The 114,132-nt window shown below is 33.8% G+C and overlaps 12 protein-coding genes and 2 pseudogenes across 16 annotated transcripts; 11 read left to right on the top strand and 3 right to left on the bottom strand.

Moving 5' to 3' along the window:
- The first annotated feature begins 9,273 nt into the window (after positions 1–9,273).
- On the top strand, positions 9,274–15,548 carry LOC120115882. 2 transcript variants are annotated; one of them, XM_039136489.1, is made up of 9 exons: positions 9,274–9,408; positions 9,896–10,266; positions 12,576–12,953; positions 13,053–13,430; positions 13,523–13,570; positions 13,881–13,910; positions 14,018–14,110; positions 14,366–14,458; positions 14,868–15,548. In XM_039136489.1, the coding sequence occupies exons 2-9, from the start codon at positions 9,907–9,909 to the stop codon at positions 15,330–15,332; spliced, it is 1,845 nt and encodes a 614-aa protein (XP_038992420.1). In that variant the 5' UTR covers positions 9,274–9,408; positions 9,896–9,906; the 3' UTR covers positions 15,333–15,548. The 2 variants fall into 2 exon arrangements, with proteins under 2 accessions (XP_038992420.1, XP_038992421.1); XM_039136490.1 differs by lacking the exons at positions 12,576–12,953; positions 13,053–13,430; positions 13,523–13,570; positions 13,881–13,910; positions 14,018–14,110 and adding exons at positions 10,528–10,905; positions 10,998–11,045; positions 11,356–11,385; positions 11,493–11,585 and having other exon boundaries at positions 9,896–10,428.
- Positions 15,549–32,418: 16,870 nt separating this feature from the next.
- Positions 32,419–36,947, top strand: LOC120115881 (potassium transporter 7-like). The gene is made up of 10 exons (XM_039136488.1): positions 32,419–32,711; positions 32,886–33,114; positions 33,329–33,577; positions 33,697–33,747; positions 34,166–34,426; positions 34,788–34,840; positions 34,967–35,081; positions 35,208–35,462; positions 35,712–36,234; positions 36,467–36,947. Exons 1-10 carry the CDS (start codon positions 32,499–32,501, stop codon positions 36,561–36,563), a joined length of 2,046 nt encoding a protein of 681 aa, XP_038992419.1. The 5' UTR covers positions 32,419–32,498; the 3' UTR covers positions 36,564–36,947.
- A 1,375-nt stretch (positions 36,948–38,322) lies between these two features.
- On the bottom strand, positions 38,323–40,695 carry LOC120115883 (ubiquinol oxidase, mitochondrial-like). The gene is made up of 4 exons (XM_039136491.1): positions 40,312–40,695; positions 39,690–39,818; positions 38,789–39,277; positions 38,323–38,450 (listed from the first exon to the last, which is right to left on the bottom strand). Exons 1-4 carry the CDS (start codon positions 40,672–40,674, stop codon positions 38,391–38,393), a joined length of 1,041 nt encoding a protein of 346 aa, XP_038992422.1. The 5' UTR covers positions 40,675–40,695; the 3' UTR covers positions 38,323–38,390.
- A 6,100-nt stretch (positions 40,696–46,795) lies between these two features.
- LOC120115885 (E3 ubiquitin-protein ligase RING1-like) lies at positions 46,796–48,204 on the top strand. The gene is made up of 2 exons (XM_039136492.1): positions 46,796–46,935; positions 47,059–48,204. The coding sequence occupies exons 1-2, from the start codon at positions 46,881–46,883 to the stop codon at positions 47,964–47,966; spliced, it is 963 nt and encodes a 320-aa protein (XP_038992423.1). The 5' UTR covers positions 46,796–46,880; the 3' UTR covers positions 47,967–48,204.
- Positions 48,205–52,480: 4,276 nt separating this feature from the next.
- Positions 52,481–76,541, top strand: LOC120115879 (purine permease 1-like). Of its 2 annotated transcripts, XM_039136484.1 has the most exons (7): positions 52,481–52,527; positions 52,628–52,758; positions 53,244–53,965; positions 54,037–54,409; positions 55,972–55,982; positions 63,243–63,246; positions 76,528–76,541. In XM_039136484.1, the coding sequence occupies exons 2-4, from the start codon at positions 52,725–52,727 to the stop codon at positions 54,367–54,369; spliced, it is 1,089 nt and encodes a 362-aa protein (XP_038992415.1). In that variant the 5' UTR covers positions 52,481–52,527; positions 52,628–52,724; the 3' UTR covers positions 54,370–54,409; positions 55,972–55,982; positions 63,243–63,246; positions 76,528–76,541. The 2 variants fall into 2 exon arrangements, with proteins under 2 accessions (XP_038992415.1, XP_038992416.1); XM_039136485.1 differs by lacking the exons at positions 52,481–52,527; positions 52,628–52,758 and adding an exon at positions 52,766–52,875.
- LOC120115877 (probable ubiquitin-like-specific protease 2A) lies at positions 55,588–63,968 on the top strand. Its single transcript, XM_039136482.1, has 19 exons — positions 55,588–55,813; positions 56,239–56,289; positions 56,387–56,464; positions 57,252–57,311; positions 57,388–57,551; positions 57,754–57,844; positions 57,951–58,000; positions 58,440–58,637; positions 58,736–58,811; positions 59,134–59,242; positions 59,604–59,663; positions 59,843–59,974; positions 60,611–60,811; positions 60,899–60,954; positions 61,035–61,128; positions 61,434–61,524; positions 61,841–61,960; positions 62,277–62,648; positions 63,231–63,968. Exons 1-19 carry the CDS (start codon positions 55,645–55,647, stop codon positions 63,588–63,590), a joined length of 2,532 nt encoding a protein of 843 aa, XP_038992413.1. The 5' UTR covers positions 55,588–55,644; the 3' UTR covers positions 63,591–63,968.
- Positions 64,993–70,045, top strand: LOC120115878 (protein EXECUTER 1, chloroplastic-like). Of its 2 annotated transcripts, none has more exons than XR_005515517.1 (12): positions 64,993–65,504; positions 65,584–65,700; positions 65,802–65,867; positions 65,978–66,084; positions 66,298–66,379; positions 66,837–67,562; positions 67,666–67,789; positions 67,986–68,155; positions 68,405–68,479; positions 68,601–68,693; positions 68,789–68,933; positions 69,630–70,045. XR_005515517.1 is itself a non-coding variant. In XM_039136483.1 (12 exons), the coding sequence occupies exons 1-11, from the start codon at positions 65,118–65,120 to the stop codon at positions 68,879–68,881; spliced, it is 2,040 nt and encodes a 679-aa protein (XP_038992414.1). In that variant the 5' UTR covers positions 64,993–65,117; the 3' UTR covers positions 68,882–68,930; positions 69,629–70,045. The 2 variants fall into 2 exon arrangements, 1 of the variants encoding a protein (XP_038992414.1); XM_039136483.1 differs by having other exon boundaries at positions 68,789–68,930; positions 69,629–70,045.
- LOC120115880 (gamma-glutamyl peptidase 5-like) lies at positions 70,774–73,501 on the bottom strand. 2 transcript variants are annotated; one of them, XM_039136486.1, is made up of 4 exons: positions 73,426–73,456; positions 73,053–73,377; positions 71,035–71,358; positions 70,832–70,954 (listed from the first exon to the last, which is right to left on the bottom strand). In XM_039136486.1, the coding sequence occupies exons 2-4, from the start codon at positions 73,362–73,364 to the stop codon at positions 70,853–70,855; spliced, it is 738 nt and encodes a 245-aa protein (XP_038992417.1). In that variant the 5' UTR covers positions 73,365–73,377; positions 73,426–73,456; the 3' UTR covers positions 70,832–70,852. The 2 variants fall into 2 exon arrangements, with proteins under 2 accessions (XP_038992418.1, XP_038992417.1); XM_039136487.1 differs by having other exon boundaries at positions 70,774–70,954; positions 73,053–73,501.
- A 7,156-nt stretch (positions 76,542–83,697) lies between the features above and the next one.
- On the top strand, positions 83,698–85,931 carry LOC120115948 (annotated as a pseudogene).
- Positions 85,932–87,752: 1,821 nt separating this feature from the next.
- LOC120115876 (heat shock 70 kDa protein, mitochondrial-like) lies at positions 87,753–90,930 on the top strand. The gene is made up of 6 exons (XM_039136481.1): positions 87,753–87,933; positions 88,327–88,388; positions 88,483–88,561; positions 88,668–89,234; positions 89,313–89,933; positions 90,141–90,930. Exons 1-6 carry the CDS (start codon positions 87,859–87,861, stop codon positions 90,777–90,779), a joined length of 2,043 nt encoding a protein of 680 aa, XP_038992412.1. The 5' UTR covers positions 87,753–87,858; the 3' UTR covers positions 90,780–90,930.
- A 3,407-nt stretch (positions 90,931–94,337) lies between these two features.
- On the top strand, positions 94,338–94,870 carry LOC120115981 (cysteine-rich and transmembrane domain-containing protein WIH1-like). The gene is made up of 3 exons (XM_039136574.1): positions 94,338–94,389; positions 94,482–94,638; positions 94,825–94,870. The coding sequence occupies exons 1-3, from the start codon at positions 94,338–94,340 to the stop codon at positions 94,868–94,870; spliced, it is 255 nt and encodes an 84-aa protein (XP_038992505.1).
- Positions 94,871–95,261: 391 nt separating this feature from the next.
- On the bottom strand, positions 95,262–95,987 carry LOC120115951 (transcription factor MYB73-like). Its single transcript, XM_039136558.1, has one exon. It carries the CDS (start codon positions 95,985–95,987, stop codon positions 95,283–95,285), a length of 705 nt encoding a protein of 234 aa, XP_038992489.1. The 3' UTR covers positions 95,262–95,282.
- Positions 95,988–102,074: 6,087 nt separating this feature from the next.
- Positions 102,075–104,240, top strand: LOC120115980 (annotated as a pseudogene).
- Positions 104,241–107,517: 3,277 nt separating this feature from the next.
- LOC120115820 (uncharacterized protein At4g06744-like) lies at positions 107,518–108,890 on the top strand. The gene has a single exon (XM_039136420.1). It carries the CDS (start codon positions 107,533–107,535, stop codon positions 108,811–108,813), a length of 1,281 nt encoding a protein of 426 aa, XP_038992351.1. The 5' UTR covers positions 107,518–107,532; the 3' UTR covers positions 108,814–108,890.
- Positions 108,891–114,132: the final 5,242 nt, after the last annotated feature.

Here is a 114,132-nt window from a genome sequence, read left to right as displayed (position 1 = left end):
TTTGCGAATTTTAAAAAAATTCACGTCCGCGATATCCGCAATGGCCGCGATAGCATCCGTTACGTCCGCGACCGTGATAAACGCAACACGACCGCGACCACAATTTGAATCCCTGTTCTTGATCCTTCCATGTCTCTTTGAATGTCTCTATATTACTGCATCTCCGTTACGTCCGCGACCGTGATAAACGCAACACGACCGCGACCACAATTTGAATCCCTGGTCTTGATCCTTCCATGTCTCTTTGAATGTCTCTATATTACTGCATCTATCTACATGTAGAGGCATGGTTTATAAAAGTAGTGATCTACAGTTTGAGATCTCATATGAAGTTGTCTGCCAGCTGTAATTAATTTTTTTGAAAACTTTCACTTGTGTGCATCTGTGGCTAAACGTTATTCTTTCTAAAGTTTTAAGTTTGAGAAACTATTGTTGTTAGGAGGGTAGAGTCGATTACAGTCGACGGTGTCAGAAGGAGAGGACGACCAAGACGAAAGTGGGAAGACTGCTTGAGATCTGATTTGATGGATTTAGCCCTTACCAAAGACATGACCTCTGATAGGAAAGTATGGAGACTTAAGACTAGGGTAGTCGAGTAGTGTGGGTCACATTCTATAGAGTGTATCATCTCTGTCTTCTTTTAATGCCTTTGTAGTAATTCACATGACTTCTACTTTTTATACGTTTTTGTTATTGATATTTATGAAGGCTTAGAACTGGGCTTGATATCGTTGACTTCTGTGTATCATTCTCTTCATGTTTCATCTTTTAAATTTAGTCGGGTCTTACGTTTCTGTCTATATGCAGAGATTTTTTTTTCGCAGGGATTTATTTGCAGGGATTACTTCCCATTACAGACACACATATGATATTAATGACTATATATGAATATTGTTCAACTATGTATTTATGTATTTATTTATACATGCATTGCATTTTATCTATATTTTTAATTTTCTGACTGCCGGAGGTCTTCCACGGAAGCTACTCTCAACTAGGGATGGCAACTCAACTCGAATCCGACGGGTTCCGACCCGATCCGACCCGATCGGGTCGGATTTTTTTAAAAAAAAATCGGGTTCGGGTCGGGTCGGGTCGGGTTTTTTTTAAATGTACTGTTCGGATCGGGTCGGGTTTAGGGTGAAAAAAATCCGACCCGACCCGACCCGAAAAATATATATAATTTTATCCTATATATTTAGGGATGATTACAATAATGTCCCTCCATATATAATTTTTTTCAATTAAGTCACTGTTTTCATTGAATAAAATTTTTTTTATTATTATTTCGGGTCGGGTCGGGTTTCTAAGTCATATATTCGGGTCGGGTCGGGTCGGATGAAACTTTAATTTCGTCGGGTCGGGTCGGGTCACGGGTGAAAAATCCTTTCTTCTCGGGTCGGGTGGCCCAAAAACCCGACCCGACCCGACCCATTGCCATCCCTACTCTCAACCTGGCGTTGGGGGCAGCTTACTACCCTACCTCCCCCTTACCCCATTGCATATGAGAATTGGGTTTTGTTGTTGTTTATGTGTGCCTATTTTTAATTATCTAAGAAAAGTTCTAACTAAATACTATTTTATAAATATTCGTACGGATAAAGACATTGATTTCTTAGGGTTTAGATAAATGTTTAGTTATTAAATTCTTAACGTGTGGAATCCACGTCACCTAAGTGCTCCTCATCACAATGAATTATGGCTAAATTATGCATTTAGTATCTAAATTATCTGTTTTGTTCCGTTTTAAGACCTCAACTTTTAATTTTTTTCAAAACTTAACGTTAAATTTTGAACAAGGTTACTAAAATGAAACAAAAATTAAAGTTTTTAACGGCGGGACAATAAAATGAAACAGAAACTAAAAATTTAGAATTGGTTTTGAAAAAAGTAAAAGTTTAAGTACTAAAACAGATCAAAATTGATAGTTTAAGTACTAAACTCGTAATTTACCCAAAATTACATATATATATATATATATATATCATATTCACTGATGATATTAATTTAAATATTCTGCTTTAGAAAAAAAATATTTTTTTTTGTTAATTAGTGGTTCTGGTTTCTTAGTAGTGGGATTTAAAGCAGTAGCCATGCTTAAATTATAATTTAGCCATGCTTAAATTATAATTTTTTCTTTATGTGATATAAAATTTATTTTTAAATAAAATAAGAATTTCAACAATTTATCAGAAATAAAGCCACCTTGGTCCCTTTCACCATCGCTGTTTTATTCTATCTTTTTCGGGCAACTATAGAATTCAAAACAATTTTTTCCTTTCATTCTACTCTATAATCTGTTATGAAAGATGGATAAATTTAGAGTAAACTATATATTTAGTACCTAAATTATCAGTTTTTGTCCGTTTTAAGTACTTAAACTTTCAATTTTTCAAAACCATACTTAAAGTTTAGTTTTTATTTCATTTTAATACCCCGCCGTTAAAAACTTAACGCGTTTAGTACCTAAACTATTAGTTTTGGTCCGTTTTAGTACATAAACTTTTTAAAAAAATTACAAAACTTAACGTTAAATTTTGGACGGGATACTAAAATAAAACTAAAACTAAAATTTTTAATGACAGTGTACTAAAATGAACCAAAACAAAACTTTTAGGTATGATTTTGAAACAATTGAAAGTTTAGGTACCAAAATGGATCAAAACTGATAATTTAGGTACTAAATGTGTAATTTATCCATAAATTTAAAACAATATAAATACAATTAAATACTAAAATTATACGTGAACAATGATTAAATGGTCCCTTTTGTTTAGGATCTATTTGACTTTGGTCACTAATTTAAAAATTAAAGGTAAATGGTCCCTAACATTATCAGCCCGTCCGGTTTAAATCCATCTGCCATTAACTCTTAGTGAATATGTGACATAGTTGAGGGAATAAAATCGAATGGGAGTTGATGGCTAAGGGATTAAAATCGAACGGATCGATAACATTTGAGACTAAAATTGAACAAATCGATAGCGGTAGAGATCATGTACCATTAATTTTTAAATTAGTGACTAAAATAGGTCAAATCAAAAAATAAAGGGGACTATTTGAAAATTTTCATTTGTTTTTGTTTGTTTCTCTACAAAATTTGAAAAAGAGAAATGAAGAAGATGAATCATCACAAGTTATGCATTTATTTTTAAAAATAGTTTAGACACATATTTTTTAATTGAATATAGTAAAATAAAAAACAAAATTTATTTTGAATTTTAATATTCGATCTAAATTAATTTAGATAATAAAATTTTATTCACTAACTATGTCAGACGGATAATGACATAAACAAAACGTAGACTACACAATTCCTCATTAAATTTTATTTTTTTCTTATTTCACTCATTGTAATTTCAATTTTTTCAATTTATTCACTAAACTTTCGAATTGTTCCTATTTTGGTTACTATAAATTATTTTATTATTAGTTTGGCATGATGTGACATTTATTATTATTATTATTTAATATAAAAATAATTTAAAATATAAAATTAAAATAGATGGTTACCGTCCACTATTCGTTGTCGTTGGACGCCACCATCGACGGCCGTAGATAGTGGCCGTTTGATACCAAATTTCACCAGCTGCTTTGTCCTAACCCTTGAGTCTGAACCCGACCTCCATTTTATCGGAACATGATTTGAATCCGATAAAAAAAAGAGAAAACCAAAACACCAACCGTCGTAGATGATGGTTGTTTGGTCTTAGATTTCATGGATCGAGTCTAAATTCGACCTCAATTTTGTCATAACATACTCTAAGTTCCACGAATATGAGATCAAAAGTGAGGAAACTGAAATGGATCAATCGAGATTCACGGGTTTCAGCACATTTTCCGGTGAAACAACCACCATATTCAAACTCAACGTGCCAAAATGAGTCTCTCGCTACAATTTGGGATCAAACAACTACTGGTTCCAAAGGCCGATGGTGGTCGACAGTGACAAGAAGGGGGCAGGAGGAGCGATGATTATTTTCAATCTTTTTAAATTTAATAATAATAAAATATTATTTTATGATTTACTTATATTGTTTTTTATTTTTAATAATATTAAAAATGTCATGTCATAGAAAAATAATAATAATAATAAAATATTTTGTAGTGATTAAAATATGAACAATTTAAAATTTTAGTGAATAAAAAAAATAAAAGTACAATGAATAAAATAGAAGAAAGTAAAGTTTAATGAGGAATAGTGTAATTTACCCAAAACATAATAAAAGAAAAACAAGTAACTAAAACCGCATCAATGATTCTTATATTCATATAAAAATATTCAAAATTTACTTAAATTAAGTGATTTTAGTAGTGAAAAAGTAATTATTATTTTTTTTAAAAATTAAGTTCGAACATCAATCATTGTAGGGTATTTAAACGTTTATTATTAAATGATTGGAAGTATTCGAAATAAATACAACTTGAAAGCGTCTTAGATTAAAAAAATATTTAAAATTTGTTAGAAAAATAAAAAATTAATATTAAAAATTTTAAAAAAGTCAAATTTATGCATTAAAACATATAAATTAAGAAAAATTAAAAAAAATATGCGAATTTCAATGTATTCAATAATTGCACAGCTTATCATTAACTGGATCAGATTTTGACATCGATTTTGTGTGATAACGGACATATTTTTTTTAATATGATATTTAAATTATTTAAATCTTATCTTATTAATTAAGAACACGTGTTTTAATATATATTTTTGTATACAAAAGTTTAGGTGAGGGGTGACTCCCCCAGTCCAGGGTCAAGGCATACCTAAGACTCAATTGAGATTTACATAGAACTTTATAGATTATCCACCAAGAGTGATGGTGGTGGGATTCGAACCTGACCTCACAAGCTCAAATTCTTGAATCTCAACCACTTGTGCCACCAGCCACGTGTTTTAATATCTTAATAAACATAAATGCTTCTTTTGACTAAATGAAAGTGAGTGATACCTAATTAGTGTTTAGTACGCTGCATATGTTTGAAAATTAGATAAAGAAATTAATACCTAAATTTGAAAATTTAGGGTTTCTTCTATATATAATGACTACTTGGTGTTATATAAAGAAACCCAAATAATTATACAATTATCGTATTAGAATATATCCTCGTCCCGTCTCGAAAAAATAAATAATAAGATAAAGGGTAAACTATGCATTTAGTATCTAAATTGTCAATTTTAGTCCGTTTTAGTACCTATTTTTTAAAAAAAATATAATTAACGTTTAGTTTTTGTTTTATTTTAGTATCCCACAGTTAAAGAGTTAACACGTTTAGTACTTAAACTATTAGTTTTTGTCCGTTTTAGTACCTAAACTTTTAATTTTTTTAGAAATTAAACGTTAAATTTTGAACAGAGTTACTAAAATGAAACAAAAACTAAACTTTAAATATGATTTAAAAAAATTAAAAGTTTAGATACTAAAATGAACTAAAAATGATGGTTTAGGTATTAAACGCATAACTTATCTTAAGATAAATTACTTATTTAGTAATCTACTTATTATTTTATTTTTATTTTGATCAAACGTCTTTAAAAAAACTAATGACGATGTTGATATGATTATATATATATATATACCTTGAAATTTAATTTTTTTGATTATTTATTTATTTTATTGATTTTACTCCCTTGAAATGGTATTTATACTCACCTTATATATAAAAATCCGATATTAAACCTATACTGTTAATATATATATATATATATATATACTCATATTAAAAAATATTTTTAAATTCACACTGATCGAATAAATTCAAATTTTGTAACGTCATATTGGTATTATATATAAAAATCCGATATTAAACCGGTTGCTTTCGAAACTAAGTCCAAAGGTGATGGATTCCGAAAGGGATGTTAAGTATTAAGCATCGTTTCTTCTACTCAAATAATCTTCTTTTCTTTCATATATAATGGAGTATTTGAATTTACAAGTAAATAGCGATCAACCAGCAACTCAAGTCAGGTTACTTTGAACTCAAGAACCCAATAATGGTGAGGCCTTATTCCATAGGTTGAGAAGTTCTTTAACGCGTTTCATCAAACAAATTTTGTGCGCCATCCGGATATGGAAGTTTAGCCAGCCGAGAAAGAATGGTTTTTGATGTATGAGTTGGTATGAACAATAAACCAACCTACTTCTCTCATATCCCAATTTTCAACTTCTACATAGCACGAAGCTAAGGACATGTTTGTTTGATCCCCAAGGATTAAGGTTGGCAATCACATGAAACACAATCTCTGTTCATCTCGACTGTTGTTGAAGGAGAGAGGAAGAAAGAAAGTGGAGGAACGTTATGCAATTCCATATCAGTAGCAAACAAGCAGCTCGGGGTTGGTAACATATATAAAAGAATATGGGGGAGAATAGGTTTAAGCATCTTTGTGCTTGGGGCAATGTCGAGCTCGAATCGAGCTCAGAATTGAGCTTCAATCGAGTTTGAGTCTCGAGTTTTCATCGAGCTCTTAATTTTTTTTGAGTTCGAGCCTTTTCGAGTTCGAGTCGAGTTTCAATATTATATTTCGAGTTCGAGTCGAGCTTGATAATTTTAAGCTTGCGAGTTTTCGAGTCGAGTCGAGCTGACTTTGAAAGTTTTCGAGTTCGAGTCGAGATCAGCAATACTCGTGCTCAACTCGGCTCGTTTACACCCCTAGGTAGGGTCTCCAATGTTTATGTTCGTGTTCATTTATGTTCGTGTTCGTTTATGTTCGTTTATTTATTAAATGAACGAACATGAACAAGTATATTCCTTAATAAACAAACATGAACAAAAAAAAATGTTCGTTTATATTCGTGTTCGTTTATGTTCATTTATTTATTAAATGAACGAACATGAACATACCTCTGTTCGTGTGCGTTCGGTTCGTTTACAAGCCTACGAATTTAAATATAATTGTGTTCGTCTTTATTTTTGAGAGTTGTGGTCCTTATTTTACTTTTTCATTGATGGATTTTCGCTTATATTTAAAAATAAAATTTTTGATTTTTGATTTCGCAAAAATAAAATAAATACACGTCATTTCTCTATTTTTTATATTTCACTCATTGTACTTTTAATTTTAATTTACACATTGAACCTTCAAATTGCTTTTATGTTGGTCACTCTGAATTATTTTATTATTGTTTTGGTATGACGTGACATGTATTATTATTTATATGAAGATATAAAATAAAAATAGAAAGTGACCGTCCACTGTTCGTCGGCGTTGGATGCCACCGGTTATAGATGTTGGTCATTCTGTACAGATTTCAGCGGCTGATTCATCTCGACCCCTTAGTCCAAATTCGACCTTCATTTTGTCGGAATATGCTTCGAATCGACCAAATGTGAGAAAACCAAAATGCCGACTGCTGTCGACCACCGTAGATGGTGGTTGTTCGGTCCCAAATTTCATGTGCCGCTTCACCTCGACCCACTTAGTCTGAATACAACCTCTATTTTGTCGGAATATGCCTCAAAGTCCATGGATTAGAGATCGAAAGTGAGGAAAGCAAAATGTTTATGTTGATATTCATGGGCTTTGAGACATTTTTTGGTGAAACAACCACCATATTCATACTCAACTGTTAAAATCAGTCTCTCGGTACAATTTGAGATCAAACAGTTGTCGATTCCAAAAGTTGATGGTGATCGACGTTGACGAGAAGAGGCTGCAGTCATGGGGATTGTGATGAAGAAGATAAAGGGATTAAGGTTAGGGATATTATTTTATTATTTATTTTGAATTATTTTTCTATTACATAATAAAAATATCATGTCATAAAATAATAATAATAATTCAGAGTGACCAAAACATGATCAATTCGAAATTTCAGTGAATAAATTGAAAAAAATTTGAAAGTACAATAAATGAAATAGGAGAAAGAATAAATTTAAGTAACAAATGACGTAATTTACCCATGCTTAAACTAGAGTCCTTGGTGAATTTAATATTAATTTATTAATATGTAGGTAATACTTTTATTAAATTCTAGGCTTAATAAAAAATATGTGTCTAAATTATACTTAAAATTGACTTTTGATGTTTTAAATTTTTTTTGTTAAAAATATATGTATAATGTTTTTTCCGTTGTACTTTTAGGTATCTACCGTTAAGTGAAATATGTCACATTTATAATTTTTAATAAAAATATTACCTTTTTTTTTTTAATTCTAAACGTGACATGTGTCACTTAAATCCTATTTTTTAGCGATAAACACCTAAAAGTGTAATGAAGAAAAATCAGACATGTATTTTTAACGAAAAATTATTTAAACATTAAAAGTCAGTTTTAAATATAATTTAGGTACTTATTTTTATATTTTTATTAAGCTCGAGCATATATATATATATATATATATATATATATATATATATATATATATATATATATATATATATATATATATATATATATATATATAATTTGTAATTTATCTCAGCCTATCGATGTTATGTTTATAGGACATGTCGATAATGCAGAATAATGTACGTACGATTTTACGTTAGGGATAAATTTATAAAATTTTAAAAGAATATATACTTATAAAATTTTAATAGAAAAAATATATCTTCAATAAAAAATTTCAAAAAATATGTAACAATCTAAACTTTTCAAGAGAACAATCGCCCCCATCCGCCCACCCTCGGTCCATCCTTATCGATGATACACTCCGGTGCTAGACGAATGATATGTCCGATGTATGGAGATCGTCCTCATTGAGATGCCGACAAAGACTTGAAAATAACTATAAATTATTTGAAATTTAATCATCACACCCATATTACTTACAGTGTTTGAGTTCAGATATTAAAAAAATAACAACAATTTATTTATCATCGTAAGGATTAATATTTATTTTAAATAATAATTAAAGGCTGATAATTTCTTAATAGTAATACACCACAAATGTAGTATTTATCACTGTTTGAACGGAAAACTTTATTAAATAAATATGGTTAATTAATTGTAAGACTGGAATCCGTAAAACACGTGGATAAATTGTAAAAATTATATTTGGATAAATTATATATATGACTACTTAATTATTGACTTTTTCATTTTGACTACTAGTTTTACAATTATTTCAATCAGATCACTTAACTATTTAAATAGTTAGCTATTGATTGACACACTTAAATAGTTAAGTGACCTGATTGACAAAAGTTTAAAATAAGTAGTTGAAACGAAATAGAAAAACAGTTAAGTGGTCATGTGAATAGTTTACTCATGACGCTTAGGAAGATGCTGCTCGATCGAGTTTTACTCTTTAGCTCGAGCATACTCGAGTGAAGGTCTTCCTCCTGGAAACTCAGCGAAAAGCTTCTTAATAGATACTTTTTCAAAACCTAAAATGTTCATTTCTGTAGCTTTTCTTCTGGGGCCGCCATCTCTTCGCTTCTGCAGGCACAACATCCGATCGGTGAGTAAATACTTACTGATAATATATTTTGCTCTAATTTCTCAGTGGAAATTGTGTTGTCGTGTTTGTTGGTTTATTGTGTGATTTGTTTGAAATAAAGATGATTGAAGTTTGATCAATTGCAAGATCTTATCCTTGACTTGCCTCTTGTTTCTTTTATTGATGTAATTTTTCATCCATTAAATGATCTGAGTTTCCTTAGTTTAGTATATGCTACATTAATTTCTCGAGGAAATTGTGTTTTCGTGCTTGTTGGTTTACTGTGTGATTGTTTGAAAGAAAGATGATTAATGTTTGGTCAATTGCAAGCAACTCTGCTTTAATTTTTCGCTTTTGAGAGAAAGATGATTGATGTTTGGTCAATTGCAAGCAACTCTGCTTTAATTTTTCGAGCAAATTGTGCTTTGGTGTTTGGATTTTTTTTGAGAAAATTTGTTGGTTTATTGTGTGATTTTTTGAGAAAATTTGTTGGAGGAAAATATGCCAGATTTCTGCAAGATGAAGATCGATGAGGGAAGTACTTTTGAATCACGCCGGTCGTCCCGTGGCAGTGAGGACCATGCTTTACCACTGGAACTGGAGAACAATCTGCAAGATAATGTTGCAGATGAGAAAAGTGGAATGACCAGACGAAGGACATGGAAAGCTCCGAAAGGAAAAGGAAAAGGAAAATGCAGGAAGAAAGTGTGTCGAGCTGATGATGTCGACAAACCATCCGGAACTTTCCAACAGCCAGATTCTGCTATGGAGTTGGAGAGCCAGCAGCAAGCTTGTGGTATGGTTCAAGACCAGGCCAATACTAAGATGAAAAAATTGATCCCGGTACGGCCAAGGAAACGGCAATCTCCCCACGAATTACTGGAAGAAACCTTCGATGTTAATGAAGCACCTGAAGATTCCCAATCACCAGAACCAACGGGAAAAGAGAAGCATGTAAGAGTACTATTTATCATCGAGAAGAAATCCCCTCCGAAAGTACTCAAAGTTTTGAAGGATAGACTAAACCGACGGATGAAGAACGTAAATCTAATAACTGTCTCTTGTACTTCATTTCAATTGATACTTTTGCTATTAGTATCCATGCTTGTCGTTTAATTTGTATGAATCTGGTAAATGCAGGATGAATATGCAGACATGTTCAATTGTATATATATTATGAAACTTGTGATGAAACATGATTTGAAATCTCTCTCTTCAATATTTGTCGAAAAGCTTGACAAAATCGACAAGAAGTGGCCTGCTCGGCCAGACATGATCATCATTCAGAAGGATTTAGACGAGGAAACGATAACAAGAGAGTGGTATACTGCATCTGACCTGGACAGTATATTGAATGAACTGAATGATGGACAGAGTCCAACTATGTCTGACCTGGACAACATTCTGGAGAATATGGGCAAGAAACCGAGTAAGCAAGCCACATCATTTGTTAAGATGCTCCATAGATTTGAAGCAATAGAACAAAAGATCAAAGAATCAGATAAAATCCGGGCTAAGGTACCATTAGTTAGTTTCATTCTTTCTTCTATCCCCTGATTATCAATTTAATGTCTAAACCTCTATCCCTAACTTTTAAGCTTTGTTTTTAGGACCCAACAAAATTAATTGAGCTTGGACAAATCATCTGTGGTGATGAGGTATGCAAAATTCTTATAATGGATATAATTTGTTCCCTTCTAATAGAACGATTATAAATAGGACAGTGACTTCATAAAATCCAAGTTTCTCTGTTATGGTTTCAAAATCGCTTCTCACAACAACCTATGCAAGACTTACCATAGGTATAAACCATGTCTAATATATTTGAGCATTTACTATTTTTTGACCTAATTTTCGGTCTGGACATTTCTTTTATAAAAAACAACCTATTCTCATATCTTAATGCTCAAGTTGTACTTCTTGATTAGTCTCCAACCAGATAATTTGTCTGTTTCTCCGAAATTTCAGGGGGTTAGCGAGGAGACCCTAAGAGAGAAGGTATGACATTTTCTGCCTTGAACAAGTTTTGAGTGTTCGTAGGTGTCTACATATATAATGTATAAGACTTTGAGTTCTTAACTCTTCTTCCATTGTTGTTGTTTTAGATTTCTACTGTTTGTTCATCGTTATTTTTGGAAGAGAATATAACTAACAAGTTACCAAAAGACAATATCCTTGAAGAAGTCTCTGCTACAGAGGTATGAAAATTTATTTGGGATGTGAATTTGAGCAATTTTTTTTTCTTCAGATCATTGATATGCTTTTAAACATACTCTCATGTCTCAAAGCTCAAGTCATAAAGTTTTAGATTTGTTCTTGTTGATTGTTATCCATCTAGATCATTTGTTTATTTCTCTTAAATTCCAGGTGATCAAAAAGGAGTCGGTAATACATATATAATGTATTCTGCTTACTCCAAGTTATTAACTCTTCTTCCATTGTTGTTGTTCAAGCTTTTTACTGCTTCTCCAAAGCATGTTTCGGAGGACAATGCAGCATACAATATACCAGGAAATGTTGCTGAAGAATACTCGGCTGCTGTGCATGTAAATTTCTTGTCATGGATATAACGTGTTAACTTTTAATTCAATTGATATATTTAATCATTTTTAAAGGTTTTTAATATCGAACATATTTTGAATTTGAATTTGGACATTTACAGTTCATGGAACGTATTTTTAGATTATTGACATTCTTTTTATATAAAATAACCTATTCTCATGTCTCAATGCTCAAGTCATAAATTAGACTTGTCCTTGACTGCATTTTGATCACTTACTTGTTTAGGGGTCTCAATGTCAGTAATCTTAATAGTTTCATTATTACATTTTTAAACATTGGAGGAGTTTCATGTTTGTGTGTGTGTTTGGACAAAAAAACTTCGAGGAGTTTCATGTTTGTGTCTATGTATTATAACATATTAATGCTTAATTGTTCTATTGTTGTTGTTTCAGGGTTTTCAATTCCCATTGAATCTTGGGGAAGCAAATGCAACTAACGAGTCTGCTGGAAGTATGCGCAAGTACAAGGAAGATTTAGAAAAGGAACTTTTTGACGAAAGCAACTGCGACGTGAAAGTTTCGGACTTCCATGGTTTACAAGATGCAATAAACAGTTCCAAAGATTATATTCTAGATAATGTTGCAGATGAGAAAAGTGGAATGACCAGACGAAGGACACGGAAAGCTCCGAAAGGAAAAGGAAAAGGAAAAGGAAAATGCTGGAAGAAAGTGTGTCGAGCTGATGATGTCGGCAAACCATCCGGAACTTTCCAACAGCCAGATTCTGCTATGGAGTTGGAGAGCCAGCAGCAAGCTTGTGGTATGGTTCAAGACCAGGCCAATACTAAGATGAAAAAATTGATCCCGGTACGGCCAAGGAAACGGCAATCTCCCCACGAATTACTGGAAGAAACCTTCGATGTTAACGAAGCACCTGAAGATTCCCGATCACCAGAACCAACGGGAAAAGAGAAGCCTGTAAGAGTACTATTTATCATCGAGAAGAAATCCCCTCCGAAAGTACTCAAAGTTCTGAAGGATAGACTAAACCGACGGATGAAGAACGTAAATATAATAACTGTCTCTTGTACTTCATTTCAATTGATACTTTTGCTATTAGTATCCATGCTTGTCGTTTAATTTGTATGAATCTGGTAAATGCAGGATGAATATGCAGACATGTTCAATTGTATATATATTATGAAACTTGTGATGAAACATGATTTGAAATCTCTCTCTTCAATATTTGTCGAAAAGCTTGACAAAATCGACAAGAAGTGGCCTGCTCGGCCAGACATGATCATCATTCAGAAGGATTTAGAAGAGGAAACAATAACAAGAGAGTGGTTTACTGCATCTGACCTGGACAGTATATTGAATGAACTGAATGATGGACAGAGTCCAACTATGTCTGACCTGGACAACATTCTGGAGAATATGGGCAAGAAACCGAGTAAGCAAGCCACATCATTTGTTAAGATGCTCCATAGATTTGAAGCAATAGAACAAAAGATCAAAGAATCAGATAAAATCCGGGCTAAGGTACCATTAGTTAGTTTCATTCTTTCTTCTATCCCCTGATTATCAATTTAATGTCTAAACCTCTATCCCTAACTTTTAAGCTTTGTTTTTAGGACCCAACAAAATTAATTGAGCTTGGACAAATCATCTGTGGTGATGAGGTATGCAGAATTCTTATAATGGATATAATTTGTTCCCTTCTAATAGAACGATTATAAATAGGACAGTGACTTCATAAAATCCAAGTTTCTCTGTTATGGTTTCAAAATCGCTTCTCACAACAACCTATGCAAGACTTACCATAGGTATAAACCATGTCTAATATATTTGAGCATTTACTACTTTTTGACCTAATTTTCGGTCTGGACATTTCTTTTATAAAAAACAACCTATTCTCATATCTTAATGCTCAAGTTGTACTTCTTGATTAGTCTCCAACCAGATAATTTGTCTGTTTCTCCGAAATTTCAGGGGGTTAGCGAGGAGACCCTAAGAGAGAAGGTATGACATTTTCTGCCTTGAACAAGTTTTGAGTGTTCGTAGGTGTCTACATATATAATGTATAAGACTTTGAGTTCTTAACTCTTCTTCCATTGTTGTTGTTTTAGATTTCTACTGTTTGTTCATCGTTATTTTTGGAAGAGAATATAACTAACAAGTTACCAAAAGACAATATCCTTGAAGAAGTCTCTGCTACAGAGGTATGAAAATTTATTTGGGATGTGAATTTGAGCAATTTTTTTTTCTTCAGATCATTGATATGCTTTTAAACATACTCTCATGTCTCAAAGCTCAAGTCATAAAGTTTTAGATTTGTTCTTGTTGATTGTTATCCATCTAGATCATTTGTTTATTTCTCTTAAATTCCAGGTGATCAAAAAGGAGTCAGTAATACATATATAATGTATTCTGCTTACTCCAAGTTATTAACTCTTCTTCCATTGTTGTTGTTCAAGCTTTATACTGCTTCTCCAATGCATGTTTCGGAAGACAATACAGCATACAATATACCGGGAAATGTTGCTGAAGAATGCTCGGCTGCTGTGCATGTAAATTTCTTGTCATGGATATAACGTGTTAACTTTTAATTCAATTGACGTATTTAATCATTTTTAAAGGTTTTTAATATCGAACATATTTTGAATTTGACTTTGGACATTTACAATTCATGGAACGTATTTTTAGATTATTGGCATTCTTTTCATATAAAATAACCTATTCTCATGTCTCAATGCTCAAGTCATAAATTAGACTTGTCCTTGACTGCATCTTGATCACTTACTTGTTTAGGGGTCTCAATGTCAGTAATCTTAATAGTTTCATTATTACATTTTTAAACATTAGAGGAGTTTCATGTTTGTGTGTGTGTTTTGGACAAAAAAACTTCGAGGAGTTTCATGTTTGTGTATATGTATTGTAACATATTAATGCTTAATTGTTCTATTGTTGTTGTTTCAGGGTTTTCAATTCCCATTGAATCTTGGGGAAGCAAATGCAACTAACGAGTCTGCTGGAAGTATGCGCAAGTACATGAAAGATCTAAAAAAGGAACTTTTTGACAAAAGCAACATCGACGTGAAAGTTTCGGACTTCCATGGTTTACAAGATGCAATAAACAGTTCCAAAGATTATATTCCAGATCACCTGAAAGAAATTGCTGAGAAAATCGAAGACGATCGTGGCGAAAGTACTCCTAATAACGACTTTTATCGACAACTTCTAGTTCTTGTCTCTGCTGCGACTAAAGAGATGGAAGATTTGTGTGTTAATGAATTGAAGAAGCCTATATTACGTAAGTGGGCAGCTACCTTCAACCTGGCCAATCTTATGCAGTTCAAGGTCCCATATTTTGAAAGGTTATTGGTAAAAAGTATGCATGCTTACCTTAGTTATTCAACAATGAATCCTGGTTCGGAAAATTAAGTTCGAAAAGCCGAGTCTTAGCGAACACATAAACGGTCATGATTTTCAGTTTAGTTCTGTTGGATTTCTGAGTTTTATATTTGACTTCTTTAAACAGGACCTCTTAAAGCTTGTTATATTTTATCTGTTTACAACATCAGACATTGAAGGCTTGTGGATTTGTTTTTATTATTTGGATTGTTACACTTTTAATTATTAAGGTTTGCATGTTTTTAATTTTCAAATTCTAATATTATTATTATTTGGATTGTTAGACTTCTTGTTGTTGCCCTTTAAAATTATTATTATTTATTTAATAAAGAGTTAAATAGATTATATTGAATTGTTACAGCTTAAGTGAATGTAGCATCCCTAGCATTCGGTGTAAAAGATAATATTATTTCCAAATAAGAATAAAAATGTGGTATACCTTCAGTTAATCATGAGGAATTCGCCCAGAATGATACCGAATAATGAGTTCATTACAACATTTGATTTCCTTTAATCCAACGATCCCAAAAAAAAATGCGAGAATTCTGTACGGTGTAAATAAATCCTAAGCTACCAAATAACCATGGTGTGTGTGTAATAAATCAAAGAAAAGAAAATGACGAACCAGCATCTCATGCCGAGGCCGAACTCACTGTGATCACCATCGTGCATGATCGTAAATAAATAAATACATTAAACTTTACAAGCTGTCACGGTTTGTCGACGGTTTGTTATCCGAACCGGCGGCATCAGTTCCATAGTTGCCAACATGTTTTTTAGATATCATCGGTGGTGGGTTCGTAATAGGGCCATGAATCTGTCGTTTCGATCCATCACGAAACATGAACTTTCTTCCGGTTCGTAAAGAGAAAAACATCGGTCGATAAGGAATGCATACCTTGCCATGAGATTTCAACGATGCAGAATCGATAACCAGACTTTGAGATGGATCTGAAGGCCAGTGAAATAGTAGGTGTGCTATGGATCTATCTATAGGGTTTGTGCCAGTTTCCATATCCATAAACCAAGTGCACCTGGATAAACCAAAATTTAGATTTATAAACGATCCGGAACCGGAAGATGGGGTTAACCAAGAACGAAGATGACTTAACAATTAGACCACAAAACTCCATTTTATATTCAAGGTTTCATCCTAGTTCCTTCCTTGTACACCACCCACCATTAACTATCCTATATTTAGTTTAATTAGTGATATCGAGAACTTGCAGGAAATCCGTGATTCAAGTAACTAAACAAACTGATTTGTTTCATCGGCCACTGATGAACCACTTGCATCTTTATCATCTCCGATGCCACCTTTTGTTTTTGAGCAATTGTGCCTTTGTTTGGCACTCATAGCCAAACGATACGGGCTATCCCGTATGCATAGTTTTGTCCTGATATCCAACTGAAATGCCAAACATTTGACAAGATCAATACCGTTTGCATTCGCACACAACAAAAACACATGCAACTTGCACATGAGAAAACCTTTGCATCTACTTTACCTTTCCCATGACTTGTTGAAGCTGTCAAAAACTAGTTGCTTCAAGTGAGACTTCATCCAAAGGAGAAATTGCACAAGAGCTTTCCCTTGCATTTGAAGACTCTAGTTCTGCCGGATTTCCTACACTCTTACTTTCTGTTTTTGCAAGTTTGGCATTCGTAGGAGTTGGCTTTCCCCTCTTCTCACTGGTTATAATGGCAAGAGCTTCAAATGAAGGACCACGAGAACACTCCATAGACAGTACCTGATTTGATGCATAAGATGACTCGTTTTTCGAAGGAGGATGACCATTATTCTCAGATTTGGCACTAGACAGAATTGGACAGCTTGAAACTTGATCAGAAGAATTTCTGTAGCTGAGGTGCATATAAGGAATATTTGCCTGTATGTCCTTCACACGGAATCATGTCCAATGTATTGTTTGCTCCGCTGTAAGTCTGACGAGGAAAAGAGTTGACAGGATGAATTGGTAAAGGGGGCTTCACATCTGCAAGCTGCTTGATGTTACCATACTAAGCGAACCACCATTTTCCAGATATTGGCCTTTTCTTTCTACTGATGCTCTATGCTGCTTTGAATGCTTTTCTTGTCGACTGATCTGTAATTCGACAATGAAGAAAACAGAATGAAAATTCAACATGGAAACAATACATTGAGGAGAACTTATAACAAAGAATATCCCATTCTGAACCAACTCAAGAGAGGATATTGATTGTTATCTAAATCAATTATGAACAAGCACTATAAAATCAAAGTATCCAATGTTGATAGAAATTGAGTAGCATTCTCCTTCAAAGTACCACAATACTTATAGTGTAGCATTAAATTGAGAAAGAAAAAATGTGAAATTTATTGTAGCATTAAGTTCATGTTAGAAAGATAAAAGTGCCTAGAAAACTTTTGAAGGATGATAAGTTCTAGGTGATGAAAAACAAATAACTAAATATTCCTAAATAAAATATGAAATTAAGAGAGAGAGACCATGTAGAAACAAGAAAGATTTTTCTAACCTGTTTACTGGGCGTCGAGTCAGCCTTACTTTCAGATTCTTTATTGGCTACATGTAAAGAGGACATGTGAGCAAGACCAGCATTATCGCCGCTCATATTAACAGAAGTTAATTTGTCATTTTTTTGGAGGCAAATGTTGAGGAGAGAGAGAGGAGCGGCGGCAGAGAGTTTAGAGTTAGTGGTTTGAGAAAAATGAAGGAAATTAAGCATTTAAACCCAAAACCCGACGGGTGTATCGATGCACAGCAGGGTGTATCGATGCACATTCAAGGCGTGCATCGGTGCACCTTCATGGTGAATTGATGCACATTCAAGGAATGGATCGATGTACTGGGTAGTGTATCGATGCATTAAGCACAAAACTGTAAAACATCTGTTTTAAACACTTAAAAATGCTAAATTAATTAATTAGCTCTAGTGGTATTGGTAACTCTTCCCGAATCGACTCAAGAGGCGATTAAACCTTCGAATGAGTGAGGCTCTGATACCAATTGTTTAGTTAATCGATCGACGAATATAACCAAGAGGGGTGAATTGGCAATTAAAAAATTTTGGTTGAAGCATTTGCAGAAAATTGAAAATATTTACACAGCGATTTAGAGTGGTTCGACTTTCTCAACCAAAGTCTATGTCTACTACCTTAGCTATCCACCCTAAGGATTTTTCACAAATTCACTAATTTGTCTTTCTTTTGAGGACAAAGAGTAACCTTACAAATACCTCAAGAATTATACCCCAAATTCTTGAGAACACTCTCTCCCAAAGAGAACGATACAAATTTTGCAAACTTACAAGAAAATCCTCACAAGGCAAGATGTTTGCACAATTCTAGAACAAAGAAAGAACACTCAAGAATAATACAATTGAGCACAATAGGTGTTCTTGAAAGCAAAAATGAATATTGAATGAAATAGGCTTTAAGATGCTCAAACTTGAGGTTTGATGTTTTCTCTTTGATTCTCTCTTGATTCTTGTTTCTTATTTTTTATCAATGACTTCTAAGCTTGTTTAAATACTCCTTGGATCACTTTTGAACATTGGGGATCATTAGTGGAGTCAATAGAGTCGTTAGTATGTGAAAACAATTAATAAAATCAGTTGGGAGAGTGTGTGCATCGATGCATAGTCAAGGTTCATCGATGCATTAAGTGTAGAATTCAAATATTTCGACCGTTGAAAGACATAGTGCATCGATACACTACGGGTGCATCGATGCATAAAATGCATTCGATGTTTCAAACAAGCCTAGAGTGCACCGATGCATGGTCTATGCATCGATGCATTGTTGTGCATCGGTGCATAAAATGCATTCGAAATGGGGTGTGCATCGATGCATCAGTGAGTGCATCGGTACATCCCTTTGTTAAATTTAATTTTGGCTCGTTTTTTGTTCGAAATACTTTATGAAAATTGTTTCAAAAATATTTTAAGTATAAAACACAATTTTACACTTCAGTAAGGATTGAAATTTAACTTTGAAAGACTTGGAGTAATATTTTGATATTCGAATAATTATATCGAACATACTTAGAAAATCTTTTGTAAAATCTTAAAATTCATTTAACTTAATTTGTTATATCGAAACATCAAAATGTTTTTAACAATATTGGACTTAGTCACTTGGGTTGCTCATTCTCTCTTTGAACTGACTAGGCTGCTAACTCATTTTGGCCTGCTAACTAGGGATGGCAATGGGTCGGGTCGGGTCGGGTTTTTGGGCCACCCGACCCGACCCGAGAAGAAAGGGTTTTTCACCCGTGACCCGACCCGACCCGACGAAATTAAGGTTTCACCCGACCCGACCCGAATATATGACTTAGAAACTCGACCCGACCCGACCCGAAATAAAAAAAAAATTATTCAATGAAAACAGTGACTTAATTGAAAAAAATTATATATGGAGGGACATTATTGTAATTATCCCTAAATATATAGGATAAAATTATATATATTTTTCGGATCGGATCGGGTCGGAACCCGTCGGATTCGGGTTGAGTTGCCATCCCTACTGCTAACTCTTCCTGGATCGGTACCAGCCTGCTCCATCACCTCCTGACCCGTGTACATGCTGCTCATTTCATCAGGTAACATCATTCACCCCTCTTGCTAAAATCCCTAATTCCCCATTTTCATTTTCCTCTCGCACCTCAATCCCTAATATTTCATTTTCATTTCTCTCTCACCCTTCAATCCCTGATTCCCCATTTTCCTCTTTGTTTCCATGCTCATCTCCTCCGACTGTGACAATACCCGCCGCTAGAGAAGATCCTTGTCCCCAAGGATCAAAATTTGAAAATTATCCTCGAAGCACAGAATAATCCTCCCATGTATCGTTTGTCGCATCCTGGTTAGCCCATCGAACCAATAACTGAGTTATCGGTTTGTTCTGTTGATTCACTATTCTTCTGCCCAAAATCTGAACTGGTTCAACCTTGAACTGATCTTATTCGTCCATTACAAGAGAATCTATTGAAGACGATACAACTGCTCCAATGTGTTTCTTCAATAAACTAATATGAAAAACCGGGTGTATGCGCGAGTTCTCAGGTAAGTCCAGTTTATATGCTACCTCTCCAATTCGTTCAATAATCTTGTAAGGTCCATAAAATTGTGCTGCTAATTTTAAATTTTTTCGTAGGGCAAGGGAGGTTTGTCTGTAGGGCTGCAATTTCAGGTAAACTAAATCTCCCACTTGAAAGGTTCTCTCTAACCTATGTTTGTCTGCTTTCTGCTTCATTCGATTACATGCCTGTTCTAACTGAAACTTGACTAATTGCCTGATCTCTTCCCTGCTCGGCATTAATTCTGATATTGCTTGGACTGGACTGTCAGTATGTCATACCATTGTAGGAGGCTTGTACCCATATAGGACTTCAAAAGGTGTTAATTTTATAACAATATGATAGGTAGTATTATACCACCATTCAACATAAGGCAACCACTTAGCCCACTATTTTGGTTGAAAACAACAAATACCTCTTAAATATTATTCTAAGCATTGGTTTACCCTCTCTGACTGCCCATCAGTTTCAGGATGGTAAGCAGTGCTAAATAAGGTCTGAGTCCCTAACTGCTTCATTAGCTCTCTCCAAAAAAGGCTAGTGAAAGTCTTGTCCCTATCTGAAATGGCCATTTTAGGCTGGCCATACAACTTGTAGACATGATCTAGGTACAATTTGGCCACTTCTGCAACAGTGTAAGGGTGTGCTAATGCCAAAAAATGGCTATATTTAGTAAACTTTTCAACCACCACAATAATACAATTCTTTCTCAAAGATGTAAGTAAACCCTCTATAAAGTCCATAGTAATTACTTCCCAAGCTTGTTGAGGAATAGGTAGGGGCTGTAACAGTCCTGGTTGAGCCACATGCTCCACCTTAGTTTGTTGACAGACTACACATGCTCTTACATAAGTAGCTACCATGGCCTTCAACCTAGGCCAGTAAAAGTAAGACCTAATCATTTGATAGGTAGCCTGACTTCTAAAATGACCACCATAAGGTGAATCATGTAGTGTCTGAAGTATTTGTAATCTAAGAGACCCAGCAGCACCAATATAAACTCTATCTTTAGAAATCCATTGCATAGCTATAGAATCATCCTTATAACTTCCTTCCACTTCTTGAACCCAACTAGGAATAATTAGGGTAGTGCCCACAACAATACACTGACCTTGATCTTCCCACTACCTAGATAAGGCATCAGCAACAACATTTGACTTGCCTTTCCTGTACTGAATTGTGTAATCCAACCCCAATAACTTGGTCAATCCTTTCTTTTGAATGGCAGTAGTCAGTTTATGTTCCAATAGATATTTTAATGGTTCATGATCTGTTTTAATCACAAAAGATTTACTCTCTAAGTAATGCCTCCACTTAGAGACTGCTAAAAGTATAGCAAGATACTCTCTTTCATAAATAGAGAGTGTTGTATGTCTAGGACTTAGAGCCTTACTTAAATAGGAAATATGTCTACCATCTTGAGATAAAATTGTACCAATACCACTTGAACTGGCATCTTTTTCTAAATAAAAACTCTTACCAAAATCTGGTAAGGCTAAAACATGAGCAACACACATAGCTTTCTTCAATTCTTCAAAAGCAGTCAAAGATGCATCAGTCCACTTGAAACTGTCTTTTTTAAGCATCTGAGTCAAAGGTTTACTGATTGAACCATAATCATTTATAAATCTTCTGTAATAGTTTGTTAACCCTAAAAATCCACGCAAAGACTTTAATGATTTAGGCACTGACCAATTCCTCATAGCTTCCATCTTCTTAGGATCAATGGATACTCCAGCAACTGAAATAATATGGCCCAAGTATTCTACTTGGGTCTGTCCAAAGAAGCATTTGGACAACTTGGCAAATAGCTGATTCTTTTGCAGTACTTCTAAAACCAGTTGTAAATGAGTGACATGATCATTCATAGAAGTACTATAGACTATGATATCATAAAAAATACCAAGACAAATTTTCTAAGGAATGAACTAAATAATTCATTCATTAAAGCTTGAAATGTAGCAGCGGCATTAATAAGCCCAAAAGGCATTACTTTAAATTCATAATGGCCTTGATGAGTTCTGAATGTTGTCATGTATATGTCCTCAGACTTAATCATGATTTGCCAATACACAGATCTTAGATCAATCTTTGAGAAATAAACAACTCCATGTAATTCATCTAATAGGTCTTCAACTACAGGTATAGGAAATTTATCCTTCACAGTTATGCTATTTAGTTTCTTGTAATCCACACAAAATCTCCAAGTATCATCCTTCTTTTTTATAAGAAGGCATGGAGAAGCAAATTGACTCTTGCTAGGCTGAATAATAGATGATGAAAACATACTAGCAATCTGTTTTTCCACTTCTTTCTGATTGTGGGGAAATCTGTAAGGCCTCAGATTAATAGGAGTAGATTCAGGTTTTAGAGGAATAGCATGGTCATGAGTCCTTGAAGGTGGTAAACCAATAGGCTCAGTAAAAATAGATTGATACCTTTCTAAAAGAGGTTGAAGATATGTTGGAATAGGTTTTGAATCTTCAGACATAGTCAACAAGACTACATGTCCCAAAATAGGTGAATCTGAAGCTGTCATCTTCAATAGTGTAACTCCTTAAATTAGCTGCAAAAAATTAGATGGTTGTTGTCCTTGTATAATAATATTTTCTCCTTGATGTTCAAAATTCAATGTCATTTGATTAAAATCAAACAGAATATGACTAAATAGTTTCATCCAATCCACCCCAACACCAAATCACTTCCACCTAGTTTCAAAACTCTTTCTTGAGTTATTGGCACGATCCGTTTTATGGTTAATCGAGTTATAATAGATAAAAAGAAATTTAGAGACATAAAACAACATTGCTTCTTTTAGAGACGTGGGAGAATGTACATTCACTTTTTCAGAAGCTTCTGAGAGAAAATCCCCTTCGAATATGGGTTGTTGCACAATTCCAACAATTCATTCCCAGATGAAAAATTAAACCATCTTGAGACCCTAATAAATTACTCATCATATATTCTTGCTGAGACAATCCAGAAAATGCCATATTCATCTCACCATGAAAACTTAATGGAACAGGGGATTGTATTCCAGTAACATCAGGGAAACCCCTCCTCGATTTATCACAAGCTACATAGTTCTCGACATCGATATGATCATTCACTCGAACCCCTGAGAAATCTCTAAAACTAGAACCAACATTCTTTTGATCATTACTGGTATACATTTCACTAAGGTTTCTAAAATGCCTCATTTCACCAATCAATCCATCACTACTACTAGCTTTTTTGCTAATAGATGGATCAAGGAACAGTCCATTAGACAAGTGTGGTTTAAGGTCCTCTAATGGAGAGGGTTTGTGATCCATTGCTACAGAACAAACTAGAGGAAGAACTATCTGACTGTAAAGAGAAACCGATTAAAGGGGAAGTACATATATTATGCTTATAATAATGGCCTGATATGTCATCATCATGCATAAGACATATACCACAAAATAATGATGATGGCCCATTCACATGACTGTTATCATGCTGTTGATGCACATGATGATGATGGTGGTGGTGTGATGTTGCATGAGGGATCTCATCCAACAAATATCAAGCTTCTCATCATCTTTCATGTTCTCTCTCTTCTTCCTACCAATCTCAATCATTGCTTCTAACATCAAAGAGATACAACACACATAATAAAACCAAAAAAAAGAACAACACAACCACCAAGAAGAAACAATCAAAATACCCAAATCAAATAAATAAACAACAAGAAATACCCACAAGAGATCGCCATTTACCAGTTTTTATCATTTAGGTCTTGCTCATATTTTCAAAAGAGAAAAAAGGTTGGTTTCCATTTTGTGAAGAGTTGGTGAAGCATGCAAAGATTGAAGGGTTCATCACATCAAATACGGTTACTTTAAGAACTGTATACAAAAACAAATATATACGCTATCACACGCCATTAAATCTGGGCTTAGAGAAGAACAAACGATTTTTATATTTTGCTCACACACCCTAACAAATCAATATATAAGGTAAAAAAACATATTCCGTAATTTTAAAAAAAATCAATGTCACCCTCGTATTTTTTTTCTCAACGTGAACCTCAAACTCAAAAAATAACCCACCAAATGAGAAATGTGTTGCTTAAATATACATTTGTGGCATTTAAAGGATTTTGTGTTGGAGAAACCGGGTTATTTCTCACACGAACATAGTTTCAAAATTGACCTAAAATGTCAAGATCAAAACCACCAAAGGTTGCATAGCGAATAAACCTGTCAAACTATTGAATATTGAAACACAATGGAAAAACTGAATAAAAACAATAAAGGAGAGAACACACCAAATTTACAAGGTTCGACGAGAATATCGTCTACTCCTCGGGCACCACACCAGATGATAACTTCACTATCAACAAATATTATAACAAATGAAATTCTTTAGAATTCCCAAAGTGAGAGAATAGAGAAAACAAGAGGAAGAGAGAACTTGTTTTGGGGTGATTTCTAATGAAATACTTAGGCCTATTTATAGTTGAGTTTTAATGACTAAACTTATAAATAACCTAATATTTTATGGATCAAAGATGAAAAATAAATTGGCCACCTACCAAAGATTTTTCCAATAAGTTGGCCACCAACCAAGATGAATTTTCCAATAAGTTGACCATCAACCAAGATAAAATTTCCAACTTGCCAAACTTAATTTCAAACCAAACATAACAAATCTCCACCTTAGCTTGAAATTACCAAGCCTACTCAACTTCTTCAACTCTCCAAATTTGATGTTGTGCCTCTAATTGCGCTCACAAGTGACACACACCCGAAGGTATTCATACTTTCAGGATGTTAATCAAGTTCAAACAATGATTGAACTTGATTACTGTTACTACCTTGGTTATTATATCTGCAAGATTTTCTACTATTGCAATTTTCTAAAGCAGAATCTTTCCTTCTTTAAAGATCTCCCACACAAAGTGATACCTTCTGGGCTAAGTCTGATAAACTAGAGGAAATATCTTCTAAGAATTGTAATACCTAACCACATTTGCAAAGTCCTGAGAACCACAATGGTCATTCCCATATTTCAGGATAAAAAAAAGAAAATAATAATAGCAAATCAGAATTAGGTTTCTTATCTAAAGAAAAAACAAAGAAAAAAGAATTTAAGTTTATCTTAATTAAACAGCTGTCATGATTATTCACATGCAAGACAATGTGTGATCACTTACTTGAAATAATTTGAAATATATTGTAATACAAGTCCCTTGTTACCCACGCATAGCATATCAACCACTAGATGATGGTAGGCAACGTCTCACATATATCTCTCTAGCCATAAAATGTCGAAACCACAACCCTACTGCACCACTATCTCTCAGAGGTAGATACTATTTGCCTCCTCTCGTCATACGTTCCAAGAACATGCATACAAACGGACCACAATCCCCTCTAATTATTGACGCTTGTTGTGGCATTGTCTCGTCTCTCATCATTGTAACTTTTAATTTATTCGGCTTCTCGTTTCCTGAATTAGTCCAATAAGCAATCACATCCAAGTATTTAGACAAAAGATCGGTCAATCCCCTACAAATAATATCTTTCAAAGTATTAAATGGTATGCAATTCAAACAGTTGTCATATACTATCGTATTCAGTGATGTGAGCTAAAGCTCGATGAGAAACCAATGAATTCGTTCCATAACAGGGATAAACACCTGCAATATTAAATAAATGCATATGAGGGATAGCTTTTGTCATTACCTAACGCATATGAAGCGTCTCTCTGATCCTGCAAGTGAGTGGAGTGAAAATACGAAGGCATAATAGTCTATCGCGTCTCTTTGAGTTTCTTTAATTTCCTTAAAATCAGAAGTCGTGTTATGCATCAATATGTTGTTTTATAAAAAAATACATATATTAGTGAATTTAATAAATTAAAAAAATACTCAAAATCAATATAAAAAATATAATACTTACCCCCATTCGAAATAGTCATTATTTTCAACCCCTAATAAAACACTCCCCAAGACCGCTCAAGAAACAAATGTGTATGGTCGATTTTGCATATGTTGGTGAAGCACTCCTTACTCCGCTCATGTAGATAAAAATCAATTGCGATCTTAGACCAAACGATATTATCCTTAACTGTGTCTGGTAGTGTTCATATCTCGTGCTGAGAAATGGTACTGGTTGGTAACCGATACGAAAGTCATAACGGATCCAGTATATCGGGCACAAGAGGGGGTTTACCAATATATCTACATAGTATGGAATGTGGATCCTGAACGATGAGGGATTGATCCTGAACGATGGGAGGTGGATCCTGAATGATGGGAGGGGCCTCTTGAATGATGAGAGGTGAATCTTGAAGAATGGGAGGTGGACCCCTATAATTCCGAGCCAGACCAGCCATCTGCCTTTAGATATATAGATACCATTTTTATTGTATAACGGGGTTCACACATCAGACATCGTGAACCTGCCATTACGTCTCCTTTCACCCCAATAGTTCCAAGACTGCGTAAGAAGAAGCCTGATCCACCTACCATTATTCAGGGTTCACCTCCTATTTTTCAGGGTTCACCTCTCATCGTTCAAGAGGCCTCTCTCATCGTTTAGGATCCACCTCCCATAGTTCAAGATCCACCCCGCATCATTCAGGATCCACATTCTATACTATGTAGATATATTGGTAAACCCCCTCTTGTGCCCAGTATGCTGAATCCAATAAAGCTTTTGTATCGGTTACCGGCCAATACCATTCCTCAACACGAGATATGCACACTATCAGACACAGTTAAGGATAATACCGTTTGGGCTAAGACCGCAGTTGATTTTTATCTACATGAGCGAAGCAAGGGGTGCTTCACCGATATATGCAAAATCGACTATACACATTTGCTTCTTGAGCGGTCTTGGTGGGGTGTTTTATTAGGGGTTGAAGATAATGGATATTTCGAATGGGGTGTAAGTATTATATTCTTTTTATATTGATTTTGAGTATTTTTTTAATTTATTAAATTCACTAATATATATATATATATTTATAAAACAGCATATTGATACATGGGTAACACGACTTCTGATTTTAAGGAAATTAAAGAAACTCAAAGAGACGCGATAGACTATTATGTCTTCGTCTTTTCACTCTACTCACTTGCAGGATCATAGAGACGCTTATATGCGTTAAGTAATGGCAAAACTATCATTTATCCTGAGTTGTGGGAAGTCAATAAGGTTAGTATTTATTTTTACATATTTAAAGGAATCAAATTTATTTGATGTGCGCAGTTGAAGTATTATTTATTTAATATTGCAGGTGTTTGTCCCTGTTATGGAACACCGTCATTGGTTTCTCATCGAGCTTCAACTCCCATCACTGAAGACGATAGTATATGACAGTTGTTTGAATTACATACCATTGTCTGCTTTGAAAGATATTATTTGTAGGGGATGGACAGATCTTTTATCTAAATACTTGGATGCAATTGATTATTGGACTAATTCAAGAAACGAGAAGCTGAATAAGTTAAAAGTTACAATGATGAGAGACGAGACAGCGCCATAACAAGCGTCAATAGCCAGAGGAGATTGTGGTCTGTTTGTATGCATGTGCTTGGAACGTATGACGAGAGGAGGCGAACAGTATCTACCTCCGAGAGATAGAGATAGAAGTGCAGTAGGGTTGTGGTTTCAACATTTCTTGGCTAGAGAGATATATGCGAGACGTTGCCTACCTAGATCCAGTTGTTGATATGCTATGCGTAGGCAACAAGGGACTTGTATTACAAGATATTTCAAACTATTTCAAGTAAGTGGTCACACATTGTCTTGCATGTGAATGATCATGACAGCTGCTCAATTAAGATAAACTTAATTTCTTTTTTATTTGTTTTTTTCTTTAGATAGGAAGCCTAATTCTGATTTGCAATTATTATTTTCTTTTTTTATCCTGAAATATGGGAATGACCATTTTTTTTATATGAATTGAAGGTCTCGTTAAAAACCTCCTTCATGATTAAAAGAACTTATAGATAAGCTCTTTAATTAGCGGGAGGAGGAAAAAAGTGCCTTAAGATTTCATTAATCATTAGAAAATACAAGATACAACCTAAGAGCCACCCCCAACATAAACATAACACCCAAAGCATCCATAAACAACCCTAAACAGCAACATAGACTCATCCTAATCCAACTTAGCAACAATATTAGCCTCAAAAACAGACTGACTATACTAAAAGCCTAAATATGGCCCGAAAGACGCCACAAAAGAAACAACGATAATAGAAGATAGAAGCCAAGTTCTAACACAAAAGCCAAAAGCTTCCACATGAAAAGAATACAAAACAACAAGCACATAACCGCTTGTCTGCCACTTTAAACTTGTCCTGACAACAGACTGTAGTAACCAATTTGTCCATGCTGCTACACATTCTCCCACGCTGCCCATACTTTGCTTTTCCAGCCCATACCCTATTGTTTCTGCACTAACACTCCACTAATGCAGCACTAACTCTATCATGTTGCAACACAAAACAATAATAAAGACGGTTTAAGAGTCTTCGAAAAAGTATTTAATATCAACCGATTAAGAGTCTTCGAAGAGGTATAATCTTATACTCACTTTAAATCAATTAAAATATATATAAATTTTTAATTAAAATGTTATAAGTCAACTTTTTATTGGTTTAACAGTTTACACTGAATTTTATCATAAAATAGATAAATTTATTAAGAGTAAAAACTATATTTATTATTAAAGAATAACAAGAAGTAGAATAGCACACATGACTTTTGTTTTATTTTTTCAATCATCAATTTAGTTTTTTCTAATAGGTTAACGGGGTTAACGATTGAGACTAAAATCGAATGAACTTGTAACACCCCCAACTGTACCCGACCCGAATACGAGTTTAAGGTGTCACATTGACTTTTCAAACTTTGACTCTTGACAAAATTCAAAGAAAATTTAAAACTTTCATTAAAATAAAAGCAGTTTATTTACATAAATCGAACAAAATAACCATAATCGATCAGAGCATATTCAACTCAATCAATTAGTACATGCCAACTATATTCAAAATAACCAAACATATTTAAATTATCTATTTTATGATCTGAAATTTTGGTAAGGGAGATGCTAACATGTCTTGCTCTTCTTCTCTTCTCGCTTCTGTAACCTACGTGTGAAACCATCACACGCTAAGTCTATGACTTAGTGAGGCATTAAACTTATAAAGGAAATTTTAAATGCTTAAACATGTATGAACATATCGTCTTATCATGCCACATCAAAACAATATAACATTATATATAACATACTATACACATATACATATTATGCATTATTTTAAATCTCTAATCTTATTCCAATATCAATATTCTTATCATTTATATCTTATAATTATAACCTCTTATATATATTCTTTTAATCAATATATTATTCAATTAACCAAGCAATACAAACACCATATAAATCATATCAGATTATCTAATAAGAAATACATGCATACATATAAATCATCGTTAGTCACTTATCATTTAATCACATAGCACATATACTTAACCTGCTTAATCATATACTCTACCTATACCTCCTTATGTCCTTGCTATAAAATTTATCATATCACAATATATATTTGTTATTATCTCTTGATTAGCCCATGTACATATGTGAGAACTATTGATATGTGAGTCTCTAGAGGTTGTGCACTAATGTTGTCACCATAGCTCGTATAAATGCACCGAAGTGCCACGTAAAATTGTATCGAAGTACCGCGTAGAATTGCACCGAAGTGCCATATAAAATGTCCTTAAGGACCACGTAGAAAATTCCTTAAGAATCATATACATATGCTAAAGACCAAATATGTGTCTCAAAAGACCTCATACATGTTCCAAAGAATACATATATGTCCCGAAGGACCACGTAAAACCTCGACTCTTGGCATGCCAACTATACCTCTAGCTCTCAAGACGCATACCATGGGCATTAATATTTATGTTTGTCACATATTCACACATTCGTATCAAATCAGCATATAATCTCATAGCTTCTTGTCACATAGATCGTGTGATATTCTCGTATAGTCTCATATCTCATTATTATATATATTATATCATATCACATATATTTGTATTCACATAGACAAATAGTCATACATATCCCTTTCACATAGCTTATATCATACCTTCATGTAATCACACATCTCTTGTCACATGTCTTATTATTACATTTTTATAAGATCACATGTAGTCAAGTAGTTCATTTCCATATAAATCGCACATACACGTAGATCACTTACTCGTAGAATATCTTCATAATACTCACATATCACATAGCTTATATTTGTTCTTATATCTTCTCATAACATATGCTCTTATAACTTTCTGTCATATCATTCTTACCATTTAATTTCACTTAATTCATAGTCATGTGGCTTATCTTATATACCTCTATTCACATACCTTATAATTACCTAATGTACTCCATTTCACACAGAGTCACATAATTACGTAATTTACTTACACATAGATCAGTACCATACCTAAATCATATAACACCCAATTCTTCCTCATAAAGTTATATTATATATATTCATATAATCTCATATTATCCTACAAGTAAATACTTATCTTATGGTTTGGTATCATCATTTATACTCAATTCCCTTCACTAATATATTATTCTCATATTACTCTATAGTCTAATCTTATTTAACTCATCACCTTTCTCATGTAGTCATATAAATCCATTACATTGATTCTTATAATTGATCACGAATACTATGTAACATGTATGGTCACCTATCACATAACCTATTTCACTTTCCCATGTAATCATATAGATCATTCATATTAATTCTTATAACTTATCACAATACATTTATTCACACAAATCCTTTAATACATAATGTAATATATATCACATATACCCAAATCAAACATATGCATATGATCATAAATTCATGCATTCTAATGTAGGAAATAGACTCGTCGCAAGTCTTATTTCCATTAAACATCATAAGCTAACTTGTATGCACTCACCTTGGCCTCACTAAGTTCCAATCCCCTTTTATGATTTCCTTTCTTCCGATCGAATCTTAACTTGATGGTCATCTCGGAACTTGTTTGTGCTCAATTTCTACATGTTTATACATTGATACATATCAGTATCTAATTGATGTATTCTAATCTATCATTTCCTATACCAAAAGAAAGACCTAATTCTACTTTCCCTTGAAGTGAATTGATACATTCTACAGTGTATCGATGCATCCCTTAACATGTGCATCGATGCACTACCCCATGCATCGATACACAATTTGCATTCGATGTTTTCATTTTAAGGGGTGTATCGATGCATCCCCCTTGTGCATCGATGCACTCACTACATTCGATGTTCAATATTTGAGAGTGCATCGGTACACAATGAATATGCATCGATGCACACAACCCAAAAATTCCAATTAAAGCAAAATTCGCTTTCTTTTTAGCTCAACTCTTCATAGTTCATTCCCTTTTATATTCTTAACTCACATACACATATTCAAACTCATTTCTATTCATTCATCACCTCTTTAACATCAAAATCCTATTCTCCATATATAATTCAAGAATTATACTAAATTTTCAACATGTTCTAAATCCATTTCTAACACCTCATATCTCTTAATTCAATCATTGATAAGTCAAATTCAACTTCAAAATATACTAACTCCCTCTATTCCAATAATTCACTTAAAAACTCTTCATATTTAATCCTTTATAACTCATCCATTTTGAAGATTCCACATGCTTTAATCTCTAAATAATCTTTCTTATCACCTCAAGAATCAAAACTAAGCTTAAAACTCAGGAATTAACCAGTTGAAATTAAACTTACCTTTGCTATGGAGCTTACGGAAAGAGAAGAAGAAGAAGAAGGTTAAACCAAAGTCTCCAGACTTTTCTATTTTCTTTTCTCCCTTTTCCACGTGCCATCCAAAAATAATTGCCTATCTATAATATCCAAAAATCCATGATATTTTCTTCATATTTATATTACTTCAATCTTTTATAGATCATTTGTTTTCTCAATGGCGAAGGAGGCCGGCGGCAGTAGTGGCGAAGGTTCATCATCGGAGAGAGGAGGAGGAGAGATCAGCAGAGGAGTAGGATCAGGCTCGATGGATTCGTTGGAATCTCGTTGGGTGTTCCGAGGCAAAGACGAATCTAAGATCGAGGACGAGGAAGACAATACAGATGTGTCGTATGGAGCTGGAGTAGATTCTGAAGACGAGGATAGTCCGGTGCAGTGTTTGATTCGTACCGAACCGCTTGTTGATTCTTTCGACGTCGAAGCTCTCGAAGTCCATGGCGCACATAGAAGTGACTACGAGGTATATTATTCTCCTTGTTTCATGATGCTAATGCAATAAATCAGTCCTCTGTTTGTAATTTTGAAAAATTGATTTTGTTTGGTATCTAACTTGATCGCATTGAGGCATACCTTTTTTTAATGTTCTTTAATTTTGCAGCTTACTTTTATGTGTATACTTAACTTTTGATCTCAGGACTTTGGTATAGGAAGGAGAATAATACATGCGTTTCAGACTCTTGGTGTTGTATTTGGTGATGTTGGAACTAGTCCTTTATATACGTTTAGTGTGATGTTTAGCAAGGCACTTATCAACGGAGATGAAGATGTTATTGGGGCACTATCACTAGTTCTATACACTTTACTCGTGATTCCTCTTGTCAAATATGTCCTTATCGTTCTTTGGGCTAATGATGATGGTGAAGGTATGCCAGATGTTCCTCAATCCCAATCAAGTCCCTGTTTATGATCTTTTATGCAGGCCTTAAATAAATATGTTAAATATTAATTCCATGTCAACTGTTTGACATCTTTTGTTGATGTATTTTATGATATTTTATGTAGGCCTTAAACAAATATGCTAAGTATATATTCCTTGTCAACTATTTTACATCATTTGTTTCTACTTTTTTCTTGAAGGTGGTACTTTTGCGTTGTACTCATTAATTTGTCAGCATGCTAAGGTCAGTCTTCTCCCGAATCAGGTTCCATCAAATACCCGGATATCTGGCTTCATGCTAAAGGTGACGTCTCTTGAGCTCGAGAGATCACTTAAAATAAAGGAAAGACTAGAGACTTCATTGACTCTGAAGAAACTTCTTCTGATGTTAGTGCTTGCTGGCACTTCTATGGTGATAGCTGATGGGATTGTTACCCCAGCAATGTCAGGTTTTTATGTACTATTGTTCTTTCATCTCTTTTTTTTTAAAGAAGCATGTTATGATAGAATACAAAGTATGTTTTCATTTTTAATTTTCAGATGATAACTTTTGCATTTTTATTTATAGTTATGTCTGTTGTTGGCGGTCTGAAGGTTGGAGTTGGTGCAATTGAACAAAGTAAGTTGTTATTCCATGTTGTTATCAACTCTATAAAACATTATTGCTTTCCTGGCTCACATTTCCACTGTTTGTTAGTAAATTCTATCAAAGAGGAGATTCTTGTTTCTCAATTGACCTTTTTGGATAGGAACCTTTTGCATAATTTAACTTGTATGTTATTGAAACTTATTTGTTATTTTAAATATAGCATGCGATGGTTATTAACCTGTAGATCTCATAGCTTGATCATGAGTCTACAATTCTTCATTGTGTTTCTGTTGCTTCCTTTTTCTATAGTCAGACTATAGTTTCCAGTTTGGCTAAATGTTAAATCTGCATGTATTTGAAACAATATGACCTTTATGATTTGCTATATTATTACAGGTAAATAGTCATTAACTATTATGTTTCCTTATTTTCTTTTCTTTATTTGCAGATGAAGTGGTGATGATATCAGTTGCCTTTCTTGTAATTTTGTTCAGTGTACAGAAGTTTGGAAAAAGTCAAGTAGGACTTGCTGCAGGCCCTGCTTTGTTCATATGGTTTTGTTCTTTAGCAGGCATTGGAATTTACAATCTTGTTAAGCATGATGCAAGGGTCTTGAGGGCATTTAATCTTGTTCACATCTATTTATACTTCAAGAGAAACTCAGTTAATGTGTGGTATGCGCTTGGAGGTTGTCTTTTATGCGCAACAGGTAAACACATTAATAAAAGATTATTGTACCTCAAGGTTGACTAATATTATTATTTTTAATCAATTTCCCTTCTTTTGTTAAGGATAACTTCCAAGAATGTCATACTGCAAAATCTCTCTGTTGCAACCCCAGAAATTTGTTGTAGGAACGTCACTTCTAGTTATCTCACATTATCCCAACTTTTTTTAATGTTTATCCTAATGCTTCCTTTGATGTGTTGCAATGTAATATTTTAATGTGTTTACAAAATTCAGCTGAAGTATAGCATTTCGATTCAGTTTTGATGAGTTTGAAGTTGGAAATTAATGGTCATATTTCATTCTATATGATCTCGTTGTGCTGACGATGGTTTATATTTCAGGGTCTGAAGCAATGTTTGCAGACCTTTGCTACTTTTCCGTACGATCAATTCAGGTAATGCCTTAATGGAGCAAGAGTTCAACTTATCCTCTGCATTTTGTATGTCATGTGCTAATTGATGGTGATCCTCTACTCTAGATCTTACAATCTTTTGATTTGTGTGATAGTGGTTGTTTGCAGCTGACATTTGTCTTTCTCGTATTGCCTTGCCTATTGTTGGGTTATCTGGGTCAAGCAGCATACCTTATAGGAAATCATAACGGTGCTGAGCATGCTTTCTTTTCTTCAATTCCTAGTAAGTTTCAGGTTTTATCATACATGTGTTATCTGATCACCAATTATTTGTATTAGATACTATATTTTATTGAAATATGTCGTGATTGGCCTCCTTTAAATGGGAAACTGTTTTTGCCCCATGTAGGTGGTGCGTTTCAGCCAGTTTTATTGATAGCTAATATTGCCGCCTTGATTGCTAGCCGAGCAATGACAACAGCAACATTTTTGTGCATAAAGCAATCATCTGCTCTTGGTTGTTTCCCTCGTCTTAAAATCATTCACACATCTAAAAGGTTCATGGGTCAGATCTATATTCCTGTCATAAACTGGTTCTTGCTGGGAGTTTGCCTGGTCATGGTTTGCTCCATCTCAAGCATTAACGAGATTGGAAATGTGTACGGTAATATTTCTTTATAAGTCTCATTTGTACTTTTGGTACTAACAGCCGGCACCTTTATCATCATTGAATGTTTTTTTGTTCATGTAACTCATAAAAGTCTAGGTTCTTTGTAGAGTATAAAGAAGTAATATGCAATTATTTTTATCGGGTGCTGAAACAAACTACGGAGATAAAGCGATCTCCTTACCTTTTCCTTACTTCAAAACTAGATAGGATTCTCATCTTTCTAGTTATATATATTTGTTACAGGTATAGCCGAGCTTGGAGTGATGATGATGACCACTATTTTAGTCACAATTGTCATGCTTCTAATATGGCAGATGCACATCATAATTGTGCTGAGCTTTGTGATCTTCTTCCTGGGTTTTGAATCGACATTTTTCTCCTCAATTTTATGGAGTGTGCCAGATGGAAGTTGGATAATATTGGTCTTCGGCGTCATAATGTTTGTCATTATGTGGATCTGGAATTATGGTAGCAAGCTCAAGTATGAAACTGAAGTGACGCAAAAACTGCCAATGGATTTGATGCGAGAATTGGGCTGCAACCTTGGGACAATCAGAGCTCCTGGTATCGGTTTGCTTTATAATGAGCTGGCTAAAGGAGTACCGGCTATATTCGGTCAGTTCATAACCACACTCCCCGCTATCCACTCCATGATCATCTTTGTCTGCGTTAAGTATGTCCCTGTTCCCGTGGTGCCTCAGAATGAAAGATTCTATTTCAGGCGACTCTGCCCCAAAAGTTACCATATCTTTCGGTGTATTGCCAGGTACGATGCTCTGTTTCTAAACTTGGATCCCATTATCTTGCCTAATCCCGATTCATATATATATAGGTAAATGGAATTGTAAAAATGACACTGATACGGGAGTTGTGGAATTAATTTGTCAGCATCTTTCTACTTCCCTTTTTCTATGACTGCACAATTCCTTATTCCTCGTCTTTCTTCACCTTTTTCCCTTATGGCATTCTCTCGGTCGACTGACCAACCGCTTTCTCAGGTATGGTTACAAGGACGTTCGTAAGGAAAATCACCAAGTGTTTGAGCAGCTGCTGATTGATAGTCTTGAGAAGTACATTCGTCGGGAAGCACAGTAAAGGCAATTGGAAAGCGACGGTGACGAAGATGCAGAGTCTGAGGAGGATACGTCTTTCTCGAGAGTTCTCGTGACTCCAAATGGAAGTGTTTACTCGCTTGGTGTTCCTCTTCTGGCTGAGTACGGTGGCTCTAATAATTCCATTTCAGAAGCAAGCACCTCTGAGAGGGTAGTAAAGCCCGATTCCGATGCAGGTCCAACGGCATCTGATGCCGAGCAGAGTCTAGAAAGGGAACTATCTTTTATACGAACAGCTAAAGAATCCGGAGTTGTTTATCTTCTCGGTCATGGAGACATAAGGGCGAGAAAAGATTCATGGTTTATAAAGAAACTGGTTATAAATTACTTTTATGCTTTCTTGAGAAAGAACTGCAGGAGGGGTACCGCGAAAGGCCGGTGTGCGCCCAATCGGCACTCGATGATCGAAGTTACAGTCCACCATTCTGGTGATCAAAGCTGGGAGTTTGAATCAGCAAATATCTAGTAACGTATCCTTTTAACCTAGTTGATTACTACGTTCGTTAATGTTTAACGGTCTATTATTTTTTCCACTGTTACATTTAGCAGGTTAAGCTTCTTCCGTTGCTTTTTCTATTCACTACTATTCAATACATGTTTAAAGCCTGATAGGTCCTGAGTTTTTTCCCCCCTCATATTAAAATGCTTATTTTTTAAAACATTCTGATGTAGTCTCATGTTATTAGTATCTATGTTATCTTTGAGTTTAAATATTTTAAAACTTTAATTCTCAAATTAGAAAATTTTAATTCATATAATTCGAACATCATATATGCATGGACATGGGTATAAACATTTAATATAAAAAAATTAATGTCTTTAAACATATATTATCTTATATAAATCATCTCTTCTTTCAATAGGGCAACCACTTCATAAATTTGCATAGAGGGATGATTCGATGGCGGTGAAGAACACTAAACTGTTTTAAGAAATAAATGTGAACATCTTTACAGTAATTAAGAGGAGATTAAGGCTTCTTACAATGCTGATGGCATTCTTCGTCTGTAAGACGCATACTCGTTTTTGTTATTTCTTTGCAAAATGGGCTGTACACACTTCATTAAGAGAGCTTTGTTTCAGCCTCGGATTATGTTATTTCTTTGCAAAATGGGCTGTATACACTTCATTAAGAGAGCTTGGCTGTGTATCACATGATTCAGGCTATGGGTTTCATCATCTCCCAGTGGTGTCATAGAGATTATAATTTATTGATTACAAAGTTGATTCTTAATGTATGATGTTTTATTAATTTATCTAAGGGTTAAAACTAAAATAATATTGTGGTGATTTGAAGGAAAATATATTTTAATAGTTTTAATTGAAATATCATTTGATTGATTAACTCATCATATTTTTTAATATATGCATTTAATATGTAGTAAAAATATATTTTAACTGAATTAAGTTAAACGTTAAAAACTTGATGTTTACATATAGAGTAAATTAAGTTGGAAGGATTATATTTGTCTATGCAATATCCAATCCGAATCAAACGATTAATAAATCAGATACTATAACTAATAGTTATATATATATATATATATTAGTTTAACATTTGATTAATTGATTATATCAACTTAATCTGGGTTATTGTTAATTATATAGATTGTTTAAATTTTTTCGTGCACTTGTAATAAAAATATTCTTTTATCTATTATTTATATATATATATATAGCAAAAATACTAAAAAAATACATTAAATATATTAAGAATAAATTAAAAGGTGATATTAAGAATATGAAAGAAATACCCTTCAAGTTTGCATCAACACATGAATATCCACCGTAATCCGACATTGAGCTTGAATTAATGATAACCAAGAGGAGCGGGTGCCTCCCTCAATTCCTTCCCCTGAAACTGAATATCCTGCATTCACCAGAACCCCATAAACAATAATCATTAAGATCAGTTATCGAACCTTCGGAATCGAGACCTATGAGGACAGTATTTTCGAGTCTGTCCGAAATTCGGGCTACTAGCCTCATCCGGTAGGTTAGAGCTGTCATTAATTCAAGTTAACTCGAATAAATTTAAGTCCATGAACCAAGTCAAAAACAGGTCAAGTTCTGACTTAATTCAAATACCGAGCAACTGGATCAGATGTCGATCCGAAAACCATATTTTGTCTATGTTAAAATGGATGGCAAGAAGCATTCACAAAGAAAAAATAAGCATGGAATGTGGAAGAGACGAGTTATACATACCGAAGCGAAATGATTGACATCCCTATGATGAGATTCATCAGCGCGGATGACAGTTATAACATCCTTGAGCGTAGCATCTTTAGGCAATCTCCAGTAATCTATCGCAATGGCAGGGGCCGGAACGTTTTCGACTTCGCCACTTTTGATCGCTTCGAGATACTCGGTGTACGAGATGATCGCTTCCTCTTCCAAATACCCGACAAATCTATGCGCCAGTTTGGGCGAGGTTACATAAACAAGGAAGAAAGCGTTGAAGTACACCCCTTGCGCAGCAAGAACAAGGAGCCTCTCGTACCACTTGGGTTGCACAAGCTCAACCATCGTCATCAGATGCATCCTCTCGTTCTCGGCTTCTTCGAGTAAAGCTTTAATCCACCCGCCACTGTGCTGGAACTTACGGAGCGACTTGAGATGTAGAAGCATCCCTCCGACCATGCCGGGGACGGCTGCTATAGTTTCCAGCATCATTGCGTGACAGCCATAACGTTTCTGCATGGATCAAGTATCAAAAACAGGATCGGAGAATCAGATTCTAAGCAGGAGGCCTACAAATATCCGGACTCTAGACATGTGTATGCTACATGGAGAGGCACATGACTTTATAGTAAAGTACGAACTTAGAAAGTCATGTAAGAAATTTTCATAGAGGTGATTGTACCTCCATCCCTTCGACCCATCTCTGATTATGCATAAACTAAACCACAACGCAATGCCTTAGGATTTACATTCATGTCGAATAAATATTTAGATATGATTATATGAATGTGTATATGAACATGATCCTCTAATATCAACCGTAATGAGAAAAAAAACATTAACAACATACTAAGAACATTCTAAAATGCAATTGGACAAATTATAGAATATTGCAGTTATGGAACAGAGAAGGTAAAACACAAACCTGAAAGAACAAATCCATAGGAACCCGAAGGAATTTGACTGTCCTGTAAGCTAATTTATCCATGAAGTTCTGTGGCTCGTGGTGCTTTTTCACATCAATTGACACGTCTGCCTTGTACGTTTCCCATGGCTGCATCATAGAGCACAAACAAACAGCGCAAAAAAAAAATTACATCATCAAACTAAAGATTGGTTGAAATTTTTCATATTTACAAACCTTTTGAGATCATGTTTGTTTTAAAAACAAGGATAATAACTAGTTTAGATCTTTTAATCAAATATAAATGATAAATTCATTTATGTATCATTCAAATTCAACGATTTTATTCATTTTGTTTTAGGATCCAAACACGACCTTTGAAGATTGTGGTCAACAGTAACAAGTCAACAATATATATATATACACACGTACTTAATTCGATTTTCAGATTTAAGTTTAAAACTAATTTGAATTAGTATAACTAGTAGAAGCTTGATATGAATAATTTAGTTTAGAAACTAATGAACTGAATTGATCTTAATCTTCTTTAGAATACCTTTGATACTCGATTCGGTTTCAGATCAAAATTCTAAAAACAAGAGAAAGAAATAAAATCAACAAATAATAAAAGGTGAAATGGTACCATGAAGCAGTTCCAGGGCCAAACGGTGCCATCTTCTCTAGTGATCGTAGGCCTTGAAATCCCCCAATAACTCGACGCCACCACATCACCCTTCCCTTTCGTATCTTCCGCCGCCGAATTCTCACGTTCCTTCTTCTCCAAAGACTCTTTCTCCAATGAAGCGGGAGCAGAGCTCATCATCCTCCGCCACTCCAATCCTCCAAACGCCACGCCGCCGTTTCGTTGCCCGCTAAGCTCGACACTTCTCCCAACCACGGCGGATCCGAACACTCGGCCGCCGGAGCTGGTTCCGTAGTTGCTCCGGCCGTTGATCAGACATTGCTTCGCTGACTTCAATACAAAACGGTTCATGCTCCCTCTCATGAATATTCTTCAAGCTTTTGTTTTGAATCTCCGTTTGGCTCAAGATCAGCTATATATAGGAGGGTGGAGAAGCGGGAGAAAAATCAAGGGAAGTACACGGGGAGCAACGGTTTATGATTCGGTATTTTCTATTGATTTGGTGGTGCGTTATCCGCCGTTGACGGGACATTAAAAAACTTTAACGGCTTGTATTTCATAGAGAGTAAAAATATATGATGTGTAGTCTGCAGTACTGGATTAAATCTCCGGCGGCTTATAAAATTCTTCTGATCGGAAGTTTCTAGTCTTTCGATTAAGAAATTTGTTGTACCAAATATATAAAAAACATTAAGAATTGTCGAGAAATCAGTGAAATAAATATAAGATAATATTTGTTTAAAAATAATTTTTAATTATTTAACATTAAGCGTTCAGTAAAAGGTTTATTAGTGTGGGGATGAATATACAGTGATCTATAAATTCTGCTATACGATAGACTCCACCTTTGGAAGGAGTTATCAAAGTGAATGTTGATGGTACCTTTGCTGCGGAGCGTCAACTGTCTGTAATTGAAATTGTTACTCGTGATAAGTGTGGACATATTTGTGATGGTTTGACCCAGTTTTCTGTTAAATGTTTTGAGACGGATTTTGCGGAACTATTTACTTTACTCGTTGGTTTTAGAATGACTTGTAATATGAGATAGTCTGATGTTCAATTTGAAATTGATTCTTTGATACTCGTTCATAAGATTACACGAACTTCTACAAACATTTTCATCCTCGGAATGTATTTTCAAGAGGCTCGTACTATTTTTCAGGATCATCCTCATTTTTGTATTTTGTATACTCCTAGAGAATGTAATCAGGTTGCTCACACATTTATTAAGTTGGACTTTAAATTTGGGTGGTTCTTTTTTTTTTGAGTCGGTTTATTCCAACATCATTGCTCAGAATATTAAAAACGATGTCATTGATCTTTGATTAATATAATTTGGATACTCTTTTCCCCTTACTAGGTTTAGAATGAATTTTTAACGAGGCCCATGAGTTTCTTTAACAAAAATAATACCCGAATCCAAATTTTTAAAAATTATCAATAATTCATTTATCAGTGATATTATTTGGTTCGTGCCGTAACAGAAATAACATAAATAGTCGAATACAAATACACCACGTGGATGGACAAAATTTTGGTCAAAACTACAAGATTTTTGTTTTCAAGTCAGTGTTGCAAACCAAATCCAAAACTAAGTCTGACTGCCCAAAGCTATAAAGTTTGACTGACCAATGCCCAATAAGATTGAGATCACCTTATTCATGATGAACTCACGGTCCTCGGATTATTAGCATGGTTTTTAGAACTGGATCGATTAACGAATCGGTCATGTTATCAGTTTATTGATTCAATCGATCGAATCAGTTCGATCGATCAAAATAACCGGACGACATCATGATTATTTAAAAAATTAAATAAAAATACCAAAAATATTTAATAAAAAATAATTTTTTATATCACAAGTCATATTCAAAGCAAGTCATAACATATATAAGTTAAAAACTATAAAATCAAGTGAAACAAAATGATTCAAATTAACTACAACATAATATTTAAGGTAAAATATATTAAATAATAAATATAATTATATAACTATAATTAAAAAATAAATTTGGGGTTAAAAAATCATAACAAAATGATATTGTTTGGTTTAATTTTTTTTTAAAAACAATCTCACATGGCTAAGAAACATAGAAGAGCATCCCAAAAGTCTAAAGAGTAAAAATATGAGAACAAAACAATCTCACATTGCTAAGAAACATAGAAGCGCATCACAACTAACTTCTATAAATAATAGAGGTAATTTGGCATTCAAAATCATGGAGCCTTTTGGTGAGCATTGAGTAAACTATTCTTTCACTTCAATCAAGCTCGAATTTTAGGCTTCAATCGAGCTTCTAAATTTTTTTTTAGTTCAAGTCTTTTTGAGTTCAAGTTTCAATATTATATTTCGAGTTTGAGTTGAATTTGATAATTTTTAGCTTGTGAGTTTGAGTTGAGTTGAGCTTACTTTTAAAGTTTTCAAGTTCGAGTCGAGCTCAGCAATACTCGAGTTCGATTTGGCTCGTTTAACAAACGACGTTGTTTGGATTAATTTTTTTTTTAAACAAAAATCCCGGTTTTTTCCGGTTTTCAGCCGGTCCAGTTCGAACGGTTATGACCGGTTCACTAATAACGGTTCAATCGGTTTAGATTGAACCGGAATAAACAACGGTTCCCGATTGAACCGGTTAAACCGGCCGATCTGATCCGATTTTCAAAACAGAGATTATCAGAATAGATTTCTCATTTTAAAAAATAAAATAATATACTTTTAATGATAAGAATATATTAGAGGTTATAGTATTTAAGAAAAACAATTGATTCTCGTATTATTTTTTTTCTCTTAATATGACACTCTAATTCAAATTAAAATAATGTCTTACACCTCTCTATGGGGTAACATTCTCTTTCATTTAATTTTGTGATATCTTCGTCACAATTAATCATCACGTATGTACATCACACCCACCTTAATATTAACGTACTTTCACTTTACAAACGACTTATAATAGGTATCATATAGCTAATATCTTAATAAAATAATATTTTATTCACTTTATATCGTCAAAATCTTTTCGATGAATTTAAGAAAATATATAAAATAATATCTATTCAAAAGATTAAATATTTATTAATAAATATTTATATTCTTAATTTATGATATTTAAACCTAAAATCTTAAAAAAAAAATAACAAATCATTTAATCATTCATATCGTATGATAAATGCATTCTACGAAAAGAAATTGTGAGAAAGTTATATTAGTAGACCGCCACTCCTAGTCATCCTCATGTCACTCTGCAGACCACCACGTCACCGTTTCAACCCCTTGCTACACACAGCCTGGCGAAATCCCTCTACGTTATATCCAAAAACCAATCATTTTCCTCCACGTGGATTACGTTGACGTTAACACCTCTTCAATGACAGTTGTCTCTCTCTCTCCCTCCCCAAAAAAAACACACCTATAAATACTTCCTTCATTCCATTTCCCTTCACTCTGCAACAAATATTTTCCAGCAATAAGCTGTCAAATTGCAGTCGCAGTCGTATTTTCGGTCATTTCGTATTTATCGTGATTATAACTATAATGAGCGCTATTAGAAACTATTGCAGGTGTAGTGGGTATATCGGAAGACTACTATCGCTATTTCGTAGGCGTTATCGCGGTACAAACCGTTATTTGAAACCCTGCTCATGACTAAAATCAAAACCTCTCTTTACTCCTCTGCTATTTCCGTTTTACCCTTGAACATGGCTCAAATTTACCACCTCGTCGCCACTCTGCTCCTCCTCTGTTACATCAAGCTCTCCTCCTCCGAGCTCGTCCAACAGCAACCGCTTGTTTTGAAGTACCACAACGGTCCGCTCCTGAAGGGCAGGATCACCGTTAATCTCATCTGGTACGGCAAGTTCACTCCCATCCAACGGTCGATAATCGTCGACTTCATCAACTCGTTGAACTCGGACAACGCTGCGCTTCCCCCTACGTCGTCGTGGTGGAAAACGACGGAGAATTATACGTAAAAACAAAACAACCTTGAATAATGAATATTTAAGGGTTATTAATACCTGCTGTGTTTGAAATCTTCAAGTAACAATGGAAATATACATATCCAAATTTGAATATTATCTATATTCGAACTCGTCCCTTAAAAATTAGTTTAGATATATTTTTATATTTTGATAAAATAAATATTAGAGATTAATATACTTTTAAATGAACAAATGAATTAATTTAATTCAGAAAACAATTTAATGCGATCTTTTGACCAAAATTTTTTGTCGTTAATTACGGTACTGACATAATAGTTTACGGTGTTGACATAACAGTCTATAGTGATGTGACAGTTCATCTGTGATATTTGAGTTATTTAATATATTTGTCATGTCATCTTTCATGTTATTAATTACTGTGAATTGTCACGTCAATACCGTAGACCGTCATGTCAGTACAAAAAATTGTCACATTAGCACTGTAACAATCAACGACGAAAATGTTAGTTAAAATTTTACATTTGATTTATTTTCTAAGTTCGATTATCACATTGAGATAAAAGATAATACGATGGTCATATTATTATTTTTAAAGTGTAGGGACATTCGATGCATTTTTGCCTTATATTTTTTTATTGAATGTTTGTTTTTGTCCCATTAATGTTTCATAAGTTCGGTTGCCCGTAAAATTTTATTAGTTCATCTCCTAACTTAATTCAATTATGATAATCTTCACTCGATATTTACCTTGACCCAAAATTAAAAAAATCATTTGATATTAAATTTGACTCAAAATCAGGCATTTTCCCGAAAAATCATCTTTTTAATTTAATATTCCCGATCAGGCACCGGTCAGATTATATTTATCGATCTAACACCCTTTACAGTAAGGCGTACCCCTGCAACGTGCTATACGTTGATTTGGCGCCACGTGAGGTAAGGCACCCCCTATGGCGCGCCTTATGCTGACATGGATATACATGTGTATGGCGCGGGACAGGTTGGTAATTAAGGGTATAGCGTGGGGTAGGGGTCGCGCCTTACTTGTGATTCTGACACGCGTCAGAAAGGCGCGACCCCTGCCCCGCACTATATCCTTAATTAGCAACCTACCCCGCCCGTTCACACTCATCCCTCCCTATAAATACCCCTATTCTCAATCATTTTCATCACACCAAATCCTTTCAACTTCTCTCAAATACTCTTATATTATCTTATTAAGGTATATTTTATTATATTTAGTATTTTTTAGTAATTTATTTAATTATTTTAATTGTTTAATATTTTATTTAATTAATGGCAACAATGATGTTATATTTCAAACGCTGTATAAATTAATGGCAACAATGATGTTGGAAATCTGTGCTGCAACGACGACATTTTTCTACTACTTCCAACATGAACCTTTCTCGAAATCTTCGTTATCAGCTCCTCAAGAGTTATATTTTTCTTGAATGATATTTTAACACGCTCATTTGATACGAAAACAATGTCGGTTTCATCTTCTCGAATTTCTCCATCATAATAAACAATAGCTAAAAGTCGCGTCATTCTTAGAGTTTAAAAGTGCAATAATATTATATCTGTAAAAAAACAACTGAAACAAACCTGATTAAATAAATAATATATGACCAAAAATATAACAAAATAATTTTTTTACACATAAACGTAAATAATTTAAATAATATAATTTTATATTATTACCTGCACCGCAAAAATATTTCAACGTATGCTCCTACTTTCTAATTCTACAAACACAAATTAATTGAAAACAATTAGTATAATATTTTTTCAAATAATCATATATAACTATAAAATAAATATTATAAAAAAATTACCTTATAACGAAAGATCGAGCAAACTTCTGAATCAAATATAAGATGATTGTCGGATATTATTTTCTGATTCAAATGATTGTTGGTGACCGAAAAGTTTGGGAAAATAATGCAAGGCGCGGTCCTTGCACCACGCCTTGCATTATGCATGTTTGATAATTGAGATAATTGAATAGCGCGGCCCATGCCCCGCGCTATATCTTATGTGGCGTATGGCGTAGCCCTTGCCCCGCGCTATACACAAATGTATCTATGTCAGCATAAGGCACGAAGCAGGGGGCGCGCTTTACCCCACGTGGCGCCAAATCAACGTATAACGCGCTGCAGGGGGCGCGCCTTACTGCAAAGGGTGTTAGATCAAGAAGTATAGTCTGACCGGTGCCTGATCGAAAAACACCCAAAATCTAACAAAATATTGTTTCAAAATTAATTTGTTTATTTATTTATTTTTGTTTTAAAATATTAAAATTTTTAATGTATAGAAATTATTTTAAGATAATTTAGTGATAATTTGTCAACATTAAGCAATAAATTTTGTGGGCTTTACTAGGGTTCCTGCCTCAAATAGTCAGCTATTCTATAAGCCGTCATGCCACGAAAGTCAAGCAAACGCGTAAAGTTTCAAAAAAAAAAAAAAACAGTAAACAAAAAGCAAAATTTCATTCGAATGACTTCCTTTTGTTTAATGTCATCTTCAATTTAACCCCTTTGATTCATTCTTCCCTGTGTTTTTCCTTCCATCCTTTTTTTCCTCTTTTCCCTTTGTTTTGATGCTTATATTCTTCGATTTCCTAAATGGGTTTTGAACTTCGAAAGTTGGGAGATGATCAGATCGATGAATCCTTACCAGAAGACTGTGATGATTTTGATTGCCAGAAAATCTGTTTATCATCACCATCATCATCGTGTTTTAAATTATGTTCTCAGTTCTGTGGTGATGATGATGATGATGATGATGGAAAACGAGTGTTCCCTCCTCCGGTTCATCATTCGAAGTTGCCCACCAAGTATTTGATCATAATCTTCACAGTTCTCACGTTTTCGTTTTTGATTCTGTGCCTTTACGTTTATTATATCAGGTGTTATAAACGCCGATCACGATCAAATCGACGGCGTGAATCGACGACCGAGACCCGCCACGAGTTCCTCGATGAAGATCATGGTCCGGTGGTCGTTGATCATCACGTATGGTACATCAACACCGTCGGTTTACAGCCGTCCGTCATCGACTCCATCGCGGTTTTCAAGTATGCGAAAGGCGATGGTGTCGTCGATGGAACCGAGTGCTCCGTTTGCTTGACCGAGTTCGAGGAAGACGAGACTTTGAGGCTGTTGCCCAAGTGTAGCCACGCTTTTCATATTCCTTGTATTGATACATGGCTTAGATCGCATACCAATTGTCCATTGTGCCGAGCTCCGATTGTTTCGACCACGGCTAACAACGGATCGTCCTCGTCGAATGCTGGAACCGGAGTCACCGAGGGAACCCGAGTTGCGATTACGGAAGACGGTGGAGAATCCGAAGGTGGAAGTGGAACAAGCCATGAGGATGAATTAGCTATTGAAAATCAGAGACATTCAGGGCATCTTCAACCTGTAAGAAGATCGGTTTCGTTGGATTCCATGGCAGCTTCTCGGATCAGTCAGGCCATCGCCACTGGAAGCGGTTTAGATATCGAAACGGAAAAATCAAAAGAATCGAGCTCGACGATTGTACCTCGGAGAGGTGCAGAGAATCCGCAGAGTATTCTGAGACTAATGTCTATAGGTAGATCATTGCAGATTAGGCCAATTTTCTTGAAGAGATCCTTTTCTTGCAATGGGAAGTTCTCCTTGCCTATCTCGAACAAGAACCGGAACCCGCCGTTGAGAAGCTTTTGATCGACCGGTAGGACGACGGCGGTGTGTATTTTCAGGTGAGACATCTGAAAAACTAAGATGTCTAGCGAACTCTCAACAAAGTACGTGAAGCATGTATGTATACAGTATTTATACATATAACAAGTATGAATATCTTGATGAGGGTAACTATATCTTCTATCTAAGATGATGGGATTTTGTAAAATTTAACTTTTTTAATTAATATTAATAAGATATAATATTAAAATTTGTTATTTTGGATCATATTTTTAGAATATTTTGACTTTCAATGTTTTATTTTAGAATTAATTAAATAGTCACTTTCACGATAATTTTTTAAAGTATTTTGACCCATAATATTTTATTTTAAGATAAAAAATCTCATATTTTTAAAGCGTTAGCAGTTTGCTAACTAACGATTTTTATACACAGATTAATCTTTTATCTAAAAATGAAACATTGAATTCAAAATATTTAAAAAAATTAAAAAATCAAAATAATTATTATAATAAGCATTGAGGTTAATTTTAATGTTACCCTTATTTATAATTAGGGTAAATTATGTTTTTAATACATAAATTATCAATTTTTGTATGTTTGAATACATCAACTTTCAAATTTTTGAAAAACCATACTTAAAGTTTAATTTTTTTCATTTCATTATCCCGCCATTAAATTTTTTTTTTTGTTTCATTTTAGTACACCGTTCAAAATTAACATTAATTTTTGAAAAAAAAATGAAAGTTTAAGTATTAAATAGGCCAAAACCAATAGTTTAGGTACTAAACACGTTAAGTTTTTAATGACCATATACTAAAATGAAATGAAAATTAAACGTTAGAGATGACTTTTTAAAAGAAATAAAAATTTAAGTACTAAAATAGATTAAAAGTGATAGTTTAGATATTAAATGCACAACTTACCCCTATAATTATTGGGTTACTCAAAATTCAATTGAAACTCTTAAATCAGATTTGAAATGTCACATTTAGTGGTATAGCTTTATGAAATGACCAAGTAAAAGCTTATTCGAGGAAACCATCGATTAAAACAAATGAGTGTATGACCCACAATTATGCGTATAATACCTAATCTATTAGTTTTGGACTTAATTTTTTAATTTTTCAAAAAAATCATACTTAAAGTTTAGTTTTTGTTTTATTTCATTATCCCCGCCATTAAAAATTTAGTTGTTGTTTTATTTTAGTATCATGTTCAAAATTTAACGTTAAATTTTGAAGAAAAAATTGAAAGATTAGGTACTAAAATAGACCAAAACCAATAGTTTAAATCCTAAACCCGTTAAGTTTTTAACGACGGTATACTAAAATCAAATGAAAACTAAACGTTATATATAATTTTTTTTTTTAAATAAAAATTTAAATATTAAAATAAATTAAAAGCAATAATTTAAATATTAAATACACAACTTACCCTGTAATTATTGGGTTACTCAAAATTCAACTGAAACTCTTAAATCAGATTTGAAATGTCACATTTAGTGGTATAGCTTTATGAAATGACCAAGTAAAAGCTTATTCGAGGAAACCATCGATTAAGAACTAATGAGTTATGACCCACTAATTATGCCCTTAGACTTCCGAGAATGCGTGTATTTAGTTGGTGTCAAAACGGTGGGGCTAGCAACGAGGAATTTTCCTTTTTTTTTTAATTAATTATTAGTATTTAATCTATTGATTTATTAATTCAGTTCGGGTATTTCAGAGGCGAGAGCGACTCTTCCAACTCAATTTGCTCCATTCTCAAATACGAGGATTTGAACCTCTAATTTTACTTAAGAGACATAGTGTCTCATTCTACTAAATCAACTGGTTGTTGGTTTTTTCCCTCTTTAAAATCAAAGATTTTCATATTTTTATTAAGATAAATATAAAATTGAACTTTAATTTTAATTAAATATATATTACCATATATAAAATATAATTATATGTATAAAATTTTAATTAGTTTATATATATATAACTTTGATTTCGATTCAATTATGAGAAAATAACTTCAGTGATCGAAAATGCTTTATAATATACGATTTTAATCAACTTTTTTTAGATTTACAAAAATAACCAACAAAATCGCAACGCGATTTCAAATTCGCAACACGAACTCCAATTTCGCAACACAGTTTCTAAATTCGCAACTCGAACATGGAAATTTTCACAATGCGAATTTCGCAACGCTAATTATTGATATAGGTAAACACAACTATTCGCAACGCGAATTTCGCAAATCGAATTCCTCAATTTCGCAACTCAATTACCGATATAGGTAAACACAATAGAAAAAATCCGAGTTTGCCAATTTGAAATCTGAGTTGCGAATTTGGCAAATTCGTGTTGTGAAATGTAAAATATCGCCTCTTAAAGAAAAAATCATTTCGACGGTTCGTTTCTTTGGTTAAAGTTAAACGAACGAACGAACATGAACATACCCTCGTTCGTGTTTGTTCAATTCATTTACAAGCATATGTTTAGCTGAGTGATTCATACGTGGATTTAGCAACGGGATGTCCCAGGTTGAAAACCACTCCAGTGCATTTTATGTCATTTAATTTTTCTTTAAGAGGTGAGATTTTACATCTCGCAACACAAATTTGCTAAATTCGCAACTCAGTTTTCAAATTGTCGAATTCGGATTTTTTACCGGATTTTTTCTACCGTTTTTACCTATGTCGGTAATTGAGTTGCGAAATTGACGAATTCGATTTGAGAAATTCGCGTTGCGAAAACGAAATTCGTGTTGCGAAAATTTCCATGTTTGAGTTACAAATTCCAAATTCGTGTTGCAAATTTGGAAACTATGTTGCGAAATAGGAGTTCGCATTGCGAATTTGTTGGTTATTTTTGCAAATACAAAAAAATTGATTAAAATCGTATATTATAATACATTTTCGGTCACTGAAATTATTTTCTTTTCAATTATACATATTTAAAAAAATATTAATAAAAAACTAAATATTAAATAAGTAAAATTGTTGATGTATGTATATATATAAACACAAAATGATGCTACATAAATAATATTTTTTGTAATTTATAAAAATTAAAATAAAATTTTATGTTGTAAAATTATACGAAATTAAAATCTACATATTATATTATATATTTATCAAAAGTTTATATAGCTTTGATATATATCCAACCTTTTTTTTTATTATCTAGATTTGATATTTATGGACATCGATATCCTACATTAATTATAGTATGAATTTATAATTTGATATTTGTGTACTTTGAGATCGTAAATTAGTTATAATTTATTGATGCATTCTTTGTTAAATAGTTAATTGAAAAATTATTATATTTTTAAAAAATTTAAATGTCAATAAAAATATTTAGAGATATTTTTTTAAAAACAGTTAATTCTTTTAAATATTTGAAAATTTAATTTTTATTTTAAATTAATCTTTAATTTTACGAATATTATAATTTCATCTCTAAACTCTAATTCTTATTTTAAATTAACCTTTATACTTTTAAATATTATAATTTTATCTTTAAATTATGACATTCATTTTAAAATGGTCCCTAAACTTTTAAATTTTTTGATTTCATAACAAATCTATTATTATATACTAATAACATCAGTTAATAACACTTTTAAAAAATGATTAACTATCGTGTAAATATGTATTATTAAAACAACAATAGAAGTTTAATATTAGTAATTTAGTATTTAATATGGTACAAGGCACAAAATTTACCAACCCCTTATATTATTTTATTTAAATTAAAGGTAAAATATATAAATGGTACCATGACTATAGGGTATTGCTTTATTAAGTCTTCATACTATTAAAAGTTATAAAATGATCATTCGATTATAGACAAGGGCGGAACTTAGAATTTATTATAGCGGGGTTAAAATTATTTTTTATTTTCTATAAATACATTTTTTAATTGATGAGTTGATAAATTTTTCTTTATTACTTTTTTTAAAAAATATATTTTCTATATTACTTAATAATTAAAGATATAATTGGTGGGGGCCAAGGTTCCCATGGTTCCGCTTATGACTTTAGAATGTTATTTTATTAAGTGACTCAATTTATTTACTATTAAAAGTTGTAAAATGGTCACCTGGTAATTTCTTATGTTACAAAATCATTCTTTTCTGTAAAAAAATTGACAGATATCTAAGGTGGACGTTAACATGATGACTGATATATAATAGTCGTTTGAGATTCTGAGATCATATTTTATCATACCACAATCAACATGTTAATGTTCAACTCAGAATTCTGTCAAAGTTTTTAAGGGAAAACGACAATTTTTTTAAGAGAAAACGATGAGTTTATAATATAATGAATAGTCGGTGACTATCTCAACAAAGTAACACTCTATAGTCGAATGACTATTTTGTAATTTTAACAAATAATAATTAGTTTAACTTTAACTTTTTAAATCTAATAATAATTTATTAAAACCAATTGAATTCAGTTCAATCATATCTATGTACTGGGTAAGTTTATCCGTTTCTTTTTAACCTAAAGTAGCTTTCTTTTTTAACGGAAGGAATCATTTGCTCATCGCCAGTCACTGTGCTCGATACTCATCAGTCCCCACTGACGTGCCACCTTCTAACTTCTTCCCCGTTTTAAAATTTCAAGTAGATAAATGATTATGGGTCCATTCATTTTCAGCCCATAATCTCCATTTTCCTCTTCCTTTTTGCTAAATCACTGCCTCTCCTGCTCACCCAAAACAGCAAATTCTTGGTGGGTATTCGAATATTGCTTCACCACCATCCATTCTGCTTTTAACTATGTCCCCTAGCTTCGAGAGGATCATAAGTTTAGGTGGGTTTCTTAATCAATCCAGTCTCTTATCTTCTGTTTGAAGTTCAACCATTTTAATTTCCTTGATAAAAGGGAAAATTTTAGGTGTTTAAGCTCCATAATTGACCCCCTTTCAAGGTAACGCCTGCTTCTCTTAGTACAGAATTTGTCTTCCCCGCCCCCCAAGCTTTTGTTTGTTTGTTTACTTGTCCAAATAGGTTTCTAGGGATATGTTGAGAATATTTGTCTCCACTACTGCTTAATTTACTAGTTTAAACCATCTTTTCATGGTGATTATATGTAGATTTTTGTTTTTGTTAATGTGGTGCTATCCCCCATCGGTTGGATTTTGTGTTTAATGCTTAACATGGTACTAAACCATGGTTTTGATCTGTTGTTCTTGACTATTAGCCCTTTCGATTCGGATTATACGATGTCGGTTTTAAGTAGAATGATTTGTTGGAAATCTGATGAAACTGTTGATTTTGCATGTTGTGGAACATAAGAAACTCGTTTGATGATGGAGGAGAAGATGAGCAAGGGCCTGAAAAGAATGTTGCTTGTGTTGAATTGCACAATGTTAGGCTTGGGAAACGTTGGTGGCCCTCTTATATCGAGGTTATATTTCTTGAAAGGCGGTAAGGGCGTTTGGATATCGAGCTGTTTGGAGACCGCCGGTTGGCCGTTCATGACGTTGCCCCTCACGATATCGTACTTGTATCGTCGACGAAAGGACGGTCCTGGGACCAAGGTTGTCTTCATGAAACCGCCTTTGTTTGTGGCCAGCGTTGTTCTAGGCCTTCTTACTGGCATTGATGACTTTTTGTATGCTTATGGTGTTGCTCGGCTCCCTATATCGACATCGGCTTTGATAATTTCGACACAATTGGCCTTCACCGCCGCGTTTGCGTTCCTATTGGTGAAGCCGAAGTTTACTCCTTTTACGATCAACTCGATCTTCTTGTTGACTCTCGGAGCAGTCGTTCTTGCACTCCATACGAGTTCGGATCGCCCTGCAAATGAATCCAAGCTACGGTATTTCATGGGGTTTTTCATGACTCTTGGAGCTTCCGCGCTCTACGGATTCGTGTTGCCCGCCATCGAGTTGACATACAAGAAAGCGAACCAGACCGTCACATACTCTTTGGTCATGGAGATGCAGATGGTTATGTCGTTTTCGGCTACCGTTTTCTGTTGCATCGGGATGATCTTCCACGGAGACTTCAAGGTCATCAACCGAATCGACTCAAAGGAACACCTTGTCATGTCAGCGTCTAACGATTTCGCGGTTAATTGCAGGCAATTCCAAGGGAGGCAAGCGAGTATGAGCTCGGACAAGCGACGTACTACGTGGTGCTGGTGTTGAACGCCATGTTATGGCAGATGTTCTTCATGGGAGCCGTGGGAGTGATTTTCTCGGCCTCGTCGTTGCTGTCGGGCGTAATAATCGCGGCACTGCTTCCGGTGACGGAATCGTTAGCGGTTCTGTTTTACCATGAAAAGTTCCAGGTGGAGAAAGGCGTAGCCCTCGTTTTATCTCTCTGGGGATCTCTGAATTACTTATATGGTGAGTTCGAAGAAAACAAGAAGATGGAAAAGCAAAATCAAGATTTAGAAACAGAGATAAACTAAAGCATGTTCTTATTGCATCTTATTAAACAAGTTGTTTATATATATATATATATATATATATATTGCTAAGTGCAAAAGGAGGGTTGCTAAAATAAGGTGCATAACTCAATGTTAGTCGACACTACATATATATATACATATAGTTCTTGGCTTAACACTAGCATGGGAGCAAGGTTTTGAAGAAGTAATAATCCAATCCGACAAACGTACTGTTATTCGACTAATTGAAGAAGAAGACGGTGCTATAAGCTCACGCTCTTAGTACGAACAGTCCATGATCTGCAGCAAAAAAGTTGGGCAACGACAGCTCAGTGGACGCCTCTTGAAGGAAACATGATAGTTGATGCTTTCGCCAAACTTGCTCAATCGAACTCTTTTGACATGTTGGTATTCAGCTCAGCATCCATGGAAATACTCGCTTTAACTACGAGGGATATTCATGGTCTCCTTACTTAGAGGTGTTCAATCGGTTGGTTCGGCTAACGAACCAAACCGAACTTCTAAAATTTCATTAACTAATTTTATTTTAAAAAATAATTAACCAAATCGAACAAAGTTCAGTTAATTGATCGGTTAACCGAAATTTATAAATAATATAAAATAATATATTGAATATTTTATATTTTTGGCAAATTTAGTTAAATCGGTCGGTTAATTCGATTAAAATCAAAGTTTAAACACTCTAATATATAAATAATATATATAACATATTAAATTTTTAATAATTTCGGTTAATTCGGTTAGCGACTAATTTCGAACCGAATTAAATGATAACTGAAGTTTGAAAAAATCATCAACCACTAACAAACCGATTATGTGCATAAACTATTTTTTGACATATCCAAACGTTAAGAAAAATAAAAAAATTAAAAATTCTAATATTGTAACACGTGTCATTTAACAGTGTTTTATAACGATCGTTATGACTAAGTTACCTAAATTGGTAATATTTGTAACGTTACACTTAAATGGTAACGTTTGTAACGTTACACTTAAATGGTAACGTTTGTAACGTTAGGCCCCTAGATGAGTTAAAAAAAAGTTTAGATACCTATTCGAGATTTTTGATATAATTTAGATACTTATTTTTGATATTAAGAGAAAAAAAAGCAGAATTGAATAATATATATATTTAAATCCACATTCTTTAAATAGAATAAATTTATATTATATATACAGCAATTCCATTCTTTGGCGCACTAAAGCAGTCGGTCCCAGGAGAAAATCGATTATTTTGAATTTATATGATTTGGTGAGTCGAAGAGCCGGGTGAGAATGAGTTGGACTGCGAGTCCTAAGAGAAAGCGGTTCGACGTGTTTGATTTCGCCGACGAGGACGAGAGAGTTGAGAGGGAATCCGCGGAGATTCTTGAAAGGTTTAAGAACCCTAAAGGATGCCACAAGGCTTCTTATCCTATCCACAAATACACGTTTCTTCAATTCTGTAAGTTTCTCCCTCTCTCTCGTTTTCCATCTCTTGTCAGAACCCCTCCCGGTGGTTACTCAGTTTGGTGCCCGGGAAAGTGCGAGAAAATGTCATAATATGAATTTTGATCTTGATACATGTCTAACGGCCCTTAAGGTTTTAGAGGAAAGGGAATCCTTATTATTTTGCCTCAATTTTGTTTAATATTACTCTGTTTGATGAAAATACATGTGGAAAAAGATGGTGGCTTAAAAAGGACAAACAGCAAACCACACCATAACGTAATGCATCCATTTCTTCTTATACGACCATGGATTGATTCGTTCCATTTGCTTTGGTGCCCTGCTAATTTATTTGTTAAAACGTCCTTAAATTCTGTATCTATGTAGTATTTTTATAATTAAGTATATATTTTACCTGATTACATTTTCTTTCTTCTGTAGTTGCAGGGGCAAATGAAATTAGTAAAGGTCCCATTGATCTTGAAGTCGAAGGTATGGAGTTGGTTTAGGCATAAGTCTATACATGCTTTGTTCTGTATTATTATATGGCTGCTCAATTGTTTTCTGTCTTCTTGTTCACTGGTTGCAGATTGCGACAGGACTAAGAAAACTGAAAGCAGCAGGAATCAACCAATTGAACTAGATTCTGAAGTTACAAAACCTCAATGTGGGTTGATATTGCTTTTTTTTTAATTTCCTTTTCTTCATGAGTTATAACTTTGCATAATACTTTTGTTTGATATTCGATCATGAGTTGGTTTCCTGGTATTATGTTTCCTACGTACGGCACAACATAATTCTGGAATTCCTTTTTTGTTTGTTTTGTGGTTTAGAATTATTGTCTTGACACTTCTTTCCATGGTTTATTATACGAGATCTAATGCTGATCTTTGCCTCCTTGAATTCAAAAATTGTTTCCCTGTAATTATTTGACATGCGATTGAGTTCTGTGTGGTTATACCTTTTTTTTTTTGAATTTGTAATTAACAATGGCAGCTTTCATTTCTATCGACGCATTTCTTGCATTTGTGTTGGGTGCTTTTTCCCTGTTATTTCACCTTTTCCCTGGTTGGAGTCTGGGAGAAGCAATTCAGGTTTGGGGGGGACAATTTGTACCTTCAAAGGAGAGGCAAGCTTGGCCTTCTTTTGATGCTGTTATTCCATAGCTGTTCAATGATGAATGACGTGGCAATGTGCATGTGTGTTACAGTGACATATTTGCTGTAATTGATTTAGCTTGTAGTTTCTACTTGATAGCTTTATTACTTCCTGCTCATATTGATGCTGTTAAGGAATAGGTGAAGCATGAATAAAAATGGTAGTTCTAATATTTGAGTAAGATATGATGATTAAAAGATGTGTGCATGAGAAAAGAATAAAGTTTTTAGTTATTATATTGAATTACTCATGCAATAATATTTATGTAACATCTATGCTTTCATGTTTACTTATAGTTTTACAAAGTCGCAAGGCTTCAAAAAGTGAAAAGATTGATGCACCAATTGACGTTGATGGTAAAGATATATGATATCATGTGTACATCTTCACTATCAATGTGAAGTTTCTAATGTCCATCATGTATCTTTGTAGAAGAAGAAGTGACCATGACTACACCAAAGACCCGTAGGTATGGAGTTGAAGATGTTAATGCTAGTGTTGCAGGTCCGCAATGCACACCTGCAAACTGTCCTGTGAAGAGAGAAGAGATTAATATCTCGAGTAACTCTTTGCGGTCTTTTTCTTCAAACTATGAGGTATATTGGAACCTTTTCTTCATTATCTTGACTCTTGAGCAAAATAAAAAACCATTTGAATAACTAGCTTCAGACTGCATCAAAGATTTTACTTCCAATCTAGCTTATTCTCTATGTGATGATATTTGAGGTTTCTCAGAATAAATGCTTGCAAGAAACCGTATATCGGTAACATCCCACTTTTCAATTATAATGACTGCAGAATGATCTAGTTGGTATGCTTTCAAATGATAATGGCTTGATTCAATTGAGTTCTCCATCAGCTTCTGCCTCTTCTTATATAGAGTTTGGAGGTTTTTTCCTTGTCAATTTATATTTTACTTCATAAGTTATGATACCTTCTTTCTTCAAGCGTCATGCATTGACTTGTAAACTTTTATAACATTCTGCTTTTCTCAGATTTTCCAGAGGAGCTACTTCCAGTTAATGATTCTGATGTACACGAAATTGTAAGTATAGTACTCTCTTTTGTAGTATTGACTAAGGAATTTAGGGTTTGATGGTGGTTTAGAGGGTTTGTTATTTAAATACTAATAACCTATTGATTAATATGTGTTCTCCTGCATTTAAAGTTTCAATCTCTAGTGCTTCAGGTTGCTCTCTGAAGTTCATATATATGTGGACATATGGAGTTAAATTCTTCATTAATATGATTTATTTTCTGCTTGCTATGGTGTGGGTTAAGATTTTATTAGTTTACATCTGTTTATAAAGAATAATTTGTTGATTTATTTCCATATTGTCTCCATAACCATTTTTTGTTTCACGTTGTGAAACCAGAATGGCAGAATCAATTGTTTTCAAATGTGTTATTCCACATTTTGTTAATATTTTCTTGCTAGTAAGTTGCATTTCATCTTGACTTTTTTAATTATTTATAACTTGCAGGAAAAGGAAGATGTGGAAATTACTATTTCCCCTGATTTCATAATGTATAGAGGCATGTATTGCACAGAGGGTCAATTGACTTTTTCAAAAACCTTCCTCAAATTTGAGGGCTTTAGTGTAAATGGGACCGAGGAGAAGATTAGTTTTGTTTGGGCTGTTGGTGATATCATCAGTATTGATGCAGAATGGTATCAAGAGGCGAGTTTCAACAGCTGTTCACTCTTATCTTTTTCTTCAAAGTTTTGCCAAGATACTCTGAGAAGATAATCTTGAGCTTACTATGCTGCTGGACACAGGTTGAAACAGCCATTATGAATTTTGTTCTACAATCAAAGAGTTCTAAGAGAGCTGGAAATGCAAAAGAAATTTCAGGTTAGCTAATTTTCACAAATAATGTGTATTAAACTTTTTTTGGTATAGCATGATATTTCATGTTCCGAGGGAAATTATATGAACTCCAGTTAAAATTAATGTCCAATCTGACCACGTTTGGAAAATATCACCCATCTTAGCTGTGGTACTAGCCTTACATCATAACCTCGTCTGCACTATTTCCTTTTGATGAGCCATTTTTAAGAAATTGTTAACAACCATCTTTTTCTAATAGGAGTTGTTTTAGATGCAGCTTTGATATCATTTACGGGTTATTTTTTTCCCATCGATACATTTTGAACTGGATTTTTTATTGCTGCAGTCATTGAGTCGTTGAAGTTTTCAGTTTATGATCCTTGTTGGTCTGAAAGGCAGGAAGCAATCAAATCATTGAGTGTGAGATACAGGGATTTATGGAAAGCTCTTTCTGAGTAAGTTTTCAACTGACTTGATTTCTTATCAAGTTGTTACTGTTTCTTTCAATGTAGATTTAGAGTGATGGTTGGTTTCTTGGATTAGAATATATATGCATTTGATTTTGTCTAGCCACATAGGTGTTATTTTCTCTTTACCCGTCCAGAGAAATGGTGTTTTAGTATATCATTTAGTTTGACTGTTTTGGTGTTAGTCTTATTGTATAGCTTGGATTGTAGCTCTGATAAGTATTCTCTGGCTTTCACTATGTTTTAGTCCCTCTCTTCTAGTTTAACTTGCTGTTTATGTGAATGGAATTCTGTTTTGTTTGTATCTGTGCATGGTTTAATTTCATAGATTTAACCTGTCATGTTACAGAAAAAATGAAGAGAATGCCTTCATGAGGCAGAATGACAGGTTTTCTCCAAAGCCATCTGAGTAAGTTAAAACTTTTATGTTTTTTTGGTTACCATTAGAAACAGAACCACTGATGCTAATTGGTTTCTGAATGCATTTTAATGGATTATTCGATGATTAATGATGCTCTATATCATCCTTTTTGAGGTACAAGCTCTATATTTTGCATTCTATTTGGTTTTCTTCAATTTGTTCTGCAGGCTTCATGAACATTTTGAAGAAGTTATCTATCCGAAAGGTGATCCTGATGCTATTTCAATTAGCAAGAGAGATGTTGAACTTCTTTCTCCAGAGACATTTATCAATGATACTATCATTGACTTCTATATTTTGTAAGCATGAAATGTATACTCTGTGTTCTTGGTTTTTGTCTTCATGTTCTGAATGTTAACCTATTTTATATCCTTAATGTGCTTGTCTTCAACCTTGAGGATTCATAGATAAGATATATGTGCAGATAGATAAGATATATGTGCAGTATAGTTTTGGCTTTGGAAGCATTTCTTGTGTTTATCACCATGTCTTCTTGATTCAGCCTAAGTAGTTATTCTGCATTTATGGAGTACCAACTTTTTTCTCTTTTATTTAAAAAAGTTCAACACTTTTTTCTAACAATGCCCACAAAGCCACAGTTGTAATGGTAAAGGTTGTTGTATGCTGGCACCTTGGCTAGGGTTCAAAGTTCTAACCCTGGCAACCCCCCCCCCCCCAAAAAATGTAATGATTAATATAATTTCATACTGCGATCTGGGCTTATACAATCGACAACTCAAATGATCATCTCGAGATCCATAGCTAAGTCTCTAAATTAAAATCATAATCATGATAGATGTCTAAGTGCTTTGTGGGAGTTAATGAGAAAACTTCCCTATTTCTAGTTTATGATCCCAAGCTGTTGTGTTATTTTCTGCATTTGTTCCACTTCCTGACTTGAAAGGACTGATTTTTTGTTCCGATCCATTTAACAGATATTTGAAGAACAAAATTCCACCCGAGGAGCAACATAAGTTCCACTTTTTCAATAGTTTTTTCTTTTGCAAGCTTGCTGATCTGGATAAAGGTTTATCTGATGATTGTCAAGCCAGGTCAGCATATCAACGTGTTCATAAATGGACGAGGAAGGTGGATATCTTTGAAAAGGATTATATTTTCATTCCTGTAAACTACAGGTAATAAACTCTGTTTTTGACCATGGCGTGAGAGAAAAATCTTTTACTAGCTCTCTAGTATGAGTTATTAACACATCTCTGTGACAGCCTTCATTGGAGTTTGATTGTCATCTGTCATCCTGGTGAAGTGGCTAAACTCAAAGGTAAGATTGTAATGCAGTGTCTCAGCATATCATAGCAGCTAGGATTGTCTCCACTTTAACCTTTTTCAGCTGTCTTACAGATGATGTAACTGAAAATTTGCGTAAAGTTCCTTGCATCTTGCACATGGATTCAATTAGAGGAAGCCATAGGGGCCTTAAGAACCTTTTCCAGAGGTAATTTCTTCATGATTGTTTTGATAAGTAGTTACGATGCTTTTGTTCTGTTAGCACTTAGGACAGAAAAACAAAAAATGATCCAATGTTTATATATTTCACTGTTTTATTCTACTCAATTAGCACGACCTGTGGAAATAATAGAAAGAAGTAACTTGGAAATTGTTGAACAAATGATCTGGCCTTATGTTATTTTAAGGAGGTGTGTATCACAGAAACTGTCTGCCCTGTTTGAAATAATCATACTCCGCTTTAAAATATTTGGTATTGATTATTATTTCCTTGTTTCATTTGTGAAATGACAGTTACTTATCTGAAGAGTGGAAACAAAGGCATAAATGGGCCGCAGATGATGTTCCTTCAAAAAATTTAAATTTACAATTTGTCCAACTAGAGGTATTGCTTCACCTTTTATCCTTTTGATCAGGTTCCTCCATTCCAAAAAAATGCCGTGTGTTTAAACTTGCTGATTCATCAACTGAAAGTTGTTTTGGGGTGAATTTTAAAGTCTCTGTAAGAACTTCGTTTTATTTGGGAAATCGAGCATGAGTAAAATCATAGAAATAACTGTACTTATCCATAGGCTTGTTTCTGCTGTAATGTTTGTTAGCATGTCGTGTCACCTGCTTTTATTAGAAAGTTCCAAGCTCGTGTTGCAAAACTAATTGACTGCATGTATGTATGTATTTATATTCCCCCCTCTATGATTCAGCTGCCACAACAGGAAAATTCATTTGACTGTGGCCTCTTCTTACTGCATTACGTGGAACTCTTTCTTCTTCAAGCACCAACCAGCTTCTCCCCTTCTAAGATAACAGAATCCTCCAACTTTGTAAGTACTGCCATCGTTTTCTTCAATATTTGAAACTTGCATAATGTTATTCTCTCTGCAAAAGGTATATCATTGTTTATGACTTTGCCGTTTTACTCGTTATTACTGCTTGATTGTCTCTGCTTGCTGCCAATCTAGTCTTTCTATTGCAAATAACTTAGTACTGTCGTTATCCTTGTACATTGCCTTTCTATCTTAGAAAACTCCAATCCTCCCCCTCCCCACCCCCCCCCCCAAAAAAATGTTTTTTTTTTAATTCGAAAAATGTACAGGATTTCATATTCAGCTTTTCTAATATTATCTTTGACCTTTTCAGCTTAATGCGAATTGGTTTCCTCCTGCTGAGGCTTCTTTGAAACGTGGTCGTATCAAGAAGTTAATCTACAAAATCCTGGAGGAGCAATCCCATTGTCCACTGTCAGCTGATAGCATCTATAAATACTCTTCCTCCCTTTTACCCTTCCACAGTGAGCAAGAACCAGGAGTACAAGCTATCGATCAGATTGGCAATTCAGCTGAAACATGTTATGATCATTCTGATGTTAACGATTTTGCACTCTATGCTGCATCCCCTACAACAAGTCTACAAGGCCGGAAAGACTCGGGGGAGATTTCTGATTGTTACGAGGTGGGAAATTGTAGGGGATTTAATACACACGGTCAAAGAAATGCCATGTCACCTATAGAGGTAATCTTTTGTTTCTTTATTACCGATAAGCTTAGAGCATGATATAAGATCAATTTGCTAATGAAAATAGATAACGTGTGAGTTCTCTCTCTGCTCTATCAAATGAAAAAGAATGTTGCCAATGAGATTGAGAATGCTCACGCTAATCCATATCAATCAAGTTGTCGGTCATTCTTGTGTTTTCATCTTTCCGGCTACATAATTGACTTTTAGGGGCTTACCATATAGATTAACCCTTGGTTTGTGACCGACTTAAACGAGTCATAGATTATGTTTATTCTCATATTTATGGATTCATCAAGTTCTATCAAGTCCTGCAGCTCCTTTTGCTGCTTATTATGAGGCCACCACCTTCACTGGAATAGAGTAGGTTTCCCGAGTCTTTTCTTCTACTCTGGCAGTTTTACATTATTCGATTTTGCCAACACTTCTTTGTGAGCAAAAGAGAGCGGTTGTGTGCGAGCGAAGTTGAATTCTGGTCGGCCCGTATTAGTCTTAACTTGGAAAAGTAGTACAACCTTTTCTGTTTATGGACAATTTTGGCTTGAAATAGTTGCACTTCTTTATTTCTGCTTGAAACAGGAAATAGAGGAGAGGAGTGAAGAAATTGCTGCTGATTCTCCCATAGATCTAGATGGTGACCAAGCCACTGGATCGGCAACTGAACCCCGCTTATTCAGACGGTATCCTAGCAACGATGTAAGTGTATTAAGAACATCATGGAACCAACATTCGCCATTACTTGTCGAAGATTCAGCTTTTAACATCTCGAGTAATTCTCTGCATTCATCGGAGAACTTGATGGATCTTGAGGTATCCTCCACCCATGGAGGGGAAACCATTGCAACTATATCGTCCGAGAACTCGGATGAAGATTACTCTGATTGTGTTGTTGAAGATTCTCAAGAGTCTAGTGGCATCTTAATACATGACGACATTTAGAGTACATGTTCCACCCGTACTCGAAAAATAACGTTTCCACTCTATCCCATCAACAAGCAGATCCGACTGTCAAATCCGGTTCCAATGGTCGACGGAGGAGATCACATGTTCGAAATAGATGAGCAGCCAATCACAAATGTTTCAGAGGCATAAACGACTTCTTGGTGCTGGAAAGCATGAAGCCTTTCATTTCTGATCCCATCAACAAGCGGATTCGAGTATCGTATTCTGTCCGATCGACATTTCGATACCGGTCATCGTGTATGCGAAGGTGATAAACAGTCAGTCACAAAGCTTCTTTAGGTATTGGCATCATGTAAAAAAATATCTTTTAAGCGTATAGATTCCCCCTTCGATATTAGTGACAATATATTTCATAACGCCATTAAAATAGCTTTAGTTAAATTAAATTATTTAATATTTTAAAAATGTACATTAAATTAACTTGAAATTACATGAAAAACATATAAATAAAACAATATCAACTTTCAAACTACCTTCTTTTTTCAATTTTATTAATCTTTAATTTTTTAAAAATTTCGTGGGATCTTTTGAACCAAGTTTATTTATTAAACTACTAATTTAATTTAATTATTAAATCAAAAGTGTAGAGATCAAAATTTTGAATTATAGTATAAGGACTATATTTAAAGTTTCAAAGAATATAAGGACCGAGTAGAATTAGACCCAAATAAAATATTAAATAGGGTAAATTATGAATTTAGTACTTGAAACTATTAATTTTGGTTTGTTTTAATACCTAAATTTTTAATTTTTTTCAAAATCATACCTAACTTTTAGTTTTTGTTTCATTTTAGTTTCTCGTTGTTAAAAAATTAACGGACGGACTGACAGGGGCATAGTTCTGGTGGACAGACGATCAATCCGAATGGTGGACCACAAGAGAGTGATGAGTCGACCAACATAGCCCAGTTTCAAGCCCATTTGACGGTTAATAACAGAGATTATAGGATGAAGAAATCGAAGAGTCTATCATCGATTTGAGAAAATTGAGCGTTTTTCGGTGAAGTGAAGGTCGGAATCATGTTCAGGGGATCGAAAAGGTGCAGGCAGATAAGTTTAGGTTTCATGGGCCAACGAATACGACAGCTGGTGACTATAGACACGACGACCAACGAGCTCATCCGATAAATTTTTAACGACGAGATTAAAATGAAATAAAAACGAAATGTTATATATAATTTTTTAAAAATTAAAAATTTAAATATTAAAATAGATTGAAAATAAGAATTTAAATATTAAATACATAATTTACCAAGTTAAATATATGTGTTTTAATGGATATGGATGTAGTCAAGTGTCAAGTATTAATTATAAAATATTTATTCCAAAGCAACTGAAGTCTGGAAGCAGCAAAACAAAAAACATGCTTTATCCGAGTCCAAATTGCCCACCACCCATTCCAACAATTACCCACAAAAATTTATCTTTTTGATTTCGTAGCAGAGAAAACCAACACGAAAACAGGCGGCCATTGTTAACTTACAGTGTCCTTCTCTCCTTTCAATGGCTTCAATTCGATCTCCAACGCCTCCCAGTCTAACTTTCTCGACCCACCATTTCCCTTCCTTCAAAACACCCTTCTTTTACCCTCCTTCTACCTCCAGGAGGTTCCTCCATTCGACCCTTTGCCGCTGCTCTAACGGCGATTCCGATGGCAATTCCGTTAACTGGCGATGGGACTCCGCTATTCAAGACGTTTTCCAGAATGCCGTCAAGCGATTCTATTCCTACATGAACCCTTTCTGGAAACAACCCACCGCCGATGGAGCTGCGCTGAACGACGCCGTTGAGGGGAAACGAGAAGAGGACGATCGAGATTGGGATTGGGATCGGTGGAAAATGCATTTCGAACAAGTCGATGAACAGGAACGTCTTGTTTCTCTTTTAAAGGTATTTCACGAATTTATGCCTTTTTGTTTATTGGGGTGACTTCAATTTAAAGTTTTGATGGCGTTTTCTCTTTGAACAGACGCAATTGAATGAAGCTGTGCGTAGAGAAGATTATGAGGATGCTGCTAGGTTAAAGGTTGCAATTGCAGCTGCATCTAAGAATGATACTGTTGGCAGAGTCATATCACATTTAAATGTACAAATTCGATTTCTTTTCATTTTTATTAACCCTTTTTTAAAAGAAAAAAGATGGGTTTTCCCCGTTTTTCTTTCTGACCTGTTTTCTTGCGACTTCAGAGAGCAGTAATGGAAGAACGTTTCATGGATGCTGCATTTTTAAGAGATAATGCTGGTGCTGGATTAGTATGTTAACCAACCCCTTTTTTGTGTTTCTTTAGAATGAAAGAAAAAAGTAGGCACTTTTTTTAGTGGATAAGTATAAATTGTTTAGTTTTTATGGTTCTGGATTCCAGGTTGGATGGTGGGCTGGTCTTCCAAACGATGCCAAAGATCCTTACGGTCTAATTATACGAATAACCGCCGAACATGGTAGATATGTTGCCAGGAGTTTTAGTCCTAGGTAATCACTCCCTTGTTTTGGATGTATAATTGATCATTGGTATGCTGGTCTGCGCTTGTGCTATACTATTACAGTTCAGCTCATTTGTGGAGCATTTCTTGTTTACATTTTTTTGCTGTGGCTCTAGTTTCATTATACTTCTTGCTTGTAGTTATCGGTTTGCGATTATGACTGATTGTTTCAGACTGTTTGTCTGAATCTCTTTTCTTTCAGGCAGCTCGCTACCGCCTCATCTGGTATACCTTTGTTTGAGATCTTTCTTACTATTAATAAGAAAGGTGAATACAAACAACAGGTATCTTTTGTTTCTGTTAATCTTTTCCCATGTCTGCATTGTTTCTGATGTTTGAATTGAAAATATTTTACTTGACAGCAAATTTATCTGATAAGTTGACAGAAAACCTAGGTGCTCTATAGGTATGCGCATGGGTCTAATGATTATAATTCATCTGGCATTTTGTCATGGTGATCCTTTATTGAATCGATTAAATATCTAGCCAGATGAAAGTTTGTCATCAATTGAATTGACCAATGCTTATTAGATTATGATGCAGGCCTAGTTCCGAGAGGCATTAGTTCAGTGAGCCATTAACATGATTGTTACTTGTAGCAAGCTTAAAAATGATTCTGTTCTTGGAAATGCATTTAATAATACCCTTTTGTGTTCCAGGCACCTTCCTCAGCATTTGTGATTTTAAATTTGCAGTAACGTTTAGTGTTTCATGAATGTGATCTTATTTGGTGTTTTTCAGGCCGTGTACTTGAAAAGGAGAAGAGTTTTCCAAGATTCTTCAACGATGCCTCCAAAAACTTCTGAAGTCCCCAGCCGCTTGGCTCCATCAGACTCCACCGAAGACAAAACTGATCTTTTTGTTGTCAGAACTGAAGATGGTGTTGATGAAGAAGATGATAATGAAGATGATGAATCTGATGAGGGTGAGGGACTAACTAGTTTCCAAAATGTATTACGAGATATGATTCCCGGTGCAAAGGTCAAGGTTGTGAAAGTCACTGCACCTGGGAAAGTAGACCCAGATTTTATATCCAAGGTGATTGAGCAGATAATAGACGAAGAAGATGAAGAAAAAGATACCGAGGTAGAAAGCATAGAAGTGGATGATGATATTAAGAGTGATGGTGACCAGGACAGAGATCAAATTGAGATGGATGCCGATAGTGGAGTTATTGATAGTGACAGGCGAGGTGAAATTGCAGTTAAAGTTGTTGTTGGTGGTCTTGTACAAAAACTTTCCAGCAGTGTTCCTGCAATAGAATCACTTCGAGTGCCCGCTAAACTAGTGAAAAAGGGGCGCCTAATGTTTTCATTTTCTATAGAGAAGGACATAAACCAACAAGAAACCAGCCTCAAGACAAAGGGTGTGACGGATAGAAAAGCAAAGGTTCCAGGTCAACGCAGTGCAGATGAAATAATGTTTGATCTTGCTAAATTTATCGGCAGGGAGAAGATACCTTTGAAGGTAAGTCCAATATATTAGATAAATATCTGATGAAATCATGTTCTACATACCATTTCCCGTTTAAGTTTCTTCCATTGGATGCCAACTAATTTCAACCATGCAGGTGCTCAAAGATGTTGGTGAATTGATAAATGTTACTCTCAATCAAGCTCAAAATCGTCAACCACTATCTGGATCTACAACTTTCCATCGTATTGAGACTGCAGCATCACCGGATCCCCTAAATGGTAATTTGTAACACCATTTGTTGATTTTCACTGATGCTTTTATGAAATGATCATTTATTCTCTCTCTCTCTCTCTCTCTCTCTGTGTGTGTGTGTGTAGGATACATTATGCAATTCTCTGCTTTGTATGTTTTATCATCATGATTATTCACATGTATCATAGAATTATTGTATTTACAACATGCTTGTTTGATCAGGATTATATATCGGTACACATGGGCTTTACACTTCAGAAGTCATTCATCTTAAGCGCAAATTTGGTCAGTGGCAAGGGAATAGTGGGACTAAGGAGCCTTCAGATCTTGAATTTTATGAATATGTGGAGGCGGTAAAATTAACTGGAGATCCTTATGTACCAGCAGGCCAGGTGATTTCATTATCATTATTTAATTTAACTCTCTTATGATCAGAAGCACTCTGGAGTTATCAAAGTAGGTCATTTAGTTTTGCATTGCCGAATTATGCGTGGATGTGCATGCAGCTAAGTCATTATCGTCTTTAAAGTAGTTGTACTTCCCGACCTTCCCGTGTATGTTTCTTGTTTGTGTATATGAATATCTTTGCGGTGCATCTATTTTTATTTGGTATGTCTCCTAAAACCTTGGAATATCTGCAGGTGGCATTTCGAGCCAGAGTCGGTAAAAGATATCAGCTCCCACATAATGGGATAATTCCTGAAGAATTTGGAGTGGTACATTTTTTAGTGTACACTAATAACTTGTAGAGTTTGAATTTGTGATACCCTTTGAAGTTTTCTCTTTGATGCCTGCTTCAATGATTGAGATGGTTCCATGGTCTTATTTTCAACGCAGGTTGCTCGATATAAAGGACAGGGGCGGCTTGCTGAGCCAGGCTTTCAAAATCCTCGATGGGTTGATGGCGAGCTTGTTATTCTTGATGGAAAGGTTTGTCTCTTGTTCTGTTCACATGTTTGATTCGATCACTTTTCTTGTCAAATGATTACCGATTGTCTGATATTCTGACTTGCTAATGTAAACAGTACATCAAAGGAGGTCCCGTAGTTGGATTTGTATATTGGGCCCCTGAATATCACTTCTTGGTGTTCTTCAATCGCCTAAGGCTTCATCAATAGTCTGTTGTACATAGTATCTGAGCATGTTTATTTTTCGTTCAAATAACACAGGGTAAGCACTTCCTCACCGCAAAGATATGTAAGAAACGTATCTAGTAATCACATTAATTATGGTTTGAGCGTGATAATTTTCCTAAACGCTCTAATACCTTGTTCATGTAATCTTCGTCGAGGCATGTGGCATCAAGTATAGTGTGCAAAATTGATCATGTGTCATGTTTCGTGAACTAATTTCTGTATTCAGGTCATGTTGATCGAGTAAATATCTGACTTTGCTACCTCCTTCCTGGTCCAGTCATGCTTGCTGTTCTCTTTTCGTGAAGGATAAAAGAGATTATTGAAGTTTCCATAATGTTGCTTTGGACCTCAATAAGTGGCTTCGAACTGTAGCTAAATAATAGATATTGTAGCATGCGGATATGGTTGCATAACTTACATTATACACTCGGTATATAAATGCATTGTTTTTGTGCGTGCATGACGACGTAAACAACATTATCTGCATTAATTGGATGATCCATCTCCATAGGGGAACTTGATTCACATGCTTTTAGGATGATTGTTATTCGGAACGTTGGTATCGATTTGAGCGGTTAAGAATAATCAGTGATCTTTTCTTTCCCATTTCTCTCCTAAAAATAAATATTGCGGTTATGTAACATGTAATGGTACCATTTTTGTTAGATTTCTTCGCCATTTCTGTAAATATTCTGTATTGAAAGTTCCCTTCGTTCTGTGTATTTTGCAGTTCAACATGATACTTCTCACTGAACGGTAGAGCGACAAAGAAGGGAAGAGATTCTAGCTTATATTTCAACTTCTTACCTATCGGTTTTGAGTATCGACTCCGGAGAAGTCACCGCTTTGGATATCTGACTAGTAATTATATCGTAGCATCCGATAAAGTCCGAAATTACAACCCTATTGGAATCGTCACAGCCACCATAGGTGGATAAGATCCAAATGATCATGGTTGGGAGTTAGAACTTAGGACCGGTGAAATCCAGGCTTTGGAATGGCCTTAGCTTATGAGCTTCAAAATCTCTCTGTAAATTATCTTTGTTTTTTAGTTTCTTAACTACTAAAAGAGCCCTTGAACTAATCTACTTTGTTAAACAAGTCCTTATACTCTTGTTGTATTCAAATAAGCCCTTATACTTTGAACTATTCTATATCAGAATTTCTTGCTGCAAAAAAGAGGAGACCCATAGATGCATTTTTTTTCTTCTTATAAATGAAGGGCTTAAGGTTTATCAAGACAAGGATCGAACAACTTACGCTCGAGCTTGGCTCTGCAAACAGGACAAGCCGGGTGTATTGAAAGCCATATATCGGCACATTCCAAATGAACAGGGAAAGCGCTCTAGTCGGCTGCTCAGCCTCGAGACAGACAACCCTGAAAATGATGAAGCCATATGTAGGATTCCGTTATGGCTTTGTATTGTATGCGTTAAAGGCACTCTGAAAATGATGAAGGCTCAAAATGCCGAGAATTTGTCTCGAAAAAACGGTGTTTCTCTTCATATCATCCATCTTATTGGTTTACTTAATCGTTCAGAGGCTGCATCAACTGGTGATGGTAACATCAGTTTCACTTTAACTGATTTCACCCCAAGCACGGTTGGCATAGTGTATGTATCCAATGCATCAGCATCGGGCAAAGCTATCCGGTAACAGAGGCGCGGGGGATGAACTTTATATAGCCTCCGAGTGTCTCGACACATACAAAGCCATTAAGGAATCCGACATATACAGCTTTGGCGCCATTGTTGTAGCCGAAAGGGAGGGTAAGAAATTCAAGAGAGAGCTGGTGGGAACTGTATGGGAAAGACATTTGAATTGAACATAAATAATTCAACATTTCTAAAATATAAAACGATTTTTTTTAATTCAGCTTCTTAAATATAATTAACTTTCAATTTGCTTCTCTAAAAAGAGTTCATATCCACAATTGAAAATATAATTTTCCAATCATAATCTACCCTTGAGGAAGCCGGTGCAGAGTTTTTTCCATGCCTCTTTATCAGGTTCCACTTTCCCCAGCTTTGCCTTCAACTCATCGGCATCCGAGTCCTGCATTCGGTACATACAACTTCCATCATCAACAACATCTATACAACAAGCTCGGAATCTCGACCGGATGCCCGACTTACCGCGATGAAGTTCCGTTGTCGGAGACGGTCGATGAGGTGAATAAGGATGTCTTCGACGTACTCAGGGTGACCTTGGATGCCCATCATGTGTTCCCCGTACCTAAACATCTCGACCCCGGTTCTCTCGGACCATGCAATCACCTCCGCTCTCGGCGGTAGTTCATGAACCTCGTCGCGGTGGCACTCGATAATGGAGAGAGTGGTCGGGATTTCGAGAGACGAGAAGAGCTTGGATGCAGATGGTGATAAATGAATCGTTCTGAGGCCAATGTCCCAGCCTGAGATGGCTCGTCCTGTCTTTCCTCCCAGTGCGCGACAAAGAATCTAATAATCAATTAAACAACAAAATTATATAGAAACGTACAAGTGTGCGATTGATGGGAAGAAAATCCAATTCCATGGTGAAATAAAATACAGAAAACCCCACACCTGAAGCCACCAACTAGGACAGCTTACCAGCAATTCATATTAAAAAAATATAGTAAGGCAAACTGCATGAAGAGACTGCCAACAAGCATCAGAGTTGTCGGCATTATCTCATATATATAAGGGTAGGGACGGGCACGTGACTTCAACCCAATGGATTTCGACTCAATTCGATCTCATCGAGTAAGATTTTTTTTAAAAAAGTTTCAGGTTCGGGTCATATCGAGTTTTTTAGAGATTATATTCAGGTCGGATTTAGTGTAAAAAAATATCCGACTCGACTCGAAAAATTATAATTTTACCTTATATATTTAGATATAATTGTAATAATAACCCTTTATATATTATTCTTTTCAATTAAATCTTTATTTTTATTAAATAAAAGTAATACTTTTATAATATATTATTTTAGGTCAGGTCGAGTTCGGGTTGAATGGAGGGTATATAATTTTCGGGTCAAGTTTGATTTGGGTGGATAATGTATAATTTTCGGATCAGGTCGGGTTGATCGAAAACTCAACCCATGCCCATTCTTATATATAGGTTAAGATCCGCTTACATCCTTAGTTTTACACCATTTTAGGATCGTTGGATAAGAGAAATCAAAGGCCGATCGAAAACTCTTTATTTTTTTCTAGTAAATATCTTTTCATTTCATACTGTTAATTGAAGCCTTTGATTTTTCTCATCCAACAATCCTAAAAAAATATAAAACTTTAAATTTTCACTTAACTAACCATCTTAGAAAACATAAGAAAATTTAGTAAGATTAGTCCTTCAATAAAAGTAAACAAATGAGTAAATATAGGGCAGTCAATTAAAGAAAATTTAGTAAGATTAGTCCTTTAATTATTTTTAAAATGTTTTATTATTTTTAATTTTAATATTTTTTAAAAATTAAAAAAAAGGATTAAGACATCACTGTTAACATGTAACATAATCTTAAGTTTTCACATTATTAAAAAGAATATCGTAATAAAAATATGAAAAAATAGCATATGAAATTAAAGTTCAAGTACTAATTTGAACAAAAATTATTTTGAGTATAAATCTAGAAAAAGACACTTAAATCAAATAGCAAATATATATTCAAACCTAAAAGTAATAATAAATAATAGAAAAAAATAGAAAAAAATCAAATAAATTTTTTATATTTCAGTCCAAAAAAATCAAATCGAATAAAATAAAAAATTCAATAATATGTTGAATAATATTAAAATATTATAATCCTTCATTCTATAAACCGTACATTATTAATAATGACATTTAAAAAAGAAAAAAAAACAAATATAAGTGTTTCAATGTTGAACAAAAGAATTCGTGATAAATGAATTGTTGTTATTTCTGAGAACTCGGGAATACATATTAAAAGAATATGACAATTATATTTATTTGTAATTGTTTTTAAAATTATTAATTAATTTATTGATGAATTTTCCTATTGTGGTTAATATGGTTATCTGAACCAATCGATTACAGAGTCCAGATAATATAGGATATTAATCATCCCAACTTTAATGCCATTTTTTGTATTATTTTCAAAATAATAAATGTTAATTACCTAATTTGGAGGGAATTATTGATCAAATTACCTGGTGACCAAAGCAGATCCCAAGAACTTTTTTGTTCAGTGAATCCAATTTTTTCAGTAGAGAGATCAACTTGCAGATCCAGTCGCCATTGCCGTGCGCATCATTGCAGCTCCCGGTTATGACGAAGCCGTCGAAGCGGCCGATCTGTTCGTAGTCGGGGAACTCGCCGCTGGCCACCCTGAAGACGTCCCAAGTCTCGCCTTCCTCCGCCAGCATGTCGACGAAAACGCCGTAGTAACCGCCGTACCTCTTTTTGACGTAGTCGGAATCCTCCGCGCACAGAAGCACGGCGAATCTCTTCCCGCCGCCCATTACTAAAGAATATTTCTCTCTATTTATAAATTCAGACCTTTTAGAGAGAGAATGATTCTTTCTCTCTCTATAGTCTGCAGAGTAGGGTTTTAATGAGAGAGGTATTGATGGGGAAGATGAAGAATGTATGCTTGTTGTTCTCCTCTACTTGTAAGAATCTAACGTTCGTCTGGATTTCTTATAAAGGGAGTCCAGGAGGGCAGAATTACAATAATGGCCTTGGATAAGGTGGATTGCCTAATTTGCCCTTTTCTTTTTCTGCATCTCAGATAATAATAATAAGGTAGAAAGTCATCAAATGTCTCATACTTTTAAAAAAATTAATATAGTAATCGTATTATTTTTTTCTCTGAATGTGATCCTTCAACTAAGAAAATAAACTTAACATGGTCATTTGATCAACGATTTTCGTCATTGATCGTTACAGTAATAACATGCCAGTTCACAATGCTGATGTAACAGTCCATAGTATTGACGTGACAGTCCATCTGTCATGTTTAAGTTATCAATTTAGCCAATTTCTCATGTCATACGCCGCGTTAATCTACAATCCTGAATTGTTATGTCAACACAGTGGATTGCTATGTTAACATCGTTAACTGCCACATCAACATAGTAACGGTCAACGATAAAAAATATTGATCAAAGGTCACATTAAGAGAAAAATAATATCATTATCACATTAATTTTTTTTTATAAAAGTACAAGAATCTTTAATATCTTTTTGCCTAATAATAATAGTGTAAAGTTAATTATATTACATTATTTATATTTACTTTATAGTCTATATTTATAGCTTGTAACGGTGTATAATTTAAAAGAATTCATTAACTGATATTAGTTTTAAATGAAATGTTATTCTTTTATAGGTTTCGTTTAAATGATGTGTATATTTTATCCGTCACTAAAAAAGATTTTTAAATAGATATTATTATGTAAACATTTTATATTATTAAAAAATTAAAAATAGTGATTGTTTCTTTTAATAATATTATCATAAAAGTATAAAGTTAAATTTCTTTATTCAAAGTATAGAGTGTTTTCTTATTATACCTAAAAATTATTTCTTTTAAAAAATAATTTTTAAGTAAATTTATTTTAATCATATAACATGATTTTATTTATTAAGAATATTTTTCTTAATTTCATTTTCTAGTTCAATAAGAATATTTTTCTTAATTTTACAAATTAAATTTAAAAATTGATGACATTTTTTTTAATTATACCATTTTGTTGGATTCCGTTAATGTAATTTATAATTTTCAGTGATCGTGTACGAACCAAGTGACCTCCATAATAAATGAATCACTGTTATTCTTCGAGGATTCGAATTCGAGCATTAGATGTCCGGATATAAAATCTGATTCAATATGGCAAAATACGTGTACTATTATTTTTCCATGAAGAGAAAAAGGTGGTCTAAAAACAATGTACCACAGAAAAATAAAGATGTTGTCTTCCGATTGTCATCCACGTTTTTCTTTTAAAGCATGGAAAAGTTTTCAATCAATCCCTAAAGTTTTAAAATATTTTAATTGAGTCTTTAATCTATCAACATCATTTCAAATAAGTCCTTTTCTAGTGTAGCAATTTGTTTGAGTATTAAATGTCAAGGTGAATTTAACGTAGAACTTATGTAAAACAACATAATCAAATCTTAAACATGTGTGTACATGGTATTTCTTTTTCCTAACACATCAAATATTAATCAAAGCTTAAGATGATGATTAAATAGACGAAATGACTTGGTTAAAACAATATGGCAAAAGAACATCACAAGTTCCTGTACTTTTGAAAAAAATTCAACGTGGCCCTTTGTATTATTTGTTTTTCTTAGTGTGGCCATTCAACTCAGAAAATAAACCCAATACGATCATTTAACCAACTTTTTTTGTTCTTTGACCGTTACAGTGGTGATGTGACAATTCACAGTACTAACATGATAATTCATAATGCTAACGTGACAGTCAAGGGTGACAAATTAACATTGTGGATTACATGACAGATTGATTAAATTGATAACTCAAATGTGACAGATGAACTAACATGTCAACATCGTGAACTGACACGCCAATACTCTAACAACCAACGACAAAAAATATTTGTATGAGAAAAATAAGCGAAAAAAACCCACCAAAAAAATCCATGCGGGAATGGTTTTGTCTATCTTTTCGATCAACAATTTTCCTTCTTTTTTTCAGTCGAGGCATTCAAAAAGTAAATTAAATTAAAAAGAATCCTCTTAATTTGATTTCTATAATATCTAACTCAAATTAATTGATCAATAAATTAAATAGTTTAGAATTTAAAAATAAATTTAAATGTAAAAAATGTATATTTACCCTATTGTTTTGCTGGAACCTACTTTAATGATTATTTAAACTTTAATTATTTTTTGAAGCATTTGCTTGAGAATACGATTTAGTGCCCCGCACGCATTGTTTTGGACCCGAATTATTACAAATATTTAAAGACGTAGTTAAAATTAAATATTAGTAGGGGCCGGAATATTAGATTATTTAAAAAATATATAAAGACTTATTAGGTATTTAAATTCAAAATTCGGCATGAATTAATCGACTTTAGTGATTAAGAGATTGTTGTTATTTTTGAGATCCTGAGTTCAAGCACGTATGTAGGGATATGTGCATTCATTGTCAAATAGTTGAATGGCTTTGTACACATATTACCTTGTATTCATCATAAATTAAAAAAACTCAAAACTCAAAAGACAACTTCTAATTTGTCTAATATTTAAACTTACAATGACTTAAATTGTAATTAGACCAAAAATTTTAGAACACAAACTTATCATTATTTAATTCGACCTCTACTTGATTAAATATTTAATAATTTTTTTATATTTTTAAATTTATATATTTATTTTTAGATAAACCAATATACTATTAAACTAAAATTATATAAAAAATTAAATTTTAACCGGGACCGAGGGCCCTTGGGCCTTGGGGCCTAAGGAGCTCCGTCCCAGCGAACATCTATGATTTGACCTAACAAATTTCCCCCTCGTTGGAACTTTTGAACAAAAGATTAGGTTAAGGATGCATGGTGTGGTCTCAGTCCAAAGGAAATCGAACAATAGTGCTTTGTTAGGCATATTAAAAAGTCATTACAAAATACCGACATTGGTTTAAGCGATAAGCAGTTTGATGTTATTTAAATAAGCTGAGTTCAAATTTTTGTATACATAAGAAAATCTCCGTTGGAAGATTCACTCACTAAACCTCAGTGGTGGATCCACAGTCTGGTGAGGGTGGACACGTGCCCACTCTGAAATTTAAAATTTCTTCGATTAGATACTTATTTTACTGATGGTGTCCACCCTTAAATCTTAGTTTATTTAATTAGTTATCTATTTCACTGACGGTGCTCACCCTGAAATTTTATTTGTACCAACCCCATTTAAAAGTTTTCTATTGTTAACATATGTGTGCCTACCCTTAAAATATTTCTAAACCCGTTAATTTCAAAATTATGTGTACAACCCTGATCGGTTCGAATTAATTAATTAAGACAAAACCTTAAAAATCGAGAGGGGTAACCCTCATCTAGTTTATTATAATTTTGTTTTTATGTATTTTCATGTTCTATTATTATAATATTAATATTAATGATATTTATTTTTAGAGATGTTTGTGTATCGTATCAAATTTATATATGAGATTAACATATTTTATATTTGTTTAAGCACGTTTTGATATAGACTTAATATTGTCTTTTTGAATCCGTTCATATTTATAAATGATTAACTTAAGCCTGTTTTTGACATGCCAATATTATTTTTTTAAATACTTATTTTATTTATTAATTTAATATTTATATGCAAGTTTAGTTTTATTAAATTTAGTTTCTCTTTATATACGTGAAAGCTTAATATATTTCTCTCCATATTCAGACTATAATTTAAATGGTATTATAAATTTAATTTTTAATATATATAATTTAAATAATACATATTTTTGTCTACTAAAAAAAGTACTAAATATTTTTGAAGAGTTTATTTCTGTTTGTATAGTATGATTGTTTGTATTGCATGATGTTATCTATCGTTACGATAGTTTAGTGTTTTGTGTTGCATTCATCACAACGCACCTCCTGATAAGAAAATGTCGATAGTTTCGTATAGTTAGATTCCTTTTTGCAACGGTTTATCAGTACATTCAGAATCGTTACGGAGCAATTTGTTAGATTAGTTCTTCTAATCTTCACACTTACATCATTATGACGTCTAGATTCGAATAGACCTAACAAATTTTTGATAATCTGAACCTCGAACAATTCTATTTATCTTTCTCTATCGATAATTATATTTATTTGTATTTATTTTTCTGAATTACTTGATGAATTTTTTTATACTTTTTCATATATACAAATCTATCCCATATCCTTTAAAATAATATTCAAACATGTTTGAATTCAAATTGTTTAAATTTTAAAAAATAAAAAATAGCACGAACCAATTTATCTCAGTAGTTAAAGGAATCGTTGTTGTTCTAGAGGACACGAATTCGAACACCGATGGCCGCAGTAATATATACGAGGGAAGGTGGGATATGTCAATTAGTTAATCGACATGAAATTATTGCTCTAATGTGACAAAATACAGACACTGTTTATGAGGAGCCTTTTTACATTTATTTTGGACACGTTTTGTTGTGCCTTGTTGGTTTCGTAGACATTAATTTGGTGTCGGTTTGTGGTGATTTTGGAGATCTGCGTCACCTATCACTTATGTTATCAACATTACTACAACTCTTATTTGATTTTGCTGGTGGGATGCTTGTAAAGGGACATTTTTTTCTTAGGAAGGTTAATTTAATATTAATATGGTTGAAAAACTATGATTTAATCATGAAACAAGTGATCTCGATAATAAAAAAATTATTGTTATTCTTTGAAGATTCGAGTTCGAGTACCATAGATGTCAAGAAAGTGAGCGTGTCAAATGGTTTTGAGAGTTAACTTTGAACAAATGCTACATTGTACTTACTTCAGGTTAATAAAAAAACAGGTTAATAAAAAAACGTGATTTAAAATTTGAGTTAATTGCATCATATATCCCCAAACTATTACCTTTATTTCAAATTAGTTCTTAAACTTTAAAATTTCCAATTACATCCCCAAACTATGACTCTCATTCTAAATTAGTCCTTAAACTTTTTAAAATTCCAATTTCACCCCAAACTATGAGTCTCATTCTAAATTGGTCCCCAAACTTTATAAATATTTCAATTTTATCCTAAATTATACGTGTATACTAATCACATCTCTTGTTAATAAAATCACTAGGCCAAGCTATATTATTATATGATTGAAAAAAAATAGGTTAAACTATGGTTGAAATTGACTACATATTTGGATGAAATTGGAAGATCTAAAAGTTTAGGGACTAATTTAGAATGAGACTCATAGTTTGGGGATGAAATTGGAATTTTAAAAAGTTTAAGGACTAATTTAGAATGAGAGTCATAGTTTGAGGATGTAATTGGAATTTTTAAAGTTTAAGCACTAATTTGAAATAAATGTTGTAGTTTGGGGATATATGATGCAATTAACTCAAATTTTAAATTATATTTTTTTATTAATATGGGGTAAGTAAAAGACATTATTTGTTCAAAGATAACTCTCAACCATTTGACACGCTTACTCCCTTGGCATCTATGATGCTCGAACTCGAATATTCAAAGAATAATAATAATTCCTTTATTATTGAGATCACTTGATTCGTGCTTAAATCGTATTTTTCTCAACCATATTAATATTAAATTAACCTTCCCAAGAAAAAAATGTCCCTTTACAAGCATCCCACCAGCAAAAAGGGAAAAAGGAAATTAATGCCAAATTTGGTGGTGATGTCCCATTGATCCAAGCCAGAAACCAAGATAAGTTGTCTTCGGCCTCAATGCAACGTCAAATTCCACTAACCTTGCTAGGACGGCGCAACGTGCACGATGAAACAAGGTCTTGAAATAGTAAGGGTCTCAAAAAATTAGATTTATTATTTTTATTACAATAAAAAAACAAACGAAGTATTATGGATTAGTGATAAATTTTTTTAGCCCAAAACTACAAAACCTGCGATCAAATCTTGTTAAAGTCGTATGCGAAATATCAATAATTAGTACTGTGATAAAACTATAACGCTTATCTCATTTTTTTTTGGTCTAACTCCACTTTACGAGAAATAAACTCAAGAAGATATTTAGGTCTCTATTTAAGGGTTTTTTTTTAAAAATTTACACAGAACCTCTAACGTCCTTACCCTGACCCTAATCTATTTTATGCTAAGGTCCTTTTCTCTTACTATCTAAAACCATGGTGGCCAAGGAAGCAAATAAATAACAAATTTGGCCCTCTACATGAATCGTACAGAATCTTTATATCATACAGAATCATAGTGGCTAAGGTTCTTTTTTAGGGACAAACGAGACGGAGAGGGAAGGAACGTCTTCTCTGGCATGGAATGAAGCTTCGGACATGTGTGGATATACAACCCAGAAAGAGAGGTGAGGTGTTGAAGGACATTTTTGTCGAAGTACTCAGCCACGACGTCAATTTGACACGCGTCGTTTCTAATAATTTATTCCTTAATATCAAAATAAAATAGAAAAAGATAGTATAAAGAGAGTAAAGATCGATCCCCGGAGAATAAGAAAGTTGCCGAAAATTTTGTTCTTAATTTCTGATCTGCGTGAATTGTAAAGGAAATAAAAAGGGGGAATTTATTGATAGTTTATAAAAGAAAGTAAATTTAATCTAAAGAAAGTAAAGATAAAAATTAAATTTAATCTAAAGGAAACAAAGAAGTTGATTTAAAGAAAGTGAAAATGAAAATTCTATTGGTAAAAATCAGCCTCAATTCTAACCGATCCATGAATAGAATTTTATCTTCGGTTATAGTCTACAGGGCCCAACCCCTGTAACTTGTTTTTCTCTCAATTAATCGATCATCCAAAATCAATCTTTGGATCTCAGTCTTTATGTGGACTAACCACATCAATTGTTTGTTAATCCAACTCCGTTTTAGTTTTGGGAAAACCTGGCTCGGATGTAGCGTCTCAATGAGAATCAAATCCGATTTCAGTTTCCCTTAACAGACCACCGCTAAGTGTGTTCCCAGGAAGTCGAATGTGCTACAAGTCGATCATTCCTCCCAACTGTTAATCGAAACCATAATTAATTCAACGAGCTCTTTTTGAAGTAAAAATGTTTTTGATTGTAAAAGGATGATCGATCCTTGATTCTAGGAAACTGAAAATGTAACCCGAAGGTATGAGGTACTTTTCAATTCTCACGTTTGAAATTGAGTCATCGCTTAAACCTTTAGCTTATGAAAAACTTAGCTAAACAATGTAGAAACTATACTTAGCATTTTAAAGAAAGAAAACTTGAAAAGAAAAATAAAGAAAAAAAGAAAGTAAAAAAGAAAAGTAATTTTATAAAATTAAAGAAATGAACAAGAGAAAGCGAGAGATGAGAGATATGAATTTCGGTTTACCGATGAGTATTTATAATATCCTAAAAACCTAAAATTGTAGAAATAAATTACAAAATATAACTCTTGAAAATTATGAGATAATTCTATTTTAAATTTAATCCTATAAATAAAAGATAATTCCTAAAAATAAGAGACAAATCCTAATTTAAATTTCGGATGTGCAGATGAGTCTCCTAATTCCACGAAAATGCTGATTGAATCTTCTAGAAGGTACCGACTAGGCACCACGTCAGACACATTTATGCCCTAATTCATGCCCACTAAGTCGACCTTGATTCCAGAAAAATAAAAAAGTTACATATTTCATCTATTTTAGCACAATTTGTGGAATCTACTGCCCTACATAGAAAATGAATAAAGAGGCTCATGTCAACAACTAAAATCGAATAATCAAGGAGTAAGTATCAACAAAATATTAACTAATTTAAGCTCTAATCACATATTCATGATCTTCTCCATGGAGCTGAAATTCGGTGCATAACTAACAAATTGACCAACCAAAGAGTATTGTCACTCAGATATCCCCTCTATGAAGACATCCGATGGAGGTTTCACAACAATCGAATCCTCCTGAGCAACAGGGGGAAGAAAATCAAGGGTTTGTTCATCCGAAGCCCCAAATAACTTCCTCCGATTGGCAACCTCGCTATGCAATAGACCAACAACCGTTAATTAACACGTTAATTAATATCATTTAAATAATTAAATACTTTGTACCAGATTCGAGCACCAGAAATTACAAGGTGTTTGAGCATTCATTATCAAATAGTTCAGAGTCTTTATAACAGATACTACTAGGGGTGTTCAAAAAACCTAGAGCCGTTAACCGTAACCTTTAACTGATATAACCTTTGCATTTAACATGTTAATTAACCGAACCGTTAATATTAAATAATTTTGGTTAACCGAACCGTTAAAAATGATGATTAACGGTTAATGTTAAGGTTACAGTTACAAGTTTTGATAAACAATTAACCAACGGTTAACTATTAAGAAATTAAATTTATAATCATATTTCTAATTTATTATATTTTTACACAAATAACTTAATATAATTTTCTATTATTTATGATTTATATATATATATATATATTTAATAAAATTTGTATACAAATAATTTAATATATATATATATATCATTTTTAATCATTTTTAATTTTTATTTCTTTGAAAATATAGAAATATTTTTACACCAATATAATTATGTGTTTATTATTACGTATTAAGATATTTGGAGATGTACATAATTACACCGATGTAAGTATGCGTTAAGTGCTACACTTTTTTATTTTATTTACTTACATCGACATAAGTAAGGGGCTGTTTGTTTGCCTCTTAACGGAATCATTCAACGCTGAATGTTGAACCGTTCAGCATTCAGCCCGTTTGTTTCGCACCTCTAAATGATTCAGTGCTGACTGATTCAGCAAAATAGTGCTGAATGATTCAGCACAGAAGTACATTCTGAATGATTCAGAGCCATTATCAAACAACATGTCACATTCAGAGCTAATTCATACAGAGCCTCTGAATCATTCAACATTTGAATCATTCAATGCTTAATCATTCAACATTTGAATCATTTAGCGATTAATCATTCTGAAGTAAACAAACAACCCCTAAGTGTTCAGTAATATATATTGTAGTATGAATAATGAAAATTTTTGATAAATAATTTTAATAAGTTACCAGGAGATTAACATGTAACCGAACCGTTAGTAATTGTTAATCGTTAGCGGTTAATCGTTTCTTAACGATTAGGTTACGTTAGAAAAATCTCATAATCGTTATAACGGTTAACCGATCGTTTATGCTAAACGATACGATTAACAGTCCATGAATAACCCTAGATACTACCACCTATAAACCCCTTAAATTAATCGAAATATAATAATTAAATGATTTAATTGAAATAAAATAAAATATCAATAGTTATGATCATAAAACCAACAAAAATTCTTTTATTAAATATGTATTATTATCGCATTTCAAAAATCTTAAAATTCAATTAAACTATAACAACTCATATTAATTGATTCAAATATTGGATGACGTGGACATCGTAACTTTAACATTAAATTTGCCAACGTTGACAATGATTTTGTACTTTTCAATCCAAAAGGCAAACAGTTCAATACAAAAACCAAATTCATTTTGCGTTCTAACAAATTCGATTATTTTTTTTAATAAAATCGATAAAATATTATCAAAAATATTATTATTTTTATCGAGTTTTTTATTATTAGATGTTTTATCGGTTTTGTTAACATATCTAGTAAAACGTTATTTAAAACATTATTATTTTTTATTAATTTTGTTATTATTTGACATTTTACAGAAAATATTAAAAAATATTAATGTTTTAGGTAGAAATAATAATGTTTTAGGTAATTTTTTATCGATTTTATTAAAAAAATAATAACAAAACCGATAATACATTTTCTTAATCGTATATATTAAGATTACAACACCATATAACTTCCCTAACAAATCAATCTTCTGGTAAACCAAAAAACAAATGAACTGCTCACCTAAATCTAAACCCTAGATCATCAAAGATAATTTAAAACTAATAATATACTAATCATGACTGAACCAGAAACTTGATCGCTTCTGGTAAACTTTTTTCCCCAAATTTTTATTATTTTTTTGTTGATTTAATTATTATAAACATGAAGTTTCTGAGAAATCACTACCAAGACAGCACCATGTGTTCCCATTTTTCCTATAATCAAATAATCTAATCTTGTTTTCTGCTGACCTTTTCCTTTTTTCTAACATATATTCTTAGTTTGAACTATTCAATATTGTGTGTTTTCTGGAAACAATTGAATCTTTCTTATCTGGGCAGTTTTCAACTGGGGTTTGCTGATTCTGATCTGGGTTTTTCTTGCTTAGGCCAGAAGATTCATCTTTTTCGAAATTCAAAAGGGTTTGAAGTTATGGATTTAGCTCAGATTCAACCTGCTGGAGATGGGGAAATGGAGGAAACGGATTCAAGTATCCCAATCCTGGAAAATAATATTCAGAGAACACATTTTCCAGGCATGGTGAGAAAAAAATCATACGTATTTGATGGTTCTGGGAATTATTACAGCAAGGAATGGGATCTAGCTCAAGGTAGTGGGAAGCAGTTTTGTTGGTACCATGTTGAGCTTCCAAAAGGGAAGCAGAAGCTCTCACAATCTGCACAGTACCTCATCGATGTTCTTTGTCCGCCATTAAAGCTTCAAGACATTCTTTCACTCGTTAGCAATGGACCCTTTTGCGGATATGTCGATGGAGCACTCGTCTTTCGGGTTAATTCGCCTGGTCCTCCTGCCAGTAACTTTACATTTAGGCTGGCTGCAAGGGTTACCGAGAATTCCGTGATCACCGTGTCGTTGGGACGTGTTCCGAGGCTCGGTTTCTCGCCGGTCGGTCGATCTCTTCTGTCTGAGATTCCTAGTGTCGAAAGTCCTAATTGTAGAGAAGAGAGGCAGCAGGGCGGTGGCATTGTTATTAGGGAACATGTTCTTGAGTTCTTATTGACAATGAATCACTCTGAGGAGGCTGATAATCCGGTTCCGAAATCGGTCTCGAACCTCGTGGTTCACATCGTCGACACGCATGTCGATCACCTTCAAGATGTTGTTACGAATTTCTAGATGGATTTGGATTCGGTTGAGCTGGAATTGGACCGAGGTAAATTCAATCCCTATGATCAGCAATAAACATTGCATGACTCGTATGTTTAAACTGGTTTATAGCTTTCTATGCAATGGTTTCAAAGTTCATATGTGCATAATTGGTATAAAGGGCTTTCCTCGACATGAATCAGCTTACGAACATCGAACCGATTTGAACTGCAAATCGAATAATTGTTTCACTTAATCTCAGGTGGATTTGATTTAAGGAAAGAAATGCTTGATGATCGAAGATTCCCGAAAATGCATCTCAATCTGCAACGTCTCCTGCAGGTAATTTCGCCTTTTCCCCTTGTACATTGCCTTGGATGAACTGTTTCAACAACTCCGAACCTCCGTCAAGGGACAGAGATGCGGTTAAAAGGCCGGAAGGCGCAGTTTAACCATTCCGAGGCGATGTATCGATGATGTCTCCTTGTCAACCTACATGTCAATAGTTTGAGTTTGCTATAGTTTTGCCGTAGCTTGTGCCTGCACTCGTATGAATAACATGTGAATTAAACTGGCTTTGCTTGTATGCATTCTCCAAAAAATGCAGGTAATTGCACATGGGGAGCAAGTATTTCCTAGAGTGAAGGAAAAATGTTGTTCGAAACATTGGTTTGCGAGTGAAGACATTAACGCCCTCGATGAGCTGATCGGACGGTTGCGGAGGTTGAAAGAGAATGTCGGGTTTCTAGCAAACCGTGTTTCCGCGATTCAGGCCGGTTTAGATAGCTGGCAGTCGGAGCAAATCAACAGAAAACTCTATTACATCTCTTTCCTTTCCGTTATATTCCTTCCTCTGTCCGTCATCACCGGAGGTAATTCTCGTCTCTACCGATCCCTAATGTGCTGGAATCGGATTTATCGTTAGATAGTATGTGCCTGCATTGAGTTCTTTGCCTTGTTTGTGTTGAATATTGCAGTGTTTGGAATGAATGTGGGAGGAGTTCCATGGACAGTGCAAAAGGACCCTGCATTGAAAGACGGCTTCCGCAACGTATTGTTTCTATGTTTAGCAATGTTGATTCTAGTGCTGCTATCCTTCATTCTCCCCGCTCTCTATTCCCGATTGACCACATGGCGTCGGAGGCGGTCATTGCGACGAAGTTGGTCACATAAACGAAGATCGTTCCTCAAGAGAAGCAGTGCAATTCAAGAAAACGGAGGCGGTTACATCAGGATTTGACGGAGTTGATGGAAGTCGATAACATCGGATTCTGGTTCGACTAGGTGCTTCCTGCAATCACGTAAGCGGAGTATCGTATCGGATGAACGTACAGATTTTCCGACAGCATTATCTCATCGGACTAGAGAGAGGAATTTGTCTGTTCCTTGCTCTTCTTATTTAGGCTAAGAGGCGAGTCTTTTCTTTGGCATGTTCAGTTGTATGTTGTATCATTCTTTGTTTATGGTTTAATTGTACATGTTTGTAATAGCATTGAAGTTCGACTATAACAGGCACTTCGATTTTTAGTATGATGGAGTCGAAATTGAATTATAATCTTTATGGATTCAAAATACAATTTTATAACTTTTAGGACTAAATCGTACTTTTATTATTTTAAGGGGTTAAAATATAATTTACAGTGCATATACATATATATATATAATTTATGGGTAAACTACACAATTTCACACTAAACTTTACTTTCTCTCGTATTCCACTCGCTGTATTTTTTATTTTTTCATTTTACTCACTAAACTTTCTAATGGCTCCTATTTTGGTCATTTTGAATTATTTTATTATTATTATTTTATAATGTGATATTTTTATTATTATTTTATATAAAATTAATTTAAAATAATAATAAAATAATATCCCTAACCCTAACTCCTTCATCTTCTTCACCCCAATCCCTATTGACTATCAACCCCTCTCGTCAGGGGCGGATGTACATGACTCCACAGCAGAGCCATTGCACACCTATTATTTTGAGAAATGTGTTAAATTTTGTTTAGTTTACTAATGATAATAAAAAAAAAATAAGAAAATTTGCACATCTAAATTTTTTTAAAATAGAGTATTAAAATTTTGGACACCTAATTTTCAATTTTTAAATCAGCCACTGCCTCTCGTCACCATTAGCCTTTGGAACTGACAACTGTTTGATCCTAATTTATATAGAGCGACTCATTTTGACACGATGAGTTCGAATTTGATTGTTGTTTAACAAGAAAATGTCTCGAAACCTGTGAATCTCGACGAAAATATTTCAGTGTTCTCGTTTTAGATCTCCAATTCATGGACTTTGAAGTATATACTGACAAAGTGGAATTCGGATCCGGAGGCGAAGCAGCCCATGAAATCTATGACAAAATGACCAACATCTAGGGCGATCAACGACGACCATCGTTTCGGTTTTCACTTTTGATCAGATTCGGAGTATGTTCTGACAAAATAGAGGTTAGAATCAGACTCAAGGGGTCGAAATGAAACGACCGATGAAATCTGAGATTGAATGACCACCATCCAGAGCCGTTGATGATGGTGTCCAACACCAACGAACAATGAGGCCTACCTTATATTTTTATTTTATTTTTAAATTGTTTTTATATTAAATAGCAATGAAAATATCACATTATACTAAAATAATAATAACATAATTCAAAATGACCAAAACACCAACAATTTGAATGTTATTGAAAAAATTAAAAATATAGAGAATGAAATAAATGAGAGCCAGATATTAAGAATATATATAATGTTCATGTGATTTGCCTTGATAGTTAAGGTGTTTTCACTCCAAGTTAGTCCCAAGTTAGAATGCTATTAGTTTCTTATTATGTTCTATTGTTATGTCATAATTTAAAACAAGATATATAAAATATTTTTAATTAAATTAAAATCAAGATTAAATTAATAAAATATTTAATTATTAAGAATTAAATGTATAATTATATTAATGATGTTAACTGTCACGTTATCATTTCCGTTAAATAGTAACCGCTAATGGTTTAATGGAAGGTTTAAATAATCGAGTAATTTGATTGATAAAATCAAAATATCGGTTATTAAAATTGAAATGAGAAATAGTTAAATGGTCATACAAGTAATTTATCCATATTAAAATATAGAAAATGACGTGTTCTCATGCTAACCATCAGATGGGAAGTTTCGTTGACGTGGCATATCATTAACCGCCTCTAAAAGGAAATTGAAAGGCGGGCAGCTTAGTCTCTCACCAAAAATTAGGATATATAAAACCCTAAAACCCTAAACCCCATAAACCTCTCCTAGCATTTCATTGCCAGCCTTCACAAAGAACTTCAAATCGATCCTCCTCTGCTATCCGTCCAAGTTACAGCCATGGCTACGGCAGCTTTGCTTCGTTCATTTCGACGCCGCGATGCCGTCTCTGCGCCTCTCTCTGCTTATAGATGCGTAAGTTTCCACTTCTTTTCTGTACGCTTTAAAACCTTTCTAGTCCGGTCTCGGTGATTCGTTTGATTGATGTGTTACCTGGTGTCATCCTCTGTTTGGTTGCCTGAAAAGTCTAGGAAAACTGGGATTTATGAGATTTGTCTAGTTTTGCATCTTTTGATCTGAAGGTTACTAAAAGTAGTTGCAGCCGAAGAACTATTGTTATCCTAGTGGTTCTTTAGATCAAAATTAATTTAGGGTTTTCCTTAATTACTGTGTTTCCCTGAATTTTGCGACAGATTTGGCTATCATGTGAAAATTGTTATTGCAGTCTGTTTGTTCAGTACTTGAGTAATATTCCCACCTGAATGAAATGGAATTGATGATGTCTATGCTTAATTTGTTGTTGTGCAGCTTACTAGCAATGGCAAGAGCTCAGCCGGAATTAATTGGACAAGTTTTTCAAGAGCTTTCAGGTAACTGTGATTTTGGCCATTATCATTATTGTTTTTTTTTGGCAGTAAATCTGTGATTGCTCAATGTAACTTTCTTGTTATTCCTTTGAAGCAGTGCAAAACCGGCTGGCAATAATGTTATTGGTATTGATTTGGGGACAACCAACTCCTGTGTTGCTGTCATGGAGGGAAAGGTAAGAATTAGACTAGTGCGCTGATGTGCTTAACGATTTTGTTATTGGCTTTGGGCGGTGAACTTATTCTGTGCTTATATCTGATTGAGTTTATCATTGTATTCAGAATCCCAAGGTTATTGAGAACTCAGAAGGTGCACGGACCACACCATCTGTTGTTGCCTTCAACCAAAAGGGAGAGTTACTTGTGGGCACCCCTGCCAAACGTCAGGCAGTGACCAATCCAACTAATACAATATTTGGGACCAAGCGTCTGATTGGTAGACGATATGATGATCCCCAGACAACAAAAGAAATGGGAATGGTTCCTTTCAAGATTGTCAGGGCTCCCAATGGAGATGCCTGGGTCGAAGTGAATGGGCAGCAATATTCTCCTAGCCAAATCGGTGCATTTATTTTGACCAAAATGAAGGAAACCGCTGAGGCTTACCTGGGAAAGAGTGTTTCTAATGCTGTTATAACTGTTCCAGCTTATTTCAATGATGCTCAGAGACAAGCAACTAAGGATGCTGGTAGAATTGCAGGCCTTGATGTTCAGAGAATAATCAATGAGCCTACCGCAGCTGCCCTTTCATATGGAATGAACAACAAGGAGGGTCTCATTGCAGTTTTCGATCTTGGTGGTGGAACATTTGATATTTCAATTTTGGAGATCTCTAATGGTGTCTTTGAGGTGCGCATCTTTTTTCTATTCTAAGGGCTTGTTTTAGGCATTATTAGGCCAATTGTATTAATTAAATCTTTTATCTAGGTCAAAGCAACAAATGGTGATACTTTCTTGGGAGGAGAAGACTTTGACAATGCCTTGCTGGAATTCTTGGTGACCGAATTCAAGAAAACCGAGCGAATTGATCTTTCAAAGGATAGACTTGCACTCCAGAGGCTTCGGGAAGCTGCTGAGAAGGCTAAAATTGAACTCTCATCTACGTCGCAGACTGAAATTAATCTTCCATTTATAACAGCCGATGCATCTGGGGCAAAACACTTGAATATCACATTGACCAGGTCAAAGTTCGAGTCTTTGGTAAATCACCTGATTGAGAGGACCAAGGCTCCTTGTAAGAATTGTTTGAAGGATGCTTGCATTTCTACGAAGGATATTGATGAGGTTCTTCTTGTTGGAGGGATGACTCGTGTACCTAAAGTACAAGAAGTAGTGTCTGGAATCTTTGGGAAGAGTCCGAGCAAAGGTGTCAATCCTGATGAGGCAGTTGCTATGGGAGCAGCAATTCAGGGTGGTATACTTCGAGGTGATGTTAAAGAGTTGCTTCTGCTTGATGTAACTCCTTTGTCACTTGGTATCGAGACACTTGGTGGTATATTCACAAGGCTAATCAACCGGAACACAACCATCCCAACAAAGAAAAGTCAGGTGTGTCTTCGGTGCAAATGCTTGCATCTTTCTTTGAGAGGCATTTCATATGAAATGAAGTCTGCAGTAGTCCTTGGGACATGATAAGTTGACAATTTTTTTTGGTTTTGTTTTGTGCGTAACCGAAGTCTAATTGCTTCCAGAAATGTATTGTATTAATATTAATTATTTTTATTGTTCATGTTTGGTGGGGTTGATTTTTTTCAGGTGTTCTCCACTGCAGCTGATAACCAGACACAAGTAGGCATTAAGGTACTTCAAGGTGAGCGTGAAATGGCTGCTGACAATAAGACGTTGGGTGAGTTTGACTTGGTCGGCGTCCCACCCGCTCCTAGAGGCTTGCCTCAGATTGAAGTGACTTTCGACATCGATGCCAATGGTATTGTCACTGTTTCTGCCAAGGATAAGGCCACTGGTAAAGAACAGCAGATTACCATCCGTTCATCTGGTGGCCTCTCAGAGGATGAGATCGATAAGATGGTGAAGGAAGCCGAGTTGCATGCCCAGAAGGACCAGCAAAGAAAAGCCCTGATTGATATAAAAAACAACGCAGACACCACTATTTATAGTGTGGAGAAGAGCTTGAACGAGTACAGAGACAAGGTTCCTACCGAAGTTGCAAAAGTGATAGAGGATGCTGTCGCGGATTTGAGGAAAGCAATGGAAGGAGAGGATGTGGATGAGATTAAGGCCAAGATCGATGCAGCAAACAAGGCAGTGTCGAAGATCGGGGAACACATGTCTGGTGGTTCTTCCGGTGGTGGTGTTCAAGGTGGTTCTTCCGGAGGTTCCCAGGGTGGTGGTGACCAGGCACAAGAGGCCGAGTACGAAGAGGTGAAAAAGTGAGTAATTAGCCAACGATTCTCGTAGTTGTTTCCCTTATTTCTGAAATGGTACGTCGTTAAAGCAGTTTTGCATCTAAATGAACAAAAAAGATGAATGTATCAAAGCCTGTTATGAATTTGAGGGCACAGACCTTTCAAACACGAGGTTACACAAATTTATCTGACAGGTGTCCTAAACAAGGAAGGCTCCTTTCGGCTGATATAATATTTGCATATTGGCTACCTGTTGTTGCCACTCAATCATTTCATCTTTTCTATCGATACATTCAATCGTCACTTTTATAGATAATTTTAAAAATCTTTTTGGATGTGTAGTTTATAGGATTATACAATTATGAGAAAATGAATGCTTGCAAATTTATATAATATGAAAATTAATGTCATATTCTTGTCCGATGAAGTTGCATCTCATTATTATTTTTTCCTTCAACTTTTTTATTATTAGAAAGCAGGAATTTAAAAAAATAAAGAAAAATATTTTTTTTTCATTTAAATTTAGTATATTGTTTTTATTTAAATTAAAAAAATGTTGTATCCGAATATTTTTTTATTTAATTAAAATGAAGTCATGATAGTTTCTATTAATTAAAATATTTAGTCATCGAAATTATGATTATTATCGGTGAGAAAGTGAAAAAAATTAAATAAAAAAGATCAAATTCTAGTTAAATAAAAAAAATGATAAAAAGTATAATTTTTGAATTTTATGAAAAACGTAAAAATCAAAACGAAAACGATTAATACAACAACAACAAAACCCTATTTCCTTATGCAATGGGATAAGGGGAGGTAGGGCAGTAGGCTGCCCCCAACGCCAGGTTGAGAGCAACTTCCGTGGAAAACCTCCGACAGTCAGAAAAAATATATAAATAAAGATAAAATACAATGCATGTATAAATAGATAAATAAATACATAGTTGAACAGTCATCATATGCAGTCTTCATATGCGCGTCTGTAATGGGAAGTAATCCCTGCACATGAATCCCTGCGTAAAAATCTCTTAATATAGACAGAAACGTAAGTCTCGGCTAAATTTAAAAAGAGAAAACATGGAGAGAATGATACACAGAAGTCAACGATAACAAGCTTCGAGAAGAAATAAGGCCTAATGGGTTAGAAGCTAAAACTAATGTTAACCTAGTTTTATGCCTTCATAAATTCCAATAACAGAAACGTATAAAAAGTAGAGATCATGACAGAAACGAAAACGATTAATCTTATAGTTTATTTTAATTTTGAATAATTGTTTAATTATTTTGTTATTATTTTTGAATGAATTAAAAAAAATTAATCTGTAATGTCATACACAGTCTTTCCATTTCGCTTGTTTTCAACTTTGATGTTCTCAGTTTCTTGCTCAGAGGCGAAGAATTTTATAGCGAGCAAATGTCAAACGTTCTTGAAGAAGACCCAGAATCCGAATTTGCATATAATAATCTATCAAGATAAGAACTTCCCACAGATTTATTGTTATTACTGTTATTATTATTATTATTATTATTAATGTAAAAGCATGAGTTAAATCAAATCATTTTAATAAACGTCGGGATTAATATCGATAATCATCTGTGACGATCGAACAAGCAGTCCCTTGACCATCAAGGAACACAATCAGAACGTCACAATATACATGCTTGAGAAATAAAATACAGCAAAGGCATGTAGCTGTGTTTGGGTTCCGAGAAAATTGAAAGAAAACATAATTGTGGGGAAAAAGAAGAAAGAAGAAGAAGAAAAGTTAGGTATACCTTTTTACCATACACCGGCAAAAGGAGACAATTTGTGATATAATGGGGTGTTTGATAAACAACTTTTTAAAGAGATTTTAGTTTATTCGAGTATAAATAGTTGATTCTTGACCAAATTCTCTATTTTTAGTGTTCGGTAAACATCTTTATGAAATAGTTGGTTGTGCAAAAATAAGCTAAAAATGAAAACGCTAAAAAATCCAACGGTTTGAAAAAGCTGATTGCAAAATAAGATGTTAAATGACATATTTGATCTTATTATTTCCATAATTACACCCTTGTCATAAAACTTAATCTAATGAAATACCCTCTATTCTAATGTGAAAGTGGCTTGAATATTTATGTAATCTAAATTTATTTTTAATGAATTTGTGTGAAATGAATTTTATGCAACGTCTAATGATGAATTATTGAAATTTTATTTTATTAGTCTATTTTTTAGTTGTATATTCTCGAATATATTTTAGTTAAGAAAATATAACAAAACCTAAAAGTAAAAAAAATATAGTGCTGCTAATTTATACGAGGTTAATAATATGTATCAATATCATAAGGTTAATATTTGTAAATATTAAAATTTAAAAATATATTCAAAATTTTAAGAAATATTCACTAATTTTTAAGGAATTTTTTAGTTCATTATCAAAAACATTTTATCCGAATAATTTTACCCTAATAAAGACTAAAGTATTATAAAATATATATATATATATATATATATATATATACTTAACAACTAAATATATCATACCCTTATTTATCATTTTACCTATATCAACTATCAGCTAAATTTTACCAAACACTTCTATATAAACAGTTAATCAAATCAATTTATCAAATCAGCTAATCAAATCAGTTGATAAAACCAACTGCCGAAATCAACTATCAGCTATAAGCTATAAGTTTTTTTTGGCCAAACACCCCAATATTGCCCTAAAAATGTCCTATAAACTTTAGGCATGATATCGTTAGTGAAAATAATTTAATCTCATTAATAGTAGACAATTCACTACTTTTAATTTGAGTGAAGAGCCGTAATTAGTAAGAAGACCATCACTGACCGGTGTTAACTAACGAGAGGTTTGAAGGCATGATGAGAGTTGTAGTGAAGGGTATTTATAGTAGTTCTTTGCAAATATCGTCATATATAAGGTTAGAGTAAACTACGCTAGATATCATAGGCGTTATATCGTTTATCCACCGAGCTTTTAATTTTGCTAATTATAACATTAAATTTTGATTTTCTGTCTCAATTATACCACTGGACCGTTAAGTCGTTATTAGTTGAATCAAAACGACTTTGTTTTGGTGAGGTGTGTACGTTGACAATCGTCAACCAAGTCAGTAACCGTCAGCCACATCATCGTTATAAACTTATTACAGACATTAGAAAATGGTTTTTAATAATAATTGAAAATAAGTATTTAACTCGCAACTTATGACAATTAAAAAATAATAATAGTAGGTTTCTAATTTTAAAATTCTATCGGCTATAAACGGCAAGTTTTTATCGTTGTTGATGGTTATTATTACTAGTAATTGACACGTTCGCATCACCGATAATTTTTTATAGATCGGATTTTCCTTTTCAAACTCTTCTATATAATACTTTCCTAACCCCTTTCCATTTTCGCACAAACATTTTATTTCACTTCTTGTAAAATTTTCCTAGGAAACAGGAAAAAAAGAACTTTTTTTTCTCGAGAAAGGATAAGAAAAAGAACAGAAAAGAAAGGAAACGAAAAGAAAAGAAAAGAAAAAGACATTTCCTTTAACGGAAACGATCAGCAAATATTATTAGAACGAAACGATGAGTTATTACGATCAAAAACAGCATCCCGTCGGCGTTCCTCCTCCGCAATGTCAGCCTCTTGATCTCTCTTTTTCAATAACATTTTGACTATTATTGAATGTATTTACTCATCGTTTGGTTGTTGTTTTTATCGGATCATAGATTATCCGCCACCTCCGGGATATCCACCGCAAGAAGCTTATCCTCCACCGGCGTATCCACCACCACAAGGGTACCCTCCTCAAGGATATCCTGCTCAGGGATACCCTCCTCCCTACGCCCCTCAAAAGGAAAAGCGCAATGGTTGCTTACAGGGCTGGTAAGCATCTTATACATACGTATACATGATTATATATATTCATGCATGGTACAGGGCCAAAGCCTCTGTTTGATCCTTTGCTCCACCTTTTATTGCCGTCAACACGATACGATAAAAATCATCTGTAATCGCAATCGCAATTTAAATTCCTTCGAATATAATTATTGGCTTTCATTTTACCTGCAGTTTGGCTGCTATTTGCTGTTGCTGCTTGCTGGATGCTTGTTTTTGAGGACCAATAATTCAGCCTTTGCATGTAATTCAACCGTTCTCTCTAATAAAATGTACTAGTATTTGAAAAAAAACATTTTCAATGACCATTTCTGCTATTGTCCCATTATCCGACTTAGTAAAAGAAATTCATGGTAAAAGAGAATGTTAACCTCCCTAGATGTTCTGGGTTCGAGCAATTACGATTGATCATTATCGAGTTCGAGTACTTTGAGTATCTTAATACTCGATTCTAGTAGCTCATGTGTCATATTCGATATTTAATGTCCAAATTAATGGATAGTCTTACAAACTATTTAATTGATATTCAATTAAACGTATTTAGAAGTTTAAGACTAATTTAAAATTTTGGTCATAATTTGAGGACTTCAGTTACAATTAACCCAATCACTGATTTCAAACTTTCCCGCCATTTAACCCCAGCAATGCGTCACGTTTTCGCTCTCAACAGAAAACTCGGCCATGTAATCCCTCACTTCTTTTTGGATCATCTCTTGAATTGCCGCCGCCACTGTCGGTGCAAGCGATGCCTCCGTTGTCTTAATTCCACCGACTTGTTCTTCCACAAATGGTTGTTTGTGTTCGTTCTTCTCCTTTGATGAGTTAATATTATTGACATCGAACAATTCGTTCCATGACCGTCCGAGAGTAAGCTCCGTTGAAACATCAATGGCAACGAAGTGCTTGTTTGACTCTGTAACGTTTGATCCCAAATCGCTGGCTTCAGAACCTGAAGGGCTCTCCGTTCTTGGAGATTTCGCCGATCGTTTCTCCGATTCTTGAATTGAATCCCCGTCTTCCACCGTTGATAGCTTTCGCTTCAACGTCGAGTTCCAATGATTCTTAACGGCATCATCCGTACGTCCGGTGAGGAGCTTAGCAATGGTTTCCCACCTATTGTCGTACTTGGCGCGCGCCCTCATGATGACTCCGTCTTCCTCCAATGTGAAAGCGTGAAGCTCGACGTCCGGTGATAGTTGATTGCACAATCGTGGTTGACGTCCGGGGATCGACCTCGATATCAAAGACCTGCTTCGAGCACCGTGTGGGTTCACCAACTTGCGCAATGCTTCATCCTCCTCGACGCTCCATTGTCCTTGAACCTGTTCTTGATCCATTGGAGCTTAATAGCAACCAGCTCGAATTCTATCGAATATTTCGACGGCCGGTGGCTAGACGGGCGAAGATAAATGAAGAATGAGGCCGGTCCGGTGGTTGAGTTGTTGAAGGCTTGGGTTTTTATAGAGGTAAATCCTAAATAAGAAGGTTTAGTTACGTCGTTACGGTAACTAATTAACTAATACAGGTAATAAGTACAATTAGGTTAACGACGTTACAGTTGGATAACGTTTTACGAGAAACCGCCAATGCGTTGGATTAGTTAAGAGATTTTAAATTTCTTGACTTAATTATTAAAATTAAGGGTAAAGTATACAAATAGTCCCTCGACTATAACATATTATTTTATTAAGTCATTCAACTATTAAAAGTTACAGAATGGTAAATCAAATATTCATTATATTACAAACTCATCATCTCCTATTAAAAAATTGATGGTTTTATAAGTTGGACGTTGGCATGATGACTGAGATATGATAGTCATTTGAGATTCTTGGAATATATTTTATCACATCAGAGTCAGTAGGATAACGTTCAGCTCAGAATATCATCTATTTTTTAACAGAAAAGGACGTGCTTGGAACATAATGAATAGTTGGGTGATCATTTTGTAACTTTTAATAGTCGAAGGACTCAACAAAGCAGTACTCTATAGTTAGATGATCATTTTGTAACTTTTAATAATCAGTGAACTTAATAAAGCAGTAAGCTATAGTCGGGGACCATTTATGTACTTTACCCTAAAATTAAAAAAATAATTTCAAACAAAATAATATTTAATTTAATTAAAACCTTTAATCTCACCTCCATTAACTGAGTCAACATAACAATAATCAAAGAAGGTTCTACTTACACTTTTTAGTCAAACAACCTTAAATTAGATCCAAATAAATCAGCTAATTTTGAATATTAGGGTAACATGTGCATTTAGTATCTAAACTTTTAATCTTTTCAAAATTATATCTATAATTTAATTTTTATTTTATTTTAATACTTGTCATTAAAAATTTAACATATTTAGTACCTAAATTATAAGTATTGGTCTGTTTTAACACCTAAACTTTGAAAAAAAATTTAGAACTTAACATTAAATTTTGAATGTGACACTAAAATTAAACAAAAAAACTAAAATTTTTAACTGTGAGTACTAAAATGAAACAAAAACATAAAGATGCGGATGTGAAATTCAAGCTCCAAGACACCGACGCCTCCATGGCCAACGCCCTCCGCCGCGTCATGATTGCCGAGGTCCCCGCCATCGCCATCGACCTCGTCGAGATCGAAGTCAACTCGTCCGTCCACAACGACGAGTTCATCGCGCATCGACTCGAATTTTGTGTTTGATGGTTATTATTCGATTTCACTGCTGCTGCTAAAGAGGTTATTATCGGGCGCATGTTTCTTGGTTGAAAACAGGTTGTGGTGGTTGATCCTGAGGCATATACCTACGACGATGATGTGCTAAAGAAAGCTGAAGCTATGGGCAAGCCGGGCCTTGTGGAGATACATGCCAAAGAAGACGGTTTCATTTTTACCATCGAATCCACCGGTGCTGTCAAAGCTTCTCAGCTGGTTGTCAATGCCATAGAAATCCTTAAATAGAAGCTCGATGCAGTTCATCTGTCCGATGATACCGTGGAAGCTGATGATCAATTTGGTGAGCTAGGTGCCCACATGCGAGGAGGTTGATCCACCTGTAAAATAGAACCGATAGCTCTCGGAGAAGGCATGTTCTTCATGTTACCGACCGCATCTTGTTTTGAAACTCTTCGGATCTTTAGGGACAAAGTCGACTACTTTTGTTTCTCCTCGAAATCTTGATTTGAAAGCCCTTGAAGCCATAGATTAGCTGCGAGTTTTTAACTTTTCAAGTGTATGAATGGCCTCTTGGTTTCCACCTCAAGTGTCTATTGCTAACTGTTTTTTAATCATTTAGGTGTTTAACATTATAAATGCTATCACTTTAGGTGTCTGAACAGAAACCGTCGTTAAAGGAAGGATACGTGTTACATTTTGATAGTTTTAAAAAGTTTATTTAAAATTAAAATTATATTTTTAAAAGATACAAAATTTTCGAGAAACTTTAAAAAGTCCCTAAACTTTGAAAACCTTATTTCAACCTCTAAACTCACGCCGGCTACCACCTTTTGTCATCGACAAAGCTTCATCCGACCTCACCTCCACTCGATGTTCGATAACCCTATGAAATCGCAACCAATCGATACTTGTACCCGATGAACCCTACACATCAAATTGTGACCCCACACGATCGGCCAAACGACGATAAGTATGGTAACATATAACTAGGAAGATGACAAGGATGACAAGGAAGACATCGATAGTTTAAGGTCATGGATTTAGAATTTTTAGGGATTTGAGGTTTTTTGTATTTCAAGAGAAATTGAGTTTTTTTTTTATAAATATAATAATATTTTTTTTGAAAAAATTCAAAATTGTTATAAGGTGACATGTGTCACTAGAGATGGGCACGGGTGGGGTGGGCTGGTTTTTTAGCCTCCCCGCCCCGATGAATTTTAGGTTTTTTCCTTCTCCAAATTTAGACTAAAACTCCGATCCTAACCCGATCTAAATATATTAAATTTTAGAAATAATTAAAATAACATATTTTATAATAATATATTTATAATTATTTATTATATTTTAAATGATTAAATTAATATATTTTATTATATTTTTAATAATTAAATAATATATTTTTATTAATATACAAATAAAAAATTCTTAAAATATTAAATATATATATATATATATATATATAAATTAATCACCTTAAACCCGACCATGTCCTGCCTCAAAATTTTATACCATATAAATCATCTCGTTTCGTCTCGAGCCCCGAAATTAAAAAAATTGCCACAATAGGGTCAGGTAGAGTCGGGATCCGTCATATTCGAGTATTTTGACCATCCCTACGTGTCACTTAACGTAGATATTTAACCGTAGTTACAAATCGAACACATAAAATAGTAACGTTTGGAACATTAAACACTTGTATAATAAAAAAAAGTTTAAACACCTACTTGCACACTTATTTTATAACTAAGCCATTAACATTTAATCAATGTAAAGCTGCAAATACACCTTCCAATTTTGGTGTAATTTTTTATAAATAAATTTGGATTATCTCTATCTTTCTATTTTTTTTAAAAAAAAAAATTCTTATTGTTGCTCTAAATATGTTTATTTTTCTCTAAAAATATAAGGTACTCAACATATTTGTAGGAGAAGCAAACATACTAGAAGAGATGACAGCAAAGGTTCAAAGTTGTAGGCACATGATTGAGGTTGACCTATTGGAGACATTCAACAAAAGCAAAAGTTTATCATGTAAAGGGACCCTTGTTGAGGGCCAAATGTCCCTAGCAATAAATTTTACCAATTAAAGATGTGAGGGGAAATTGGTGTAAATTAAAGACCCATCTTTACTTTTGAGTTTATGACCAACCTCATTTGATGCATTAAAATTTTGATTTTGATCTGATTTAACATAATTTTTAGGGTAAACTACACCAAATATTATCGAACTTTAGGCGTTGTAGCGAATATATCACCAAACTTTTAATTTTATCAGTTATAGTACCGAACTTTGATTTTCGTTTCAATTATACAACTGGACCGTTAAATTGTTAACAACCGGATCAAAACGACGTTGCTTCGATGAGGTGTCTACATCGATAGTTATTAGCCACGGCAACAGTTGTCAACCACATCGACATGTCTTTAAGGATTTAACGGTTTAGTGGTATAATTGAAATAAAAATCAAAGTTCAATACTATAATTGACAAATGTTCGGTGGTATCCTAATTTTTTTATTCACATATTTCTTTAAAAATTAGAAAAGAATAGAAAAAAAATACCAATTTATTCAATTTAAAAAATAAAATCAATGTAAATATTAATTTAATATAATAATTCTGATTATGATATTTTTTAGGTGAGGGTAGATCGAGGGTATCGAGTGGGTCGGTCGCTCATTGAAAATTTCAAAATCTTATATTTTAGATATTTTCTTTAGGTTTAAGGGCTACTTTTGCCCATGTATTAAACTCAATTTATCGTTTTCACCCCAATGGTATTTTCGCATCAATTTAGTCCTCGAAAATTATTTAATTGCATCATACTAAAAATCTAAACCCTAAGCAATAATAAATATTTTAAATAATGAAACCATGTCGTCATGTCTTTAAGGATTTAACGGTTTAGTGGTATAATTGAAACAAAAATCAAAGTTCAATACTATAATTGACAAATGTTCGATGGTATCCTAACTTATTTATTTATTCAAATATTTCTTTAAAAATTAGAAAAGAATAGAAAAAATGCCAATTTATTCAATTTAAAAAATAAAATCAATGTAAATCTTAATTTAATATAATAATTCCGATTATGATATTTTTTTAGGTGAGGGTAGATCGAGGGACTCGAGTGGGCCGGTCGCTCCTTGAAAATTTTAAAATCTTATATTTTAGATATTTTCTTCAGGTTTAAGGGCTACTTTTACCCATGCATTAAACTCAATTTATCGTTTTCAACCCAATAGTATTTTCGCATCAATTTAGTCATCGAAAATTATTTAATTGTATCATACTAAAAATCTAAACCCTAAGCAATAGTAAATATTTTAAACATTGATGTAATTAAACAATTTTAAAGGTTAAAAATCTATTTATGCCCCTTTAAAACGTTATAAGCTCGTCCTTTTAGCATAAAATAATGTGTTCTTCCATGTTTATAAGATATAACTTCAATAAATGTAGAGAATAGAGAAGATTGATGGTATAATTGTTGTAAGGTCCCCCATGGGGATATTACAGTTGGAAGGTTTAAAGAAGTTCCTTAACTCGGAGGACCATGGTCCTAATGAAGGGGAACCATGCAATTTGTGAGGGACAGCTTGCATCATTCATCCATGGCTTTTGACTGGGTTCATTATTTCATGTCAGTTCTATTTAGTATGTTAGATAGGATTGTTTATTATCCCCGACCTCCACCTGTTTTGTTGCTCAACTTTTTCTGTTCTTCCATAGTTTATGGTTTAAGATTTAGAATTTATGATTCGATCATTTATGATTTAAGATTTAGAATTTAGGGTTTGTGATTCGAATATAGTTTAATCTGATTTGAAAGATTTATGGTGATATCTACTTTATAAAGAAATAAACCGAGAGAAAAATAAGATATGAGGTGGGTACGAAAGTTCTCGAGCCGATAGATAATAATCATTCTTTAACTATTAAGGTCGTCTGATTCGTGCTAATCATTTATTAAACATACTTATAGGTAAACTACGCATTTAGTACATAAACTATCAGTTTTGGTCTATTCTAGTACTAAACTTTCAATTGTTTCAAAACCAAACCTAACGTTTAGTTTTTGTTTCATTTTAGTACCTCACCGTTAAAAACTTAACACGTTTAGTACCTAAACTATAAGTTTTGATCCATTTTAGTACATAAACTTTAAAAAAAATTCAAAACTTAACGTTAAATTTTGAACTAGGGGTACTAAAATAAAAACAAAAACTGAACTTTAGGTATGATTTTGAAAAATTGAAAGTTTAGAGACTAAAACTGATCAAAACTGATAGTTTAGATATTAAATGCATAATTTACCCTATATTTATATAAAATATATTTTTCATTCACATTAATATCATATACAAATTAATTATAATAATACGACGTTAACAGTAATAAATAACTGTTAAGGTGAAATATTTAAGATTTTATAAGGTAGATGATAGGAGAGATACATATAATTCATTGTCTCTAATCATTGAAACATTAATTATCACAGCACTGATTGACTGCATTCATTTATCCTCTTTAAACTATGACTTGGGTTGTTGGACTAATTCTTAATTTTATAGTTTTAGAAGGATTAAATTATAATTTTATGATTGTTGTTGGACTATTGTATTAACTCATTATTTAGGGTTCTTACAGATATCACCGTTGTGAAAGGACGGTTTTGGATTACACTTTTATCGTTATATAACGACCGTTATTTCAATAATGGATTGCTATTTAAATCCGTGATCCCGTCACATGGATTTCGAGTGAAAATGGTATTACAGCAACAAAGCCAACCTTTGTTCTTGCTAGACACTCTCTACTGTGAAGAAGATGATGGAGTTGAAGATTTGCAGGAACTGATGAGTTCTTCAACTTCTTCCAACAATGGCGGAATAGACTTGTTTCGGGACGATGATGGGCTTCTTTCGATGTTTTCAAAAGAAACAAAGATCGATCTCGACGTCGACGGCTACTTTCCGCCGATGGCTCGCCGTGAAGCAGTCGAATGGATGCTTAAAGTCAATGCCTTCCACGGGTTCACCTCGCTCACAGTGGTTCTCGCGGTTAACTATCTCGATAGGTTCTTAACTAGCTTTCGGTTTCAAAGAGACGACGGCAACAAGCCGTGGATGATCCACCTTGTTGCCGTCGCCTGCCTCTCCTTGGCCGCTAAAGTTGAAGAAGCACATGTCCCTCTTCTCCTAGACCTCCATGTAATGTCACATTGAAAACATTATCGTGATTAGAAACTGTTGATATCGTCATGAGTGACGATATCAACAGTTTCGGATCAAGCCCTGACGATATTTTTTCCGAAAAGAATAAATATATTTTTTATTTGTTGTATAGGTAGGTGAGATAAGATATGTATTCGAATCCAAAACCATTCAAAGAATGGAGCTTTTGATTCTCTCTACTCTCAAATGGAAAATGCATCCCATTACTCCACTTTCATTTCTCAATCACATCATAAGAAGGCTTGGCTTGAAGATTCATCTCCATTGGGAGTTGCTCAAGAAATGTGAACAACTCCTCTTTTGTGTAATCTCCGGTAAGTTTTTTTTTCGATCGATTAATTAGAAGAATAACTACAACCGTCTCGATTATATATCACTTTAAAAACCTTCATAATTCTAAGTAGAGGAAAAGAGTACATGTATCCAAAAAAAAAAGTGATTTATTGACTGAATGTCGATTGAGAATTGAACCCGAATTAACATAAACACCCTTTGTGTCGAATGAGAATTGAACCCGAGTTAACATAAACACCCTTTGTGTCGTTTAATCTCATAATTCAGTAGACTTTGTTTTCATTTTGTGGGTGTTTTTGTAGATTCAAGATCCATGCATTATCTTCCCTCGGTTTTGGCCACTGCTACAATGATGTACGTTATAGATCAAATCGAGCCGTTCACTCTCGTTTACTACCGAGATCAACTCTTAAATGTTCTTCAAACAAAGAAGGCCGGTATTCTAATCCTTTTGGTAGGAGTTTTTTGAAGGTCCTTATATTATGTGTTTATGATATACTTAGTCCCTTTATTTTCTCACCATACTTGTTATACTCGTGCATCAAAATTTTCGGGCTAGACCAAATGGAATACGAGTTATGCGTAGTTGTTGATGGTAACATTTAAATTGTGACGATCGTAAGTGGTTCACTCCTTTTGATTTGGACGGATAATCGCGACTGATGTTTATAGTGGATTGTGGAAGGTGATACTCAATTAGTAGGGGTTACAGGAAAAGGAAAACACATACCCATTCAAACCTAAGTATTGACTTTTATTGACCCTACAATTATGGACGGACCTAGGTGGGACAGGTGGAGGCAATCACCCCTGAAAATTTAAAATTATCATTTATTGTAGATTTTTCTATGTATTTTATATTGAAAATATATTTTCGTCCCCTTAGAATTTTATAAACTCATGTTCACCCTTCTTAGAATTTGATAAGCTCAAGTTACCCTCATAATTTTATAAGTGCAAGTTCGTCCCCTGAAATAAAATCATGCGTCCGTTCCTGCCTACCATCATTAAAGTCATGCCTTCCATAGCTTATTAAACATCTGTTTTTTGATTCATTCATTGCTCCACTGTTGTTGTTTTAAGCAGGAAACAGTGAATGAGTGCTACAAGCTCGTGGTTGAAGTATCAAAAAGACCCCAAAACAACAACAATGCATCATGTCCAAAGAGAAGGAAGCTTATCGAGACGGATCCTAGCAGCCCCGACCGCGTAATCGATGCTTGCGGGTCATCACCGTCTGTGCCTTCATCACCCGAACCGCCATTTAAGAAGCTCAGTAGAGCACAAGAACAAGATATGCAGTAGCCACCACTCAACCGAGTCTTTCTAAACGGCGGCGGCAGCGGCGTCATCACCGGCTCTTATCGATACATTATGCTTATTATGTTGGTTCCAGGAATCTGATTTGCCTACCCATCTCCACACTTCCGAGTGGAGTATTAAATTGTGGCAGCAAAACAGTGTAATATTTTGTTGTAACGTTTTTCAAAGTCATCGTGATACCGCAATCGCATCTATAATTTAAAATCATAATTATTTTTAAAAAAATAAATCTATTAATTAAAGAATAGGTTCTTTGAAGAATGTGAATTGCCCGTCTAGCTCAGTTGGTAGAATGCAATGCTCTTAACCTTGTGGTCGTGGGATCGAGTTCCACGGTGGGCAATTCATAATTTTGACTGCCGAAAGTCTTCCACGGAAGTTGCTCTCAACCTGGCATTGGTGGCAGCCTACTACCTTACCTCCCCTCACCTCAGCCTACTACCTTACCTCCCCTCACCTCATTACATATGGGAATAGGGTCAGCTAATTTTTTTTGTTCTTCGAAGAATGTAATATTAATCGTTTGTTTATATATTTTGAATTTTTAGCATCGGGGAATACTTTATTGTCGGGTAAAGTACACAAATAGTTCTCCAACTATAGGATGATCTTTCTTGAACCCCCCAACTATTAAAAGTTACAAAATGATCCTCTAATAATAATGTGTTACTTTGTTGAATCACTTTACTATTAAAAGTTACAAAATGGTCCCCAATAATAGTGTGTTACTTTGTTGAATCCCTTTACTATTAAAAGTTACAAAATGGTCACTTGTCTATTCATATATTTCAAACTCATCCTTTTTTGTTAAAAAAATTCACTGTAGTATGAGCTGGACGTTAATCTATTAATTGTGATATGATAAAATCTGATCATAGAATCCCAAAAGACTATCACGTTCTAATTAGCATGTTAATGTCCAGCTCAGACGACAGTTAATTTTTTAACCGAAAATGATAAGTTTGGAACATATGAATAATCGGATGATATTTTTATAACCTTTAATAGTCTAAGGACTCAACAAAATAACTTCATATAGTCGTAGGACCATTTTGTAGCTTTTAATAGTTAAGATACTCAACAAAGTAACATCATATATATATATATATATATATATATATGTGCATCACTTGCATGCTTTGACAAGTTGTATATGTGTATTCTTCACAATTTGCAAATCATAGACTTGGTAAATTGGTATTAAAATTAATGATCATTATGTTATTAGGTTTTGATTTGATCAATTCAAGCAATTAAATTACTGATTTAACAATAATTAAATTAAGAAAGTAATAAAAATATTTTGTATATAAACCGGTTCAACCGATTGAATATTAATATTTTTGCTCCATTTTTCGGTTTTTAATTTTTTATAATATTTTGTTAATTTTTTTATTTTATATTACCGATTCAATTAATCATGTTCAAAATTATTGGTTCGATTCGGTTAACCGATGAATTCGATCTGATTCTAATAATTATATTTAGAAAATGAAGTAATGATGTTAAAAGTATGTATTATATATGTATCAGTAAATTACGCGTTTAATACATAAACGATTAGTTTTGGTCCTAGTATTTTAATTTTAATTTTTTTCAAAATCATACATAAAGTTTAGTTTTTATTTCATTTTAGTATCATGTTCAAAATTTAACGTTAAATTTTAAAAAAATTTAAAAGTTTATGTACTAAAACGGACCAAAATTTATAGTTTAGGTACAAAATGTTACGTACGATTTTGAAAAAAAATTAAAAGTTTAGGTATTAAAACGAATAAAAACTGATAGTTTATATACTAAATGTGTAGTTTACCTGATATGTATTTACTATCGTTAGCTTAATGGATGTGGATTGTTAAATATTTCAATTTGGCATTGACTTGTTCAGTTCTGCACGTGGACTCTAACTGGCCGGACATTGTTTATTCTTGTCCAATTTTCAGGCAACGCTAACACGATGTCATTAAATTGATCTCTTGCATATTTTTTTAAGGGTAGAATACACAAATGGTCCCCTAGCTATAGAGTATTACTTTGTTGAGTCCCTTGACTATCAAAAGCTACAAAATGATTCTATGATTATAGGATGTTGCTTTATTGAGTCTTTCGACTATTGAAAGTTACAAAATAGTCACATGATTATTCTTTGTGTATCAAATTCTTCCTTTTCCGTTAAAAAATTGACGATAATCTGAGCTTGAAGTTAATCTGCTGTATAAGATATGATAAAATATGATCTCAGAATCTCAAACAACTATCATATCTCGGATAGCATATTAACACCCAGATCAGATTATTGTCAAATTTTTATAGAAAAAAAGATAAGTTTGGAATATAATGAATAGTCAAATGACCATTTTATAACTTTTAATAGTCGATGGACTCAATAAAATATCATCATATAGTCGAAGAATCGTATTGTAACTTTTAATAGACAAAAGATTCAACAAAATAATATCTTATGGTCGAGAGACCATTTATGTAGTTCACATTTTTTTTTTTGAAAAGTCATGTGACTCGAACACTTACTAACCACCCATAAAATCTACTAATTCTCGTACTATATAAAATATTGTGTTTAATTTTATAATAAGAATATATATTCTACTACAAAATTAATAACTTTTAATATAGTGTATTATTATTTTTCTTTTAGATTTTCTCTATAAATTTTACTTTCACCTTTTATTTTCCAAGTATTTAAAATTTTATATTCGAACAACTGCAGTCATGTGACATTATCAGTATTAGATTCACCTGATCTATCAAAATTAAAGTTACTGTCATATCATTATATCTATTTGTTCTCTCATCCTATAAATAGCTATCATCACCTTAAACCTGACACCAACGCTAAAAATTCGTATATAAATCATCGTGTAATGATGTAGAAAGAGACCATACACTCTATCTAGACTTGTCTTGCTCTTTACACCTTACATCATCTTTTTTAACTCATCAGAATCATCGATCGATCGTGACTCTTTGTCTAAATAAAAAAGATAAATCGTTGAAATTCATCACAATTATAATTTTTTCTATTAACACGATCTTACTATTATCATCATGTATCGATAAATAATACTTCCTCCATTCCATTAAAATGGTCCATTATTAACTATACAAACTCTTGAATTATTACGAGACGAAGTTGAGTTAGAAAGATCTGACTTTGGTGGTAATTGAAAAGAACATGTATCAATCGGACAACGATGGTGTAACAAAATCATAACTGGGGACAGTTACAAATTACAATATATGTATATAATATTTTAGTGTATGGTGGTGAATCTTGAGTTTCTTCTTCCCATATAAATCTAGGGCTAATTGTAGCACATTTTCTCAAGGTACATGTGAAACAGAATCAAAGAGAATGCGTACCCTTTCACTTTCCACTTCGTCTTTACTCTTCACCATCCTTCTCCATTCATGTTTAGACATAATCACCGGTGCCGGTGAAGCTCCGGCACCAGCCGTCAAGCCATCGCGGTGCAAGTACTACGAGAATGAGAACGGGTGCTTCGAAAACAAGCGGTTGGCGGATGCATACGACGTGATTCAGACATTGAAGAAGCGTATCAAAGTTGATAAGAATAGCGAGAGGCACATCAAGACGTGGACCGGAACCGACGTTTGTAGCTACAACGGGTTCAAGTGCGACATTCGTCCCGACGTGAAGGAAAATGCCGTCTCGGCCGTCGATTTCAACGGCTATAGATTTTTCGGCTCCGACGGTACCCTTCCGCTTAAGGGCTTCATCGATGAGATGGACGATTTAGCCATATTCCATGCCAACTCGAACCACTTCACCGGGACGGTTCCGTTCGAAGCATCGAAGATCAAGTACTTATACGAGCTCGATCTCAGCAACAACAAGATCGAGGGAGATTTTCCGATGGAAACCCTAAACGCCATGAACTTAACGTTCCTCGACTTGAGGTACAACTCCCTCCGAGGCTCCGTTCCGCCACAAGTGTTCAACTTAACCCTAGACGTGTTATTCATCAACAACAACCGGTTCGCCAAGCAAACGCTCCCGAAAAACCTCGGCGACACGACGGCGCTTTACCTCACATTCGCCAACAACAGCTTCACTGGCACGATCCCACGTAGCATCGGAAAAGCTCGAAACCTACTCGAAGTGCTTTTCCTCGACAACCGACTCAGTGGTTGTTTACCGTACGAGATCGGCAACCTGAGTCGAGCCACCGTGTTCGACGCCAGCCGGAATAAGATAACCGGACCGATACCGTACTCCTTCGGGTGCATGAAAATGATTCAGATTCTCAACTTGGCTAACAACCGGTTCTACGGCGAAGTACCGGAGATTGTCTGCGAGCTACCGATAATTGCAAATTTGTCTTTGGCCAACAACTATTTCACTTCCATCGGACCAGCTTGCTACCATTTGATGACGAAGAAGAAGATAGACGTGTCCAAAAACTGTATCTTCGGCCTCCCGAATCAACGATCGGAGGCCGAGTGCAGTGCGTTCTTGTGGAAGAAGAAGGTCTGCAACAGGATAAAAACGTTCTACTTTATTCCTTGTGAAAAATACGGTTATTCGAAAAACTCCGGCGACGGTAACCCACCGCCGGCGCCAGGTCCGCCGGCTAAAACTTATAACACTCTTATTCCTCATCATCGGTTGTGATCGATGTTCTTTCACTGCTTCTTTTAGATGATAATAATGGAGCTCTTCATCAAGCTTATGTCTTCGGTCTAATTGTTTCCAGGTCATTGTACTTTTAAAACTATTGAAATTTGTCCTTCATTTTGCTATGTAATTTAACCTTCCTTTAGTTGAATTTGAGTATGTATTATCAGATATTTAAAATTAACGAAATTCAATTAATTATGTTATTAATTGGATTTCAATTTACATATTAGATAAGTAAAAACACTATACTATTGGAATTAAAAGTAGAGAGGCTATATTTCAAAGTTCATAATAGTACAAGGGTCAAATCTTAATTCGCCAGAGTTCTCGTTAGTAAAATATTGGTATATATGGTTGACAATACAAGTGGACTCCTTTCATCTTTGTTTAAGAATATAATAATACAAGGATAAAAAATTTAAGCATATATATATATATATATATATATATATCATACAGAGTTGTATGACTCGACTTGAACTTAAAAATTAATCTACTAATTACTAAACATTTTGAGTTATTCAAGTTCTTTTTTATAACTCAACTCAAATTTGAAATTTTTTGAAGGCAAGTCGAGTGTATAGAATTACGAGTCGAGCAAAAAAATTCAATTTTTCCGAATCAAGTCGAATTTTACGCACCCCTGTATATAAACAAATAAATTAATAGCTAAAATATATCTAACCTAAATCAGAATAATTTCAAATAGAACTAACATATAATAAGATTTAAACCGAAAATCCATACATTATATTTATATGTGTTACAACTCAAACCTAAATGATAAAAAATTACTTTGAATATATGAAAACTAATGCGTACATAATCATATTATAAAACTTTGGGTAAATTATGTATTTAGTATCTAAACTATCAGTTTTGATCTGTTTTAGTACTTAAACTTTTATTTTTTTCAAAATCATATCTAACGTTTAATTTTTATTTCATTTTAGTACATAAACTATCAATTTTGGTTTGTTTTAGTACCTAATCATTCAATTGTTCAAAACTTAGTGTTACATTTTGAACGGAGATACTAAAATGAGACAAAAACTAAAGTTTCTAACAGCGGAGTACTAAAATGAAAGAAAAACTAAACTTTAGGTATGGTTTTGAAAAATTAAAAATTTATTACTAAAATGAACCAAAATTGATAATTTAAATACTCACTACAGCAAAACAGTTCAATAACAGAGTTTTTTACTCCTATATTGTGTTTATAAGTGCCACAAAAAAGCTTCCCGATCGAAACAAAAAGCGCTTCTAAAACTAACGTCGCAAAAGTTAGTGGCTTTGTAAATAAAAGCACCGCTATATACCATGATATTTAGCGGTGTTTGTGAATAAAACGTCGTTACATACTATGATATGTAGCGGCGTTTGTTATACTAAAATGCCACTAAATGTTAGGCCATATAGCGACGTTTGAGAGTAAAAAAACGCTATAAATGTGTAGTCCTTTAGTGGTGTTTTTCATCTTAAAACGCCACTAGTCGAATCTATTTTAAAAATATTATTTTGTATTGTTTATAGCCCATATTTAATATATCCTATTACAATATTCAATAACAACCTTTATATGACTGAAATTAAGTAAAAAATACCTAACAACATAAATAAAACAAAGTTTACAAATATTCAAGTAATGTAGTTCAACATTCAAGTGAAATGTAATACAGTTTAACAACTAGAATAAACATGACATGAACCTAAGAAATCACCTAGGTGGTGAATTTCATGCTTGATTTTGTTGCATCATCTGCTTCACAGCTTCAAGTTATTTTTGAAGTTCATCGTATTTTCTCTTATATGTTGCTTCTCTCTCTATTTTTCTCGCTTATGCTTCGACTTTCATTTGAGCAAAATTTTCATCCATTACAATCAACCGTTGTTTTAATCGAATAACTTCTGATTGAGAAGATTGACTATGTGATGGTATGTACTAAGAGGAACTAGATCCAAAATATTTGGATGTGGTAACGAATGATCCCTAACAATGAACTCGACATATCTTTGAGGACCAAAAATTTTAGCAAATAACTTGATTTTCAATCTCGTCCACATTAATGAAACCATGAGATAAACCCGTAGCTTCATACTCCATCCTTTTATCACTCAATTTTTCCTAATAATCATTTTAGAATTTAGAACGAATTCTAACATTATTTAAAATAAAAATGTTATACTATAAATATACCATGATTTCTACAGCTTCAGGAGCCATAGGAGAGCCATATTTTTTTATATGTATCATTTTGAATAACTTTATTCGTCCAACTTTATTGTCGGACGTAATTTCCTACAATGTTTCTTCCTCTTCTTGAGGAGCTCGAACAATCCGCGGGCAACTTAATTTCCTCCAAGGCATAATATCTGTAATAAACAAATAACACTATTAGTAACTAGTTACAATAATACTATTAATGAATATATTATAAATTAATCAATTAAGATAGAAAATATTACTGCATTGTTATGTCATATCAGTTTTCATAAGTATCTTCATCAATGTCATTCCGAACCCATTAGAATTGTGAATTATTATTAGTGATAGTTTCATCTAAATTTTGTGGTACAAAAGGTAAAGTTTCTGATCTTGTTTCAATTTAATCTCTAATTCCATCCCCAATGTTTATCAAGGCTCTGGGATATTACGGAGTACAATAACCAACCCTCATCCATTGGATCGTGGCAATAGAAAACTGGTTTGACTTGAGAAGAAAATACATATGGCTTGTTCATCAATTGTAGACCAGCGTGAATTAATCGAGAGAAGTTCACCATTATAAAACTTAATATATATATTTTAACACCTAGAGTAGTATTTACATCAGCCCAATCACACCGAAATAACACAACATTTCGTTTTCCATAATAATCCAACTCAATAATGTCTGTAAGATTTCCATAATATTCTACATCTCCCTTTACAAGATGATTGTCTCTAGCACTAGTATAACTTGTAGTTGAAGAAGTAACAACTATTCCATAATTTTGTGTCCCCCGTAATCTTTCACGAGATTTCATGTGGAACTTAAACCCATTAATGAGGAAGGCATTATATCTTCTAAAAATTATTCAGACATTGAGAAAATCATTTAACCTCTTCACTAACTTCCTTCCAACTCCAAATCTGTTACGGGTGAAAGGTGAATTAGTTAGCATTTATATCAATACATTAAAACAAGAAGAGTTATACATTATTTATGTGTTGTTCAAAAGATTTAGTTGCTTACATTATGCCATGATCATTCATGAAAAGTTTAAGTGAATAACTTATGAATATCTCGCTGATTTAAACTTCGGGAGCTTGAGCGAGATCTCAAGACTTCTTTAACTCACTATAAAGTAGATTGAATGGTTAAATAATGCGAAATATAAAAGATTAAGTGAAAATATTAGAACTTTTATTCTAAAACTTACTTGCTTAAGGGATCAATTGAATCGTGATGGAAAAGAACATATCGATGTACCTGTACCCAAGACTTATCATCTAGTTGTGCAGTTTCAACTTTGCCGAGTGGTTCACCATAACTTCCAAACAAATAAGTCTCAGCTAAGTTATTCTTATTGCACACTTCATTTCTATGTGGTATATTCAACCTTGTTTCAACATCTTCCAAATATCTAGAGCAAAAAGTCATACAATTCTCTGCCAAATACCCTTTAGCAATTTATCCTTATGGATATCGCTTATTACGATAGTAAGACTTCAACTTGCACAAAAAACTAGACACAAAACATAACATTATAATAATAGTTGTAATTAAAAGATATATTCAATAGCAATATAATACATATAAGCCAATTATCATTTCTTTATGGGATACATTCATTGATAGAAAACGGTCCATCAACTTTAGCTTCGTGATGGAGATGAACTAGCAAGTGCACCATAATTATGAAGAATGAAGGTGGAAATATCTTCTTCATATTGCATAAAGCCAAGGAAGCTCGATCTTGTATTTTCTCAAGTTCTTCACCCATAAGAACTTTCCCACAAATAACTTTCATTATATTGGAAAGTTCAATTATACAAGACTTCACCTTATTCGAGATACAACCACGTAAAGCAACTGGTAGTAAATCTTGAATCAATATATGATAATCATATGACTTTAGAGAATAAAGTCTCTGATCTTTAACACTGACTCATCGAGATACAACCACGTAAAGCAACTGACGATAAATCTTGCATCAATATATGATAATCATTTGACTTTAGAGAATAAAGTTTATGATCTTTAACATTGACACATCAAGATAAATTTGATGCATACACATTTAGGATCTTTATATCCTTAAAAATGTGCAAAACATTTCTTTTTATTTCTTCGACATTGTAAGAATAGAATGCGATAATCGAGATTTTCCATTATGAAGTAATTGGGGATGAAAATCACGTCGAATTCCAATGTCAACTAAGTCAATTCTACTCATTATATTGTCTTTAGATTTACTATCGACATTGAGAATGATCCCAATAATATTCTCACAAACATTCTTCTCAATGTGCATGACATCAAGATTATATCTCAAAATGTGATCTTTCCAATAGGGCAACTCGAAGAAAATACTTATCTTTTTCCATAAATCCACCTCACTTGTATCATCCTCTTAATAAGGCTCGTCATCACTCAGTTGTTCAACATCACGATCATACACCTATTTTGCCTTTTTCTTTGATTGTGTGTTCGATAATTGATTTATCTTTTCATAAGTGAACTTGATTTGTTCAACATTGAAAAGATATCAGAACCGATTGTTTGCTCTGGAGCATTTCTAAACTCTTCAGTACCATCAAACATATTTTTTTGGTATCTAAATCTATGATTTTCACCTAACCACCGACGATGTCCCATGTAAGAGATTTTTTCCATTATACAACCATTTTGAACATGTCTGTGCAACATAATAAGACAAGCATAACGACCTTTGATACCCCAATTTCTAAACTCTTCTATTAGTGGACTCCTATCTGTCGACCGTTTTTCCTCTTATCACACAAATCATATTTTTTAACCCAAGCATCGTATGTATGTCACCATCAATGAAGCTACATCGTCATTTGAACTAAAATCAAGCCCCTCGAATTTCTGATCGCGAACTCATCTCATTATTTTCAAGGGTATTTTAATATTTAGATTTTTTTTAAAATTATAAATTTTAGGGGGTTTAGAAATTTTAAAAATTAATTTTTTAAAAAAAAATTGACGTTAATAAAAAATATTATCATATGTCAAACAATTATTGATTGATCGATTTTTTCTAACCGTAGTGACGAAATGACCTTGAAATGATAACAAAATAAAT

This window comes from Hibiscus syriacus, unplaced genomic scaffold, assembly GCF_006381635.1.
Source record: "Hibiscus syriacus cultivar Baekdansim isolate YM2019G1 unplaced genomic scaffold, ASM638163v2 tig00110279_pilon, whole genome shotgun sequence".
NCBI lineage: Eukaryota > Viridiplantae > Streptophyta > Magnoliopsida > Malvales > Malvaceae > Hibiscus > Hibiscus syriacus.
The sequence above is the reverse complement of the archived record's forward strand: the minus strand, read 5'-3'. Positions and strand labels throughout refer to the sequence as shown.

Coding starts and splice junctions, on each gene's coding strand:
- LOC120115882 (XM_039136489.1), top strand. CDS start 9,907: ATGAAGATCGATGAGGGAAGTACTTTTGAATCACGCCGGTCGTCCCGT. Junction 13,431..13,522: donor CAGATAAAATCCGGGCTAAG/GTACCATTAGTT, acceptor CTTTGTTTTTAG/GACCCAACAAAATTAATTGA. Junction 13,571..13,880: donor AAATCATCTGTGGTGATGAG/GTATGCAGAATT, acceptor CCGAAATTTCAG/GGGGTTAGCGAGGAGACCCT.
- LOC120115881 (XM_039136488.1), top strand. CDS start 32,499: ATGGATTCGTTGGAATCTCGTTGGGTGTTCCGAGGCAAAGACGAATCT. Junction 33,578..33,696: donor TGTTACCCCAGCAATGTCAG/GTTTTTATGTAC, acceptor TTTTATTTATAG/TTATGTCTGTTGTTGGCGGT. Junction 34,841..34,966: donor TTTCCGTACGATCAATTCAG/GTAATGCCTTAA, acceptor GGTTGTTTGCAG/CTGACATTTGTCTTTCTCGT.
- LOC120115883 (XM_039136491.1), bottom strand. CDS start 40,674: ATGAGAGGGAGCATGAACCGTTTTGTATTGAAGTCAGCGAAGCAATGT. Junction 39,819..40,311: donor GGCCCTGGAACTGCTTCATG/GTACCATTTCAC, acceptor TCTATGATGCAG/CCATGGGAAACGTACAAGGC. Junction 38,451..38,788: donor ATGTCAATCATTTCGCTTCG/GTATGTATAACT, acceptor TGGTGAATGCAG/GATATTCAGTTTCAGGGGAA.
- LOC120115885 (XM_039136492.1), top strand. CDS start 46,881: ATGGGTTTTGAACTTCGAAAGTTGGGAGATGATCAGATCGATGAATCC. Junction 46,936..47,058: donor GATCGATGAATCCTTACCAG/AAGACTGTGATG, acceptor AACGAGTGTTCC/CTCCTCCGGTTCATCATTCG.
- LOC120115879 (XM_039136484.1), top strand. CDS start 52,725: ATGTCCCCTAGCTTCGAGAGGATCATAAGTTTAG. Junction 52,759..53,243: donor CGAGAGGATCATAAGTTTAG/GTGGGTTTCTTA, acceptor GTGGAACATAAG/AAACTCGTTTGATGATGGAG. Junction 53,966..54,036: donor TCTTCCACGGAGACTTCAAG/GTCATCAACCGA, acceptor GGTTAATTGCAG/GCAATTCCAAGGGAGGCAAG.
- LOC120115877 (XM_039136482.1), top strand. CDS start 55,645: ATGAGTTGGACTGCGAGTCCTAAGAGAAAGCGGTTCGACGTGTTTGAT. Junction 57,845..57,950: donor TTCTTATATAGAGTTTGGAG/GTTTTTTCCTTG, acceptor TGCTTTTCTCAG/ATTTTCCAGAGGAGCTACTT. Junction 60,812..60,898: donor TTCATTCCTGTAAACTACAG/GTAATAAACTCT, acceptor TCTCTGTGACAG/CCTTCATTGGAGTTTGATTG.
- LOC120115878 (XM_039136483.1), top strand. CDS start 65,118: ATGGCTTCAATTCGATCTCCAACGCCTCCCAGTCTAACTTTCTCGACC. Junction 67,790..67,985: donor ATCACCGGATCCCCTAAATG/GTAATTTGTAAC, acceptor TTGTTTGATCAG/GATTATATATCGGTACACAT. Junction 68,480..68,600: donor TTCCTGAAGAATTTGGAGTG/GTACATTTTTTA, acceptor TTTTCAACGCAG/GTTGCTCGATATAAAGGACA.
- LOC120115880 (XM_039136487.1), bottom strand. CDS start 73,364: ATGGGCGGCGGGAAGAGATTCGCCGTGCTTCTGTGCGCGGAGGATTCC. Junction 71,359..73,052: donor GGATCTGCTTTGGTCACCAG/GTAATTTGATCA, acceptor ATTGATTATTAG/ATTCTTTGTCGCGCACTGGG. Junction 70,955..71,034: donor GACAACGGAACTTCATCGCG/GTAAGTCGGGCA, acceptor TACCGAATGCAG/GACTCGGATGCCGATGAGTT.
- LOC120115876 (XM_039136481.1), top strand. CDS start 87,859: ATGGCTACGGCAGCTTTGCTTCGTTCATTTCGACGCCGCGATGCCGTC. Junction 88,389..88,482: donor AGTTTTTCAAGAGCTTTCAG/GTAACTGTGATT, acceptor CCTTTGAAGCAG/TGCAAAACCGGCTGGCAATA. Junction 89,235..89,312: donor TCTCTAATGGTGTCTTTGAG/GTGCGCATCTTT, acceptor TCTTTTATCTAG/GTCAAAGCAACAAATGGTGA.
- LOC120115981 (XM_039136574.1), top strand. CDS start 94,338: ATGAGTTATTACGATCAAAAACAGCATCCCGTCGGCGTTCCTCCTCCG. Junction 94,390..94,481: donor CGGCGTTCCTCCTCCGCAAT/GTCAGCCTCTTG, acceptor ATCGGATCATAG/ATTATCCGCCACCTCCGGGA. Junction 94,639..94,824: donor AATGGTTGCTTACAGGGCTG/GTAAGCATCTTA, acceptor TTTTACCTGCAG/TTTGGCTGCTATTTGCTGTT.
- LOC120115951 (XM_039136558.1), bottom strand. CDS start 95,987: ATGGATCAAGAACAGGTTCAAGGACAATGGAGCGTCGAGGAGGATGAA.
- LOC120115820 (XM_039136420.1), top strand. CDS start 107,533: ATGCGTACCCTTTCACTTTCCACTTCGTCTTTACTCTTCACCATCCTT.